The 143987-nt window shown below is 37.2% G+C and overlaps 3 protein-coding genes and 1 non-coding gene across 5 annotated transcripts; 3 read left to right on the top strand and 1 right to left on the bottom strand.

Moving 5' to 3' along the window:
- Window positions 1-12231: 12231 nt before the first annotated feature.
- On the bottom strand, window positions 12232-12303 carry trnae-uuc. Its single transcript has one exon. It is a non-coding gene; the product is annotated as a tRNA-Glu (tRNA).
- A 26237-nt stretch (window positions 12304-38540) lies between these two features.
- On the top strand, window positions 38541-56711 carry fam219aa (family with sequence similarity 219 member Aa). 2 transcript variants are annotated; one of them, XM_046867936.1, is made up of 6 exons: window positions 38541-38778; window positions 48108-48201; window positions 49514-49616; window positions 51103-51183; window positions 52905-52980; window positions 53651-56711. In XM_046867936.1, exons 1-6 carry the CDS (start codon window positions 38719-38721, stop codon window positions 53807-53809), a joined length of 573 nt encoding a protein of 190 aa, XP_046723892.1. In that variant the 5' UTR covers window positions 38541-38718; the 3' UTR covers window positions 53810-56711. The 2 variants fall into 2 exon arrangements, with proteins under 2 accessions (XP_046723892.1, XP_046723893.1); XM_046867937.1 differs by having other exon boundaries at window positions 38545-38778; window positions 52905-52959.
- A 652-nt stretch (window positions 56712-57363) lies between these two features.
- On the top strand, window positions 57364-65696 carry zgc:109965 (Nicalin-1-like). Its single transcript, XM_046867934.1, is given in 17 exon segments — window positions 57364-57498; window positions 57736-57901; window positions 58173-58363; window positions 58912-59056; window positions 59307-59404; window positions 59499-59576; window positions 60411-60514; window positions 60765-60778; window positions 60781-60852; window positions 61812-61951; window positions 62042-62220; window positions 62375-62462; window positions 62560-62598; window positions 63503-63675; window positions 65189-65242; window positions 65326-65404; window positions 65502-65696. Coding segments are annotated over 16 exon segments (1677 nt in total). The 5' UTR covers window positions 57364-57498; the 3' UTR covers window positions 65559-65696.
- Window positions 65697-68477: 2781 nt separating this feature from the next.
- Window positions 68478-77065, top strand: myorg (myogenesis regulating glycosidase (putative)). Its single transcript, XM_046868117.1, is given in 4 exon segments — window positions 68478-68714; window positions 70957-71413; window positions 71589-73246; window positions 73249-77065. Coding segments are annotated over 3 exon segments (2058 nt in total). The 5' UTR covers window positions 68478-68714; window positions 70957-71147; the 3' UTR covers window positions 73383-77065.
- Window positions 77066-143987: the final 66922 nt, after the last annotated feature.

The following is a 143987-nucleotide window of genomic DNA, read 5'->3' as shown; positions in this document are numbered from 1 at the left end:
AAAAAAAAAAACTGGCATGTTCAAAGCGAGCTGCTATTCGCCTCATCATGCAATGGTTTATCTCATTAGTTTCGCTATGAAAGGTCAGTGGCAAGCCGTGTCAAACAAAGCCGAATGTGACTGATGTTTGAGCGTGGTGGCAAAGTGTAAAATCCGAACAGAATGTAGTGCCCAAGGCAGCATTGCTCTATCTCTCTTTCTCTTTCTTTCTCCCTCTCTGTCTCTCTCCCACTTTCTGCACTCACTCTCTGTCTCAACAGTTGAACCGCTGAAGCAAAGCAATTTTTTCATTTATCTGTCAGCAGCTCGGGGTGACTTATCCACCCATCCAATCTTAACCCGATCCATAAATCAGTCAAATAGTAATCGCTGAAGCCGATGTTAGGTTTTAAGGCGATAATAACGTTAGGGGAGGAACGTTACACCATACCTCAGTTTCTTCAACCCCACCTTTATAGCGCTTATTGTAGTGAAAACCGTGAAGTATGGTTTTAACAATAGTTATATTAATACTTGATAATATTTATCAATTTCTCAAATAGGGTTGTTGGAGATTTCTAGTCTCCAGTTACTTCATTAGCAAAAAAAAAACATCGAGTAGAAGTAATATGAGTGTGCAAAGGGACTTCCAGTAATTTGTTGGTCTTTATTCAAGTGTAGGTGGAATTTTAAGCATGTATGATTAGTCCAAAAAAACACATTTAACCAATATCATTATTTAGGGTTTATTCAGGAGTATTATTCTATTAAGATCTAGTATGAGAAAACCATCTGGTAGACAACGGAAAAATAGACAAGGGTCAAACTCAGAGCAAATTAAATGGCAAATTCGGAAGAAGACTTTTAAAACACAGAACAGGTGAGCACATTAAGGTAACGACTAAATGTAAATTCAGGGACCTGGCCCAAACCCAAATCAGAATACCTCAAAGCAGTCCTGGTCATGCTGCAGACTATGATGTATGCTGAGAGAAGGGATTTGTGACAGGCACACAGTATGCAGTTTTTTTTTTTTTTTATTTGAACATGATACTGCTACAAAGCGATCAATGAAGTTAGACAACACTGATATCAGAATGAAAACTATACTAGTGGTTTCAAAAATTTTTAAGACTAGCTCTGTTTATTAAAGAGATTTATGATATCTATGTTTACACACCATCACCGTTAAAATAGTCCCCTTGCACAGCAATACAGTGCTCCCAGCGTTCCAGACACTTTTGGAATTTGTACTGGAAATCTTCTTCTCTAAGTTTATTGAGCACCTTCTGCAATTTGTGCTGAAACTCCACAATGGTGTCATAATGCCAACTTTTGAGCTGGATCTTCATCTTCGTTAAAAGAGAGAAGTCCACAGGAGCAAAATCTGGTAAGTAGAGTGGGTGTGGAAGTAAGATTATAAGGATTGTTCTCTGACAATCGTCATTTTTGGGGGTTGAGCTTGTTGAAGGTCCTTTTGAACCCTCGATGAATTCCAGTGATTTTCTTCAGCTTTTGAAGAGCCTGTGCCACACAAAACACCTCGAACGACTCATTGCAGCATCGCCGTATGTCAAACATATGTCATGTCAAACTTCTCAGTGGCGGATTTTCCCTGTTCACACAAAATGTCACGTTTGCCCTTTGTTCTAACTTGCTGTCCATGATAAAATCAAAGGCTTGGTAACACACGTGTTCAAAATAGCACCATTTAGCACTATTAGTGTTGAGGCGTTTCGATACCACCTTGTAGATTCATTAAAAAAACTGTGGTAGAATGGACCATGATATCAAAAACCAGGAGGAACGAACGATATGCAAAACTTCCAGCAAGTCTTAGGCTCCACAAGCCAATAAATTCACAATAAGACATTGTGACTAAACACATAACAGGTGAACACATTAAGGTAACAACATTAACAACATGAGATTGTGAAGAATATAAAAAAGTTTTGATCAAATGTAACTGCAATCACAAACCAGGTGTTTACCAAATGCCTTGTCCTTCGCTGTCAGTTACACTAAGTGAAGCAGAAATCTCATGAATTATAGGTACAGAAAAAAAAAGATCAATACAATTATGTAAATTCTTTTTTTTTCTCCAGCATACAGAATAATGCATGTGTGTAGAATGGGTTGTTGTAGTATTTAATAGCTACTGACTAATTTATGAGCAAACACACAATTGCAAGGCGGCTGTACACATGGCTGGAGTTTACTCTGTGAAAAAATAAAGGGTAAAAAAAAAAAAAAACAGATTCAATCCATGCCCCATGATGTGCATCCACAAGAAAGCACAGCATGTCTGCTTCCATCTGCAACCTGAGATGGGAAATGCAAGTTCTAGCAAACAGTATAAAGTTTGCTTGTAACTTCTTGTGATGGAAAGTTCAGGAAAGAAAAGAAAAGATTCTGAAAGGAAAAAGAAAGAAAATGTTTTCTGAGAGAGAAGATGCTGAGATAGTGGAGGAAGCTTGGGTAACTGCACACACAGAGACATAACGCTGACCCTCATCACTCGCTTCATCAAATTCACCGCTGCCTAGTCGGATTCTTTGTTGCGCTCATTATAACACTGATGAGTCAAGCAATGGTGCTCGCAAAGCAGAGTTGTCCTTGGCTATCCAAAGCAAGCCTGCATTAATCATCATGTATAGAAATAAATGTTTGAAGGTAAAAGACTGACTCTGTTTTGAGACAGAAACTGAGACTTAAGATGTTCAAAAACAATGCTCGTATAATATGAGGCATGTTTGGGGGGAATAATAATTATATATATATATATAATGCAATATGCAATAAAAACAAACGTATTGGGACACTTGATTTTTCCACACTTAGAGTATAGGATGTCTTTTGATGTGCTTGCATCAAACTTTCCCATAACTGCCCACTCCATGTAAATATGCTGTACATCGGTTTGAGTGGATGATCTGGAGTGGATTGCTATAGAAGTCTGACCTCAACCCTACTGAAGTCCTTTGGAATGAATTGAAACACTGACTGCACCCCAGCTCTCCTCACCTACATCAGTACTTGACTTGTAACAACCCTGTCGGATGTAGGAATGAGTCCTCACAAATCTCCACTCCAAAATCTAGTCAAACATCTTCCCAGAAGAATGGAAGCAAATCGGGTAAATGCGGACTAAATGTGCGGGATGTTCAAAAAGCAGATACAAATCTAATGGTCAGGTTTCCACAACATTTTGACCATTTATTTTAATTCACATAAAAAAACCTCAGGTACAGTAAAATTACGATACCTATTAATGAGAGAAAGAACTATTTCAGAGAAAAAGGAATTCTTTACATTATGGGTACAGTGTGATTTCTCTCTACCCCTGTCCTATTATTGGTCTGTAGCCATTCACCTGTTTGCTGTTTACTCTTCTTCTTTATGTTTTATATCCTCCCCTCAAATGCTATTTTTTATCTCATTGTTCAAGCCATGATTACTTATTGGTCTTAGTTTGAAATGTCACATTTCTTAGTCTTGTCTTCTTGCTACTTTCCCGACTGCAATTATGACGTGTTCGACTGTTGTGTATCAGATTTCATATCACTATGAAGGTGTTAGTAGGATATCACATGAAATATATAATGTTTTCTGAATAAGAAGAATACGAAGTTGCAGAGATGAACATGAAAATGACAACCCCCCCAGGTTAATTTTGGCTCAGATGACAAATCCAGAAACTTTTTTTTAACCTCTGTGTGTCTCAATGTGCCATTTCCATAATATTCACAGATCAGAAAGGATGTCAAGATCTAACTCGAATCTGTGCAGACGCTTGATCAAACAGAGCTGTGATCACAGACTATGTGCTTGACTAAACACTGTACTTCACTGTCAGTTAAAGTTTGTGAAGTAGAAATGCATTGCTTGTGAATTATGGGTTACTGCAAATTTTGTACATGCTGATGCATACTGTATGTGTCATACTGTATGAGGCACATATGAGTAGCATAGTGAAATGCTTGAACTGCAGTTAATAGTTGAAGTTTAAAGTAGTTATTTGTGAGCAAATAAACAGGACTTTATATTGGATATTTGTTAAAGGGCAAATCTATAGTGTTACAGGATTCGATTTGATGATATACAATAGGAATTTGTAATGAGACACAGAATAGGTGAACACATTAATGTAACAAGGGAGTGTAGATTGAGGCACATGATGCAAAACCATAACAAAATCTGATGGTTGTAGTTAAAGAACACTGAATTTTTGTTGCCAGTTATCTGACTGAAAAATTTCCCAATTTCTCTTAAAAATATGAATTCAACTATTTTGAAAGGCATTTTGTTAGGCGAACAGTTTCTATGCTTCTCTGTGCTTTATAGAAAATTAAATAGTTGATGAAACGGATTTTAAATTAGATATTTGTTGAAGGAAACTAAGGGCAAATGTAGGCTCTTTATAGGCTTAGGGTCAATGAAGTCACAACAAGAAATTGCCATGAAACGCAAAATAGGTGAACACATCAAGGTAACAAGAGAAAAAATATTTTGTTGCATAGTACAAACCCAAAACAAAATGACCCAAAAACTGTGCTCATCTTAAACCATAAAGTCCAGTCAGAGGATAACTTTCGTTACAAGATTGGATTAGATGCAGTTTTCCATTTCAATATAACGTAGTTACACAAAGGGCCTTTGCAGTTAAACAACATTGGATTCAATGTTGTAACTGTTTCCTGTTAGCTGACTGGAAAACATCTCCAATTCTCTCAAAGCTATTAATTCAATGTTATGAATCGTAAACATATTCTATGCTTTTCTGTGTGTTATAGCGAATTGAATAGTTGAGGTTTAATTTAGTAATTTGTGAGTTAATAAACCAGATTGCAAATTGGATATTTGTAGAAGCAAATGAAGTGCAAATGTAAGCTCTTCATTAACTTAGGGTTAATGAATTATAGCAAGAATTTGTGATGAAACACAGAACAGGTGAAATTATTAAGATAATAAATGTGAATTCAGGGCAATTTATAGGCAAGATAGTAAATTAGATATTTATTAAAAGAAGTGTCAAAGGAAAATCTCCACTCTTCGTACGTCTAAAATACATCAATAAAGTTATATAGTATTTACAAAAGCAGCATAAACCCGTATTTTGTCTGCTGATTTTTTTACAACTAAAAAGCAAAACTGTGTCTCTTCAATTTCTTTAAATGCCTGCATATCAAATCACGCAAATGAATGCAATATCTACATCTATTTGAGGCAATAAAAATATATAAACACTGTAGTGATACATAAAACAATACATATTACACAAACAAGTTATGCAGAACAAACCACAGGCCACTTAAATGAAATTACACAAAAATCTAATTGCCTTCGTTTGCACAGTAATATAGTTTTCCCACTTTAAAATTGCCAGGAGTCCATGGCTGTGCGTAACATGCTGAATAGTGGTGCTTATCCATGTCCAGGCTGTTATATTGCTTCTTGTTCTATAGAGGATCTGAACTAATATATAGTGGTCTGCATGTTCGCTTTTGTATCGGAGAAATACGTAAGAGGCTTCTTTCATTTACACCGACCCCAGCCGATTCAGATTAGTCGGAACTCAATAAAGCCCGAACAATGGCAGATCATTTGCATCCTTGCAATCAATTCTGATTACTTATGAGAAATAAAAGCAAAGAAGAACCCCCTGTTCATACTCGGCTGATAGGTATATGGCACTTCCCTTGCGCTACCCAGTCTCATTTGCCTTTACTCTGTCAGATTAACGAGGATATGGACATTCACAAGAGCTTTCTGAAGCATAGACTTGAATAAAAAATAAACATACCTGCGTTGGTGTGTAGAGATGCTACCAAAGTCTGAAACAGCTTTTTTGAATTGATTCACATTGTAAAGATTCCTATACAGTTCAGAATTGGTATTTAGTGTCCCGGGTCTGCTTTTGAAAGGGGACACATACTATTAAACCCATAGTGTCTGGGTAATCAAAATCTTTAAGGTTGGCTTTGACACAATTTAGAAGTATGTCCTCAATCAAAAGCAATAGTTAGTTCATTAACTGTAATTATCATATTCTGTATGACAGTAGGACAATGCTCATTAATAGGACAAATGTCCTCAAAATGAAGCATGATGGGAACATTAGGTAAGATTCCCTGTCGGTGTTTTATTGCACATACGCAAACATATTTAATGGAAAATAATGAACAAAGCTATTTGAAATAATTTCGTAACACAAATTTAAGGCTTTTGAATTGATTTTACAGACCTGCTATGATCTGAGTCCATGTCAGATTCGTCCTGGTTCTCCAGTTTCCTCCCACCTTCCAGAAAATGTTAATCAATTTACAATATTTACAACATATCTCTCTCGAGACCATTAGAATTGCCCAAATATAATAAAAATATTTTGTAACCCAATTTAAGGATCTTTGAATCGATTTCGCAGACCTGGTAGGATTTGCGTCCATGCCAGATTTGTCCAGGTTCTCCAATGTCTTCCTAATTTCCTGAAAATGCAAATCAATTTGCACTATTTACAACATTGCTCTCTCAAGACCATAAGCATTGACTGAATATAATGAATACAATGAATGAATAATGAATATAATTTACACTTTGGTTCCCACCCAGACAGAATATTGACTAAATATAATATAATGACTTGGGAGGCTGTAATTTGTCTTTTCTTTTCTGAAAATTCAAACAGACTTAACAGATAATAGTAGAATTCGATTACAAGGAGTTATACAGTCCCAGATTATAGTGCATCTTATGCGTGTACCAATTAAAAAGTGAAATTATAAAATTATAAAAAAATTAATAATGTATATATTGATACAATAAGAATTAAGTAGAAAAATTGTAGATCTGCAATTAGACATAAAAAAAAGAATGTGTTAGTTTTTATTTGATTTTGTATTTCATGCACCCACAAATAAATTCCTTGTTTTTCCATAGTTTGGTTATGGAGTATAGTTTTCTATCATTTTCTCAAATTTTCTTTTAAATGTTAATTAAATGACCTAAACTGTATACATGAGACTGAAGGTTTTTTTTTTTAAATGGAAAAACTGAAAAGTGCTGATGGACAAAAAAAAAAAAAAAAAACGTATTACCTTAAACTCACTTTGAATAATGAGCCCATTTTCTGCATCATGCTGACTGATGATGTAAGCACTAGTAATCACCGGTCTATTGTTCGAGGCTATAATCTGCCGTAGAGAACACAGGTCCACTATAGAATCTTGAAAAGCTTTCATTGCGAATAATGCCAGTAATAATCAACAAGGTTGATTATCCAGTGGCGGAAATGTCAGTTTGGTATCCGCTGTATAATCCGTTAGAGACAAATGAGCTTCCACTTCACATTATACTGTATCGCTTTGTTATTTACATCTCTGGCACCTTTGTTCCTGCCCTGGGATTGCGCCTAATTAGCATGACCACTTGAATTATGCACATGCAACAAGCTCTTTGACCATCAGACCATTTGGTGGTGATGAAGGAAAAAGACTATAATTACATTTGTCAATAACAAACATGATCCAAATACATTGTGGCATTAGATCTTTTTTTTTAAGAAACAACCTGAATTATTAGATCTTAGGAATAAAGGTTGCAGAGAGAAACCCTGATGGATCTTAGAAGTAATTTACACTCATATAATGACTTCCCATTCCCATTTAAATGTGTTTTGTTTTTATCCCAGGGTCTCCCATTTGCATCTCAATTATGGGTTATAAAAGGAAATGATGGTTTCTGTAATGATGCAAAATTACAGAAAGGATATGTTAATGGAATGGGTTTGTAGCGCACCACGGAGAACTTCCGTCTATCGCTTAGAGTCTTTGCTCAGACAGAGCGCAGGACTAAAACAATTACTCCCATTTAATGAAGGGAGTTAGCAATCAGTCATATGATATCCGCTGCTAAGCTCCTTTCTCTCCCTACGACACTTCTTGGATGTATTTTTAGGCCACCTCATTGCAAGTTCATTTTCATTTTTCGAATAAAAGCAAAGAAAACATGGACACATGGACAGAGATAGAGAACGCATAATGACAGCGATTACGCATGATTGGTAGAAGAATTGTGTTTTAAAAAAAAGAAGATGAGAGAGACATCATGGGAGGGTAAATGCTGTTGCCAGTTAAATTTCCCATTCTGCACTCCGGGTCATTTCCAAAAAAATATATATAAATCAAGCAACTAAATGGATTGACAAAAATGATTGTAATAATTTGTGCATGGGATTTAACAGACTCACAGTTTATGTGGTATAATTTTTTTTGCATAAAAAAACAATTCTCATTAAAAGAAAAAAAATCTCAGAATTATTGTTTTGTTGTGATTTGAGATCAGTGGGTAAAATCTGACATTGTTGAGGAAACTACAACATATTGTGTTGTTTGTGTCCAATAACAAAGTAATGCAGTCCACCAATCTGGAGCTAAAATTGTCAAAGCTGGAACTTTGAACCTGGGTCTTTTAAAGTTTAAAAGAGAAATGAATGAATTAAAAAAAGAATAAAAAAATTGGCATAAAAAAATGGAAGGGATGAAGGGCAAATAAAAAATAAGGTTATCTCATACAGTTCAGTCAATACATTCAAAAATTCGAGCCTCAAGGCAAAAAAAAAAAAAGAAAAACACAAAAAGATAGAAAAATACAAAAACAGAAGCCAAGGCCTTAGCATAACCAAACCCCAAGAAATTAGCTAAACATGGCAACATAAATAAGACAGGTTACAGCAATAACACTACTAACAACCAGAGCGAAAACAACATGAAAAGTGAAGACCTCTAGTGACTGAAACACAAACTTCAAATTTCAAGGTTGAAGATAGCAGTGATGGTCCTCTATTGATCACACAGTGCAATATCAAACATAGAACCTAGACACACACACAATAAATTTAAATGTAATATAGTAAAACATGCTTTTGTTTACAATTCCACACCATTGGTCTGTTACCTGATTGTGTTCACCTGTTCTGTGTTTAGACTCATTAATGTCTTTGATTGTGAAATCGCATCATTCGTTAGTTAACAGTGTCATTAACAGTAACAGAGTAAATGTAATTATTTACTGTATTTAAGTAGCTTTTTTATGTATCTGTACTTTACTGAAGAGTTTCCATTTGGGGAAACTTTTATTGTAACTTCACTACATTTCAAAGTAAAATTTCTTACTTTTTACTCAACAACATTTTGTGAAATCAGTCGTTTCTTTTTATTTGAGTTGATAAAAACCCTGTAAAAAAAAAACCCTAATAACTTAATTCATATCATTATATTAATAGCTTTTTCTGCTCAGAGTAACATTAGAGTCTTTTCACATAAACTGAGTTGATTAAGCGAAGAGTCTTGTGATAAAAATGATGATAGGAACATAATAGCCATAATAAATCATAGTACACTTTTACTCAAGAGAAAGTTTATAGGAAGCACTTTTACTCTTACTGGAGTCATATTTTGCCTACTATATCTCTACTTTCACCTGAAGTACATGGTTTGTGTCCACCACTGGTCCATATTTCCTGATTTTCACAGTTGTTCGTTCTTTGGTGCATGAATATGGATATCGCTCTTTTATTTCTTGTGTATCAACAAACACTATAGACTTTGTGATTCTTGGTTTCTTTACAATAAATCACATTGTGCCATGTTGTAGCAATGACGAATTGTAAATGAAATATAACAGAGCATTTGTAATTTCTTCACTCATGGTTCCAGTCAGAAGATGCTGACAGAACCATGTCCTTATACTCTGATAAACAAAGTTTTGCACAGCTTGTTATACAATTCATTTTATTGAGATGTTTTGGAGGACGTGTCCTGAAGGAAGCACGTTAGCATTCCCTCTCTGAGTTGGCTAATGAATGGGAATTGCTGCAAATTTAGGGAAAAAATGGAGAGAAAAAAAGAATAACCAGGTACATCAAACTTTTTGCAAATTAGGGGAGGAGACAATATTAAAATGAGGATTTTGCAAATGAAAAAACTGAACCTGAACCTGACATTTGTATACGCCGAGATACCTAAACTGGTTAAGTGTGGTTAGATGCATCAAAATATGGATAAATAGTCTTTTTTTTTTCATTTATATGAAAAGCAAGCCATTTAATAGGCACATCAACGTGGGAAATATCTCATTTGGAAGCAACCTTACCAAGGTCATTCAGATAAATCTACTCATTATTTTGAAATACCGAGACGTAATGTATAAAGACGTGGATATAATACTCAAATCTTTTTTTTTTTTTTCATTTATTCATTTACCTTTCATTTTTTCCTCTTGAGGGTCAGTCCAAAGTTAAACTCTCTTTATTATGTAAAGTGTGTTCAGATGGGTGAGATGGATACAAGTACTGTAAAAGGCATATTCAAAAAAATAAAAAGGTTGTTTTGCTTTACACAGGCATTGGTCAGGTGATCTACAAACAGAACATCACAGAACAGGCTAGAATCAAGAACATCAGGTGAAAACAGGTGGAGATCTACAGTAAGTAGCGAGCTCTATTAAAACGGTGTGGTAAAGGCAGACAAACAGACACACTGTAAAATGAGGAAAAGCCATTTTTCCTGGACTCTAATGTTTACAGCTTGTATCTTTGAGCCTCTTACTTTCGCCAAACTTGTTTCTTTTCTTTATTTCAGTTTTCTGAAATCCCAAAAAAGATGCTTATATTCAGAATTGACTGAAGACACTTGAGCAACAAACAACCCTGTGTTTTCGAACGATCCTTATGTTCTTAACTTTGAACATAGGCCGAAGCCACGAACAAACATTTCCTCAGCAGATTAATAAACCTTACAGGATTATGTAATTAGAGGTTTGATTTATTAATTATCATTAGCGACCTGCTGAAATGAGCCATTGTGCTCATTAAGATGTAATTACTGACAGTTTAGGTCTATTTCACAGCCGAGTAGACAGCTAAGCCCAGAGGCTGATAAACATTTGCTATGGCCTAACGGTGTTTAAATACGGAGAGAGGATCAGTGCGTACTCACGTTACTGCATTACTGATCAGGGAAGACAATTAAAAACATACTGCGTGTGTTACACACAGATGTTGTAGATGCACACATTTTTTTACTTTTGAAAGAATAGTGATAGATAGAAAACACACACACACACACACACACACACACACACACACACACACACACACACACACACATATGCCCTAATATATGGGTAATATATGCCCTGTGATTTTAACAATAGCAATAAATAGAACAGATCGGACAGAATCTTATCAGAATCACTGAAGTATGTTTTAATATATTTTTGTCCATGAATATGTTTTCAATTAAAACTTAAACAGTGCACCCGAGTTTCTGTATACGTTGGAGTTTCTAATGTCAGATTTCAGCCATCACATTACGTGTTCAGTTAGCTAAGGCTGTTGCTTTAACCAATCAGATTGTGACTTGCTAACTCCAAGGCCCCCTAGAAGGCATCCAAAAACATCAGCCAGCGAACCGCATCAAACTGCACAAGCTCAGATATATTCTTGTGGATTTATTAGCTGTTTTCTTTATTCCACAATGATTGACAGAGGGAAAGAAATTATTTGGAAATCGTGAGAGAAGTTCGGCCAAAACAGTTCAAAACAGTTAAGCTTTTTCACCAACCATTTATACTTTTGCGTTTTCTTTCCTGTAGAAATTGCACAAAAACACACGTTGCCTTCATTTCTAATCGTCAGGAAAACCGTAATGCACGGAAAAATGCACAAAAACGGAGGAAAAACCTGAGGTTAATATTGATGCAGAGATGATGCAGGTATGCAGGTGGTGCAGCTGTGACTGGAGTAAAAGGAGACTTGTTGAACTGTGTTCATTGGGTTTCGTGCTTTAGTAATGCCATTTATTCTCACTGTATGAGATTCCTGTCTGTGATGCAGCTCTCTGTTATACTGCGTTTCTCTGTAACATTGATGATTTCTATATTTGTGGCATCATGATGGTTTGAAAAGGTGGATTGACGAGGTAGGACACCACTGAAGCACTATTCTATTCTACGATTATACGATTCTAACTGCATTTTATTGTTTCTGTACTTGTATTCTGAGAGTGACAATGAAGTTAAATGGAATCTAAGCTAAAATTATACATGTATAATTACATTAAACTTTCTTTCGGCTTCTCCCATTAGGGGTCGCCACAGCGGATCATCCACATGTTTTACGCTGGATGCCCTTCCTAATGCAACCCTCCCCATTTATCCGGGTTTGGAACCGGCACTAAGAGTGGCTGGGGTTGGTTCCCTGACCGGGGATCGAACCCGGGCCGCAGCGGTGAAGGCGCCGCATCCTAACCACTAGACCACCAGGGACCCACATGTATAATTACATTAGGAAGCAAAATAAGAAGGAAGTTCCAGAGAAATTGTTCAGTCATCCTGACACCCTCTCTCTGGATGGAGTTCTCTTTAATTGGAGACCACTAGGACTCGTGAGAATGGTTCCATATAAACAGTCTAAAGATCCATTCGGTTACTGTGACGAGTTTTACCCATGATTTATGAAGGGAGATTTGGACTGTAATTAAACTAAACTAAAACAGAGATGAAATTGATATATTTTTACTGTCTGTATTACAAATCAAATTCGTTTACTTTACTTTACTACACTTTTCTGCATGATGTCAACCATTTTGTGTGCAACGCTCTATTCAGCTGTGGTGTTTTTTTTGGAAATTTTTCATCAACGGTGCAAAAAATAAAAATAGGTCATGTCAGGTATTCAATAATAATTTCTATTTTCTGGAATTTTATAAAAGCAAACGCAAAATATCGCTTGAGTATACAAATCATTTATTGCTTTTATAATTGATCGTCATCTTTCCTATGGATAATAATAATAACAATGCCCTGGCACGATGTGTTGCATTTCTATAGATCACACTTCAGTTCAAATTATTATCAATAAACCACGGTAACAACAAAAGTTCAGTTAATTGGGACTGACAAGAGAGAATCTTCCATTAATGAATTGCATGCGCCAATTTTTAATCATGGTTCTAAATATCTGTTCGCTTTTAAATAAAGTAAATAATTGAGGTCGCCGCTTCTCCCAGGGAGGAAACACTATTCGATAAAACAGTAAAAAATATGACTCTTATCCTTAAATATTTCTGTAATAAAATGCCCATTAAACGCCATCCAATCTTGCATCATGGTACTATGTCAAATAATAGCTATCATTAGCCAAGAGGCACAGCTCCAAAAAACTCAATAAAGTATTTTCTGAGATCACACTATGAAATAGGAGTCTGGCTTCCATCGGCAACAGCTGCCTTCAAAGAGGCTTTGCGAAATTAAATTTCACATCATGCCCGAATGAGAATGGAGCATCTATTGCTTCAAACGACTCTAGAATGTTCGAGAACAAATTGGATTGAAATCGTGGCTCGACAAATCGCCTCTTCAGACAAGAAAGTCAGCAGAGAGCAAATAAAAGGGAAGCCTTTTGAGTGCTGGAGGAAAAAAAAAATTGTGGTATCCATATGAGTCCAGGAATTCATCGCTGGTTGAGATTGAAACAGGAAAACATTTGCGCAATAAAGCAAAAGATCGTTCAGGTGCGACTGACATGTCTGAAAAGGAGAAAGGAGATGAAAGGACAGGAGGAAAACGCGTGTGAGTCGCATCGCTGAGTCCTGAGATGGGGGGTAACTGCTTGATCAGCATTTTTGCAAGGCAAGTTGAAATACGTGAAGATTGTGACAGGTTTTGTTTGAGAGCGCCTAATAAATTATTTGCTTCAATGACATGCAGAGCTCAAATGACCTGTATGTAGTTGTTGATAGGGATGGTAAAGCTTTCAAGAAGCTAGACAGGTTGTTTCACTACTATTCTTAGACCATCCAAATTTTCTGAGAGTGTCCTGCATATTTATATCTGTTCCCTGACACATGGAAATTATATACAATATCCCAGAAATCGAGTTTTTAGAGAGATTGAGAGCCAGAAAGCGATAAAGACCAGAAAATTCCCATTAAGAGAAAGGCTTTGGAAAAGCTGAGTGACAAGACAATGTGACTGAGGACACATTTTGATTAGTCTAGACCTATCAGTTTTCTCTGTGGGTGGGCTTTGAGCTGACCTCTTTTTCTCTTGAGTTCCTCCATCAGTTCAGTGTAACACTGTGTCCTCTACTACTGTGCCAGAGTGTCCACAAGTAGAAAAACACATAACACACTTTAATTAAAGCATACCTCTGCTTCCTAAAGGTCAAAAATAAAGACTTTCTGCTTAATGTTTGTAACATTAACTTTTCCATTGCCAGTAGTGGGACAAATGCTTGTGAAAAACATGTTTAGATCAGTTTAACAAGTGCGATTTATTTTTATGACAGCTGATGCTATTTAGTATGACTAACTGGCTAGATGCTAAGGTGCTTCTTTAATAACGTCTCACGTTATTAACTCACTGTGGACTTGTTTAAAGTTATACAACTTATAAATCCTCATTTCACACCCATGCCTTCAGGGGTGTCCTACTTGGATCAATGCACCTCTTAATACCATCATTATGACTCAGCTCCAGAAACCATCAATATTATAGGGAAACGCAGAGCGCTGCATCACAGACAGGTATCTCATATAGTGAGAATAAATGCCATTACTAAAGCAAGAAACACAATGAACACAATTCAAGATGTCTCCTTTCACTGCAGCCACAGCTGCACCATATACATCATCTCTAGAAGAAGCATTCCACAGGAAAGAAAATGCAAAAGTATAAATGGTTCTTGAAAAAGCTTAACATTTGTTTTGAATTGTTTTGGCTGACCTGCTTTTCTTGAAAAGTCCGTCTCGTAAATGTCTTTGTAAGTGTATCTGCCACCAAATGAATTTCTTCTCCTTTGTCAGCCATTGTGGAAGGAAAAAAAAACCAGCTATCAAATACACGAAGATATTTTAGGTCGTCTGGTCTGCAGCAGATGCCGGTTGCGAAATCTGAGTAGCACACGCCCTGACCATCCAAACAAAGTATGGGAAAATGCACACAAGACCCTCTAAGTGGACAGATCACAAACTGATTGGTTAAAGCAACAGCTTAAGGCATAATATAGTTTATAATAATAAAAGGCTTCTGTTATGTGATGGCTGAAATCTGATTGAATAGAAACTCCAACATAAACTTTCAATCGGTGGACCTGCTCCTAGAAGCAGTGCATCCAAGAAAAAACGCTATGAAATGAAGAGAATAGACTATTGGGAATCATTTAATACATATACAGTACAGACCAAAAGTTTGGACACACCTTCTCATTCAAAGAGTTTTCTTTATTTTCATGACTGAAGGCATCAAGGGCTATTTGACCAAGAAGGAGAGTGATGGGGTGCTGCGCCAGATGACCTGGCCTCCACAGTCACCGGACCTGAACCCAATCGAGATGGTTTAGGGGTGAGCTGGACCGCAGAGTGAAGGCAAAAGGGCCAACAAGTGCCAAGCATCTCTCAGGGAACTCCTTCAAGACTGTTGGAAGACCATTTCAGGTGGCTACCTCTTGAAGCTCATCAAGAGAATGCCAAGAGTGTGCAAAGCAGTAATCAAAGCAAAAGGTGGCTATTATGAAGAACCTACAATATGACATTTTTCAGTTGTTTCACACTTTTTTGTTATGTATATAATTCCATATATAATTCCACATGTGTTAATTCATAGTTTTGATAGTCATGAAAATAAAGAAAACTCTTTTGGTCTGTACTGTAAATGAACAAGTCACTGATTCTCAGTTTAGGCCAGCAGAGAACGCTTTGCTATCTCTGACGGCCCACCACTGTGAATCCTTATTCGTTAACTAATACGCAAGTATGTCTGTCTTTATGCAAAGTCTTACCCATTGCATTGTAAGCTTTGTTTAATATGTTTCTTATCTGTTTATTTGCATTACTTTTGGCTCATGAATTCTCTGTTTGTTTGTGTTCTGTTTTCTGACCCCTCTATCGGAAAGCCGTTAATAAAGGTTTCACTATGCATACGCGTTAACATCCTGCTTCATTATGAATCACAATACAACTTTCTCTCATTTTATTTCCTGTGTATTTTGGCTAAACACTCCATTTATTTCAGCTTCATCTTCAGGAAATTTAATATTTAACCACCCGAAAAAAAAAAAATCTAATTACCATGAACTTTGGAGTGAGCATCTTTATTTCATTACTAGCATCATGAGCGTGACTCAGTCCTGCGTTCAATAACAATAGAGTTTATCACATCAACTTACATTAGAGAGCTTTCTTTGCAGTGTTATCAGTCCCTGGAGGAGGACGCACTGGAGACCATGACTTTGGGCTTTAATTAAGAGTTTGACACTCTGTTCTGTGTCGTACTTACAGAAAGCACCTCTCTTATCTAACAAAGAAGCATTATGCAAAGACAAAATGGAGGCTTGGCTCATTATGAGCTCTGGCAGGCACCACATTTCTAAAGGATTATGTTTATTGTTGTCCCACCGATACTGAATTCTGAATATTATTAAAAAGTACTCACTTGAAACTCACCAACTTGCAAATCACTTTGTGGCCATTGTTTGTGGTGCGGTTTTCTCTAAGGAAACTTGTCCTCTGAATTTATTAAAGGAGCCTCCAGTTTCAGAGTTGTGTAACAATAAAAATAAATATTGCTCTTTTGATTGTACACACATGTTTACTTTAAAATAGAGAGACGTTATGCAAGGATTTGCATGATTGGACAATAGTTTCTATCATGAGCATGAATGAACATTTTATTTCCAATTTCAATTTATTTTCTAGACTTTTCGACTTCAAGAATTTTAACTTCAGCTATTCATGTGCTGTAGTAGGATCAGTTTTGAACCATACCATTGGTTCAAAAACCTGGCCCTGTCCCAATTTCTTTTTTCCTTATTCTCAGTTTAAACATTTGATGTTTTTTGTTTTTTTGTGAATAAAATATGGATTTATAAGATTTGTGAATCATTGTTTTTCCTTACATATAATACAATGTCCCATGAGACAGCAAATGGGAATCCGACACACACGTCCTCTTCTTACGATGTAATATTATGTCCAAAATCTCTCAACACTACATACTGAATATTGAAAATTCTTATTTATCTCTTGTAACCACTCTTCTAATTGATTAGCAACCCTGGCAAATGCCGAGGGTTCGCAGAGGTTCATTAGCATGTCGCTTCTTATTATTCTTAACCATGTGCCCAAAGGAGAAGCTGTCAATCAAATCAAGTGCTATTCAGACAATTACCCATGAACCCACATTGAGAGAAGCTTCTGCTGCACCACATCACTTGTTCCCAACTTGGACCCAATCATTGACCAAATAAGAAAAAAAAAGAATCATTCAATTTGATGCATAGATTCAACAATAACAACAAAACAAAATGTATTTTTCTTTTTCAGTCACTTAAACATATTGAATGAAAAGAAATAAGAATTTTATTGGATTAACAATCTTTGTGAGATAAAATATTGAGTCATAATCCAGATTACTCAGAACACTAACTTCAACAATATGGATAAAAAATGTGTATGTTTTTGAACATCCCATTTTACACTTACTCCACATTTGCTTTTATAATAACGTCCACTTTTATAGGAAGATGTTCCACTAGATTATGAGGATTTTGTCCATTTTGTCACTCTTTAATCTGGATTACGACTTCATATTTGATATTCCAATGAAATTCTTACTTCCACATACTGTGTGCTGTACTGTTTAATAATATTCTGAGTTTGAGTTATTATTTTTAATAACATTTTTATGCTCTATTGTACATAACGGTTGAGGGAAAAAACTCCTGAAGTTCATTCCATATCTCAGGAGATCCCACGTTTGTCGAAAATCAGGACCCCAAGGTTGAGAAACTATAACATAAATCAAAACTGACTTCTTTTACACAGTATTGCAGGAAAGGAAAAAATGTTTTGGAAGGGTTTTTTTTTAGCTGCACTATGTGCTCACATACACTCAATGAACGATGAGAGTCCTCTGTACTCACCTTTGCTCCTCATTTTGCAGGCTATGCGAACACTGTGCCTCTTAGAATAAGCGGATTGCGGGTTCATATATTTTCCAGTGTATAAAAACCTGGTGCCCTTTAGTTGCCCATTTTCAATATATGTCTTATCCCTGGCTTTGAAAGTGACAAGTGGTTGAATAGAAGCAGGATGACTGTTTATACACCTTAAAGCCATTACACATGCTCTCTAATGCATACTGAACAGCTTGCACAGGGGCTGTTATAAAAAAATTGCTGTTTTTTTCAATACTTTGGCTATTTTTTACTCAACTTGTATTACTGAAGAACAGATATTACACTCTAAAGGCAACTTCTGTCCATTTTATACTACGTGCCTTTGAGGTAAAAGGATTTTAGCTTTTGAAAGTGTATCATAAAATAATGTAAGGCAATAAATAAATAAACAAGCAAACAAACAAATACATTAATTTAATCTTATAAAGAAATCTTTGCCAAATTATATATATATATTTCCAATCTACACTCCCCTTTATAAGTAAAGTAAATGTATATATGTGTTTTCACTTTTTATATGCATGTGGCTTGTTTATTTTGCCACCATTTTAATAAGAAAGAAATCTGGACAAAACATCACCTGTTTAGACAAATCTTCTGGATTTCTGCTGCAACATGTAGATGTTTAGATTCCCATCATGAACACGTAAGACGCTTAAAGGCCCGAACAACGAGAAAATCCTCAAATTGCAAGGTTTAAAGACGACAAACGAGCAACCGCAGCTGCACCGAGTCGTTCTGGTTATTTAGCGGAAATTTGATTTGCTCATAAAACACAATTACAGAGCGCCAATACATTTACAATCATTACCTACTACACAGTAGTGACATTCACAGCTGGGTCTAAAACTAATCGGCACCTAATGAGCTAAGAGTTTTCCCCAAGGAACTTCTGCTCTATAGGAAAACCCTGACAGAGCTCAGCGCCTTCCTTTTTTTTTGGTCCTCATTATCTCATTTGGCTCACCTTTTATTTTAATGGGTTCACCATGGCCTGGTCACCAGCATTAATCATCTTTAGGCTCAATTGTTCCAAGCCTTTAGCTCCGTTGCCAAAGCAAATAAAAGTCCTTATGGTCTGAGATAATGATTGTGATCCTGGCTGGGAACAATATTAGGACCCTGGTAGTTAAAGGAAAATCTACCCTGAGATACAATGCATATATTTGTACAGATGTGTTGGGCAATTTTGATGCCAAGTTGCTGGTTGGTGATGTTTTTGGTTATCACTGTAAGAAGATACAGTAATGACATCACCAAAAAAACAATAGGGATTCAGTCAGGATTAACAGTTAAAACAAATGAGCAAGAGATTTCTTTCTCAGGATGTTCTGGTTGATGAAAAATCCAATATAGATGGAGTAAAAAGCAAACAATTGGCTCAAACATTAGGAATGCAATGCAAAGTGGTACCCCAGTGGTTAAACTTTTGGACGTTTGGAAGGCTGTAAATTCAAATCCCAGCACCAGCAAGCTACCACTTCTGGGCTTTTGAGCAAGGTTCTTAATCCTCAACTGCTTGAGTCACTCTGGATAAGGGCATCTGCTAAAAGAATTAAATGTCACTGTAAATGACAAGCATGATGGTCCTGATGCTGATATTATCATGGAGTTTAAGAAGCGTGTACAGATTAGGAGCTCAGAGAACCAAGACGACTAAAAAAGCCACCAACTCACTCTAGATCGATCTGAATACTGTCTGTCAACACTGGTTTTTTTAAATATTTTCCAAAAATTACTCACTTACAACAAAATTCGTCTAACTGAAATGCTTATATGTATGTACTGTGCATTCATAAACAGTAACAAAGTCCATCCAGTATTTTGGCCAAAAGTAGGTCGAAATAGTGCAACATGCTTGAACTAAAAAAACTTTCATTGTTAAATAAATCTCGAACCCCTCTGAGAACTTGTCCAGGATGGATATTTGTTATTTAAGAAACTGCTTGAGAAGCACCAGCAACTCTATTCACCCTCCATGAAATCGCTTTAGAAATGGGGCAGGTGTTTGAGCTTTGTTGTGACTCAAACTTGTGCCTTCAAATTACCAATGAAAATGAAGGGCTTGCCGCTCCAGTGCTGCAGCAGCGCTCTCTTTCAGAGTGGCTCAGGTGGAGAAGCAAAAGATGCATCGTGCAGGCTGATCGATTGGCAAGGAGCATGACTGACTGGCCGAGTGACGCTCTGTAGGAGCAGAAGACTACAATAACTAACAAATCTGTACTCAGCAAAAGGGCTATTGCTTGTTTGAGGATGGCCCTGATGCTTAATAAATGTTAATAGTTAACATAGATGCTAAATAAAAATGCCTAAACACAATGCAAAAAAAAAGGAATAATATGGAAAAAATCCCTTGCTGTCATGATGCAGTCACTCTCTGAATTTAAGAATAACCCGACCTCTAGCGCAATGAGCATGTTAATGCGAAACCATTCAACTTGGAATTCCCGTTTTCCAGAAAAAATTTTAAACACTTTCTATTATTTTCTATCTGTTTAACCTAATATGTAGATTTTGTGTTGTGCAGTGGTGTCAAAACATAACAACTCGCTAATCTGTAATATAATTCTATTCAGTTGGATTTAACGAAACCCCATGAACGTATTTTCCTGGATATCAATTCATGACCAAGGTGTGCATGTAGCTACTTTTGCTATGGATAGCTGGTCTGGACAATTACCGTTTTATTGCCAAGTTTTATGTCAATAATTCTGTCAATAATGGTGACATGCCTGTATTGTTTCTATATATTTTAGTAATCTGGAAGTCACATCTCTGGATTGACAACATTGATTGTGTCCTTACTTTAAGTGGTTCCCCGGGAACTAATGCCAGGGTGGTGTGGTCGTGCATCACATCTAGCCTGCTAGAATATTAATTACACCCCCCCTACAGTGTTACCTTCTGGCATAGTTGGTCATAATTTTTTTCCAGTCATCCACAGTCCAATTCTTGTGTTTTTGCCTTTAACTAGGTTGTTGATTTTAACCAAAAGAAACATGCATGTGTCTCAAAAATGATAAAAGGCTGTGTTTCCAATCACTATATATACATGTGTCAATTACAATGAACATTGAATCAGGCACGCAAACAAACGCGTGACACGGTATGTTGAGGTGCAGTGGCTTGTGGGAAACATGTCCTTGTCAATAATCCTGGCATCAAAACAAACCCACAATCCATAAAAACTAATTAGATAAACTATTAAGTTGGTGGGGGAGTTCCACTGTATAAGACGAGAAGGAATAGTTAAGTATCTGTGACAGCTAATGTGCTGCAATGGCTGAGCTGCATTGTTGGACTATTGAGTGAACACCAAGTTTCAGCAATTTTTTTATTATTAGTGTTGATGTATCATTTGAAGCTTGCAGCGCTCAGAAAGCTTATCTTTTTGCATTTTTGTAGAGTCTTGGTGGTCAGTAAGTTGAAACATACTTGGTAATGTTGTAAGAATTTCTCAACATGTGAACTGTGAGACTGTTTTAAAGCATCTCTGAGAACTCTACTACCCAGAACACAGCATGAATATGACAGAATATGACTGCTGCAGAGTACATTTCCCAACAAAAAATGATTGCTAATCATCCACACCTGTTGACTAATCGCACACATTTGAGAGCAGTCGCACTTTACAGTATTTAAATAGCAGAGTTTTCACCAGTCCTTTGTGAAGAACTGAACTTATGCATTACAATTTGGTTTACTGTATTGGATTTGTTTGCCTGTGCTGCACCTAATGATTTACTCCCCCGGATTTCCATTTGTCTCCACTCAGCTCCTGTGAGATGCTTTTATTTTTGTTCAGCCTAGGAAAACATTTTACATGTACATGTTACTTAATTGAAGCCTAATGCCTGAAGTGTTTTTCTAGAATTGCAAGGCATCTATGGGTCTGGAAATGAAACCCTTCCTCGCAGAATGCATGATACATTTATTACAACAGAGCTGGAAAAATAATATTAAGCTCTTTTAGCGTAATCCCTGTAGCTCAGAAGAAAACAAGTCATAAGTGCGTGTCACCATTAATTCCCAATTGTTAAGTTTGCTGTCGTTTGACTCGGTCGCTGCAGAGCAAATGAAATGCTCTGCCAATGCAATAACTCTAATGGATTCTTGAATTTCCTGAGCGCCAATGGGGGGCCGTTTGACCTCCATTGCTTCATGCTAACAAATGTGTGCAGCCTAGTGCTCGAGGGGCTTCCACCACCTAGATTATCATTTCATTTCCACGATGCCAATCAATCCTGGTAAACAAAAGTGGTCCGCGAGTAAACCTTCGGCAGATTGGAATGTGTGCCGTAAGAGAGTTGTTAAATTGTCATTCAGCAGACGAAAGAGAGTGAAGATCCCCTAGCTCACGTATGTCAAGCTGTCTACTGTTTGCAGGTGTCCCATCTGTCATGGATGACTGTAGGAACTTCAAATTTTGTGCCAACAGGAACAGATATAAGCAATCTGGAGGTTGCCAAGGTAAAAGTGCAAGGGGGTGGCCTTGGTTTCAAAGCTTCGGAAAACATGTATTTAGAGAAATGAAATTTGGGGCTATAAATACTGACAAATAAACCCATCAAACGCAGCCTTATTACTAACATCTTCGTAATTCCGTAAATCCTATTTAGAGTACATTTCCCAACAAAAATGATTGCTAATCATCCACACCTGTTGACTAATCGCACACATTTGAGAGCAGTCGCACTTTACAGTATTTAAATAGCAGAGTTTTCACCAGTCCTTTGTGAAGAACTGAACTTATGCATTACAATTTGGTTTACTGTATTGGATTTGTTTGCCTGTGCTGCACCTAATGATTTACTCCCCCGGATTTCCATTTGTCTCCACTCAGCTCCTGTGAGATGCTTTTATTTTTGTTCAGCCTAGGAAAACATTTTACATGTACATGTTACTTAATTGAAGCCTAATGCCTGAAGTGTTTTTCTAGAATTGCAAGGCATCTATGGGTCTGGAAATGAAACCCTTCCTCGCAGAATGCATGATACATTTATTACAACAGAGCTGGAAAAATAATATTAAGCTCTTTTAGCGTAATCCCTGTAGCTCAGAAGAAAACAAGTCATAAGTGCGTGTCACCATTAATTCCCAATTGTTAAGTTTGCTGTCGTTTGACTCGGTCGCTGCAGAGCAAATGAAATGCTCTGCCAATGCAATAACTCTAATGGATTCTTGAATTTCCTGAGCGCCAATGGGGGGCCGTTTGACCTCCATTGCTTCATGCTAACAAATGTGTGCAGCCTAGTGCTCGAGGGGCTTCCACCACCTAGATTATCATTTCATTTCCACGATGCCAATCAATCCTGGTAAACAAAAGTGGTCCGCGAGTAAACCTTCGGCAGATTGGAATGTGTGCCGTAAGAGAGTTGTTAAATTGTCATTCAGCAGACGAAAGAGAGTGTGAAGATCCCCCTAGCTCACGTATGTCAAGCTGTCTACTGTTTGCAGGTGTCCCATCTGTCATGGATGACTGTAGGAACTTCAAATTTTGTGCCAACAGGAACAGATATAAGCAATCTGGAGGTTGCCAAGGTAAAAGTGCAAGGGGGTGGCCTTGGTTTCAAAGCTTCGGAAAACATGTATTTAGAGAAATGAAATTTGGGGCTATAAATACTGACAAATAAACCCATCAAACGCAGCCTTATTACTAACATCTTCGTAATTCCGTAAATCCTATTTAGAATACAATGCGCAACACAAAAGCTGAAGCATTTAGAGCTAGCATAATCCCTGTGAACTGCACACAAGGCAGTTGATAAGAGTCATAAAAAAGCAATCGCAAATGCTTTCCCATAGCAGAACTACACACTATGTAAATAATGTTTCTTAGTACGTTTGAATCATAGAAACTGCATCCCAGTAAATTACTAGGCAGTGATCGTTTTCAATTGATAGACCTTTGCTTGGAAGAAATTCCTCCCGCTTATAGTGCCTTTCTTTTTTTTTCTGAAACTGAGCTGTTTGTGGGAAGATTGTTCTCCCGGGACCATCTCTCCAGGTTTTTAATCTCCTAAAGGCAGGCCGTCTCATCTCAAGCTGAAAGTGGCCACACAGTTATATGTGTACAGTGAGTACAGCAGGGGGCATGGGGATCTTTGGGTCTTCTTTTTCGCTATAAATACATTTTCTGCAAAATAAAATTCTTCAAAATTTCACAACACATTTTGTCAATAAGACTTGTGGCAATTTAAGTTGGTTTGTTTGTTTCTTTTTTCTTTTGTATGAGAAATGACTTTTGTCTAGTCACCCTACCCCATAACCCAGACATAAAAGAATACCACACATGCAGCTAGTAATACTGTAGTTTAAAAAAATTTACTCATAAAGACGAACATATTTGTAGACCTGAGTTCTCGATGCATAGCGTGATGCTGCCACCACCATGCTTCACAGTGGGCATTGTGACCTTTGGGTAATAGACTTGTTCTTGCTCTGATAAAACATTCTATGCTTAGAAATTCCCACACCGGCCTCATTAGATTGTAACAAATCCAGACATATGAATTGGGGTTATTTAGGCAGGCTTATATGTTTTATTTATGTATGTTATGTATGTATTTATTTTTTTATCTATATATGGAAAACAGCTTTTCCATAGTCACCCAGACCTGAAGAATGCTACAGATTGGTGCCCCATGCTGCTAGTAATAGTGTACAGTAGCTGACAAAATGTTTTGTGTGTGATGCAGTTTGATGAGTTTGTGAAGAGAAAGCAAAATTTATCTGAACATTGTCGAGCACATTGCCCAAAGTAAACTCAGTTCTGCTTTTGGATTTTGCAACTTTAAAGCCTGGGGTAAGAAATCAAATTGTGATGTAAAGTATGTAAAATCCAACAAGTCATTAAGCTCACCCTTGTCTCCTTGAAATTAGTTTAAAAACATTGGGGAACAAAATCCTTTCTGCCTTCTCTGGATTATGGACCGTGTAGTAAAGAGGTTGTCAGACACATGACAGATGTATATCTGGCAGCAAGATGAAACAGGAATACAAAAAAAGAATCTCAGACTGCTTGAGCAATCTTTTGCAGATACATTCTTGTTCGGCGTGTCACTTGTTGTTTTTGTGTCTGTCTCTCTTCTGTGGTACTTTATTTCTTTCCATTGCTTTGTTTCTACAACTAGTATGTGGTCTTGTTTATTTATTACCACAATATATTTTATTTGCATGTAGTTCAGTATTTGAAAGTTCGCAAAGTAAAGTTGAAATCTTGGCTTTCTAGTTAACAGTGAGAGCATTCCACAGAATACATAGCGGTTAAAATGTTAGCATTATACCATCAAGATACAATCATGTATGCTAATTAATTGGACAAGCTGTAGCGCCACGGTTGAGATGTTCGACTTTGAGTCTGAAGGTCAGCACAACCAAATGTCCACTGCTGGACCTGTGTGCAAGACCTTTACCCCCTTAACTGCTCAGTTACATAAATAAAGTAAGTTGTCTGATTAATTGCTGTAAATATAATAAAAGATATATATATATTTGTCCTTTGTACTCTCTTTGGTAGATTTGCCAGAGATCTGTTGTGGCAAAACGGATTGGATTTGGAGTTATCTATGTTTCCCCGTATCTCGCATCGAGTGCAAGGTCCAAGTGCATAGCACCATGCTACCACCCCCATGCTTCACTGTAGATAAAACAGACACACTTTAGAATCCTACCTTTCCAACAGCCCAAGAAGAATACTACTTGTTCTTCTAACCAAATCCTCTCCCAACAGAGTGTTTAGACTGATGGTATTCTTAGTAAGTCAGTCTGGTTAAGGGCATCTGATAAAAATTTCATAAATGTAAGATTAAATTTACTACAGTTGCCAAATGTTTGCAGACACCTGGTCATAAGTGGGAAGATGTTCCACTAGATTTTGGAGTATGTAGAGATTTGTGCTCATTCAAACAGTGGTGTTAGTAAAGTCTGATGTAGGTTAGGTGAGGAGGCCTGGGGTGCAGTCAGTGTCCAATTCATTCCAAAGGTGTTTAATAGGGTTGAGGTCAGAGCTTTATTGCAGGAGATCTTCCACTCTATCCCATGCAAAGCATATCTTCATTGTATTTGCTTTGTGCACAGGGGCATTTCCATGCTGGGGCAGGTTTGGGTCTTCTAGTTCAATTAAAGGGAAGATGTCATGATATTGCGAAGACACCCTATATAATTGTATGCCTTCACCTTTGTGGTAACAATTTGGGAAAGAAACCACATATGACTGAGAAAGTCAGGTGTCACAATACTTTTGTCCATATAGTATAGCTTTGGTATCCTCAGGAACAAATTTGACTCAAGTTGGAGAAAAGTTGACTCAACCTTTGTGTTGTGTGTCACATGGAGAAACAGAAGAAGTGTAAAAAGTTGTCTGTGGATTTGAGAGAAAAACTGTGGAAAAACATGGACAATCTCAAGGCTAGAAGTCCATCTCCAGAGATCTTGATGTTCTTTAGTCCACTGTGCACAATATTATTAAGAGGTTTACAGCCCATGGCACAGTAGCTAACCTCCCTGTGTCTCCCACAGACACGGGGTACAACAGTATCTGCACTATCCATCACCATCTGAATGAAAAGGGTAGGAGACCCAGGAGGACACCACTGCTGAGACAAAGGTATAAAAAAGCAAGAATGGAGTTTGCCAAAACGTATGTGACAAAACCACAATCCTCCCGAGAGAACGTACTGTGCACAGATGAGGCAAAAGTAGAGCTTTTTGATAAAGGACATCATGGCACTGTTTACATAAAAAGAAATCAGGCCTTCAAAGAAAAGAACACAGCCCCTACAGTCAAACATGGTGGAGATTCAAATACGTTTTGGGGATGCTCTGCTGCTTCAGGCACTGGATGCCTTGACTGTGTGAACGGTATCATGAAATCGTTTGATTACCGAAGAATTTTGTGGTGCAACGCAGTTGCCAATGTCAGAAATCTGCGTCTCCATCAAAGATCATTAGTCTTCCAGCAGGACAATGACCCGAAACACACTTTAAAAAGCACTCAGTAATGGTTACAAACAAAACGGTGAAGAGTTCTGAAATAGCCAGCAATGAGTTTCATAGAACACCTGTGGAGAGACCTGAAAACCGCAAATGGGAGAAAGCATCCTTCAAATCTGAATGACCTGGAGCAGTTTGCAAAAGAAGAGTGGTCCAAATTTACAGTAGAGAGGTGGTTCATGGTTACAAGTTTTTTTTGTTGTTGCCCCAGTGCAAACAAAAAAAAAAAAAACGTGAGTACCAAAAAACCTGCAACAAATATCTGAGACAAGGGTTGCATTTTCTGACAGAATTGCAAGGGTGCCGATATTTTTGGCCATGACTATATATATATATATATATATATATATATATATATATATATATATATATATATATATATATATATATATATATATATATATATATATATATATATTATATTTATTCTGTTATGTCTTGTATCACATGTCATGTATATCTGCACATGGCATACTGCATTATCCTTGTTTTTTGGTCGCACCATCATAATTATGCAGCATTCATAATCCCATTTTTGTTTTTCCACTCCTGAAGGTTATTTGTGGTCTGACCTTGTTATCCACTTGAGTCTGACTTGTCCTACTGGTGTTCATTTTTTTCTGCTAGATTCATGAGCCTGTGTACAATAACCCATCCCTTTGGACAATCCTAATAAATAAATCCTAATATCTTAACAAAACCAGCTCACACTTGCGTCTTTTCTCTCTCCCCAAAACTAACAAAGTTGGAATAAAATCCAGAAAAACATGATTTGTACAGGATGTACAAACAGATACTTTAATGACCCCATAAGGGAAATTGTCTTGTTACAAGAAACAAACAAAACATAATGCACAAAGAAAGAGTGCTGTGCATACATAAGCTGAAATGAAACAAACCAATGATATAGCTCAGACACCTTTTTTCAGGAACATTTGGCAACCCTAAAGACATGAATGTCTGTTTTTTAAAGATTGAATAGAGATACCAGAGAATTGGATTCAACAGGCGAGAAAGCTAAATCTGAATATGAGTAATTTTCTCTTTGTAATTTGAGTTGTGTGGGGTTTCATCTACGTGTGTGTGTTCTTGTGTTCATGTTTAATATTTTTTATATAAGGAAAGGACGCTGTGTATAAATGTGGGTTGCACGCCTGTTTTATATTTATTCATTTAAATGTCTATGCAAAATTGTGAAACAGAAATGCGCGCTGCATTAATTGCACGTGAATAAAATTAGTGCTGTTAAATTATATATGTGTTAATGTGTTATTAAAATGTGTAATTAATGTGTTATTAAAGCCTTCCTATAGTTATTTATTGTGTATATACCTGTATCAACATGGCAGTGCACCTGTGCACAAAGCAAACTTTATGAAGATATGCTTCCCATGGGTTGGAGTGGAAGATCTCCTGCTTTAAAGCTCTGACCTCAACCCTATTGTACATCTTTGAGATTAATTGGAACACAGACTGCACCCCAGTTTTCCTCACCTGACCTACATCAGTACCAGACTTTACTAACACACTTGCATCTGAATGAGCACAAATCTCCACAACATCTAGTGGAACATTTTCCCAGAAGAGTGGAAGAAATTATAAAAGCAAATTGGGACTAAATGTAGAATGTGATGCTTAAAAAGCACATACCATACTCATGACCGGGTGTCTGCAAACCTTTGGCAATATAGTGTGTATATATATATATATATATATATATATATATATATATATATATATATATATATATATATATATATATATATATACACACACACACAACCATATATAAATTCTGAGCCACAGGATTATGAACTTTCAGGACATGAGTGGGACGAGCACGTGGCTCAAGAGCCTGAACTTTCAAACTAATTAAACTGTCATGTCAGTGGAGCAAAGTATGTCATTGATGCTGATGCTGAAATTATATTATAAGGCCATTGGTTTAGTCGGAACTTTTCCCATGAACTGTATTATTAATGCTACATGCATTTCCAAAGAGACAGGATCGAGAGCGTTAGACGATACATCTGATTATATGTCATGATTCTTCTAACACGACCCTCTTAGTCTATTGCTCACTTGTATTTCCATCAGCTATGCAAGAACTAAGAACACGTGTTAATGTTTGTTTTGCTAAACCTTATGGTTGAGCCTTTAGGAAAATAGGATTAAATTAGATTGAATTCAGCCTTCTGTCTTCCCCCAAAAAAAGAAAAGATTAACTTGCCGTGCCTTTATTAAACACAGCGGTGCCACTGCTAGCACGCCGCTACCATAATATTTCATATTTACACAGTTACCCCCAGTAGGCCTGCTCAATGATAAATCCAGCAGTCAAATAAATTGGGAATGCAGCATGGCACTTTGAGCTTAGTTTGTTTTATCTATTTAATGAGCAGTATGAAGTAAAAAGGACTGCACATCGCCTTATTTACTTACTTAACCTGTTGAAACTGAACCTCCGGAACCATGATTCATGGTGCGTGTGATGACTATAATGTACATCCTCATCCTCCAAGGTGATACAGTTAATGTAAAAAGTGAAATGGGGTTATAAATGGACCCATAATATAACTTAATCTTAGATAACATCATGCAGCAAAAGGTGAGAGGAACTGGCGCTGTGACAAATGTGTGCAGGAGCGCTACAGCCTGTAAAGCTCTTCCAAAGCAACTTTTAGATTTAGCAGAAATTAAAAGGAAGACACAAAGATTTTGGCTAGACAATTTTTTTTTGTAGATTTTGTCTAGACTGTCTAGGACTAGTCAAACTAGTACTAATAATTAATACACTATATGGACAAAGGTTTATGATTCATAGAATTCATAGATTTTAATAAAATACAAAATTTACAAATGCACTTACAGTATAAAAAAGGCAATGATGAGAAAGTTATGAACAAAGTTCAGAGAGCAGACAAATAATTTAAAAAACATGGTTAAAAATTATTTTTTTGTTTAGAAGCAAATTCCTCTATTTATAGTTAATAGCATTTTACATTTTGCTTTCCAACCCTATTTAATAGCTAATTTTACATTTACTGTATTTCCCATTCAAGTACTTCAGGATTAAGGGCCTTGTTTAGTTGCCCATAAGTTGCACCTTGGCGATCCTGGAATCTGAACACACAACCTTCCAATCTAGTCAAACATCTCAACCATTGAACTACCAGTTCCCACTTCCACAATGTTATTGATAGATTATTTTTGATAATACCTATGCTTATTTATTTTAAAAAGTAGCCAATGGTAATTATCTTAATAAAATCATAAATTGTTCATAATATTTTTTTTTTTTTTACCAAATGTCATCTACATTTGTGGTTGTATAAAATATGCAAATTGCCACAAATCTAAATAGATGAAACATCATTTGCTTACACACAAATGAAAGTTTTCTATTGTATTTTAAAATAAAAATCACCTATATTTCCTTGTCTGTGGTGGCTGCTGGTCTTCAGGATGTGAAATCTTTTAATCTACTTTTGACAAAAAATATTGGGATATCTGAATTTCCCAGCAATATGTCCTTCCTTTTTCCAAAACGTTTACCAGAAAGTGGGAAGTACACAATTGTATCTTCCCTTCATTTGAACTAGGAGACCCAAACCTGTTCCTGCATGACAATGCCTCTGTGCACAAAACCAGCTTCATGAAGGTATGCATTTCATTGGTTGGAGTGGAAAATCTTGAGTGTCCTTCTATAGATTTCTGACTTGAACTCTAGTAAACAACTTTGGGTTGAATTGGAACATTGACTTCACCCCAGGCCTCCTTGCCTCACCTACATCAATACCTGACTTTACTAACACCCTTGTGGCTGAATAATAATAAATCTGCATATTCAATCTTGAAAGTCTAGTGGAACATCTTCACAGTAGAGTGGAGGATGTTATAACAGCAAATGAGAAGTAAATGTGGAATGACATGTTCAGAAAAAACAAATCTTATGGTCAGGTGTCCGCAAACTGTCTAGAATCCTTATCAAAAGATTTCACCATGAGCCAGGTCTTAAAATGGGTCTGATGATAAATCAGAGAAGCTATAGTGATTATTGTAAGCTGCAGCCGCTACAACCAGGGACTGTCTTAGCCTTCTACATAAAGACAAAAACCAGACGTGATTCAGGGTTACACAAGTTTGCCATCTAACGTTAAGTGAATGCAACAGCAGACTAGAACTTGTCGAAGTGGCATAATATAGGGACGGCATAATAAAAGGCAGGAGTTTTAATAACAAAGCCTGATTACAGCTATTAGAGTGGATGGATCACTCAAATATGACACCAGTTACGAGACGCCAAGCATCTCAATTGCTTTGTTTTTTTTTTTTTACCTCAGAGACAAGCATTTAACTATAATAGCTTTGGTAAATACGTTGTTTTAAAAGGGATAATTTGAGACTAAGAACCTGTTACCAAACGTGTCATGGAAACAAGTAGATAATAAAGCGTGGCTAATTTTTTACACAGATGAAATACAGTATGCTGTCATTTTATTTAGATTCAATGACTGACTTGAATATTAAAGAGTTGGAGTTTAATGAGATTGAACCAGAATGGACCGTTGAGGTCTGTACCGATTAAGTTAGAGCAATAAAGGATTGAGATGGAAATGTGTTGACTAGCGAGGAGAGTGTGTTGAGAAGATAGAGGGAGTATTTTAAGCAGCTGATGTATGAGGAAAATTTGAGAAAGGGAGAGAGAGGATTGGATGATGTGTAGATGGTGAAGCAGGAAGTGGATAGGATTAGTAAGGAGGAAGTGAGAGCAGCGATTTGGAGGATGAAGAGTGGAAGGTCAGTAGGATCAGATGACATACCAAGTAGAAGAATGGAGATGTTTGGGAGAGATGGCAGTGGAGTTTTTTTACCAGGATGTTCAACAAGATTTTGGAAGGTGAGAGGATGCCTGAGGAATGAAGAAGGAGTGTGCTGGTACTGGGTTTTAAGAATAAGGGAGATGTGCAGATCTGCAGTAACTACAGGGAAATTAAGTCAATCAGTCACACCATGAAGTTATGGAAAAGAGTAGTGGAAGCCAGGCTGAGAGAAGAGGTGACATCTGTGAGCAACAGTATGGTTTCATGCTGATGAAGAGCACCACAGACACAATGTTTGCATTGAGTATGTTGATAGAGAAGTATGGAGAAGGTCAGAAGGAGTTGCATTGTGTGTTTGTGAATTTAGAGAAAGCGTATGACAGGGTGCCGAGAGAGGAGTTGTGGTATTGTATGAGGAAGTATGATGTGGCAGAGAAGTATGTGAGGGTGGTGCAGGACATGTATGGGGACAGTGTGACAGCAGTGAAGTGTGCAGTAGGAACAACAGACTGGTTTAAGTTGGAGGTTGGATTGCCTCAAGGATCAGCTCTGAGCCCTTTTCTGTTTGCAGTGGTGATGGACAGGTTGATGGACGAGGTTAGACAGGAGTGGACTATGATGTTTGTGGATGATATTGTGATTTGTGGTGAGAGTAGGGAGCAGGTTGAGAAAACCTGGAGAATTGGAGGTATGCGCTGGAGAGAAGGGGAATGAAAGTCAGACAGAGTACATGTGTGTGAATGAGAGGGAGGGCAGTGGAGTGGTGCGGTTGCAGCGAGAAGAGGTTGAGAAGGTGGAGGAGTTTATGTACCTGGGGTCATCAGTGCAAAGTAATGGAGATTGTGTTAGAGAAGTGAAGAAAACAGTGCAGGCAGGGTGGAGTGGGTGGAGAAGAGTGATAGCAGGAGTGATTTGACTTGACAATATTCTTTATTAAGTAGAAGCAGAAGGCTGATGTTAGCAAAGGTATCAGACAAATTCTAATGATTTTATTGTAAGTATTGTGTTTGATTTTATTTATTGTGAAACTCATTAAAAAAATGTATTTGTTTAAATGATTATTATTATTATTTCTTTTTTTTACAATACAAGAATTTCTTTTCTGACAATGGCAGCATTTTGCTCTTAGACAAACAACAGGGTTGGTTTTTTAAGCATAGAAATGGCAAATACATGCAATTTTGAAAGCCACTCAATATCCTAATATGAATATAGGAAAAAAGACCATCATTTCTTTTCTTCTCAAGATGTTCAGGAGAATTTGAACACATGGCTTGTGGAATATTTTGAATCTTTCATAAGGGGGAATGTATTCAGGCAATATGGTTGAGCAAATGTTAACTAATTACATGTTTTTTTCATAACCTATACTGGATGCCTGATGGAAAAGAGTGGATAAGCATGAATTGTAAATTGGATTCACATATTCAAGATTCAACAAAATTGTGCGTTAGATAAAAGTTATTATAAAATATGAGAAAATATTTTAGATATTTATTCAAGATGATACAATAAATTGGTGATAAAAATGTCTCTCGTGCATTTTTGTAACTGTACTATAATTGGGAAACAAATGCCAGCCTAATCATGGACTTACCAAGCTAGAAATCTAACATTTAAGAGCAGTGGTGCTCAAACTTTTTTTTATAAAGGGCCTAAAATCAGTCTTGATTGAAGGACATAGACCAACAGTAAATGCTGCATTATAATAAAATGTGAAAATATTACAAGCAAATGAAAGTTGTCATAGTTTTCCTCATTTATGATTTCCTAAGAAAGAAAGGTGCTTTATGCTTATCACATGTACTTTACAGCACAGTGAATTTCTTTCTTTGCAAATCCCAGTGATGTGACTAAGCTTTGGTCAGAGCACATTGTCAGCCATGAGGCAGTGCCCCCTGGAGCACAGAGTGTTAAAGGCCTTGCTCAAGGGCCCCAAGGGTGATGCCCAGCCCTAAAGCCCTGATCGTGTGGTCAGTAACCACTGAGTTACCACATTCTCCAATTCTTTAGATTTAAGAACCAAACAAATAAATAAGTAAATAGGAAATATGACTGAATCTGGGTAACTAATGGAGTTATATTTTCTAAGTTTTCCATCTCAATAAAACTTGTAGTACAATGAAAACATAGGAACAACAAAAAACATATATACAACAATAAAGTGGCATGTTTAATAGATCTAGCCAAGAAATACAGCCATACTGTTTTTCCAAATTGGGTTATGTCAAATTCATAAGCGAGTACAATAAAGTCGCATATAGTCCTACACGACACACTTGAAATTCCAGTAGGATTTTTTGACAAGCAAACGTCTAAACCCCACATGAAATACCAATTTCGCTACCTGCAAATACAGAGTTTTTTTATGTAAATTTCCCTTGTAAATGGTTCCTCTCTTTGTTATGTAGCAAAACTGTTTCCTAAAGCTGTCCCAAGTGTATGATTAAGCGGCTTCCAGAATGCGTATCGCCGAGCTCATTACTGTTAATGAAGACAGCTTAATGTACCATCCTAATATTTGTGCTTTGTTTGATGAGCAGGCGTGATACGGCGTTTTGTTAAATGTGCCATTTTAAGACATTTCGCCAAACACCAGATTGCGACCTGATGAGCATGTCAGCCTCCATTAGGTTTTAATGGATCCTAATCTTTGAACGAATCTCTATAATTATTTAACCCTACAGAAAATTTCTGTCTGCTGATGGATTTGATGAACATTTCGTACTGCATCTTAAAGTTCAATGAGTTTTCATTTGTACCACAGAAATGTTCATTGGTTACAGCTCATTCACATGAATGATGGGAGGCTAAATAAATGAATTCATACTGTTATTTGGCAAAAATAAACAAAAAAACATTATATTTATTGCTATGGAGGAGCTTGATGGAAGGGGCCTTCAGTGTCTACACCTTGTACAACACAGTGGGTTTTTCCACCTCAGTAAAATCTGGGCTGAGAACTTTTGTAGTTTCTATGTAGCATAAAAACTATTCAAGATGGACTGTTTTTGGTCAGTTCTAATAGTAATTGTTGATTATTACACATTTAATGTGGAGAATTCACTCAAACTGAAAAGATCGAGTGTGATCAGAATTAAAAGAAACTCTTATGCATTTAATTAAGAATGTGTGATAATAGATATTGTATAATTATGTGTTATGGTAAATACTAACACTGCTTATTAGAATTCTTTGCTTTATTATGACAATCCTTTGGAGTTTTCTGAGGATCTGAGGAAATCTTCTAGAAAAAAAAAGAGTAGCCTGGATGGCACTCTTTACATCCATAAACTTTCTTTCAGTTTCTCCCATTAGGGGTCGCCACAGCCGACCATCCGCATGTTTGATTTGGCACATGTTTTTGCGCTGGATGCCCTTCCTAACGCAACCCTCCCCATTTATCCGGGCTTGGGACCGGCACTAAGGCTTGTGCTACCCTAACAGCAGGGGTTGGTTTCCTGACCGGGGATCGAACCCGGGCCGCAGCGTTGAGAGCGCCGCATCCTAACCACTAGACCACCAGGGAACCTTGCGCTCGTTACATCCATGATGAGCAGAAAAGCATTTTAGGATTCAGAACACTCTAAAACCTTGAAGCCAAACAGGCTACAACAGAAGAGGTTGGTCCAATTTTATCAACCAAAAAAGTAAGTGTGGTTCTGGTTGTGTATTGAGTATTTGTGGTTGTGTTGTGGTTGTGTTTCTGGTTGTGTATTGAGAGTCTTCAAAGTAATTAAAGCTCTCCATGCTTCTGAGCAAATCTCCACTGTGTATAGCCATCTTTAATGAAAGTATCAGCATTGAGATTCGAGACCTATAGCTGCTTTCCACCCACAGCAGAAGTGTCAGAGGAATAGTCCTATATCACATGAATAGTTGAAATACTTCTCATGAGTGAAAACAGAGATTGAATTCAACCTGCTTGACCTGGATTTTTTTTAGACCCTTTTTTTTAAACAGTGTTAGTTTGGCTTCCGTTGCTCTCTGTTGAAGTAAACTCAGAGAACTGTGTATGAGACAGAAGCAGTAGACATCTTAGCTGCTGTGACACTGTGATTTGCTCACACACCTCTATCAGGAATTGAAATGGAAATTATGCTGCAGATTTACTGGATGTCAGAGGTGAGGTTCAGAACGGCATTCTTTCAGCCACTCCAGACAATCTTGTTGCTGTTAACCAGAGACAGAATCGAATGCTCACAAGTGCAAGATGTTTGAGTTTGAGAGTTGAAGATATAGACTGCTATGTAAACAGTTTCTGTAAATAGTGCATGACCTGGATGCCTAGATGAGATGATAGAGTCTGAGGATTCACAAAGACAGTGTTTCGACTGTTTTAATAAATATTGTCTAGCACTGGTATGTCTAGCACTGGTATCACTCACAAGTTGGAGCGTTGGGTGTCTGGCTTTGGGTGTCTGGATAATGTGATCAATCTTAAGTATCATACTAAGAGAAGGTCTGGGACGATGTCAGAAATGTCAGACCTTCTGAAGCGGAAGGGGAATTTGTATCTCTTCCCTGGTACAGTTTCTGATATCACAATTATTTCCTACTTCTACTACTACTAATAATAAATTATGATGAGAAATTAAGTTCAAAGTACTTAAAGTAAAAAAAGTAAAAAAAAAAAGTAAAAAATAAAATATATATGGTTTATTATATTGTAATATATCGTATAATAAATAAAAAATACATATAAAAATATAAATAACGAGTTAGATAAAGTCATAAATTCAACAAACAATTAAAATAATAATTAATTAATAAATATACAGACACGGCCAAACAAAAAAACTAATAAAAAAATGACAAATAATATAACATTTTTTCACCCTGAGCTCTTACACTTTTTATTTTTGGCAAATATTTAAACCTCATCTATTTATGGACAAGAGTATTGGAAACCCTTTTTTCCAGCAATATCTGGTTCTTCCCCAAATAAGTTACCACAAAGTTAGAGGCACACAATTGTATAGGATGTCTTTGGAATTGGTAGCATTACTTGAACTAGAAGACCCAAACCTGTTCCAGCATGATAATGCCCCTTAAAGATATGGTTTTCATGTGTTGGAATGGAAGATCTCCTGCTATAGAGTTTTGACCTCAACCCTAGTAAACACCTTTGGGATGAATTGGAATGCAGGCTGCACCGCAGGCCTCATTATCTCAACTACTTCACTACCTGACTTTACTTACACCCTAAATGTGGACTGGGATAATTTTCTGGGATAATTTATATTTACATTTTTTCTTTCATGTGTCACAAAAAAAGTCCATCGTATAATGGAATGCTTATTGTATATTTCACTGGTTTGGGAATTTAATTTTGTCACTTTTTACAAGGCAGATGGTTCATTGCTGAAGCTCCTGATCTGCTCAAACAATAATTTAATAAACTCAGCTTCTGTCTCAGTGTCTGGTAAACAACCGGCAACAAATAACTGCTGACAAAAGGCTGTCAAATTTAAGCTCAGTGTAAGCGGTACCATTTTAGAACTGTTTGATTTTTGGTGATAGCTCACTTACTAAAATAACAGGTCTAATTCTTCTGAGAAATACATGCTGTGACTTTAGTGACTTCATTACAAACTTTTAAAGAAAATGCACCATAAAGTTTATATATATATATATATATATATATTGCTAGACCACCATTTTCTGTACTTCTCTTCCATGGTACTTTTATGCACTTCACCTTCATATATAATCTTTCAGCTCCATCTGCAGGACAAGTCACATACTGCAGCAGTGTTACTTTCACTACTACTGTAGCTTTAACATTTCAACAATGCATTCATTTTCCTGTTCCCACATCTACTATTAACATCTACTATTAACTAAACCATACATAAACTATTATTTATTAACTGTAAACTAAACAAAACAAGTGTTAATATGATACAATAGATTGGAAATACTGTTAAACATTAATACATGTGATAATGTAATAAAATGTAATAAAATGTATATATTTGCAATTGTCATAAATGTACTGATAACCATTTTACTATCAATACTTGGAATATATGAATTATTTTTTATAATTTATTCAATTATTCATTCATTCTTTTTTTGTTCATTCATTCATTTATTATTTTCCATCCATCCATCCTTCCATCCATCCATCCATCTATCTATCTATCTATCTATCTATCTATCTATCTATCTATCTATCTATCTATCTATCTATCTATCTATCTATCTATCTATCCACCGCACCATTTCTTTCTTTCTTTCTTTCTTTCTTTCTTTCTTTCTTTCTTTCTTTCTTTCTTTCTTTCATCCATCCATCCATCCATTCACCCACCATTTTTTCTTTCTTTCTTTCTTTCTTTCTTTCTTTCTTTCTTTCTTTCTTTCTTTCTTTCTTTCTTTCTTTCTTTCATACAATATTGTGAATACACACATTTATAGAGGGGAAAAAAGCAGAAAAACACAAACAACATCCTCTACAACTTCTGTCTCATACTACTCTGGGCGTGCCCTAATGAATTATTCATGAATACGCCAAAAGTGGGCGGGGTTTGTCGTATCCGGAAGTGAAATGTTGACGTTGCCTTTTTCCCCCTCCACCCGTATTCGGACAAATCCCGGCTACTTCGTTGGGATTGGTGAAGCTGATTCCTCCTACACGCGGATGTTTAGGAAACATCTGATTGGCTCATACAGAGGAACTGGCCAGCTGACTGGTTTCGCAAGTGACAAATCGTAGAACAAGAGGCGGGGTTTATCGGAATACGAGTGGACAAGAGGGGAAAAAAATATATACTGACGTTGAGTCACCCTTTGGCCATCGTGGAACCGTTAGATCGCTGACAACAAGCTGAGATGAGGCCGCATACATGCGACTGATCCTCTGTACAACCTTGGAAAGATTTGATATTCCGTCTTGGAGACAAAATGATGGAAGAAATGGACAGATTTCAGGTCCCACCAGTGAACTCGGAGATGCAGCCGCTGGTGAGTAGCATGAGCACTTCTGCAGCAACATCTGATCATCAACAAGACATAGAGATCATTCTGTTTAGAGAAGATCCAGGGAAAAGAAAAAGACTGGACTGATCAATAGGTTGAGAAGAACAAGAGTATTGCAGGGTCAGAGCTTCATTTCCATAGTTCACATCATAATTAGACCTCAGTGTTTCTTCAGCTGTGTTTTCTCCATCTCAGGACCCATTTGTGTTCCTGGTGATCTTCTACTTAACACATATGCAGTAACTAAACAACTGCAGAACATTCATGAAAAAGCATGTCTTTGTTTCTTCTCCATAATTAAGCCACTTTATCTTCCAATCATATTTCGAAACATTCTTTGATAATCTTTTTTATTTATTTATTTTTGCTTTATGTCTGAAATCTCATCCTTGAAACATCTCAACCATTACAGGTTATTTTTAGTGTCCAGTGTTCGAACAGTCACCATTTTCACCTGGAGGTTGTGACATCAGAAGTTGTCACTAGATTCTGAAGACACATGCTGACAAAGAGTTTGTGACATCATAGGTTTTCAGAAAATTACGATGTCATAACCTCCTGATGAATCTTCTGACAACTTCAGATGTCACAGCCTACTTAAGAAGCTCATGAAGTCACATGCTCACATGGAGGTTGTGACATCAGGAGTTCGCAGAAGATTCTAAAGTTACATGTTCACACGAAGGCTGTGACATCAGAAGTTCTCAGGAAATCATGAAGTCACTTGACCACCTGAAGGTTGTGACATCAAAAGATCTCAGGAGATTCTGACATCACATGTTTAAATAGAGGTTGTGACAGATGTTCTCAGGAGATAACAAAGTTACATGATCACCTGGAGGTTGTGAAATCGAAAGTTTTCAGAAGATTCTGATGTCACATGCTCAAATAGAGGTTGTGACAGAAGTTCTCAGGAGATCATGAAGTCACTTGATCACCTGAAGGTGGTGACATCAGAAGTTTTAAGGAGATTCTGACATCACATGCTCAAATAGAGGTTATGACATCAGAAGTTCTCAGGAGATTCTGACATCACATGTTTAAATAGAGATTGTGACAGATGTTCTCAGGAGATAACAAAGTTACATGATCACCTGAAGGTGGTGACATCAGAAGTTCTCAGGAGATAATTAGGTCACATGATCACCTGAAGGTTGTGACATCTGAAGTTTTAAGGAGATTCTGAATTTACATGCAGACAAAAAGGTTGTGTTTTTAAGATGTGAGATTTTAATTAGTGAGGTCAGTTTGAAAGTCCAATATTGTAGATTGAAATAAAACTATAAATATGAATATTCATGAATAAATGAATGAAGGTGGTATTGTCCTATGGTGAAACCTATGGAAATAACCCTATGCATAATCCAATGGCAAATCCAATGAAGAAGTAGGAACTTGAAATATTTAATTACAGATATAAGTAATTACATTGTCTATCTTCTGAGTTACCGAGATCCATTTATCCGACTCTTTCCGAAATGTTTAATCAAACTGAAACTGCCAGTCTGCTGAATATGCAAATATGCAAATTCACTAAACGTGGAGGAATAATATCATTCATGCCCATTGTTAGGCTGGAATAGGACTAATGTAATGTAAATGAGGAGAACGAGTAAGAGCTAATATATTGTACTTCACAGTTGTGGAAATGGGAAATGTTAGGGCTGTACCAATTATGGTGTACCTTGTTATTCGGTTCGTCTCGGAAATTCTTTCAGACTAAAGTAAGTAAAATGTTGTGAAGTATAGCATTTAGTTAACGAAGTGTAATAAACCCTTCGGCTATACGGAACCCTCGATTATCCTTTATTGGAAAAAAAAATAAAAAAAGGAATAAAATTAGATGTAGGAAATGGTATATAATCAAATGAAGTCAAATAAAAAACAGAATATGGTTGCAATAATAAAACGAGAAATAGAACATACATGATATATTCATATGTGTAGCGGTTTATACATCATTGGTGTTTTCACTCTCATTTCAATTCGGACTACTAGTGAGTACACAAGCCTGATATCTGAGGCACCAACGAGTTACTCCAGTAGGGTTGCCGTTATTTATTTTTTTTAATCCTCCAGTTGTTTTGATTTGACAAAGAAAAAATGCGTGCACACCACAGTGAGCTTGTTTCCCTTCAAAACATCTCCCCTTTTTGTTCTGGAGAATAGTCATGCTGTTTTTGATTGGTATTCAGAATGCAGGTTTTCTGGAGACCTGGCAACCCTTCACCAGAATTTTCAATTAAAGAAAAGAAAAATAAGAGGATTTTACATACATATGTTACATATACATTACAACACAGTGGGATCATATGTTCCAGCTCAAGGGACCAAGCTCAAGGGTCCAACAGTGGCGGCTTGGTGATACTGGGGGTTGAACAACCGATCTTCTGATGCACATGTTTTTGTAGTGTAGTATTAAAAATGTACAGTTTGAATCAAACTTTGCATATCATTACAGCCAGGTTTATAAAACTCATATTAAGGCATGTTCTAATAATTTGTAATTCTTTTAATCCGATTTTTCTCCTCAGAATTTGAGCGAACGAAATCGGATCAATCCACTTCACTTAAACTTCGATAACAATCGCTCCTAACACCAGTGCACTTGAGATGAGTGTGTATATATAGTGTGTGAAGTGTTCATTGAGCCAAGTTTGACATGTGCTCATTGAAATGGGACGAGGTGACACAGCCCGGGGTGATATTGTGCCTCACTTTCATCCCGTCCCGCTATTCAGAGCACCAGCTGTTCCCCCACGCTACACTTTTCTCATGCTAATTCCAGGTTTGGGCTGGAGGGCTATTGTGCGTAGATTTCATTGTGCGTAGATTTCATTGTGCGTAGATTTCATTGTGGGTAGATTGTATTGTGTGTTAAAACAGGCCATGTCTCAATGACTGGGATTTTTGTGTATTGGTAACTACAGTACTTTTAGACTGTCGAATTCACAAGATCTGATTGATCAGAAGGTGTTTTCTGTAAAAGCAGGGTGCAGGGGGTCGTTCTGTCTGTAGGGTTTGTATTATTATTCTGCTCGTTTTCATATGATATTGTTTCTGTAGTAAACGACGTGTATGACATTTTTATAAGGAGTTTCCAGTGTCAGTACTTTGTGTCAGTCAGAGGTAAAGATGGATCCTGCTGCATCTTTCTTTCTTTCTTTCTTTCTTTCTTTCTTTCTTTCTTTCTTTCTTTCTTTCTTTTCTTTCTTTCTTTTCTTTCTTTCTTTCTTTCTTTCAGATATCTACATAAATGGATAACGTATAGGAGGAATAAGAGCTGCATTTTTCTTTTTTTCTATTAACCATCCATTCCTTCTTTGTTCCTTCCATTTGCACACTCTTTTTTTTATCCATCCGTCCATCCACTTATCTACCTAACCACCCACCCACAGTTTCTTTCTTTCTTTCTTTCTTTCTTTCTTTCTTTCTTTCTTTCTTTCTTTCTTTCTTTCTTTCTTTCTTTCTTTCTTTCTTTCTTTCTTTCTTTCTTTTATCCATTCATCTGTACACTCTTTTTTCCTTCCATCCATTCATCCATCCATCCATCCATCCATCCATCCATCCACCTAACCACCTTTCTTTCTTTCTTTCTTTCTTTCTTTCTTTCTTTCTTTCTTTCTTTCTTTCTTTCTTTCTTTCTTTCTTTCACTCACAGCATGGTCAACATAAGTGGAAATATAGGAGGAATAAGAGTTGCATTTTTCTTTCTTTTTTCTTTGTTTCTTTTTACCATTCTTTCTTTCTTTCTTTCTTTCTTTCTTTCTTTCTTTCTTTCTTTCTTTCTTTCTTTCTTGTGTAATATATTGAAAATGTTGAAACCCATTGCAATATAATGCATTATAATCACAGTAGCTTCACTCAGGTTCGTTACTACTGTTTGGGGTACCAGGCTTCCTGGTTTTGGTCGAGTGCCAAGTTGTCCTCTAAGGATTTACTCTGCGTGTAGCATCAATTGCACGCCCAACCGAACCTACAGCTGAGCACAAATAACTATTCATCCTTCCGATGTTGGAGTTTGTGTTTTTGTTAGGTGTTTGGAAGTGTTGCCTTTTTGCTTGCAGAAATAAAATGATTGAAACAGAACTAGTATTTGTGCGATAGTTTTTTTAAACAGAATTGGTGTGTTGACTTTTTACTTCATGTCAAGATTACACACAGCGTGATCTTTTTTGCAGCTGCCAGCCTGGCAGAATTATTTATCATTCCATGTGTTGGCTGTATAAATCAGAACACGCCATTTGTACGCTTGTCTTTTTATTTTTTTGGAAAAAAACTTACAGTAGGTTTTTTTTTGTTTGTCCAGACAGCACTTGGTGAATAATAAGGACATTTTCAGGCTTGACCATGTTCCTTGGTCTTGCCTTTGGAAAATCAAAGCTATGCTGAGTTTCCCAGTTCAACATTCTTCCTTACAAGAAGTCCAATTAACTTGGCTTAAAAATGGTCAGCTAATGTAATTCAACTTAAAAAAATATTTATAGAAAGCAGAACTCATTTAGATGATAGCACTGTCTGCCCTCTTCCAAATAGTTTAGTCTCCTCACCAGGGGTCCGAGAGCTTAATTGTCTGTGTGCACTGGGTGGGGAGCATACAAATAGTGGGTGGGATATATTAGGCAGCAAGAGAAGATTTTGTCCTCAAAGTTAATGTGTTAAAAGCAGGAAAAATGGGCAAGCATAAGTATGTGAGCGAGTTAATGCAAATTGTGATCTCTGGACGACTGGGTCAGAGCATCTCCAAAACTGCAGCTCTTATGGGATGTTCCCAGTCTGCAGTGGTCAGTATCTATTAAAAGTAGTCCAAGAAAAAAACAGTGGTGAACCAGTGCCAGGGTCATGGGTGGCCAAGGCTCATTGATGCACATGGGCAGGGAAGGCTCAAAGGGTCAGGACTGTTTTGGCAGCAAAAGAGGAACCAACAAAATAAAGTTATTAATTAATGTAAATCAACTTGTTGCAGGATTGTGCTCCAAAGAAACCAATTTTGTGTTTAAGTCGTGGTTGGGTTTCGGTATAAAGTTTAACTGTACCGGTTTGTATGCGTAAAATTATCTTGGTTTTGTTCTGGGTTCAGATTTCAGTTTAAAGCCCATACCAATCAGTAGTGGTATGATTAAGGAGAGCTAGCTGGGGACAAATATGGTCTATAGAACAAACTATTATACACGAGTTTTGGTACCTGATGGTTGATTTAAAGTTAGATGTAACTAGTACTGAAGTAGTCCACTCGATAAGGTCCTGAGACAGTAAACAGAAGTAAATTCCATGGGTTGGATCCTGTTGACAGACCATTGTGGGTCTGACTTCTAAACAATGTGTAGCATTGGCCATTTTAAAGATGACTTCGAACAAAGCTTTTCCTCTTGTCAGTCATTTGCAGTCATTATTTGGATGAGTTTTTTTCTCAGAAACTATTTGCACATCACCCTAACCAGCTGTGACAAACAGGCAGGAACATTGTTAGGGTTAGTATATAAAAAGTTGCTACCTGATAATTCAATTGGTAATTCTGAAGTAATGAAGGTAGTTGAGGCCAATTTCTCCGCTCAACTTCCTTCATTACTTCAGAATTTGGCACATAGGTGGGTGTTCATTTCAATCCTAGCTATTAAATGCTGAATAAAATAATAATAATAATAATAATAATAATAATTTTTTTGGCTGTTTTTGATTTTTTTTTTTTTGTTAAACAATATGAAGCATCTAATCATTTTTTTCCTATTTGAGACCAATTGACAATATACCTCATGAAACCACGATATGATATAATCCTGTGACAATATCAAACCATATCCCCCCCTTTTTTTTTTAACAATGAGCAACGTGATCTCTCATTACCTCAGCTGTATTTGTATGAGCCTCTTGATTTTGCTCTACCTCACTGGCTCGGAGAGGTTTTCAAGACAAGGTCACACATTGAATGTGTAATAATGCTCAGCTTTGTTTCAGTTCTGTGTTCCACTTAGGAACCTTAGTCTGAAAGTAAACATGGTCTGACAGCTACTACGGATAGCGTGGCTGTATGCTGTGACCAGGCTTCTCTGCTCTGATTGGTTTGTGACATTTACCCACGGTGCCTCGTGGCCTTGTGTAATAAGGCCAGGCTTGTGCTCATAATAAGAGCTCTGTTGGCAGAAAAATTAGTCTCTTTTTTTCTTTTTCTTTCTAACAGACGCCTTCTGTTCGCTTCCCAGTTTCCACCAAGGAACCAAACCTTACAAAGTGAACACAAAGCTTGCAGGGTTCTATGGAGGAAATACTAGATGGTAGCTATGGCATCAGGAAACCTCCCATCTCTCTTTGATTTCTGAAAAGCAGGTCTAAAAAGGGAAAGTGAAGGATTATATACTTGCTATATTTAGCAGCAAGTATTTTCATCATAACATTTTTATAGCATTCTCCTATAAAGCTACAGAACTCCCATCACAATTCCTGTCACAGGTTTCAGAACGAACTGGAAGTGTGATTAACCCATGTTGCATGCTATTATTATTGTGTCTAGCTTACATCACCCTCTGTAAATAAAGTTCTTTTTTTGGGATAAACATTGACGTGTTTTTCCGTTGAGATCATCTGATATCGCTGAGTACAAGTTTCTACATCGTGCCAGTCACAAGCTGATTGACTTTGATTGGGGCATTGTTGGAAACGGGGATTATTTCTACTCATTAGAAAGCTTCATTACCAAAAGTACAATGTGACTATATGACAAGCATTGTGTGCGTCTGTCGTGCTTAAGAACAGAATGATGGTGAACTGAATGCGATCCAGGATTGATTTTGTTAGTCAGAGCAAATACATTACTTACAGTACAGTTGAACAAAAGTGTTTTTTGGAAGTGAAACACGGTAATAAGTATGTAGCCAGCTAAATCACGAATCTGCTAGCTACTAGTCAGTCAGTATGTAAATTGTGTAAATAAAAACAGCAATATAAAATGTTATGACTCATCTGTAAATAAAATTATTAGGTAAGTAGTAATTATATTATAATATCCATAATTTATACTGAAAATTTGCGAATACCAATAACATGCCGTGTTTGTCAAAAGTTAGCAAACACCTATTTTAAAAAAAACATGCATGTCCATTATGTTTCTATGCATTCTATGCTACGAATTGGACAGTAAATGACTAGAAGAATGTTGGACAGAATTTTTGGTCAAATTCTAGCAGACGCACTTCTGTAAGACATAGAACAGGAAAAAATAGGTTAGCGGACTGCCTCGCCCCCACAGTCAGACATGGAGGTGGAAACTCAATGGTTTTTATTGTTTTAGAGCAGAGAAGGTTGGAGATTTTTCTAAGTAAAAGTAATACTGAACTAATATGGTTACCATTCCATACTTCAACAACATCTAATTCCGTCTGCACTGCACTTCACTATACAACAAGACGATGGACCAAAGCATATTACTCTGTAATCGTTATTTAGAGAGGAAACAGTCAGCTGATAAGAGTGTTATAGATCATGGAATGGCCCAGTCACCACACCTGAATCTGTTTAGACTGCTCTGGGATGAACTGGATCGCAAGGTCAGAAAGAATTTTCCAATTAGCGAACACAAGCTTTGACCAATTTTACAAGATACATTGAGAAGAATGTTTGGAGAAATGAACTGTCTGGATGCCCAGAGTGTATATGATTATGTAATCTGTTATTCATGCTAAGAGAGGATTGGATTTTTCACATTTCTTTTTACATTACATAGTTTGTTGCATAGAAACAAAAAGGACATGCATGTGTCTATCAAAAATGCTAAAATGCTAGGTGGTTCAAACCTTTCCACAGGCACTATGCTCGGTCTGGGTATCACTGTATCTTAACATTGTCTTTTTAAAGGAAAACAAAGTTGTTTTTAAAGGAGTCCAAAATTGTCTCATGCTTCTACATCTACATTCGTCTCATGCCATATTCACTGAGTGGCTAAAGTGGGCCAGGCTCTGAGAGGAAGATTAAACCGGGTTGAGAAAACTGCTGAGTCATGCTGAGCAAATGAACTAACACCAGCTTAATCAACACTCTCAGCCCGTCTAGACACTCTCTGGAGGCTTTCGTACTGCGTATGCTCAGTCTTTCTGCTACTGTTTTGTTGTCTCTTCTCATGCTGTATGTATACGGCTTTTGGAGATTAGCGAGTGAGGGGAAAATAATTAACCTCTATCAAAGCATGTGCGAGAATTACATTTACATACGGCAAGTATTGTTCAACCACGTGTTATGTCTTAGTTTTATCATGAACATTTTATATAAGTAATCTTTTGAATTGTGTGGAATGGAGCTGTTATTGTCTAGCAAGTTATCCTTATATACTCGTGGGTTTTCTCCAGGATTTCTGGCTTCCTCTTAAACAAGTGTGTGTGTTAATGTTGGTGAATTAGTTATGCTAAGATGTAGTTCAAGTGTATCCAAGTGTAATCCAGTGGATTGGTTTCCCATCCAGGGTGTATCCCTTTTCATACTCAGTGTTCCTGGGAAAGACTATGAACCTGGATACTGAAGATAAGTAGTTAGCTAGTGAAAAGGGATAGCAAAAAAAAAATGTGGCAGAAATTGTATTGTAAAAATGGAAATGACAACGAATTTACAGCACTTTAATGCTTATTTATTTGCCTTTCATTTATGATACATTTTTGTTCATATCGAAATGCACACAAGAACTTGAGATACTTTAGTTGTTTCTATGGAAATGCATACAGCCTTTAATTGGAAGGTGCATCTATTATATTTCTAATATACCCTTAATAGTTATATTTCTAATTCATTAAATATTAATTCATTTGTTTTAGTCTTACTTGTTTATACCTTGCCATCAAAAATGTGAAAGCGACGTGTATGAAATTGAATTAGGTGCCTCAGAGATTATCTAGTTAATTTAGCAAGCAGGTAAACACAAATATGAACATCAGATACACTATATGGACAAAATTATTGTCACCAATACCCCAAAACTTTACTTACTTTACTTTACACAAATATTTCCACAGACTGTTGGAGATGCACAATTGTGTAAGATGTCTTTGGATGCGGTAGCATTATATTTTCCCTTTATGGCAATGCCCCCTGCGGACAAAGCCAGCTTTATGAAGATCTGTTTTACATGGGTTGGAGTTAAAGATCTTGAGTTGCCTGCAACAGAGCTCTGACCTTAACCCTACTCAACACCTTCGAGATGATTAGAACACTGATTCCACCCTAGGCCTCCTCCCTTCGTCACTACCTTAATTCAGTAACGCCTTTGTGGCTGAATGACCATAAATCTCCTTTAATTTTTGTGCATCTCTTTTCCTTTTGTTCCGTGCATCAAGGATCCAGCAGCAACGTCCACGTCTGACTCGGAAACAAGAGAGACCGAATCCGTGCCCATCAACTACAAGCCTTCTCCGCTTCAAGTGAAGATCGGTGAGCTGTAATTTATATTAATCCACTGACATGTAAAGTCAGGTCCTGGAGCTCTGGATGTAATGTAGTGTGATAGAGGTCAGCTATTGGTCATATTACTTTAAAGCTGTTTTTTATTTGCTGATAACACACAGATTGTGTGTGAAGCGAGAAGACTATTTTAGCCGCAAGAGGAAATATAATGTAATCAGCTTCTTTGACTAGAAATGCTTTTACACACTTTCGTTCATGAAATTATAGTTTTGTCTGGTTTCGGTTTGAGGTTTCTCTATTTGTCACTTGGTATGAAGAAAGAAAAACAAAAACAAAAAAACAACATAATGACTATTTTAGCCGCAAGGGGAAATATAATGTAATCAGCTTCTTTGACTAGAAATGCTTTTACACACTTTCGTTCATGAAATTATAGTTTTGTCTGGTTTCGGTTTGAGGTTTCTCTATTTGTCACTTGGTATGAAGAAAGAAAAAAACAAAAAACAAAAAAAAAAAAAAATATATATATATATATATATATATATATATATATATATATATATGAATGAGTTCTGGTATTTTAGTGAATTTGTCTTTGATGTATAAAAAAATAATCGAAATAAATTAAAACTAATAGTGAGCCTGAATAAGGATTTGAATACGGCAGTTTTAAATTGCTATTCTAATCAATTCGATCACAATATGCTTTTTCTCAGATATCACAAAAATCTGTAAGATCTTTTATTACTTATTTAATAAATAAATTGTTGTTTTGTCCGGATTCTTTTCCCAGTCCGGCCACTGATTCATTGTTTTTCGGAAGACAGGATTAAAACCTCAATGTGGATTTTTGCAAGCTTGTGCTTTTAGAGATGCTTTTCTGCTCTTCATATTTGTTGAGTTTTTCTTTAAGGTACAGGAGACTTAGTGTCAGCTCAAACCAACCTTGCCATTCTCCTCGACCTGCAGCTGAACTGCTCCTTATTGGATGTTTATTGTTTTTCGCACCATTCTGTGTTTAGTCTAGAGAGCACTGTTTGTAAAAAAAAAAAAAAAAAATAAAAGCAGTGGAATAAAGCAGTAAATATTTAAACCGTCTGGCTGCAACATCCAAGTTACATTTTTTTTTTTTCATGATGCTGCTGCAACATGATTGGCTGTTTGGACAAATGTCTGAATGAGCAGCTTTTACATCTTATTATGGCAATTAAAGTGGCCACATTTAATAGTTGATCCCAGATCTTTACACACATTGTATTTTTGATATTATTTTATCATCAGGGTTGTTGAATATGCACATTGAGATAATGTCTACATTTAGTCTTTATTGTATTTTTAGAGAAACAGAGAGAGTTGGCGAGGAAGGGCTCTGCAAAGAATGGGGCGGTGGGCAGCCCTGTGAATCAGCAGCCCAAGAAAAACAATGTGATGGCCAGAACACGGTAAGGCGACCGTTTATTATACCCGGAAAGCAAATAACAAGGAGTCGCAGTCATGTTGAACATCATAACTACAGAGCTGCAACAACATTCTGAAGTGTGAGGACAGAAAGTGCGAACGCTAATGAAAGGCAGAGAGAAGACAAGTCGCCGTCACACTCCTGCTGGGATTAGAAGACATGAGAACACACTGGTGTTGAACAATATATAAGTCTCCTCAGAGAGTCTATGGACTGTAGATTGAGACAAGCTTTTGTTTTTAGATGAGAGGGGTACTGCTTTCTCCCTCAGGCCTTCTCGTTTATTTTTAACTAATGACTTGTTTTATTTATATTTTTTGCAATCGATTACATGATGTCTGGGTTTTTAAAATGTATACCTAATTCTTTAGATTATTAATTAAAATAAGATCAAATGTTTTTTATTTCTTGTAAAAGTGACACACGGCTAACTAGCAAGCTGTAGTGTAGCTCATATCACTATTTGTTTTTTTTAAAAACAACAAAAATTTTGTTTTGTACTTTTTGCCATTTTGTATGCACATTTGTTTCATCCACTATCTATCCATCTTTCTGTCTCTTAGTTGAAGAGAATGTTTTGATTATTTTAGAATACACAGGATGGTTTATATACTATATGCACATATCGCATTATTCCGAAATTTATATAAAAAAAAATGTAATACTTGAAATAAAAATAAAAAGGTTTGGGTTTGAGGCTTCTCTATTTGTCAAATAGTATGAAAATATGCCTCGATGTAAGGGGTATATTATAATTGTAGTATTTTAGTAATCATTTAATAATTTGTCTTTGATAAAAATAAAAAATAGATAAAAACTCCCGAGCCTGAATAGGGATTTAAATGACATTATAATATGGATATTTCAATTAATTCTAATAAATGAATGCATTTTGAATAGTTTCTAACAATAGAAGCAGCCCATGTGATAAGATTGTATTCTTAATTTTTTTATTATATATTTAATATTTTATATGCACTATACTACTTATATGTTTTAATAACCCAGATTATTTATTTTTACATATATTTCATTTATTTTTACTTTTCTTAATTTTTTACAATTAATATTTAACATGGTAACAGATTTTTTTGGTTTAATTATAAAAGCTTCTCAATAATTTCATTGAAAATTTCATGCAATTTCAAAAAATCTTGCTTTTCTTTTTTTTTTAATTGCAGTTTGTAGTTTATTGTAAAAGTGTCTTTGAATCTTGATGTGATTTCTTTTGCCTTATCATCTACCCCTGGGTCTGAAAGGGTTAATCAAAATGCAGTTCACTTTTATTCACTGCATTACAGCTGAACTTTGGTAGTTCCTAAACAGTTGTTGATTATGTCTTACATTTCATTTGTTCGTTTGTAACTGTTTGTATATTTTTTTACTTTAAAAAAAAAGCTAAAGATCCCAATACAGTAAAAATAGTGACTTATACTTCAATTTAACGAAATCTCTTGCTTCTGCTGTAGGTTGGTTGTTCCTAATAAAGGCTACTCATCTTTAGACCAGAGCCCTGACGAGAAGCCCCTAGTCGCACTGGATACAGACAGGTATGATGTTTAAGAGAATTAGCTTATTATAATGTCTCCAGTTGGACGTTAGTATTTCAAAAAGGATAAAATGTAGCAGATTTCCCATCTGTGTAAAAAGATTTCCATCCATCAAAGCAGCGTAATTAACCCAGATGATCCATCTGTGGTCTTGTTGCACTTGGGAATGTGTATAATTGGTTTTGGCTGAAGTCTTTGAACTGCTTTCAGTTTCTGAGAAATTCTGCTAATTATTTTCATATTTCATAAACAATTTGTGTGATGTTTTACAGATTTATTGGCGAGACTGGGTCTCAGTCTCATTTGTGTCATTGCTATTCTTATGTGAGAAGTGGTAGCTCATTGGTTAAGGCTCAGGGTTGGTGATTAGAAGGTGGGGGGTTCATGAGGGGTTCCTCAGTATCACCAAGCTACCAATCCTGGGCCCTTGGCTAAGGTGGGATGTGGGGAAAAACTATTTCCTTTGCAGAAATGTATATGTGACAAGAAAAAAATCTTTCCTGAAAATTATTTATTTATTAGAAATAAATAAAGAAGCCTCCAAAGCGCTTTTGTATTGAACGATTGATAATTCAGTGTGTAAGACAGAGCGCCTCTTTCCACATTCAGTCCCAGATTTGTCATCATTCATCCAGCAAGGGCATTTGTAAAGTCATGTACTGATGTAGGTGAGGCCTGGGGTGTAGTCAGCCTTTACATCCATCTCAAAGGTGTTTAATATGGTCGAGGTCAGGAATCTATAGCAGGCCTCTCAAGATATTCCAATTCAACCCATATAAATCATGTGTTCTTGGAGCTGGCTTTGTGCACAGGTGCGCTGCCATGCTGGGACAGGTTTGGGTCTTCTAGTTCAAGTACATGGATAGTGTATTTCTTCAGCATCCAAAGACAACCAGTACAATTGTGTGCCTCCAACTTTATACCTCATAAATTCTTGTATACCGAAGCACTATCGAATAATATTAATAATAATAATCTAGTGAGATTGAGATAAATCATATATTTAAAAACATATGATACATATAATTTCTTTACCTTTAATATGATATAGCAACCAACAAAATTTTAAAGCGAATAGAAATCATTTTATCCCATTCGTCCTTGAAATGCACCAGACCTACCAGATTCTGAAGGGTGTCTCCTGTGGATATCTGTTTTCAATTCATTCCATAGCTTTTCAGTAGGATTTTGATCTCTGTCCAGGCCAATTTAAAAATCCACCATCGATCGTCATCTGTAAAGTTTCCTTTGTTGGCTTGGATTTGCGCTTTAGGCCATTGTTGTTTTGGATGGTGGAATTTTGCTTTATACTCCGCTATGAAACACCTGCGGATTTTCTGCCAAATCTAATAGATATCTTAACTGTAGCTCCAGTCCTGGCTGATGAGAAGCAGCATGATTTATTGACGCCTCCACCACCATGCTTCATCATGGGTATGCTCGATGAAATTTTTCCATCCACTGCTTTCCTGGTTATCATTTTAATCAGTAGCTTTCGATTACAATCCTGAGGGCTTTCCGTTTTTGCTTGATTCAAAAATAATAAATCCTTCAATTCGTGGTAGTAACAGTAGCTTTGCCTTGCGTCAGGACACATCAAGGTCAATTCCCTTCTAATAGTACACGCTTTATTGTCATATTCCTTCACATATGCTGCTGTAACTATCCAGCGGAGTGTCTTGTACATGTTCTAATAATTATTATCTTTCCCTCGTTTTCAGCGACGACGATTTCGACATGTCCAGATACTCGTCGTCAGGATACTCCTCCGCCGAGGTGAGATCAATGAGGGACCAGGTACCTGCACACAACACCAACTTTTAATCTTCACAATTATCCACCTCAATCTGGCCTCATTGTGACACCTGTATACCCTCAAATACATCATTATACCACAATCTTTATACTGGTTGGTTCAAAGGTGGAGATTTCTTTAGAAGATTCTTTAGAAGTTTGAAAGAAATAAAGGGTGGATGGAAGAAAGAACGAAAGGAAGAATGAATTCTTTGCATATCCCAGCAATGCTAGGAAGAGTCATCCATGATACGGTGCCGCCTGGAGAACAGAGGGCTAAGGGCCTTGCTCAAGGGCCCCAAGAGTGGCAGCTTGGGATACTGAGGCTTGAACCTCCAACCTTCCGATCAGTAACGAGAGCTTAAACCACATTAATTACCATGCTAATGCTTGTATTTAGCATTTTTGAAAGGATTCTTCAGTGTCAGTCATTTGAGATAAAATGGTCAAGTTTACATTGGAAATTCTTGAAGATGAAGGACTCAGAAACAGGAACTCATGGACACGTCTCGATATCAAATTCTCTAAACATAAAAAGTATGCGTCTATGTTTTTCATACCACGGCAATACGTATTGTAGTGTTTTTCTGTCACATCACACTTATATTTTTGTTGTTTTGTTTTAATGACTGATCTGTCGACTAACAACAGCTCTTCTGCTTATCCTTTTCAGCAAATCAACCAAGACCTGAACATCCAGCTCCTGAAAGATGGCTACCGCCTGGACGAAATTCCAGATGATGAAGATCTCGACTTGATTCCTCCCAAATCAGTCAACCCTACATGCGTGTGCTGCCAGGCGACCTCCTCTTCCGCCTGCCAGATCCAGTAGCCTTGTATTCATTACCCTCCCACTGTTCCCAGACCCCCTATACTGTGAGTTTAGCTCACCGCTCGACGTAAACCCTCGAGTAACTACTAAAATAAATAAAATGGTTATCTTAAAACTAATATAGGAAAAAAAAAGGATCAGGAAATACAGGAAAACGGGTTCCTCCTATGGTAGGACATAGTGTCGGGATCACCACCAGAGGGAGTTTAGGATTTAGTTAGTTATGTCTATTGTATGTATAGGATGCGTTAACATGAAATTTTTAAAAGGGAGAAACAAGTGACGCGTTTATTTGTAAAGCATTTCACACAAAGCTGATCTGAAAGGCCTGTTACAGCTTCTCATTTCTTTTCTTTTTTTTCTTTTTTTATGTCTTGATGCACAACGATGTCCTCTGTGAAAGGTTACTTTTTTCCCGATCCCTTAATTCGTATCGCAAATTGCACTACTACACCTGTACCTTTGATCGAAGCCAATCATGTGACAACAGCACGATGCATCATGCCGCTACAGTGCAAGCGATTTAACTAATCATCAGAATGGAGACACTGGATGTTTTTTGCACCATTCTGTATTGGAGACGGTGTGAAAATAGCTAAATACTTCAATCACTACTTCATGGAGATCACGTTTGTATGTTAGATCTAAGCTCTTGACACATATATTGCATGGTTTTTTTTTAGAGGTCGACCGAAAGTGGGTTTTACCGATATGTTTAATCAACTTAAAATGGATACTGGATTAAAAAAATAAACAACATGTAAAATAGTAATTTTAATACAAAAATAAAACTACCATATCATGAAAATGTGCTAAGTGAAACCAATTTTAATATATCAATTACTAAATTAAATTATACAATTAATAAATTATAAGTAATATATAATAAATATAATATAGCGCTCTCCGTGCAGCGCGCTGTCTCACTTGTAAAAACATACAGCATGTGGTGTCAGTGATACGCCTCTAGAGGTCGCTCAAAATGACACTGAACAGTATAGATTTTGGCAAATAGTTCCAGCAATTAACTGTCGGTGCGGATAAACAGATGAATCGATCGACCTCCAGAATTGATGTTTTGCCCTGTTGCTACAAGACGTGCAGGCGTACAGGTGTTTCTCTTAGCAGTGATAGGTGTGGTACACGCAAACCATATCAGGTGCTTTTGCAAGATCTGCCAGCGATTGCATGGTCGAGCCTGAAGAGTAATTTCATTTCCAAAGCCACAGCACACAAAGGACTGGAAACAAAAATGTACTAATTAAGTCATTACGCGTTATATTCACTGTTCAGACTTGACAGATGCTTTGGAAAGAAATATTTTTATAGTTTTTTTTTTTAGATGTTGTTTGTCTTGTTATTTACATAAACATTTGTTTAGTGATGATGTGAAATGAAGGGAATGAGAAATAGGCTTCTTATGACTTACAGTAGAGCATACTGTACTACCAGAATTAGTTAGCATTTCCTTACCACCAAATATAATAGTTTAGGACGATATAACTAGCACTGTGTCGGGGTTTATTGCACAAATCCATATCGTGTTACTCAAACTAAATTTCTTTTTTTTAACTTTTGTCGTGTGTCAAAAGCACATTATAACAAGCTTAGAATGAGCAAATTGAAAAGCGATATTGTTACAGCGAGATACAGTATTCAGAGGTGCCAATATTTAAGGTTGAGCCATAATATTTATGATTTTGGATTTCTTTTCGTTATCCGTATCGAGACATCAGAAAACTAGACTTTTCTTTGTTTTGTCTGAAGTAGTCAGAGCAAACACTAAACAAAATCCAATTTATTAATGGTGAAAGAACGTGGGACATCCTAATGTAGCATTTACTTCAATATTATTTACATATTTTTTTTTATGGCTTTATATAATTGATTTTTGTCGTAGTTTTTTGTTTGTTTTATTTTTTTTTTTTTTTTAGCAATGTTGGCACCTCTCCATTATAAATTCATGTCTACTTACCATAAGCCAATGTTCTCACAAGCATTTTTTTTAAATAATAATGTGTTTTTTTGTATTATTATTATTTTAGCCAAAGACTAGTGAACTATTTCTTATTTGGACTGTGATCTGGACCATGACAGTGTGATCGAAAACATTTTGCACCACACAACACTAGTTAACAGAGTTAATACTTCATTAGGGTTTAAAAATGCATTACTGTTTTTTAGGTTTATTAATAATAAAATTATTATTCAGTATCTAGTAATATGTAATGGCGCCCTGATCATGGGGTCATTCGCAACTAAGGAACAAACACTACAGCTATTCTAACGATAAGTTCAACTAACTTATATAAAGGGAAATACCTGGAGACTTTATTTAATACTGTTCGGCTTGTGTAGACGGTTCTTCAGGTTAAAAGATCAAAATCATGAGCCACTAATAGGATAAGTTAATAGTAAAACCGTTTCAGGTGTGTTTACACTCCAAACTTCTTTCAGTGTTATATATATATAAATAAAAATAATTTGGTCAACTCTATAGATTCTAGTTGAATATTTATTATAAACAGTAGTTCGGACATGTTTTTTTTTCCCCAATCTGCACCTGTGTTGTGGATTTGTTTTGGGTGCACATCAAGCACTTCTCTTTGTTTTTCATCCACCTTCCATCGTCGCGTTCCTCTCTCTCCTGGTCTGCTAGCTGAGAATGCTGAGTATGCCTTAAGTCAGTGTCTGTAGAGCATATTATTTATTTTGTGTGTTTTTAATTTATTGAAACAAGTAAGAAAGTATGCATTTTAACATAGACATTTCTGTTTGTTTTACCTTTTCTTGCTCAGTATCATGACTGTAAAAATAGTCCAATAAAGTTTCCACTACCAGTATTTACAAATGTTGTAGTGTCGCATACTGTATCAATAAATCTGGCGCATTAAAGCTGCAATCTTGTGTGGTTTGTTGGTTTTCAAAGTGCAGGATCGAGTCCCCGTACCAGGCCGTGAAAGACTTGATACTGGGCTATGAGAAAGTTCTGGGAAAAATATTCATAGACATGACACTAAGATTTATTGTGTATTGTGCTGTTTGAAACCTTATCCAAATCCACATATGGAATAACTCTCTCTCTCTCTCGCCATCTCTCTCTCTCTCTCTCTCTCTCTCTTTTTTTTTTTCTAGATATAAATATATATACAGTATATACAAAACCCAAAATTCTAAAAAAAAAAAAAAGTTCTAAAAATTTATATAAAAACTGCAATAATTTCTAAATCTTATAGATCCTCGATCTAAGCACAATAAAACAAACAAAAAACATATTAAATGTTTAAACTAAAAAAATACATAATTTTTAAAGAAAGATAATGTTCCAATGTTTTGGAATAAAAGCCTTGGAATTAAATATTGATGTGATTATTCATATAAAAAGGTTTGGGGTTTTAATCATATTTAGTACAGTATTTTTATATGATCCCAGTGTTTTATTCAGTGTTCGAGATGCTTTAGTGGTCACTGAAGATGAATCAGTAAATTGGTATGAAGGTCTGTGATAGTGATAATCCAGTAGGTGGTAATTCTTACACTCTGTAAAGGGAGGTCAGGGATTAGTGGTCACTCTGATTAGCCGAGCTTCATCCGTCCTGAGACAGATGGTGTAGTCGGCTTACATTCAAACCGTAACGAACCTTCTCGGATAAAACATTTTGTTATACAGAAAGGACCAGAAGGTTCAGGTAAGATTTTAAGAGTATATGAGTTAGTTTAAGGTTTCATGTACTTTTGAAAAGCTTGGATGTATTAATGGTGTTTGTGTGAAACATGTGGAACCACTGGGTTTGAAATGTTGCATTCTGATAACAACAGTGACCAAAGGTGCTTATTTTTGAAGCATAATTTCTGGTTAGGTTCGACTTAAATCCATATAGATTGTATCTTGATGCCTTTTTTTAATGATCTGCTCACAATGCAAGATGATTGAAACGTGTAGCAGAAGCATGACCTACAGAGGCTTAAGGACGGTGGCTCTGCTGTTGCTCTCTTCAAATTTTCCACATGCTTCCGCTCTTCCTGCTGCATCGTCGTACGAGTTTACGGCCTACCGTATGCAGCAGTACAGCCTGCAACAGGAAAAACATGGTACCATTATTTTATTTTATTTTATTTTACTTAAGCACTCTTTGAACTTCAGATAACTGGTATCATTAACTATGAAGCTCCACACAAGTCTTTTTTTTGTGTCCTCAAAGAGATACTGCATGTCCTCAAAGGTCCTGTAACTATGATAACCAATACATCATGACGTGTTTAACAATGTTCTCAAAATATAAACAAAAAATGTTCTACTAACCACTGGTATAATCCTTTTGTTGTCATGTCTATTGTAATGAGTCGTGTGTTTTATTACCAGGTTGTCATGGTGCCATGGTTGTTGCAGAGGCACGTTCTCCAGATGATTCGAGTTTGACTCGCCGCTGCGTGATCATGAAGCTGTCAGACTTTACATTAGATCGTTTTTTAGAGTCTAAGAGGCAGAATGCAGCGGCAGTGCTCATACTGATACCTCAGAACATCTCAACTTTTTCGGACGATGTCATCCAGGTGGTTACGAATGTATTACTTTGCATAATGGCATTTTGGCAGAAGGCTCTTACACAGAGCAAATTCCAATTACCTCATGTATACAAGTGAGCAATTGAGAGTTAGGGCCTTGTTTAAGAGCTCAGCAGTAGCAAATTGGTCTTAACGTGATTTGAAATCATGACCTCATGTTCAGAAGTCCGTCTTAACCACTGAGCTGGGGTTGTTATTTATGGCATGTATATTACAGGATGTTTTTGCACAAACAACGTTATGTAGAAGGAGTCTCCAGTGTCAGTGCTTTGAGAAGCCTTTAATTGCTTCGAGAGTCATTAGTTAAAGAGGACATCCAGTTTCTAGATAACATAAGCTGTTTGGTTTTTTTTGTTAATTCAAGAGAAATAGAAAAAACTATTATTGATGATTATTAATAAATAACTTAAAATAACTGTTGTTAAACTTTGGTGTTGCTCCAGTGCAATTTTTTTCTTCACCAGCTTTGAATACTTTCTATAAATGCCCTTCATCTACTAAACTACTGGTTTAACACATAAACCGCCTATCTCCAGAGTTTCATGGTTACAGAGTCTGAAGCTCTGAAGATGGAGACCCTCATGCCTGTTTATGTGGTTCCTGAGGATGAACAGCTCCTCTATATGTATACAGAAGTTAAGCATGCTGCAGCCACCAAATCAGCATCCATCTTGATCAGAGGTGAGAGGAGGATTAGTTAGTCAAAGCAACTAAACTTTACTAGTTAACCAGCATAAAACTATTTTGCAGTAGTCAATGAGGTATGTCTCTTTAATATCCTGTTTGGCTCGCCATATACTTTGTTGCCATAAAACTTTATAAAGACAAATATTTAATTGTTGAATTCCCCAAAATAAATAAATAACTATAGCAATCATATCTATTTGCATCCTTTCAAGAATCTAAAGGTATGTTGTTTTTGGTGTTCTAGTTCTCTGCAGTATGGTCACAACCACTGCCTTTCAGATATTGGTGAGCAACAACTCCCCAATCAAGGCCATCACTGACAGCTCAATCATTACATTAGAGGTAAACCTGATGGACTGCCTGAGAGAAAAAACTACCAATGAAATACTGACATTTGACCTGCCAGAGTAAAAGTAGAAAAATTCTCTATTCCAAGGGGGTACTTCCTGGACTTAGAGAGGACTCGCCCACAATTCTTATCACCGCCCATTATGACTCAATCGGCCTTGCTCCGGTAAGCCACGATTACGTTAAATGAAATCCACACACAATAGTACACTTTTCATATTCATTATAAAACTAAAATGGAGTTAAACATTTTAAAAGATCACTATTAAAGATTCAGTATTCCTCTACATCTTTGATTAAGGTTTGTTTAATGTAAATCTTTGAACCACAATGCTGTTCATTTCTCGATTCTGATTGGTCAAAGGTTGTTGCTCCGTTTTCTCGGAGTGGATGTTGATATAGTACGTACTGTATATCACAAGTGCTTGTTCTTTCTTGTTTTGTTATGTAAGCATTATAAAAATGTATTTAACAAAGAAAAAAACATAATTGTTGATGGTGAATGTTTCTGTTAAAAAGTATTGCTTTATGATTTATGGATGAAATGAAAGTTTTCGCATTGTGGTTCCTATGCAGGTTCTTGGTATCAAATGGCTGGAAAAAATTCTGTTTATTGCTGTTATTACAAGAATAACAAGAATAACAGCAAGTGACATGTTTTGCTGACATTCTTCCAGCCTGTAGTTGCTTGTCAGGCTCCTACTGGACTTTCCCAGGACTTTTGTGGCAGGAAGCTTTACTACATCAAAAATTATACTTTTTGCCTATGCAGTTTTAAGTCATTAATTCTATTAGATTATATATATCAGATGAAGTAGCTCATCATACACTTTAGTTGTTACTATAGAGCAAATAACCTAGTGAGATCAATGTATTATAAACCTGATTTGTTTTGCTGCTGTTACAGAAAACCAGAATCAAGAATTTAGCAATGCTGAAAGTATGACAGCCAAAGACATAGCTCTATTTGTGCATATAACACGTCTTATGTTTTCCACAGTGGATGTCATATGGAGCGGACTCGAATGGCAGTGGCGTCACCATACTACTGGAACTGGCCAGGCTCTTCCAACAACTTTACAGCAGTCCTCGCAGCAAGGCACCGTAGGTTTTTGCTCTATTACAAGTCTTGGGAAAGAAACAACATGGTGGAAGTTTATCTGAGGAATATTTTAATCAACAATCAATATAACTTAAAAACAATGATATGCTGTGGAAGTATATAATTCTAACTGTAATCTAACATGTCCTGAATATTAATGAATACTATCTTAAATTATTACAAAACTATAGTATTAACATTTTGATCAATATATCTTGTTAATTTATTGTTCTGTGGTCATGTTGTTTATAGGTTTCACCTCCTTTTTCTCTTACTGGGGGAGGGAAATATAATTTTATTGGCACCAAACAATGGCTGGCTGAAAATATGGACCACGCAGGTTAGTTGGTATAAGAATAACTGCGGTCAATGTTTGGCCAATGGATCGTAGAAATTTCATTTTTTACTAATTGAATAATTAATAAATACTGTAGTATTGCTATTTTGGGATGCTCTTCCTTGATGTATTTCACAAGTCTCATATCTCATCCAAAATAATGAGTTCTTGTAATCAAGAGGCTAAAGTAAAAGCGAAAAGTTTGTACCTAAGAGCTTAATAAGCAGTACTTATTTATTTAATTTAGTAGCCTATGTGTTTGGTTTATTTTTTATTCATAGTTTCCTTGTGACAGTTTTTCAATGAACAGAAGCAGATTGTGCACTTCTGATCTAGAGGTCATGAGTTCAAATCCACCTTGAATAAATTTCACAATCCTCAGCTGCTCAGTTCTATGATTAAAATAATTGTAAGTAGCTCTGGATAAAGACATCTGACAAATACTATTAATGTAAATGTAATTTTTAAGTAAATAAGCAAGAAAAATGTCAATGATATGTAGCTACACTATATGAGTAAATGTTGACCATATGTTTGACAACTCATGTAAACCATATCTCCATGAAGCTGCCTTTGGACACACATCATTGTCATGCTGGTTTGGGTCTCTCCAACTTTGTGGTAAAAGCTTGGGAAGACCCACATATGGCTGGAAAAGTAACGTGCCCCAATACCTTTGCCCATATAGTGTAAGTTTAAACAACACACTTCATGGCAATGTATTGCACCTCAATAATTTGGGTTGCAACATTCACTCAACACTTTAACCGGACGTCAATAGGTTTTGGCAAAATAATGGAGATAGAAATGTGTTTCACCCAAAATAATCTTTATTTGAAAAAGATAAGAACTATGGCTTCTCCTCCTTGGTAATTAACTCCAATACATTATTACATTTGCATGCAAATTTAGGTATCCAGGAACCCGAATCACTTTCCAAAAATTGTCCCTCCACTATACAGAATCCAGTCTTTTGCATGACAATGTGGCATTCGTGCTCTGTTTGGACTCTCTCGGTTCTGGCGACGACCTTTTCCTCCATGTATCTCGACCCCCAAAACCAGAGACACCTCATTTTCGCTTCACCCAGCAGCTAGAAGAAGTGAGACCAGATCTAGTACAAACCATAATTTCTTTTATAATCCATACACTTTCCAAACCTACACATATTCCATGATTTTTTCCCCTGTAGGTAATCTTGTCTAGGTTTCCGTGGGTGAGATTTGGAACCGTACACAAGAAGATCAACCTACAAGAGTCTACTCTCGCATGGGAGCATGAGCGCTATGGAATGAGGCACATCCCGGGATTCACTTTGTCTCGCCTACAAGACCCCAGATCCGAGCATCGGGTCTCCATCCTTGACACCATGTAAACGGCATTTTAAAAACAAATCAACGTAGAATTTGGAGTGTGCTTTTGGAGATTTGTGTTTTTTTAGCCACAAGGGTGTTAATAAAGTCAGACATTAGGAGTAGGAGGCCTGGATATCATTATATCATATATAATACTGTTGTACATGTAGGTTTCAGGTGGACATCAGAAAACTGAAACGGAATGCCGTCATTGTCGCTGAGGCCTTGGTGAGGTACATGTATAATCTGTCAGACAAGGTGAGGGAAATCACCAGAAATGCGATCAATTTGTAGCTAATATTCAATTGTGCTGCTCGTTGATTGTTGTTTTCTTTCTTTTCTTTTATTTATTCAGGGTTCTCCAAAAGAATTGCAAGTGTTCAAAGGCAGTTTGGTATTTGGATTTAATTTCTTCCTAATATTTTTGCATATGCATATACATAAATATGTATATTACAATATCAAAAATAAGGTTTCTAGCCATTAATGCTGATAAATGTAATGTAATAGATGTGAGGAAACATTGTAATAACGTGTTCCTGCAGTTTAATAATACATTGTTTTGTTAAAGGCTTGGATTTTGGTAGCTCAATGGGTAAGGCATTGAACTTTGGCTCGGAAGGTCACAAGTTAAAATCCCACCACCAACAAGTTGCCACTGCTGGGCTCTTGAGCAATAACCCTTAACTCTCAATTGCTCAATTTAAGTTGTCTGGATAAGGGGGTCTGCCAAATGCCATAAATAAACGGTGCATGTTAATGGTCTCATTCTAATGCAGTATACAGTAGTTTTATAGGAACTATTGCCTCAATATAAGTTTCTAGTAACTACATTAATCCACATTTAGAGTCTCCTTATAAATACAGTTAAGCTTTTGTGAGGAGATGTTTACTTATTGTATTTGGAAGGAGTCTGCATAGAGGGCATGGTGATGGTTCCAAATGCACCAAAAGCTATAATGTGCTCTACATTAATCACCTATGTGAATGACCACATACTGTATGCCACATAGTAATGTACTACTTAATAAAAGGCAGCAGTGCATTGCAGTACCTACAGATCATTAGTCTGGGTGCTGAAGACTTTCAGAACTTTCAGCTTTGCTATTTGCCTGGCAAAAAATAAAAATAAATAAATAAATAAATAAATTTCTTATTTGCAGCTTTTGTCAAATATCACCTCCTGATACACTGGACAAAGTATGACTGACACTAGTACAATTTTCTAGACAGATGAAAAGCAAGAGCAGAAGCCTGCCACTTATAATGCAGCTGAAAAATGTATCTGTGTTTTGCAGGAGGTCCTGGACAGTCGTTTATCTGCTTTAATGACCCTGTTGACTTCAGTGCCACGAGCAACTCAGCTGATGGACAGAGAGCCCCAGCAGACTCTTCTCATCAACAGCCTGGAGCAAGAGTTCAGACGGCACCTTCAACAGGTCTTTAGACACACTTTCCATCAGGATCACAGGTACACACATGCGCCTCATTCACTGTATTTGGATGAAACCTATTACTGGTAAGACTGACTGGTCCGCAACGGTGCATCGGCATAAAAGTTAAAGATGTGATGTTTTGATTGTGTGTATCGGATACAATTCGCATTTGTATAATGGTGCCTCATTTTTTATCTGTTTGCATAGGTAAAAAAAAAAAGTGTTTATATATGATTATAAATAGACTCACTATACTTTTATTATTTAGAAAGACTAATCACAATTAGCAAAAATTTGCTTTATTTTTAACTCCTGCATGCACTGTGGATTTTTTCAGAAAATATTTGTCTATGTTCACTTGAGTAAGCAAGACAAATATGTTTAAAGGCAGTAATGCTTTTCCAGAATCAGAAAAATGATATCTTGAAGATATTGTTTGGATACGACAGTAGTATTTTTTTTTTATTTACTTAATTTATTGGGTTTGTTCCATTTCAGAAAATTTCCTAGAAATGGTGTTAGAATATAGGATACACTTGCAATGCTTTTGTGATATGGATTTGTTCGTGGACCTGAGAAAGGTAGTGTTTAAAACCTATTCGTACAATGTTGTTGAACTTCCAGGACTTGTGTGAAGGGTTGCCAGATTCAGTGTATAATTCCAGTGTAAGGCAGATACTGCAAGTGTAGAAAATAAAAGTGTTTTTTTTTTTTTATTAATAATCCATGAAAAGATTGAAATGGTTCAACCTGAAGAACCAGACCGTTATTCACTCTGAAAAGTGTTGAAATTTTGTTGAGTAAAAGCTTCATGCATGTTTTCTCATGTTTTGTCTTGTGTGTCACAGTAGCATATGTACGATGGCATTATAGTGCCACGTTAAAAAAAAAAAAAAAGTAAGATTACGAGATCTTAGCAATACGCAAATAAGGTCGTAATATTTGAAGAATAAAGTTGAAATTCTTAAAATAAGTTGTAGCAATTCAAGATTGAAGTGGTAATATTTTTTTAAAAAAATCACAAAATTGTGAGAAACGTTTCGATGTTTTGCATAAAATGGATGTGGTTAAAACTCAGGTTAGGATTCAGCAACAAGGAAATGATTTGTCTTTTGGCACATCAGCACAGAGTTGTAATTAGTAAACGGACACTGCAGTGGGTTATGTAAGAATTTATTCATTTATTCAGAAGACAGACATTAAGGAAATTGCCTCATTTGTGCAGTCTAAAGGATATCAACGGTCAAATGTGCTTAGTTTTCGAAAAGGGTATGTGGTTTCTCAAGAGACTATGAAGAGAATAATGATTAAAAAAAAATCACCCCTAAAGGAGTTAAACTCTGGCTCGTTTGACATCTCCAACATCACCAGTACTTCAGCCGGGGTCTAGGGTTAGAACTTTACAACTTTATTTTTGTATTGCAATGACTTTAATCTTGTAATCTTAGATTTTTTTTTTTAAATATTTTTAACATGGCTCTAAAACGCCTAGTCTGAGGCAAAAAAATGAAAAGTTTGCTGCAATTATACAAATCCTTTTTTTTTCAGGGATCCTGACATTACGTTTTTTGATCAAATGAAGCAGCCAATGATGATGTACAGGTCAGATTTATGAACATCTTATAAGTTACCACTTGCAATTAGAAAACCTTCTGACAAAAATGTATTGAAATTGCCTCTATTAGGGTGAAGCCGGCTGCGTTTGATCTCTTCTTGGGAGGCTGTATTGCAGGTTATTTGGGATTAGTGTACTACGCGATCCAGGTTTGTTCCACAGTTCATGATGAGCTTAAAACACATACCATATACACTACATTTGATCATTTCATTACCCTAAAAGCATTGTTTTTTTTGTTTGCAGAACTTTGGAAATGTCTATATGAGACTCAAAGCCATTGTGAAAAACAAACAGCAGTGAGACACAGTGAGACTGAGCACTGAAGTGTGTGTTAAAGTTGGGTTTTCAGATAAAAACATAAGACATTATGTTGTGTTGTACTGTTGTATTATGTTGTTTCACTTGTATGTGTACTAAATAAAGAGCAGTCCATGTTAACAATATCTTTTCATTTATTTCATCAATCACCATTTTGCTGGATTCTTATTTGCTTTCTGAACATCCCATTCCACATTTAGTACCCATTTGCTTCTATAATAACCTCCTTTTTTTGGGAAGATGTTCTACTTGATTCTGGATTTGTGCTCATTTAGCCAAAAGGGTGTTAGTAAAGTCAGGTACTGATGTAGCTGAGGTGAGGAGGCCTTGGATGCAGTCTGCATTCCAAAGTTCTAATGCAGGCCATTGAAGATCTTCCCCTTTAACCCATGTAAACCATGTTTTGATGAAGCTGGTTTTGTGTACAGTGGCATTGTCATGTTGGAACAGGTTTGGGTCTCCGAGTTCAAATAAAGGGAAAATGTAATTCTACTGCACCTCAATGCATCCTATACAATTGTGTACCTCCAACTTTATGGTAACAGTTCTGGGAAGAACTAGATATAGGTTGAAAATCAAGTGTCCCAATACTTCTATATAGTGTATATATGTTGGTTTTGATGCTTAATATTGGTTGCATATAACAAATATTATAAAATATTCTTCATATTCTCATTGTGCATTTAAATGCTACATTGTTTATAAATGTAAAATTGTTCACATTGAAAGATGATCACACGTGTGAGAAAATTGCTTGCTAAGCAGCTAGGCAAGAAATATCGACGTCCTTAGCGGGCCATTAATAATACAGATTTGTTCGTTCTGCTTTTCTTTTTTTTTTGACCACACAATCACAAAAGTTTAAATGAATGCAACAGCCATAACAAATGTAATACTTGCCCACTGTCCCATGCAAAGGGTACCAGATTTGCTAATTTTTTAAATGTCATTTTGAGAAAAAACCTTAACTGTGCTCATGAGCTGGTTTAACTGTTACCCTGGATAGGATGCCAACCCATTACAGGGCACAATCGTATATACTAAAGTCTGGAAATGCCAATCAGCCTACAATGAAAGTCTGAGTCGGCATAGGTGGGACTCAAAATCCCAACAGACTTCTGAAGCAAACATGCTAACCAATTAGCCAACTTTATAATGAATATAAATATAAAACTTTGTTTTTGCACCACTCATATTTTTTTATTTTATAACATCTACAGATTCAAATTGATTGATATGGGAAATAATGAAGATGATTATTCAAGGTCCAGTAGATGAGCTTTAATTTGTTTTCATCAGACTAATGAAAGTTAATCATAGTTAAGTATAATCCATAATTGATCAGCATTGGCCCTTAGAACAAAAGCCTCACATTCAGCTTCATCCTGCTTGGCTTGATCTAACAGACTCCAGTTCCCCACAGCTGCATTAAACCTTTCATCATGTGGGAACAAACAAGTGAAACCACACTGGGACACTGTTTGGAAAAATCAGGTGCCAACTTGGCTAAGCAAAGGTTTCTCATTTCCTTTGCCACATTGGTACCCAAGACGTCCTACTACTAAGTAAAAGCATAGACAGGATTTGGATACAGGCCATTGTTTTCACTGATTGCATATACAAGTCAATCATTTTTCTACCACCTTATTGCTCATATATTTTTTGTGTTTTTGTTTTTTTTAAATGAACCTTTCCAGGCATAAATTATTATATACAACATTATGATTTTAGGAGTTTTAGCACAGGAATATATAAAAAAGAATTATATAACGGCGGTATGTAAAGGTAAAAATGGGGTAAAATGTTTGGAGTGTGTAAAGCTTATTATTAATATTTTAAATATTTTAAATATAAAGAAGCTGTTTTAAAGTAAATAGTTTTTACCTTATATCCCTCACGATTTAGACATATGTTCATAAAAAAGCTAACAAAAACAAAATAATAAAAACAACAAAAGTATTATTATTATATAAAAATAATAAAATTATTATAATTATAATAACAAAAAATAAAATAATAATAATAATAATAATAATAATAATGCCTAAATAACATTTAATCTCTTTAAGACAGACAGACAGACAGACAGACAGACAGACAGACAGACAGACAGGCAGACAGACAGACAGACAGATAAGACCTTTGGCTCATTATGAAACAAAAAATACAACAAAAAAGCCCCAGGACTGTTGAGCAGCTATAATCCTGTATCAGACACAACTGGGAGAACATTTCTCAGCAAATACTCCTGCATCTGGTCTCCTCCAGTTACATGTTATGGCCATCAAAAACATTTCCTCATTTTGCTAAAAATATAATACTCTATAATATATTCTACTGTGAAAAAAATACGAGTTTATGAATTTTGGAAATCATTGCATTCTGTTTTTATTTACAATTTACACAAGGTCCCAACTTTAAAATTGGAGGTTGAGATTCATATTAGTTTTTATTATTATTACTATTATTATTATTATTATTATTATTATTATTATTTTATTATTATTATTATTTTATTGTTTTATTATTTTTATTATTATTATTATTATCTTCTTTTTTATATTGATTATTATGCATAAACGACTAAACAATAGTAAATAAATATGTTCGACAGACAGACAGACAGACAGACAGACAGATAGATAGATAGATAGATAGATAGATAGATAGATAGATAGATAGATAGATAGATAGATAGAAAGATTATGATTTGATTGTGCAAACAGCCCCACAACAAAAGTAAAAGAAAAACATCTCTCTCTCTCTCTCTCTCTCTCTCTCTCTCTCTCTCTCTCTCTCTCAAAACTACATTTCCCATTGGCCCAAGAAGGATTACTTCCTGAAACTGAAAGCTCTGGGTTTAAGTCCAGCCCACCTCTAAACCCCCACCAGCGGGTCTTGTTCTGTTTTTTCCCCCCCGAGCAGCGGCTGCACGTTTAGAAAGAAAGTCAGCTTGAGAAGTTCAGACATGCGAGTCGGTATGTAGTTTCTCATTAAAAAAGAACAGTCCTGATATGTGTTATGTGATAACATATTTCTAAACAGAGCGCAGGAACGCGTCTTATCTCCAGTCCAGACGCTGTGCGGGACACTGCGCTTTTTCTGTCGCCTGCTGTTCTGTAACGGTGCTGGGTGAAGGTTAGTGCTGAGAACCTCGAGCTGGCCATGAGCTCAGATCCTCAGGCTCGGTTTCATGGAGAATAACAAGCATACACATACTTATATAACGTCTTGATCGTGTTTATTTATAGCCTCTGTGTTGTCCTCTGGAAATGTCCTTTAGAGGTAGTTGGATAATAATTAACAGTTTGCAGGTCTGGAGTTTCCACATCTCCCCTTTTCTTCATGGAGCTCTGTACAGTAGCCTGCAGTGCCACTGCAGTCTGATCAGATGGGATTTTCTTTTCCTCTTTACTTCCACTCTTACATGCACTACTTATTTTAGTGCTACTCTCAACATGTAGGTATGCAGCCAGCGTTTTGCCTCAGGGGTAAACATGAAAACACATTCGAACAGGTTTTCATTGCATATTGGGAAATAATGTCTTAAATATAAGCAACTGCCAGCGTTGGTCCATTTGTGTCAAAGCCACCCACATACCCCAACCCTTTTAGAAGCATTGCATAATTATAACCTTTTGCATTTTTTTTGTTATTTACAAATGTATTTATTTCAATTTGTGTGCATGCTTCAAACCCCTTTGCATTTACTAATGAATTAATTTCACACACTTCTATTAATGGAATTTCCAAAAAAAACAATCCTATAACACAGAACAAATATTGGGAAAAAAACATGCTAGTTACTCTTTCTGTCTGTCTGTCAGTGTAATCATTTACACAACAAAGCCAATGATGTGGACATTTTCGAAAACACTTTATTTCAGCGTTTGGCGCACTTGAGTATTTAGATTTTTCTCAGGCAAAATTAGAATTAGTTTATTACCAAATTGGGGCGAATAATGCACAGTATCGCTTTCTGGCAGCGGCAGCACGTTCGTTTGAATGCATATAATGTAGAATCCTAGTCCTCTCACAAACCGGTCCACACATCCGCCGTCACATACATATATACTGTAAATTGTTGTTTTTTGATTAAATTATTTACAAATTAGGTCCCCTGGTGGTCTAGTGGTTAGGATGTGGCGCTCTCACCGCTGCGGCCCGGGTTCGATCTCCGGTCAGGGAACCAACCCCAGCCACTCTTAGTGCCGGTCTCAAGCTTGGATAAATGGGGAGGGTTGCGTTAGGAAGGGCATCCAGCGTAAAAACATGTGCCAAATCAAACATGCGGAGGATCCGCTGTGGCGACCCCTAATGGGAGAAGCCGAAAGAAAGTTTTATTTACAAATTACAGTATACTACCCCATAATGATCACCATTCTTTAAGACTCTTCGGTAGGCTGGGCCATGTCTCGTTATTGTATTGTTATTTTCAAGTCACGATGTGGTCATCGGAACGTAAGTCGGGTCCTGCCTTTATTTTAAAAGTTGACCACTTTTGCCTCTGACCATTTCCTGCACTTGTTTCAGCCACAATATTTTTCTGTCTTTTCTATTCGTTGCTAAATGAAGCTCCTACTGATTGTGCATTACGGTAATTTCATTATACAGTAAGTCCCGTACTTACACACAAGTTCTGGTTCTGGGAGCACATTTGTAATTACGTTTTGTTCGTAAATCCGTTTTGGTTCAAAGTTTTACACCATGAGATGCCGCTTGCCTCAGAAATACACTATATAATATTTACTTAACGGGCTTCTTACCCTCAGGGGTATGACAGAGTTTGTATATATTTCTAAAAGATGCATGTATGTATGTATGTAAAGACAGCCTTTTTGGTAATGAGGAAGTGTTTGTGCAAGTAGCCTATTTGCGAATATCATCAAATGTTCCAGGTTGACTTATGTGCAGTGATTTGTTTACCAGTATACCATTTGCTGCATCTATTAATAACACAAGTAACTCAAGTAACATTCTTGAGTTGAACATCCTTAATCAGCTGTTGGACAATTTTAAAGGAGCACAGAGGACTGGCCTGATTTCTTTTATATAGTCCAATTCTTGTAAAAGAAACTGTTTGTCAAGGACCAAGATTTGCCAAGGGCTATTCAAGTTGCACTTTAATCATTTTGGACCTTCTGAGCAATTCACACACTGAAACATTTAACGAGCTTGGCTCTGAGCAGAACGTTCATTATGTGCCTCTACTTGTTCTTAAACTGAAAAGAAGTGGACTGGTGTGTTTTAACCATAATCTGCGACAAGATAGACTTTCACTAACAAAGTGTGTTCTTGACATCTGAGTACTAAATTACACAAATTCTTAATAAAACTCAGGTCAAAACTAAATCCATGACATTTTGCTTATCTTCTGCAGATTTATTCAATGACAATGACAGAAGTAAAGAAGAAGACTGAACGAAGTCGCCGTCGCTCAAAACGCAATCTCTTGCCTTGAGCAATTTTTAACCACTCTGGGAAATATACTGTGCCCTCAAGCATGTTACAAACAGAAGTGCTGTAACCACTTTTTCGCTATTAATTTGTGAAGAAAAGGAAAGAAACACAATGTACCAGGTAGTACCTGGAGGAGCTGGGGGCACTATCACGGAAGGATTGCCCCTTAAAAAAATAAATAAGGAGAGTCGTCCACTAGTGGGTGCTGGAGTTCTGGGTCTGGTCCTGGTCGTTGCTGCTGTAACGGCGTGGTGTTACTATATCGCCTCCCTCCGCAAAGCCGACCTCTTAAAGACAGAGTTATTGGATCTTAATAAGGATGGCTTTCTCATCCGCAACCAAGCTGGGGGGATTATTGTGTTCAAGATGGCTTTCAGGTAGGTGGTTAAGGATAATATAGTTTATTAACTTCAAATGACTGCTTTTTTTTTTTAGACATTAGATGTAGTTTTCTTTTTAATGCACGTGCAGCTTTAACATAACTGAAATTTAATATATTGGCCTTTAACCCAGATACAAGCAAATAAGTGTTGGTGCATCTATCAATTTCAGATCTGGAACCCTTGATTTGGACTCATGTTCTAAGGAGGATGTGATTTTGCGGTGCTCACGCTCCAATGCTGGCAAAGTGAATTTCTTTGTAATGACTGTGAAGCCCAAGGAGACTGTAATGTGCTACCGTGTGAGGTGGGAGGAGCTGGAGTCCGACCGACCGGTAATGCACTCAATGTCATACAACGGCTCTCACTGGTACGGTGGCTCGGAATCTGCTATCCAGCACTGGCCCATTGCCATTTCGGGTCAGCAAGCGCCCAAGCCCTTTGTCACCAGTGACGTTTATTCAAACCGCAATGACTTTGGTGGCATTTTGGAACGCTACTGGCTCTCATCTAATGCCACTGCCATCAAGATCAACGATTCTGTGCCCTTTCACTTGGGATGGAATGACACAGAGAAGTCATTGTACTTTGAGGCACGATATCAGGACAGTCCATATAAACCTCTTCCTGGGAGGCCACCATATGCTGAGCTTAGCTACCGCGTGTGTGTGGGCCCTGACGTGACCTCCATCCATAAGGTCATGGTTCGCAGGTATTTCCCCAAACCTAACAAGGTACCTTTAGAAGCAATGTTCCGATATCCTATATGGTCCACCTGGGCTTTACACAAAACTGACATTAATCAGGAAAAACTTTTGAACTATGCAGAAAACATACGGAAACATGGCTTTAACTGTAGTCAGATAGAATTGGACGACCGATACACCAGCCGGTATGGTGAGTTTGAATTTGATCCTGAAAAGTTCCCCAATGCTTCTGGCATGTTCCAAAAGTTAAAGGCAGATGGCTTTCTGCTGTCATTATGGACGCATCCCTTTGTGAACTATGAATCGTCCAACTTTGGCCTGTGCGTCCAGAAAGGCCTTTTCGTAATGGAGCCCACTGGGCAACTTCCTGCTTTGGTGCGTTGGTGGAATGGCATTGGTGGCATTCTGGACTTTACAAACCCAGATGCTCGCAACTGGTTCACCTCCCATCTGCGAGCACTGCGTTCCAGATATGGCGTGTCTTCCTTCAAGTTGGATGCTGGAGAAACAAACTTTTTGCCCTGGCGCTTCCGGACACAGGTCCATCTTCCAGATCCTAGCACATTCACGCGACGGTACACAGAAATGGCCTTGCCATTCAATGAACGGGCAGAGCTTCGTTCAGGCTATGGCTCACAGAACATCTCTTGCTTTTTCCGCCTCATTGATCGTGATTCTGTTTGGGGCTACGAGCTTGGTCTAAAGTCCATCATCCCTACTGTCCTAACCATCAGCATCCTCGGCTACCAGTTTATCTTGCCTGACATGATCGGTGGAAATGCATACACCAATCGAACATATGGAAATGGTAAACTCCCTGACCGTGAGCTTTACATACGCTGGCTGGAACTTTCGGCCTTCATGCCAGCTATGCAGTTCTCCATCCCGCCATGGGCATACGACGAAGAAGTGGTCTCCATCGCCCGGCGCTTCACAGCACTCCATGAGACTTTGGTGGCCCCCAGAGTCCTGGAGCTGGCAGGGGAGGTACTAAATACAGGTGACCCCATTATCCGTCCTTTGTGGTGGATAGCCACTGGTGATGAGACGGCCTACAGAGTGGATTCTCAGTTTCTTATTGGTGATGACCTGATGGTGGCTCCAGTCCTGGAACCTGGCAAGCAAGGCGGGATATCTACCTCCCAGCTGGCCACTGGAGGAGCTACAAGGGCGAGCGCTATGATAATAAAGAACCTATGCATCTCACAGATTACGCTGTGGATCTTGATGAGATTGCATATTTTCTTTGGGTTCAGTGATGCTATTACAAATCTTTCAGTGGATGAGCATCACATGCTTTGCATAAATGCATATTCAGGGCTGTCGTGTGTTGTATTTAATACAGCTAGAAGCTTGATGCATTAAGACAACACATTTGTGGTATATAAGCAAACATTAACTGTGCTGTTTTAACCAATGATATAATAATTTGCGTTTTGTTTTGCCCTGGCAGCTAGATGCTAGATGTGCACACTTTGCTTATACTCATTTATCTTTTCCTTTCCTTTCTTTTACATTATCCTGACCAGGGTTTGCAGTTCATCCCAGGAATACTTGCGAATACACCCTGCGTGGAATGTTAATCACACAGTGAGCACTATCTAATTGCATATTTTTGGGAGTTGGAAAGGGAACCTATTGCAAGAACTTTCGAAAACTGCGCAGCCTGAAACCTGAGCTCAGGATCAAACCGCTGCACCATCACGTTAGCCCATACCCACTCGTGCCTTTTTGAATGTACACATAAGACGCCAGGGTTGCAAGCTTCCTTCAAAACTAAACCAAATGCTAGTTTGTGCACGATTTTTTTTTAAAACAATATACCTAGCATGTGACCATACGGACTATACTGGTTTGATGGCAATAAATAATACATGTCTACAGCTACCAATTAATTTAAAAGCTTAGATTGTTTTATTTAGTATTTGAGTACATGTAAGTCAAAAGTTGGATAGTAATTGCTCAAATGAAAGGGAATGCAATTGAATTACCAGGAAACTCAACAAAGGCACTGTCAAACTGAGTAATACAACAAGCATGTACACTTCTAGATCGTATTTAATGCTATTTAATGCATTTGTATGTGCTTGAAATATGGGTCAAAGCTATTGCGGTTGAATGCATGGTGCCATACAAGGCTATATATATTTTAACAGTTATCTGTGGCGTCTTCTATGCACACAAAAGCACCTTTTGAACGTGACAGGAAATAAGTATTTTTGTTATAAAGACGTAGCTTTATTTTTAGAACGCGCCCTGAGAATTGCTAGTGCACCTTTCCATGTTTATTTAGAGTAGACTCAATCTAGCACCATTGCTTTGAACAATAAATATGCTTATAAATAATATTTCGCAGTATTGCAGTAATATTTCATGGGTTGCTCTGGAAAATCTTGGGTAGCCTGTAATAGAGCTCTGATCTCAACCTTATTTGACACCTTTGGAATAAATTGGCACCCCAGGTCTCCTCACCCTACATCAGAACCTGAGTTTACTAGCATCCTTATGGCTGAATGAGCCCACATCTCCATCAACCACACTCCAAAAATCTAGTGGGACGTCTTCTCAGAGGAGTGGAGGTTATTCTATTCAGCAAATGGGGGCTAAATGCAGGGTGGCATGTTTAAAAACCACATACGTGTCTAATGGGCAGGTGTCCACAAACGTTTGTCCATACCTATATACTGTTAATCAGGCATCAATGATTTTGTTATCGGACATTTGATGCAGCCCTGTTTGTTTGTCCGGTTTAAATATTAGTCATGTAAAGTGTACAGGTGCTTAGCAGGCAAATTTATGGTTTTAGCTAGCTAGTTTTAGCTAGCTACATACTTATTAATTTTACTATGTTTTTTTTGTTGTCATTGCATCAGAACTGTTTATTATCGCTTATTATCAGTAACCATTAGTAGGAAAACCCAGCTATCGCTTCTACCTAGCTATCATTTCTCAGTGTTGGTTGCTCATAGCACGCTTTTATTTCATGTTTTCAGATGTTTTAGCAAAAACAACGCCATAGCCGCTGCTCTAAATATTTTCCGTAACTTACATCCATTTCTGTCGTCACGTCAGGTATAGGAAACGAGCACACGATCGAACCAGGAAGCCTCTCTGATCTCTGAGCCGTCCAATAAACTGTCATGACATTGCCAAATATGTAACACCATCAAGTTTTCCTTTTTTTTTCTTCCCGATTTGTAATTCACACTTCATATTCATGTTGTACATGAGCTTTGTATACAGTGTTAACTGGTTGTAGTGTTTTTGTATTGTTTTTCCACTTCCATGAGCTTTCTTTTTTTTTAGTCAGTGCTTTCTCACTTACTCACACAGTAGTTTGCACGCGGTCTTCCAAAGTACCGCTGCCTGGTACCGGGGCTAATCTGGAACTTCACAGTTTTTACGGTTACACACAACTGTGAGCCCATTTCTTTCTAAGCACACTCGAATGAATCTTGAAGACTGCTGTAGGATTCCTTCTATTAATGTTTACATGCAATTCAGAGAATATGCACTATATGTCAAACTGTGTGTTTGTTTGGAGCTCCCGAATGAAAACTTTCTATATATAAAATAGGATTTTTGAACACATGGTATCATTACATTAAAACACAGCTTAATTTACAGTTTGGGAGAGAAAAAAAACAAGACTTTTGCAGTTTTGCAGGTTTTTACTAAATACATGTACATACACATATACATTTATCAGAACTGGCTTATCATGCCGGTTTCGAAACGTATCCAGGTTTCTGTGGTGCAAAACACAGAGGAGGATTGAAACAAACGCACTGTTTACACACTGCGCTTATCTTGTTAACACTGACGTGCCGCTGGGGCCCCTATTCAGCTCTCGCAACACTGATTGCAAAACGCTGATGCGCAGGAAAGTCGGCTTTGCACACGTACTTCACGTTTCGATGATTCTATAAACTTCCCAGTTTTAGTGCTTATGCTTGTTTCTATGCCAGCTTCGGTTGATCTTTCCGCTGTACAAAGAGTCTATTACCACTAGGGGGCAGTGTGTATCCTTTTTTTCCCCCCTTGAATATCCAGTTCTATTTTGTTTCTTTTCCATACAGCTATATTTTTTACAAATATCGAATGATAAGCTCTTTTTATAAGCTCTTTGAACAGTATACGGTTGCTATTGATCCAAGCCATTATTGCTACAGGAAGGTGCCAATTCTTATAATTATTATTGCAGTGAGAATGGTTTATACAGTGCTGCAAACAGCACACAAGAATACACTGTATGCATAAAAGTATTGGGACAACTGACTTTTCCATCTATGTGTGATTTTACTCCAAACTGGTACCCCAAAGCTGGAGGCACACAATTGTATCGCATGTCTATGGATGTAGCAGAATTAATTTTCCCTTCATTTGAACTACGAGACCCAAACCTGTTCCACCATGATGATGCCTCTGTCCACAAGCCAGGTCCATCAAGATATGGTTTAGAGTGGAAGATTCTAAATGGCTTGCTATGGAGCTCAACCTTATTCAACACCTATGGTAAATATTGACCACACATCAGGCCTCTTCGCCCTTCAAGAACGTGAGTTTTAGGCTTGTGTGAATAGAGGAATCTCCAGAAATCTCCCCAAGCACATTCTAAAATCTAGTGGAGCATCTTCTCAGAAGATTGGAGGTTTTTATAGCAAGTAATCAAGACTAAATGTCGATTGAGATGTTCAAAAAGCAAATGTGAATCTCACGGTCAGGTGTCCACAAACTTTTGTCTATATAGTGCATTTCATGAATAAGTAGTGCGAATGTATATTGTGTATCACTTGGGTTGTGTGCCATTAGGACATGTACCTTTTTCTCATGCATTGAAGTGTCAATTTTACATGTAGTTTTGTTTGCCAGCACTGTTATGTTAAGAACTCATTGTCAGTCATGTCTGCTTGGTGGACAATAAAGGATGTGATTATTAAGACATTGTGTGTGTGAGACGCTTGTCTTGTTCGGGCCCGAACCTTTTCTGCGCAACGGGGCAGTTTTGAATAACACAATTTGTCCACAGGCCTGTGTGGGACGTATATTATATTACTATTATACATATAATATGCGTTTATTATTCATTTAATTGTTAGGCATATACACCGACCATAACATTATGACTTTAAAACATTATGAGCGATGAAGTAAATAACACTGATGATCTCTTCAGCATGGCACCTGTTAGCGGGTGGGAAATATTAGGCAGCAAGTGAACATTTTGTCCTCAAAGTTGACGTGTTAGAAGAAGGAAAAATGGGCAAGCGTAAAATTTTGAGCGAGTTTCACAAGGGACCAAATTGTGATGGGTCAAAGCATCTCAAACCTGCAGCTCTTGTGTGATGTTCCTGGTCTGCAGTGGTCAGTACCTTTTAAAAGTTCTCCAAGGAAGAAACAGTGGTGAACTGGCGACCGAGTCGTGGCGGTCGAGGCTCATTAATGCACGTGGGGAGCGCAGGCTGCCCTGTGTGGTCTGATCCAATTGCTGAAGAAGTTCATTCTGTTAATGCTGTAACATACTGAACATCTGGAATATTATTCTGGAATTGATTTTCAAGTCAGGTTGAATGTATTTATATAGCATGTTTATAGCAAAGAAAATGTTGAGCAAAGTACTGCACATCAGACTTTACAGGAAATAAAATGCATTTACATTTAGGGCATTTGGCAGATGCCTGTTTGAAGAGCAGCTTATGAAGTATGCTAAAACCGCCATCAAAAATACATTCTAATACTGGTTTGTTATTACACAGACATACGAATACCATTAGTTAAAAAAACTTTGTTGGGAGGGAAGATAGTTAGAAAAAGGAGAAGGTAGAAAGCGTTAGAAAGCGTGTTCTCTGGCATCAAGAGATGGTTCATTCAAACAGAGAAGAGTCTTGAGGCATGTTTCCTTTGCACCCTGTGAAATTTCAGGACCTGTCAAGCAGTGGCTGAGGATCGGCATGACGTAGTGCACATACTGTAAATACTTGAATTACAGCCCCAAGTGCAGTGTTGTTTCATGGTGTTTTATTCTTTATATGTCACAACAATTACAATGTGCAAATTATGAATAAATGACAGATCATGATTTTTGACTGCTTTATAATACAGGGTGTCCCAATAGATCCATAATTAGGCTAAATAAACTTTATGGAGCAAATTGTTTTCTTTCAAAATTGTCGTTCTTGGTTTATATTGTACACACACACACACACACACACACACATATATATATATATATATATATATATATATATATATATATATATATATATATATATATATAATTTATTTATTTATTTATTTAATTTGTATTTTTTTTTTTTCCCCCCAGAAAACTCTGAACTTTTGGACACCCTGTAGTAATATAATAAAATAAAAATTTATATTATGAAAGTTATAATAAATTGTATTTTTAATAATATGGAAGCCTGTGTTAAATTATAGCAGCTAAAAACAATAAATTCCCTCACCAACCACTATTATTTTTATCTCATTATTAATTTGATTACATACCTTTGTTCTGAAGACTTTCTCATGGTGGAAAACCTCCTGGTTACAATGTGCTTTTACTGGGGACTCCTTCCATAAATGTTAAATAAATGACATAACCTGAGTTTTTCTTTTTATGTTTCTTTTATTTAAGTTAATTTATTATTCAATTATTTTGGGCACCATAGAGGTGAAAAAGCTGTTGTTATAGAAACCATCAGTGCTTGTGTCAATGACAGTTAAATTTTGGTCTGAGAATAAAATATTCAGAAAATACATCAAAAGTAATATGAAAGATCATGTGATTATGAGGGTCCCTTCTCTCTCTCTCTCTCTCTCTCTCTCTCTCTCTCTCTCTCTCTCTCCTTTTCTGTTTTGAATGATGCCATTGTGGAAAGAGCTGAAGAACTGTAGTAAAACTTGTACACTTTTTGCAAACTCAGAGCAAAGTGGCGAACTTTTCGCAGCACATCATTTTGTCCTGAGATTACGCCACAACTCTCAGACAAAGCCTTCGGATCACGCTTGGATACGGGTCCACGGACTCATTGAACCTCCAACCTTCTGAGGCCCCTGACAGAAATAGTAATTATTGCAAAAGAGGTTAAGCTTGATCAAAGTTGGAATCGGCCTTTGGTCCGGCATTGAATTAACTCTCATGTGAGCGTCGTCTTCAGGGTTTTTTTTTCTTCTCAGGCCCTGCTCATCACTGTTGGATAATGCCATAGGGCTGAAGTAATTTACAGGTTATATGGAGGTTAGCTCTGGATCAATAAATCATTTAGTTGAGTTTGGGTCAGAGGAGGAGCAGCCGTGGGGGGGATTAGACAGGGCAAAGAGCGAAGCTGGATTGTGAACAAACCTGTCCATACCTCGCGCTGAACAATTACAAAACGCCTCCTGGACAAAGGGCCAGCGGCGTGCTTGTTAGGCGTATTTGTGCTACTTAGTTTAATTCCTCTTTTGCAATTGCATTTTGATTGCAGATGCGCTCTCAGCACCTGGGCTGCCTCTGCTTTCTTTCAAAAACGTTCCATCTTAAGCGGGTCAGTAAATGTGCCAAGGAAATGGGTTTACTTTGCCTGTCAATGACATCTCCCCTTGGCATTGATCCGTCCTCGCAGCTCACGTGGAAGACATACACTTTCATCGATTAGCTGTCTGAATTCCATTGCTGAAAATCAATGCTATTTGTAGCTTTGCTGCCCTGCAATGATATTGTGTATTATTGAAAGACCCGAGTAACAGACGGTCTTTTAATCGGGTTCGAAAATGACCGCTTACAGATTACGCTCGCATTAGCGGAGTCTGTTAAATGAGAGTGGGCAGATGTGGACATTTCTCTGCTTTTGGTTTTGAGCTTATTCATAGGGATTCATTTGTGGCAGATATGTTACATGATACAATAAATATCTAATGAACTAATTCATACTATATATATATATATATATATATATATATATATATATATATATATATATATATATATATATATATGTCATTCTCAGTGTCTGTGCTTTTACTGCACAATTTCATCACACTGAAATGCAAGCCTCCGTTGTATGATTACTTATAATATATAATAAAATAATTAATATAATACTTTTATTTTTACAAATTTTTATTATATATAAATATAATACAATTAAATAACATTTATATAATTAATATTATTATTTCATTTTAATTTAATTTTATTATATTTATATGTAATTGTTCATAAATTCTTTTTCATTGTTCATAAATGTTTTTTTATACTTACTACTGTCCTAATCCTCAATTTCTATTATATAATTTATAGTTTATAACCACAATAGAAGATTTTTTTCTGCTGTCCATTTCTACAAATGCGCAATCCATTTGCTTTTGAAAAAGAAAAAAAAAACTTTTTCTGTGTTCTCACTGTAGCAGATTCATCTTCTTGGCTGTCAGGAAAATAACTCTGTGGCCTTCTGCCTATTGTAGCTGATCCGCTTCAAGGTTCAATGTATTATGCTTTTCTGCTTAGTTGTAAAGAGTGATTAATTGAGTTTCCATAGCTTTCCCGTCACCTCAAACCAGTCTGATTATTCAAGACATATTTTCACCTACAGAACTAAAGCATACAGGACGTTTTTCGTTTTTAAAATTTTCACAATGTTTGATGTACGACTTACTGTACTAAAAAAGCAGAACATGTATTAGATTAGATAAGATTAGATTGGATTTAACATATTGTCAGTGTGCAAAGTAAATGTACAGAGTCAATAAAATGCAGTTAGCATGTAACCAGGGGTGGGTTATATATAGATGTATACTTGAACTAGTCTGTTTGGCTTCAACGACATTGACACAGTCAACATCATATCAATTTTTAAACTTCCCATTCTGTAAATGTGAAAATTGCAACTGAAGATCTTGATTTGTACCCACATAGGTTTGTGTATTGTGAAGGCTGAGTGAAGTGTCCCATTAAACAGGGTCCCATTAAAGTGCTTTGATATATAAAGTGTTGATATATAAAAAATGAAAATCTATGTAACGTATGAATTGAGTGGTTACAAGTATTCTTTAGACTTTTGAGACTTAGATTTACCTCTTTCATTTGTCCAGACTATGATAAATAATAACCATATCAATCTTTATACATAATAATAATTGCCAGCTGAACAACACTATCAACAATTTCTAGACTCCAATTTGAGAGCAATGGGCCTGGAATAATCTTGAAATAAGAAGCAAGGCAACTAGACAAACGTCCTTTAGAGGGCAGTGCAGCTTCACGTTGACCATCGTAGTAGTGTGGCCCTTAGCCCAGATGTGATCAATAGAAAAAATAGAGGAATGCATACTCTGAGCAACAAGGAGGACACAAACCTGGCAGATACCCCCACCTTCCCTCTCTCCCTCCTGCGCTGCCGGATGCCCACCTGTGTGCCCATCTGCACTAGAGAAATGCCAGTTGTTGTGTATGTGTGCCAGGCTAAATCAAGACCCCCATCCCAGGTGTGTTTGTGTGCATGTGTATGTGTGAGTGAGAGTGTATCTGGCCCTTACTTGCTGACAGCTCTTTCGGGAACGCACTAGCTCTCCCCCGTGAGGACACAGTGGGTACAGATCTCCAAAAGTCCACTTGTCATAATGCAGTGTGTGAGCAGGAATCAAAGCAGATTGCCATTTTGGCGTCTGTCAACTCCTTTAATGATGAAGCACCATGATCTGCGCTTTGCAATAATAAACAACATAGAGGTCACACTTTGTTCGGAATTGAAGATGTGCTAGTTGTGTAGGAAATAAAAAAAAATAATAGACAAAGATTTTTTTCCCCACTATTATACAACAGCACTGATAAATTCTTTCATATATATATATATATATATATATATATATATATATATATATATATATATATATATATATATATATATATAAAATTGTCTATTGTTGTGAATTCATTTTTTTTGAAGCGTTAAATGATTTTCAGAGCTGTCGTATTGTTTGCTTTAGGTGTAAGTTCATTATTTTATAGGTGTGTATTTGTTTTCCATAGCTGTGGATTCAATTTGCATGGTGTGGATTAATTTTCAATAGCTATAGATTAAGTGTGTATCAATTGTCTATAGCTGTAGATTAAGTGTGTATTAACTGTATGCACTTTCTATGTATGCAACATACATTTTCTATATGCATGAATTCTATAGAAATGCTAACTATCTCAACGGTTTAAATACAAGTGTAAATACATTGTCTATAGGTATAGATTCATGTTTATGTATTGGATCATTTTCTATAGGCCTGGATTAATTTTTATGTGTAGATACAATTTCTATAATCAAGGAGTCATTTTCTATGGGTGGGAAATTGCTATCTATGGTTTATGATTCATATTCGATATTTATGCATTTGTTTTCTATAGGCATGGAAGAATTTGTGGATGTTTTCTATATACGTGGACTCAGTGTCTATACTGTAGGCATGGATTCATTTTTTTTTGGCCATGGATTCAATTTCCACAGTTTACCATTTTTAAACATACCATTCCACACTTAGTCTCCGTTTACAATTTTTTGAGAGTCATTCTGCCACAAGGGTGTTAGTTACCGATGTGTGGTGAGGAGTCCTGGGATGCAATCAGCGTTCCAATTCATCCCAAAAGTGCTCAGTAAGGCTGAGGTCAGATCTCTATAGCAGGCCACTGAAGCTCTTCCACTCCAACCCATTTCCAGAGTTCTAATGCAGGCCATTGAAGAGCTTTCCCTCTAACCCATGTTTTGATGAGGCTGGCTTTGTGCACAGGGGCATCGTCTTGTTGTAACAGGTTTGGTAGTTAAAGTGAAGGGAAAATATAATGCTACCGCATCCAGAGACATCCTATACAATTGTTTGCCTCCAACTTGGTGGTAACAGTTTCTGGAAAAAAACACATGTGGATGGAAAAGACAGGTAACCTAATGCTGTTGTCCATATAAAGGGACATGAGGATGAAAAGAATACTAAACCAACATGGCTGCCATTTCATACAACGCCATGCAATTTCTTCTGAACTGCAGCTAATTGGAACCAACTTCATTATAAATATGATTCAAACAATAAGTTCAAGCACTGTAAGCATTATTTAGAGAGCAAACATTCAGCTGGAGTGTTATCTATCATGGAAAGGCCTGCCCAGTCAGCACAACAAAATCCTTTGGAACTGCTCTGGGATGAACTGAAATGCTTTGACTGCAAACACACACGTGTACTTTAGTTTAATTGGATTACAGTTGCAATAAACTATACATAATTGTACGAGTTTCTCTTTTTTCACAGTATTATTATTATAATTATTATTTTTATTTTTAATATTTAATCCAATTCCCCAAAAACAAACAGACAAACAAAAGAAATCTGCAGTATCAGAAACTCCCTGCCAATTGCTGCAATCTCCAACTGGGCCTTTAAAGCTATTCATATGAGCGGCGCAGTACGAAATCACAACCGGGAGGAAGCAATTTGTTGCAGACCAGAGACAAGAGACAAGGTTAAGTGCAGTGTGAGATGGGAAGGATGAAAAAGAGATCTGTTTTGATGGTTTTTTTGTTTCCCTTCTCATCACTGAACTACAGCCTTGTGTATTTTTTTCAAGTCCAGATATGAAGAATATTGTTCATCTTCTTGACACTGAATGATGTCACCTGAGAACTGTGTATTTTTTTGTTTTGATAAAATAAATGCAAGTACCTTCAGGGCATGGGTTTTTTTATTTAGAGAACCACAAAGACTTTCACAAAGACCCCTCGGGTTTCAGACGAGGGGACCTAACGGGGTGGCAACTGCCACCCTATAAAAAAGCAATGCCATCCCATCTGCCACCCCAGCACTGTTATCCCAATGTATACGATATAAATTTAATTAGTTTCCTTAACCGATTTACAGTAGTGTTACTTCAAGGTGGTGACATATAAGATCTATATACCTGTAAATAACGGCAAGAAATGGCTCTTATGAATGAAAAAAAGATAATGAGCTGCAATGTTTTATTTAATTACATATTTCATGCAACCGCCTGATCACTGATCACAAACAAATGAGTTTATCCGGATGTTTCAGCGAAATGAAGCATGTAAGTATATTATTATAGTTCATTTTTCATTTTCACGAGTATTAATGACTAAAACCTTAACTCAACAACACACATGGCGGTGTCTGTCGATAAGCTGATTTAAATGTGCTATCAGTGTATTTGCTTTTTTGTTTTATTAACTTAAGTAAACCAATTCTTGATACATTGAGGCTTTGTATCTATAAACTGTACAATCTTTATTGTTTGTCATGTGTCAGACTAGCACTGGGTCAGAGAAAACCCTGTATGGGATGACCATCCATCACTAGGTATCATTCACGGTTTGGGTCAACTCTGGTCTATCAAATGCACCTACCGACATGGTTTCCTCTGGAAAACCTATAAAATCTAAAAAGATTTCTGATTAATTCAAGCTCAGGATCGAATTTCAGCTCAGGGACAACAGGTGGCAATCCTGACCTGCCACCCTATTTGCATTCACATTAAATTTTTCATCATCGGTACTTCAATACATTGTCACATCATGTATCAAATCAGAACATTATGTATAACTACTATAAAAGACCATGTAATAAAATTGCTCATTAATTTCTCAGGAGCCTCCATGAAGCCTTTTTTTTTCATGGAATCAGTCCACTTATGGGTAAAGTGGATACGAAGAGTCCATGCAATTTTGCACAATGGCCTTTTATGTATATAAAATTTATGCGTCTGAGAGGAACCAGTTGAAGTCGAACCTGATCTCCTGGTTGGACAAGTCGATGCCATTATGATCGTTGATCCGATTTGACTTTATATCCTGTTTTTAATTGATAGCCATGGCCAAAAGAAGGCATTAAAGTAGTAGCTAATTAATGAGCTTGGTAATAGCCGGAACTGCTGCTGGGAACCACCCGGTTATGAAGACGCAGCTGTTCTAATAGATCAACCTGGGGCAATCTCATATTGCAGACACCGTTTCTACAAGTGATGGGGTCTCAGCACCTTAAAACACTTTTCGACCCTCACCTTGTCATGTTTTATGCATTTAGACAAACTCAAACTGCGAGGCCGCAACAGTGAGGCAAGTCTTGCAAGGGACATCTGAAAAGTCAAAGAATGCATACAAATTAAAAAATATGTAGTCATTTCTACAGACGTTATTTTGAAGTTCAGTCAGGCTCATCATTCCAATTATTCATATTCAAATCCGTACCTTTCTTATTCAGGTTTTACTGAATGACCTCCCATCTGCAAGAGTCAAGCCATGTCTGGCTGGAGTGTGTCTGTCTTCGCTGAGTAACAAATGAACCTGACACACCAGAGACTGTGGGCCTGCACCTGCTTAGCTTTTTCACCCGCCTGTCTCCCACAGCGCCAGACTGACAAAGCTCAGGCCTCGGCGGCCTCCAGACGATGTCTTTCTGTCTGAGCACTATGCTGCGAGGCACGTGCTACTTATTTGGGCTATGGCGGCATCTGTCAGCACTGGGGTTGGTACAGACCTTGGGGGGATGATAGACTTGCCTATAAATAACCCTAAAACGAATAAGAGATAAATAAGCAGGGCTCTGTTGCCAGGGAGACACAAGACCAGAGGACTGCTTGTGATAAGCTTTTTTTTTTATTATTTTAGGGATGTGGAATAAGGACAGCGCATACCTAAGCATGATGCTATGGCCGGAAACAGTGTGCGGCCTTGGGGTGATTGATGCTGCTTTAGAACATGGCTGTCCACATGGGTACCAGGGATTTACCCGATGAAACGACAGAAATGGGAGCGGCCGCTTACGTGACTCATCTGGATTTGGCTAAAAATTGGAGCCATCCATCAAGCAGGACATTTAACGAGTGCCAAAACCATCCAGGCCAGAGAAGATTTCCTATTTAAGGCAATAAAGTGAGAAACGTGAAAGGGGCAGAGACTAGCGAGGGTCTATCAATCAGGCAGTTGGCTCCTTTATTTAGCAAGCAGAGGGACAGACCCAGGGGTCTCAAACAGCGGGTTCTGGCTTGTTGGGCATGCCTTGCTCCCGTGGATGGAGGTGTAGAAATCGTGAGTGAAGGACTCAGAGAGGAGAAAAAAGAGCAAGACTTGTTAGGGCTTGGCCATGTCCCTTGATGAGCTAGCATGCTTCATCTTTCTTGTGCGTGGACCTGGAACTATGGCTTGATGGGATTTTCAGCCCCATGGCCTCCGTGTCTCTCAGGTGTGCTTTGAGAGATGTGAGGCCAGCTAAGTGCACTGTAACAGGGCAATTTTGCATTCGCACACTTTAGCACTGCGATGGTACTGCTCCAGTTGCCTTATGTAGTGATGAGAAGTCCCAAGACAGGACTTAATGGTCCTGCATATATATATATACGGACTGCTATAAAATCCTATAATGTTCATTATGATGATGCATGGATCTAAGGTAATGGCACATCCACTGAACTCCTATCACTTGTCTACAACAGACTTCATTCTTTTTTTATCAAAAGAAATCCTCAGGTCACTGAACAAAGAAGAAATCTCCTTGAATCTCCTTTTTTTCTTGTCCAGTGCCCACATTTTTTTCCTCTTATATAGATTTTCCCACTACTCTCCGCTCTGGTAAAATGCCGCCCACAAGGACACACGGATGTAAACATTGTTTTGTTAGCCTGGCAAGATATCAGGAGAAGGAGGGCTAGCGAAAGGAGATGGAGAGCCCAGTGTACACACAGACACACAAAATCAATGCTGATCAATGTTTTATATCAGTGAGATGCTCCTATTCCAGTCCTGAATCACCTGAAGGGGAAAAAAAAGAACCACAGCTCCCAATCACCTCTGTTATAAGAGGGCATCATCTCCCTCTGGTATTCTAGCCAAAGTTCAATAAGCCACTCTGCTCTCAATCAGAGAAAGAAAAGATGATAGTGATTGGGGCAGGACATGCATTGACTAGAGGGACTCAGAGACAGTACTCTGAGTTTAAGGTTTCTGAATCAAAGCATCAATATTTAATATTGTAATGAAAGATATCATTCCTGTAGATGTATTACTTGTGCAGGCCATACATCCTGTTTTGGTTCTACTTAAAACGAAGAACCGAGGACTCATTACAGATCATATCTAGTGTGTGATTATGATTTGGGAGGGATATGCTGTATATCTATTACATAGATATTGCTGTGGTATATTACAAAGCATAGAGATCTAATGTACCATCATATGAGGTTGATGTGGTTCTCTGTAAATGATTAGATAATTATATATATATATATATATATATATATATATAAAAAAAGGATCTAAGATAACGGTAGTAATTTTCTCTTGGTGGACATGCTTGAGATAAGGAGGGTAAACAGTACGGACCAATGCACCAAAACACCAAATTCAATACAACATGGTAAATAGTTTTTTTTTTGTTTTTTTTTGTTTTAAAGCATGACTAGCAAAACCCAGAGACAAGCCAATTTAATCCAGAATTTTGAACAGATCTGAGTGGATCGATACTTCAATCCCTCAAATGCAGGGAGTGTTATTAAAGTGAAAACAATGGCAGGGAGGGAAAAAAAAGGCTGTCAGAATACAGCATGGCACATCAGCAATGGTGTCTGCTTTCTCTAATTAATTTTCACAGAAGTGGAGACAAAATGTGCCAGTTTTTATTTCCTCTGCCAGCACGAGGAGCTAATGAGTTTCCCACTGAGCAAAGCTGAAGATAACCAAGTAAAAGGAAAAGAAAACATGCATACTATCCCGATCTAATGTGCGTTTTTTTTCTCTCCCTCTAATGAATTCCATATCTGCTCAAGTCACACCATAATGGTGATTTTATAGCTTTTTTTTTGAACTGCTTCAGTAGTAAATGTGCTGCAGATGGTCCTCTAGAGATAAACCGCAACTTGCTTTTGAAAACAACAGAGTTGGGGATGTACGCTTTCTTTCTAGCGTGCTGAATGTTAGCAGTTGATGCCAAAGGTTTTGTATTGTAATGGAAACGACATCAAACAATAGAATTTATGTGCTAACAGGGCTAACAAGAACATCTAGGAAGATGGATGTGTTAAAAGCATAAATAAAAACACATTTAATGGTGTGATATTCAAGAATATTCTTGAAACAAATATGGAGTGTCATGTTGCAATCCTAGTGATATGCACTAGTGTACATTTATATCCAAATAAATGTACACTAGTGCAAATCACTAGGATTGCAACATGACACTCCATATTTGTTTGTCTTAAATTCCCATTTTAAGCATGAAACTCACTTCCTAGGTCTATCAGTCCTTGTTTGTTAGTTATGGCAGCATGCCTTTGTTTTGGTTTCTGCGCTGTCTCCGTCCTTGTCTTTTTATTTGTTTGTTTCCCTGATGTGTGCACCTGTTTGGAGTTAAGCCCTATGTTATGTCTTTTATTTGATATTTTGTCTTTTTGCAAATTCTAGTCACGTGTTTAGTTGACATGCATTACAGAGACTTGTAAATTTCGGTTTTTCAACTGGCGTCTATAACTTTTAAATTTTTGAATTTTTTTAAAGATAGCTTGACGTTACATTTACATTTACGGCATTTAGCAGACGTCCTTATCGAGAGCGACATACAAGTCCCTATCAATGAATCAATCAAAAATAGATCACTAGATTGCAAACTTAGGATGCCACCAGCGTAAAACTCTGTTGGGAGGAATTATAATACATATTTTTTTATAAAATAAACATAAATATGTGCTAGGTTAAGTGTTTCCGAAAAACCCTTCATTTAAAGATAGGCAGTGTCTCAGCTTTTTCGGACATCTACAGGAAGTTCATTCCACCACCTTGGTGCCAGATCAGAAAAGAGTCTCGATGTTTAACATAAAGATTCCTGGATTCTAATTGGTTGAATAACGAGTACATATTAATGATTACATTTATAGCATTTGGCAGACACCCTTCTCCAGAGGGACCCGTAACCTTCTGATCAGAAGTCCAACATCTAATCCACTGAGCCCTATATCATACATCACTTTTCTTAAGTGATCCACAATGGCAAGATTTAGATCAGCAAACCTGGTCCTATATCCCAAAATACATTATAAATGCACTAGTACTGATTACTAGTAACTGGTATGTATCACAACAGCCCTGCCCAGGCAGTTACTAAGGATGGATGAACACTGTAAATGGATCACATTGTACCACATGTAGTTTTGTCCTGTAAGCTTTATATTCGACTATAAAAACCACATTCCATTGTTTTGCATAATTACTGACAACATAGGTGTAACACTTTTCCCCAGATTTGAGTCCAGCAACTGTATGAAAACTTTTAGGTGACGAAAAAATTACAGTAGCAGCTCCTCCATGTTTTTCATCAACCCGTGAGACCACCTTCTTTCGGAACGTCTTCTTTTTTTTCTGTTGGCTCACATGCCCTGAGGCACTAGATTCATGAGTCACCTAGACAAAGTGATGTAACCACTACCAGAAATGTGTCATTCACATATTGTGATTCGCCCTCCAACCTGGGACTTTTGGTATGATCACCAGAATAACCCAGAACCGTAATCTTAACATTAAACCACAACTGCCGATTTTAAAGAGATTGAGAAAACAATACTTTGCCTACTTTGAACAAAAAGTGGAAAAGGTTTGCCCTGGTGGTTCAGAAGGTGTAGGGTTAAAACCGAAGCTTCGCCGTTAATAATACCCTCCTAGTAAGGCGGAATTTTATTGTGTTGCTTTATTACCCAATTCTTCACCTCTCTATCTTCATCCGAGCCCGAATGTCCTCCCTCGCTCATCCTTCCGAGAGAGAAAGTTGTCGTGCTTAGTCCTTGATTTATGTCTCAGGCTTTGTGCGCTTACACAATGGTTCAGTAACGCTGGGGGATCAATGCGAGGCAGGATTTAAACCAAGAACAGCCTGGCTATGGCTTCAGTGCTGCATACTGAGTGTCTGCAACTACATAAGAGACCACAGAGGTCTGGAACTGTGGTTAGGTTTTTATATACTTGGGGTAGCAGTAATAATGTTGTAAATAGTGTTGAAGGGAACACTATGGTTTTGTGTGTGTGTGTGTGTGTGTGTGTGTAAATAATCTGTTATTAATTCAAATTTTAGTTCAAAGATGCTTTCACCGGGCAGACCCTTCTTTATATTTAAGAGAATGTTTCGCATTCCCATCATTATATGTGTTAATGAACACTAGTGTTGTTCTTCAAGCACCACCAATGGTTTTATGGAAAATTACATATAATTCTGGCTGCAGCTGACTTCTTTCCAGGCTGCACATTCAATCAGGGGAGCTGGTAGTTTGGACTTTGGCTCCAAAGGTCACATATTAAAATCCCAGCCACACCAAGCTGCCACTACTGGGCCCCTGAGAAAGGCTCTTAACTCCATAGCTGGGCATCTGCCAAATGCCATAAATTTAAATCAGCCTATTGTTGTCAGAAAGCCAAACTTAAGCATGTCTAAAAAGCCTGTAACATAAATACTGATGGCATTAATCTATCATTAATGCTAACCAATACTTTTTCTATGCCATTTCTATGTCAATCTATTTAAAGCTTGAATAGATCAACAAGCCAGGCATAATCCACTTCATTTCAGCCATTAGAGTCGCCTTCTATGGAGAGCTTCTTCATCTTTAAACCGATGAAAAGCCAGTACTGCTTTCCCAGGCCAGACAATGAGAAAAAAGCTGCTAGTTACAACTACACTCATGTTTTCAAAAGAAAAACATTCAGAATTCAGATTTTTAATTAGACCGCTCTAAACTGATATTTACTTTCTGTGAGGTTTTTCTGGCAGAGCAAAAGCATACTTTGCTGTAGACAACTGATCAATGAATCACTTCATTCAGTTTGTTTAATCTTTTTTTGATTGTGCTAATTTTTGTGCACTCTTTGACTATTCCACATTATTGGCAAACATATTGGGACACCTGACTTTTCCAGCCAGGTTCTTCCTTGAACTATTACCACAAGGATGAAGGCACAGAATCGTACAGGATATCTTCCAATGGGCTAGCATAAAATATTCCCTTCACTTGAATGACACAACTGCTGTGCACAAATCCAGCTTCATGAAGATATGGTTTACATGGTTTGGAGTGGAAGAGCTTAAGTGGCTTCTATAGAGCTCTTACCTCAACCCCTTTGAAGCCTTTTGGAATGAACTGGAACCCTGACTGCACTCCAAACCTCCTCACCTCACCTACATCAGTACCTGATATTACTAATACCCTTGGGGCTGAATGAACACAAATCTCCTCAGCCACATTGCAAAACCTAGTGGAACAAAGGGAGGTTACTGTAACCATAAATTGGGACTAATTGTTAAATATGATGAATAAATTTCATTATGAATAAAGTTCATGGATGTGGTGAGGGAAGACATGCAGGTAGTTGGTGTGAAAGAGGCAGATGTAGAGGACAGGGTGGTATGGAGACGGATGATCCGCTGTGGTGACCCCTAATGGAAGCAGCCGAAAGTAGAAGAAGAAGAAGGACACTACAACCAATAAACAAGCAGAGAAACTATGCATAGGCTACGCTACAGTACTCACTATAAATGTGATATTTCTACATATTTACACAAGATTCATCTCGCTATATTCTTGCAACTGATTGTGTGTGTGTTTAAAGTGTGTGGGAGGATTATTTGTGGCTTAAACAAACAAAAAAAAGAAGCATTTTTGACGTGGCGTCCATTTATCGTGGAAATACGTTTTTCGCGATCGGTTTTGGCACGTAACTACCGCGATAAACGAGGGAATAAAATGTTTTTTTTACTGAACAGCAGCCTGCTATGACTACATTACCCATCAGCCCCAACACATCATACGTTCAGATGCACCTAAGTCAAGTCAACATTTAATTAGCATGAATATTTAAGCTCAAAGCTTTATGCTCTAGCTTATGCAATGTTCATATTTTTGTTATTGTGTGTTATGTTTTTATTTTGCCTAGTTTGTATGTTCCTCTGGTTTGATTTGTGTATTTGTACTTCTCATATTGCCCAAAAGCTTCGTCTGCACATGCGTCTGCCTCTGACTCAATATCCTGACACCGATACTGATGCAATAGTAGGTGGAAATAATTTTAGCTACAAAACACAATGTTTTTCAAAAAGTATTATCAAAAGGGATTTTTTTGTAATATACAAACAGGATGTTCAGTAATGAGAACACGTTTATTTAAAGTCAAGGTGACAAAAATAGGCCTCTGAGCTCATCAGGTCTCAACCTATCCACAAACGCAGCGTTCTCAACAGGACGAGTCTGTAATGAGGGCTGAGAATCCAACAATTTATTCAGAGCCTCTGAAACAGAGTGATTTTTTTTATCCAATCAGATCAGCCTAAAGAACATCTGCCATGATTGTTTTATACATCACTGAAACTGGCACGGAATGTACTTAAAATAACGTCTTAATATAAGCTTAAATGCAACAGCTCTCAGTGCTTCACTGTGTACTCTTGCCATTTTCCATTCGTCAATGCCTGTGTGTGTGTGACATTTTTTCCTCTGATCGAGTCCCCATTTGCTTCCCTTTTGTTCGTTCCTGATTAAGCTGAAGGGTTGCGTTCACAGGAAGCACTGGATGATGAGATGCCAGAGTGCTGATTAAAAAACGGGAACAGTCGGGTGTTTTCCCCTGCGAAATCCTGGCTCGGGCTTGTTAGCACAATACTCTGCGAGCTCTAAAGATTAGCGTACGTTGCGTCAGAGAAGGTCTGGGTCAACATCGGGTATAAGAAATACATATATTGAAACAAATATCAAAAAAGCGCTCAGAAAAAACCTACGTGCAAAATATTAATTTATATTAATGCACGCCATTCCTTTCAGAGTCTTATGAAATACTCAAACATCTGTTCAGGATAGCTTCTTTTTTCACACTTGGCATATCATTAAGGCATATCCTTTTAGAAAGTACATGCCAGGCTTTGGCATTCTCGAGTGCACATGTGCTGGGACTGATTCGAAATGATGCCACGTGTGTATGCAGAGGGGTAACATTGATCGAAAAATTAATTCTTCCAAAATAAAGACAGCCAGACATGGTGCACATGACAGCTTCGGCCAGCATGCCATATTGAGGCAATAGAACCAGCGTTCTGGTGGCTGTCACTTAGCTCTGTATATGACATCCCAGCTTCTCTATCCGTGTGCCAGGCCTCTGTTCATCCCTCCCTCTTTTCCCGTCCCCTCTCAACCCATCTGTTTTGGGATCCTCTGAAATGATACCTTTGCATCCCTTGAAGCTCTGTAGAACCAAAAAAATGGGCGGAGTTCATTAGATATCAAACGTGTAGCTCCATGATTTTGGTCAATCTGCTGAATGACAAACATTTGTTCATTCTTTCATGGAATCTGTTTTTTTAAGGATTGTAGATCTGGAATTAATCCCTGGAATGCTTTGGCATGGGGCAGGGAATACACCCCACCTGAAACCCTATACATACAAATTAGAACTAGTGGCAATTTAGTGCAGCCAATCCACCAAATAGATTTTTTTTGCAAGATAGGAGGACATTGGAAAACAAATAATACCACAGTAGTTTGCCAATAAATGCAACTGTTCTATATTTAAAAAATGCAAGACAAAAAATCCTTGTGTTAGTTCTAAATTAAGTAAATTAAAGTTTTAGGTCTGAATATTGCACTGTGTATGCAGTTTTCTTATCAGATCCTCAGTATGTTTGCAGAACCCATCTTTGAAAAATTCCAGGTTTTGGTCAAGCGGTCTGTAGATAAAAATTTGCACAAATTTGTTGGTATTCCTCCTTAAAAAAGGGGAAATAGCTTTCAATTGGACAAAAGTAATTGGTGTCCACTATTTTTATTCTAGATTGAATTTAAACCAGACTTTGCTTTTGGTTGTTAATTGAACACAATATGTGAAATAATGAAACAAATGAAAAATTGCATACACAAAAAAAGTATGGGACCCATAAACTATGGAGGCAATCACTGAAAACAAGCAATTTCTCTCAAAAAAGCTCTCAAATGAAACTTCTCTGCATCTGTCAGCATATAGTCTGGTCCGCTCTTCATGAGCACATTGTTCTCACTCTGTTTAGGGTTTGAAGGATGCCTTGACCTGACTGCATGCTTCAACCCTTTTCAGAGATGTCGGAAAGGTTTAGATCAGTACGGAAGAATATTCTGGACAATGTTCAAAAGGAATTGCAAATTGTATTTTCAATTGCGTTTTCCATATGTGGATGCATAAATTGTGACATAATCCAAACGCAAAGCTTGCATTAACGTGTGTGTTTTTGCTTTCGCAAATTTTTCCCAAATTTCAAATGGAAAAGCAAAGTCCATTCGCAACTGTATTTCCCGTGTCTTACTAGTTATAACCATGTCATATTTAAATTCCAATATTAATTGCCATGTTTGCCTTTTCATTTTCTGTGTGTAGCCTGCCAAAACTCAAATGGAATTTTGCATTTCAATTCCCAAAGCCTTGTACGTTTTTTTTTACATTTTTATTTCCGATGGCTTGCGTGTAAAGCTGTCAATCAAGTGTCAGCGGTGGGCTCATAATATTGGGCGTGTTTGTGTTGGCAAGTGAAGTCACTCACAGTCATCAGCCAAGAGGAGGAAATGCTAGTAATAGACAATTTTTTGCGGAATGTTTCCAACAGTGGAGGTAATCGATGAAATTGTGAAGGACTTTATGATACTCATGCAGAATTGACGACTTTATGATGCTCGTGCAGCAAAAGGACGACCAACACAATATTAGCCAGGTGGTCACAATGTTATGCCTGGTTGGGTTATTTTTTTCCTATGGGTACCAATACTTTTGTCTAAATCTGTATATTCTAAAGCAAAATGAACGTAAACCTAAACAATTCGGTTTGTATTATTCACTTGTAATAAAATGTCCGTAATGCTCCTGTGTTGCACTTTTGTAGACATTAAAGTAGGAACATTTGATTTGTAATGCCGAATCAGGTTTAAACAGCCTCCAGTAATTTCATATGGATGTACATATTTCTGTAAATCATCACTATGCGTGCCGAACCCCAATTCTGAGTTCTTCGAATAACGAGCTCTCTGCATGAGATTCAACATTAAAATACTTTATGTACTTCATGATGAAGTTCACCTGGCTTCCATGTACCATCTGATGTAACTGCAGAGCAACAAACAACTTGGGGATGAATTGCTCAATGTGTCATAATCATGGCAAATGGGCTGCACGACCACGGGTGTGATTGGCTGTTCCAAATTACGTGTCCATGGAAGCATTTAGGTCTAAAAATAAAGACACTTGTATGACTCGTTTTTTGTCTTGCATTTTATTTCTCTTTTCCTCTTCTATGTGTGAATTTTATTAGTCTGGGTATCACTTTTGAGTCTCCATATGCAACTGGTCTTTATCTGCTGTGTTTTTCGTGGGATAAATAAACAGATGTTTGCTGATGGGCCGACTCTGCAATTAACTTGATGAGACACAAAGAGTATTTTATTACAGTGTGTGAATTTGCCACAACTTGTTTATTCCCCTATAGGGGCAGGGAGAAAACATTCAGGCAACAAATTCCTTTTAACAGCATTAGTAACAAAACAACATACCTGATTAGACAAAAAGAGAGTTTTTTGTTTCCTTAAGGTAAATGTGCAATTACCACAAGTTCAAGAACTTATCAAACTTCGTGAAAAATAAAAAAGATTAAATATTCATGGGAAATAATATCACAGATATCATTTGAATGGAGAATTTAAGCATAAACGTGATTTTTGAGACAAAGATTAATCAGAGCTCATTAGGAACCTACATCTCCCATATAGACAAAAAGGAAGAGGAGGTGCAAAGGCAGGAAGTTAAGATTAACACGGCAGTCAGAAATTTGAAGGGAAAGATGCATACATACAGACAGGCCTATCAATTACACCTATGACATTTTTTTCTCTTTTGTGTAATTCTACATATGAAATGAATATAACACTTCCTATACCTGTTATACATAGTTAATGCAGCACTGGGCCAAATGTACACTTGTTGGCCAATATGCAAATGCAGATAAGCTTTATTAAACCCACAAAATCTCTGGGTCATGTCTGCATTTGCCATTGCTGAGGCATTAAGACAGAGGTGTGCCCCCTTCTCTGTTCAGGTAGTCCATAAGTTACAATGGTTCAACTTAAGTTTTTCAGATCCTACAATGACGATAGCGATACGACAAAATTGTAAAATACAGTGGAACCTCGCTCGCGACCTCGCATGCTCGTGACTTTCATTCAGATCGGCTCGTGAGCAACCGCGAGCTGCTCAAAACGCTAGTTTTAACATTTCTAATCAAGGTTTAATCTCATTAAAACACACTTCAGCATACTATATAAAGTGAGTACCCATTACTGTATTTTCTGTACTGTATTGTACTGTATTTTCTGTACTTCTCTACTGCATACTTTACTGTACCTGTACTTTTTTAATTAAGCATTGTAATTGCTGTTAATTTACATAAAGTATTGTTAAAATAGTCTAATAATTAAGTGTTATGGAGTGAAATAGTGTTATTTACTCATTTAAATCAATTTTGTATAGTGTTCTTTGGGTTTTTACTGGGTCGGAAGGGGCGTATCAACAGGTCGCGAAAATTCGGAACTCCGAGGTTCCACTGTATATTTCACGTGGCATCACGTATATGCGGTATGATATGTTGGGATGCTTCCAGGATGTACAGATCTCACCTTGTGAGATGACTTATTCTCGGCAGTGTTTGGCATGGTTGGTGTTAAAGAGCGTATTTGTATGTTTTTTTGTTTTTAGACATTGTTACAGAGCGCACTGATTGATCTTATCAGCTACAAATCTGTATCTTACCTCCATCCTCCACTAGCAAACCAGTGCTCGTTCACGCATCCACTGCCACATACATGTATACTGTAAAGTTTATGTTACATTACTGTAAACCGCTTTGTTTTGCTTGAATTATTAACAAATTACATTATACTAACCTATATTTATCACTATTCGTCTCGACTTTCAAGTTACTATGGGGTCATTGTAAGTTAGGGATACTTGTATACAGTAAAAATCTATTTATACTGTATATATTCTATATATCTCTATACAGTGAGTCCCCTCTGAATTGGCAGGGGTTATGTTCTAAAACCCCCCACGAGTTCGGAATTTTGGATGCAGCCCATACGGTACCATAGTGAATTCATCTAGACATTATGTCACTCTAATACAATAATGTGTTTTAATACATTTATATGAAATATGTGAAAACATAGTTTAAAATGCTGTTCCTAACATTATTGCTGTTGTGTCATCGTTACTGTTTTTTGCCACACTATATTGTACTATTTACAAGCCAATAAACCTCCTTTGAATCAAACTGAACATGATGAATAAGATCTCCCATTTGTTCATACAATGCAGGTAATTGGAAGAGTTGCTGCGTACACACTGTAATATATCCACACACCTCATTTGTGTCAGAATAACGCATATCGTCTCACAAGGTGAAGACTGACTCCGAAAGAAAGTACGAGAGAGAAATAGAAAGAGAGAGAGAGAGAACGTTGCCAGAACTCCAGACTACTTCTCTGTTATTTTGAGTGGTTATTTTCCAGGTTGTCTGCTTGCTGCCTTTGCCAGTCGGGACGGGGGTTTGCCGAATGCAGGGCCATTTAATGAGACTTCTGTGCTGATTTGAGCACAAAATGAGGCAGGGAAAGTTTGATGTGCCACTCAAGACGGGTGTTTCATCATTATTCAAATCTAGCATGGAACCCTTCAGAATTCAGAGGCCCAAATTAGTTTGGGAATAAAATATATATTTTTTCGGACTCGTGTCAAATCAGCAGCTAGGAATTATTCATTAGGTCTGAGGGAAAAGCGGATCTGTGCCCAAACAAAAAACAAAACAAATAAAGCACAATATTTTCCATTGTAAGGGTGTTTGTTAGCCTGTTTTACAAATTAGTACATGTTTTTTATTCCTTTTTTTTATTTTACGATTTGGTAAAATGTACTTTTTCTTTCTTTTTTTTTTATCCAGCCACTTTGTAATTACTCTGTATGTAGTATACACATTTGGACTGTATAATTACAATGTTTTTCTTTGCGTATCTCGACTTGCAAGGACACTCGGGACACAGCCCAGGGTCAGCCATTGTGCAGCACCCCTGGAGCAGTAGATGGTTAAGGACCTTGTTAGTGACAGCTTGGTGGTGCTGGGATTTAATCTCTCCGTAGCTCCGGAACCTTTTTTGAGCTGAGTCAGCATTCCACTACGGTATATAATATAAATGATGTCCCATTCACTAATAGTGTGAAAGAATATGTTATTTGTTTAGTCGACTTCACTACATGTGTTTTTCTGTGTGTGCATGCATAACCCTAACCCTAACCCTAACCCTAACCCACCTCTCCCAGAAGTTCTGGGTGTCTCCTGGATATTGATAGCTTGATGCCCACGAATAATGTACGGTATCCCAGAGAAAGCGAGAAAGAGAGAAAAAAGAGAGAGGGAGAGAGAGAGAGAAAGCAGAGAATTTCTAACAGTAGACAGGCTCTGGGACAAAGACAGAGAGAAAGCGACAGATTGTGATTGGTCTAGCTGTAGCATAGCTGATGTTAAAGAGACTAGCTGGCTAACTGCAAATTTCCAACTGCTTAACTTGCTGAATTCAACTTGAGTTGAATATAATATAATATAATATAATATAATATAATATAATATAATATAATATAATATAATATAATATAATTTCTTCTTTCGACTGCTTCTGTTTGGGGTCTCCACAGCTGATCATCCGTCTCCATACCACCCTGTCCTCCACATCTGCCTCTTTCAAATGAACCACCTCCATGTCTTCCCTCACGATATCCACAAATCTTCTCCTTGGCCTTCCTCTTTTTCTCCTGCCTAAAGGCTCCACCCTTCGACTGATATACTCCATGTCCCTCCTCTGCACATGACCAAATAATCCGAATTACACCTCTCTCATCTTGTCTCCAAAACGTCCTACTTGCATGGTCACTCTAATAAAATAATTTCTAATCATGTCCATCATTGTAATAAAAATCGCAGCACCTTCAACTTTACCACCTCCAGCTCTGCCTCCTGTCTTTTTGTCAATGCCACTTTCTCTAATACAACATAGCAAGTCTCAACACAGTCTTACAAATTTTCAGTACAGTTGTGGAGGGGTTGTGAGATCAGATGTCTTTCTCCACCCCTGTCTCTCATTCATCTGTTACCTAATGCAAAGTACATTTCTGGACTAGCTTCATATTATATACCTCTTTTTTCACATGTCAGGTGAACATTGAGTTGAAATTCTGATGATGCCATACCCATCCATAACCGGGGGACTGATGGAGTTAAAAGACCTCTTCCAGCAATTTGTGCTACAGTAGTTCCTCTGTGGGATCAAAGCAGTGCATCAAAGCATGACTCATTAAGTCTTGGATGCCCATGACCTTGTTGTTGGCCTTTTCTTGGATTACTTTTAATAAGTACTAACCCCCCCACAAGACCATGGATTGTTTACTTTGGAGAAACTCTGATCCTGTAAACTAGCCGTTACAGTTTTCTCGTAAAGTCACTCTGATTCTTATGCCCATTTTTCTTGATTCCAACACGACAACTTTGAGAATTCAGTGTACAGTTGATATGTAATACTGCCTATCAATCGACAGATTATTAATTTTGACTTGCATCATTTACTTCATTGAGTTTTCACAAAATAAAAATGACTCTTGAAATTTGTGTTTGTAATATCGTTGCCTCTAATTCTTTAAGTACACGAAATATGTTTTTATTATTATTGTATAGGCAAAAATTCTACATTTTAAGCAGTTTTAGATCTAAAGTGTTCTGAGCAGAGACACTTTTCTGATTTTTTACTTTATATATATATATATATATATATATATATATATATATATATATATATACAATAGTTGGACTTGTAACAATAAGGATGTTGCCTAAACCATTCAAGCTTTTTTACTCCCCCATATTATGTATTATGTTGATAACAACTGAACCTAACAGAGAGCATTAGTGAAGCTTTTGCCTCTGAAGCATATATACAGAATATTGTAACCATATATTTCTGATGAATGTTTAAAATATTATACTTTATTATTGCTACTTTGGAAGTCCGATCTTTAACTAAAAAATAAAGAACAGAGAAAATGCCCTCATTACTTAAAATTCCTACTTATGACGTTTTTAATTCAACATATGATACCATTTCCACATAGTGGCTCATGAAGACAACAGTAGATGAATTTAGAAACACAATGCAGGTACTCCTGTATAATACAGATAGTTTTTACAGTGAATACAGAACGTATGTACAGCACTTCACTTTTCCCACATTTTGTTTTAGTACAGCCTTTTTCCAAAATGGATTAAATTCAATATTTACCTCAGAATTCTATAATCAATACAACATATTAATAATGTAAAAGAAGTTTGTTTGAAATCTTTATAAATTTATTAAAAATAAAAAAGTCACATTAAAATTCCTTTAGTATATCACTAATTTGGAGATATTGTCAGTAAATCTTTAGATGTTGGGTCTCATGCCAACTCAATGTAATTCAATGCTTCTGAGTTGGAAATACTGAGCGGCATCCAGCATTCCACTACAATTCATTAACTTCTTCTTGTAGTTAAGAACTAGAACAAATCATTCCTCATCAGACACATATGAAACAGTGCCGCAAAAATCTCACTTCGGCATATACTGGGTCACATGCTATGTTTTGTCCCCCCCCTTTGTTCAGAAGGCTACAAATAGAGATACCTAAAATAGGATCCTTATAATGAGGAGCTTCAGGCATCCAAAAATGAGATACATTGCATATATTAACTATTATAGCATCATTTCAATGCACCATAAATAACAAGGCTGTCATTACAATGTCGTTGTCCTGTGTCAAAATAAGTATTAGAGGAAATCACTGTGCTTGGTTATTACATGCTTCTGCTATTGCTTTAAGTAGCAATAAAACTCATACTAACAGAAATATGAAACTTACACTATTTACAATTAACTTAAGGGCCAGTGGATGTTGCAGAAATATGAAACTCAGTTTATTGAAGAAATTATACTGCACAAACTACTGATGCTCATGAAAAAAATAATAAATCTGTGTGGTAAAGGTGCCTTTACAAATAATGTAATTAAAGCTTTTTCATCAAAATATCAATATTTGGTTCTAAATATCCATCAGCGCTCTGATGCATTTTTAGCACCAAATATTTTGCTTGTAAGAAAATTAACTGGTTCATAAATTTGAGCTGGGAATGATGAAAAAATCTGCTCTTATTGTCTGGAGAGTCTGCCTTTTCTTTGCAAAGCAAATGCTGCATCATTATCATCAATATTTTATTGCTAAGTATTCTATAAAATGTCTATATTAATGTCTTTGTACTGATTCACTAATGTATAAATCATAAAAAATCTGAATGTGAAAGGTGTAAAATGTGGCATAATCAAAACAATATTTGCCATTATAAATAGTTTATGATGTTATGTTAAGCATTTACATTTTCATTTACATTTAGCAGATGATCGTGTCCAGAGCGACGTACAAGAGTGCTTTGAGTCTCTAGCGATGAATAAATCTACACTGGTATGCTGGTTAAAAACGTAATATAAATCAGCCTTTTTTAATTATTATTATTTTTTAAACAACGCAAACTTGGAAAGTGTTCGTTTAAGTGTTTCAGGAAGATGAAGGTCTTCAATTGTCGCTTGAACTCATCCAGGGTCTCCGCTGTCCGGATACCTAGGGGAAGTTCATTCCACCAACTCTGTGCCAGAACAGAGAAAAGCACTGAAATATACTTACCTTTTACCCTGAGAGAAGGTGGTACCATTCAAACAGTGCTGGAGGATCTCAGACAGTGTGGTGCAGAGCAAGGTGTGGAGGTCTCTGAGGTAAGAGGGTGCTGGTCATTTTTGGCCTTGTAGGCAATCATCAGTGTTTTGAATCTGAGACGTGCAGATACTGGAAGCCAGTGGAGGGAACGCAGCAGTGGGGTGGTGTGGGAGAACTTGGGTAGATTGAACACAAATCGTGTGCATCTGCATTTTGGATCATTTGCAGTGGACGAATAAGGTTCAGAGGAAGACCTGCCAGGAGAGAGTTGCAGTAGTCCAGTCTTGAAATGACAAGCATAGTTTGATTCATCTCAGAAATGTAGACACTTAGATATTAACCTAAAAATCTTAATTTTTTAATCTTAATTTTAATAATAATTTAATTGTTTTATAGCTACAGTTAATGTTGTGGAACAACAACATAAATGATGAGGCATAGATCCATCACTCAGGTGGTTTATAGTCAACAATACATTCACATTACATTCCCAATGTAATTATTTTTATAAGTATTTGTGAAGCTATGGGATTTGTATGAATATTTCCTAGTTGATGATTTATTTATCGACAATTCTTTTCACATGCCTTTTAAATTTTATTAATATTATCATTATTCCCTTTTTTAACCAACTAATTACTGTAGTTCTCTGTGAATTTATTTATTGATTTATTATATTTTTTATGTGATTTTTGCATAATTTTACATGATAATCTTTTGCCGTTTGACTATTTAATTTCAAATGTGCTTTTAAGCATGACTATATTTGATTAAAACCCGTGTTTTAAAATGCTAGAAACGACTTGTTATGGAGATCATAGTCTACATTCTATAATTATAAGCACATTGAAGTTTGTGTCAGTGAGTTCATTGGCAAAGGGTTTCTCAGACCTTGACACAAAATATTTACAATTTGGAAATCTGAAATATCTGCATAGGGTTTAAAAATATTTTTGACTGGTTTGCTTAAACATATTAACACATTATGCACACATTACACATTGTACATTATAACCACTACATTTGTCACCAATGTACTCTTTTCACCTTTCTGCCCTCTGACATCAATACCTTATAATTGCCATGTGTGTAGTCATTATTTCAAATGAACGAAAGCCTACAAATATTCCCATGTCTGCATTTAGCTTCCCCTTGGTCATATGACTAAATGACTTGGATAAATGGGTAAATACGCTAATCACAGTATATAGCACTGCAGGGAGTCAACAGAATGATTCTTCGGGCACCCTCCTCCCTTCCTTTTGCCGTAGCCCCAGGTGAAAGTGGCCAGTGTTGAGATTGATTACACAGGTTTACTCGAGTCAAATCACCTGTCAGGCCGCCTTTGACATGGAATCCATTTTGTTGCGCTCTGCCATTAACCTTGAAATGCTTGGATTTATTTCTCTTCCATGGACTGGGCCCTGACCTTTGTCCATCATCCACAATGCCACTGCTCACAGAAACTTTTTTTTGTTGTTGTTGCTCACTTTTTGCTTCTTTTCAAGAAAAGACTAGAATACTACAAAGTCTTGCACTGTAGGTTATGATAGCCATTACAACCAAACTCACACAGGTTATGCATCTAATGGGTTACATTTCACATTAGATATTCTGAAGTTCCATTCTGTGTATTTGTGTTTGTTTGTTACTTTGTTTGTCTGTTCCAGAAGCTAATAAATTCAGCTTTCATTGAATTACCGAGTTTTTAGTAGGTGTTTTAAGTGTTTTGTTCCCCCTACAAAACAACAATTAATAGTTACAGTTAATATTCTGTAACAATTTTTTTACTACACTGTTTCGTTTTTTTTTTTTTTTTATAAAATATTATTTGACACACATTCATACAGAGTACGACATATAGTGAAATGTTTTTTTGACTGTCCGACTTGTAAACATGGAAGGAAATACAATATAAAGATAAAAAATAAGAGTAAAGTAACGTAAAAATAATTAAACTAAAATATAAAAGGATATTGAAATATAGTCTGACTATACAGTATAAAGGTTAAGAATAAAAAAAACTATAAATATACAGTGCAACTTTGATACTCGCAGGGGAATTGTACATGTACTGTACTGTAAACTTAACAAACATTGTGAATAATTTATCATATATGTTTTATTTACTACTTTAAATGAAAAATATAATAATAAAATACTTTATCAAACATTTTTTTGTAATTATTTAGTACAAACTCTGAACTTTCTTGCGAATTATGAGATTACTCTTCCAAACAAAAAGTTGAGAAATATCGAGGTCGCGAGTGTCAAAATCATGAGTATTGAGGTTCCTGGTCTTAGCTTATTATTATTACTTTGGGTTCTCTCGGCTTTTTTGCCACCTTTAAAAAAAAAAAAAGGATAATTTCACTTGTGTTGAATGACTGTATAAATCCCTATGTTGTGCCTTGCAAAGAAAGAAAGCAAAGGTGCTTCATACTTATCACATGCACTTTACAGCAAAAACAAATCCTTTATTTGCATATCCCAGTGATAATAAGTGGGGAAGGAGTGCAATGTCAGCCATGATAGAGCACCCCTCAAGCACTGAGGGTTAAGGGCCTTACTCAGGGGCCCCAAGAGTGACAGCTTGGTGATATTGGGGTTTGAACCCCCGACCTATGGATCAGTATCACAGAGCCTCAACCACTGAAAACTACTGAGCGAATTTCCACCTCACACCATCCAGTGTTTCCAGGATAAACTCTGGATAATTTCTGTCCTATGCTTTTGCAGCCGAAGTGTGCACACAACCAGTTTACTGTTTTGTGTAGAGGAACGACAAATAAAAAATGTCAAAATGCCATTTATCGTTGCATATTGCCAACTTGCAAATCCATGCCCATCCATCTAGTCGATGGTTTAGTCGATCAGACGAGTTCTTAGTAGTCCACATTTTATTTAAAAGCACAAATGTTGGTGTCCTTTGTTTTGTACCAGGCAGACGGGATAAAGCAGCGAAGTGATGGACTCGTGCAAACATTTGAAGTCAATGCGGTGAGTAAATTCGGCTGTGTGATGTCGCCAAAGGGAGCTAGCGCTCTGTCGTTTCACCCCCTTCTTTACGCTCCGTCTGAAGCCCCAGACAGAAGCTCCCAGCTGCCTTCAACTGCTTGTTTAAACCTGACACAAATTCCCTGTTACAATGCCCAGGGTGACTACGCGTGTAGGCGCGAAAGCAAATATTTCCTTTTTTCTGATGCCCCCCAAAACAGGCCTACCAGCTCCACCTCCTAAACCCCCCTCCCCTTTACACGAACACACACACACACAGACTTTATCCCCATATTCTCCATTTTCCCAGCAGCCCTGGCACTGCGAGCCAGCCATTTATCACAAAGTAATTATAGAATTATCGATTGGCAAGCAATTAACACCCCCCCTTCACACACACACACACACACACACACACACACACACACACTCCTTTATTCCCCTCCCCATCTTTCAATTTGCAGTCAGAGTGGCAAGAGGTGGGAGGAAAAAAAAGCTTTTGGAGTAACACATTTAATCCCCTTGGCATTTCTCTACAGTCGTCAGATTAATGGAGGGACATAGACAAAAAGGCTTTTTTCCCCCTCCCGATTCTATCCAAGTATTTCGCTTCTCTCTGCAAATCTCCCTCAGGCAGGAGCTCGGAGAACCCAGACCTCGAACTTACACTGCTAACAATCTGATTGCAAGCCTTTAAATTAATATTATCCATAATCGCAGACTATCAGGTCAAGGTATTAATGTTTTTTTGGGTTTTACACAGTTGTTTGCATAGTAGTTTTCTTGCTGCAAGGTTAATATGAATGTATTCATTCTAATATTTGCATAATATTCTCTCGCATTTCTTCACATTTTGGGGAGGAGTGTCCAGTCTTAGAGGTTTTCCACCATGGGAAAATTGTCCTTTATATTGTGATTTCCTTGTAACATGACAAGCTGTATATATAAATCAATATAACAAGAAAAAGGACTTTACAGCACAGTGAAATTCTTTCACCAAGGTCAGAGTGCAGGGTCTTTTATGATACAGCACCCCTGGAGCACAATGCCTTCAAGGGCCCCAAGAGCTGCAGCTTGGCAATATCAGGGCTTGAACCACCAACTTCTAATCAGTAACCGAGAGCCTCAAACACTGAGCAACCACATCCCCAATACTATGAAGATATACTGTATGTTTATAGCTGCTATCAAAAAAATCAAACAAACATATTCTTAAAAAATACTAATTAATTGTAATCACTGGAAAATAATATATGATATTCTTGTTTTGATAAATACATCAACTTCAGGGTTGTATCACGTATCACGTCAGGATGCATTGCATTACTCCATTATGGTTTAGTTTCCCATAACGGCACGCTTCATCGTGTATTATTCTTTACCCAACAGTGGTTTGAGTCTTTTCTTTTTTTGAATCAAAGCCAGACCTTTTATTTCCTGCTCTGTGTCCTTTTTTTCCACTTCACGGTGGCCTGCACATTTCATTCTCTTCCAAATGTACGCCACTTCCAACTGCTGCCCAGATGGACATGCGAATGGATCGGATCAGAGCACGGAAACTCAAGAGCTGGCAAATATCAAGAGTAGGATCGATTTCATGGAACATCAGCTTGGTAACATATGGCCACAGCTGTGAAAGTTGATTTCCCTTCTGTTGCTTTTTATAACTTGCAGCCGCTCTGTTCTTCTTCTTTTTCTTTTTCTTTTTTTGAAAAATCATTTTAGGTTTCCCTTTTCTACTACTCGTCACATTCCAGGGGGGAGTGTGATCGCTCGGAGCGTCTGTCAGATGCACACATACATCTTTTAAATAGAACAGTCTGTGTAAAGTACTATGATCATTAGTCTATCGTGTACCATCGCTATAAAGATACACTATATCTATAGAGAAATTACATATACCTTACACCAGTGGCAAACGATGGTTCAGTTTAGTACTCATTTTTTATACAATAATATCTGTAGCAATTCATTTGTAGGGAATATTACAGATGGAATAATTTCTCTGAATTGTCAAAAAAAAAAACATATGGATGATCAAATGAATAATTCATAAATCAACAAATTAATAATCCTTTGTTAAATATTAATAATAATAATAATAATAATAATGTAAAATGATTTCTTAGTCAAATTAAAATACAAACTATTGGAAAATAATTCTAAAAGTAGTGGAAGGGAATACAGAGGATGAAAATAAAGATTAAGTCGACTTTTTCTATGAATGCTTCTATTGTTTCTATGCAATCGACAGTGAATGTGTGGAGGACAGATGAGTCCAAATGTGAAATTTCTGGCTCTAATCGAAGAACTCATGCAAGATGGAGAACAGTAAAGAAAATGTTAGCAGACTGTTTGACACCTAGTCAAATATGGAAATGGAAGCTTAATGGTTTAAGATTGTTATGGGGTTGTTTTGGAGCAGGGAATGTTGGAGACATGGGTGAAAGGAATACTAAATCAACACGTCTTCCATTCCATACTTTAACACCATGCAATTCCATCTGTACTGCAGCTAATTAGAGCCAACTTCACTCTACAACAAGACAATGATCTGAAGCATACATCCAAGCTAGGTAAGCATTATTTAAAGAGCGAACAATCGACAGTACTGCACTGGAATGTAATTTTTGACCTGCTCTAAGATGAACTGGATGAAAAGGTCAGAAAAAAATCTCCAATTAGTGAAGAACACCTTTGGCAAAGTATTTCAGCTGAATGTTTGGAAAAACAAACTGTCCAGATGCAAAGAGTGTGTATACAACTGTTAATGATGCTAAGGGAGGGTTTTTCAATGAAAATAAAGTTCTTCTTTCGGCTGCTCCCATTAGGGGTCACCACAGCGGATCATCCGTCTCCATACTACTCTGTCCACTACGTCTGCCTCTTTCAAACCAACTACCTGCATGTCTTCACTCATCACACCCTCACTTCTACTGATATACCCCATGTCCCTCCTCTGCACATGTCCAAACCATCTCAATCTGGCTTTTCTCACTTTGTCCCCAAAACGTCCTGCATGCGCTGTCCCTCTAATAAACTAGTTTCTAATCCTGTCCATCGTCGTCACTCCCAATGAAAACCTCAACAGCTCTGCTACCTCCAGCTCCACCTCTTGTCTTTTACTCAATGCCACTCTATGGTCTAAACCATACAACATCTCAGGTCTCACCACAGTCCTATAAACTTTCCCTTTCACTCTTACAAAGTTTATCATCTGTACATTTATTTATGTGTTTGGTTGAAGTAAATTTTATATTACACTATAAAACACACCATTACATGATCTCATTTGTTGCATATAAACAAAAGATTAAAAAACATGTTATAAGATGCAGACAAACTAATAGAAGATGAAAATATATATAACCAAACCAAGAAAAGCTAAAAATAAATTAAGGACATTTTTTAAAGCAAAATGAATGCAGTTTGCCACCTATTCTTCACGTACAAAACCACCAAGTAAAATTGTATATGTATGTGACTTTTTAATATGTACAGAATAAGCAATATGCAGGATGTATGAGTTGACAACAAATTTTTCATCTTAACTCAGGATAATAAAATATATCCAATAGTGATTCAATGGTTGCTTATAGGAAAAATGATAACAATTTCTAATAATTTTACCAAAAATTCTGCCTCCTTTCTTCCAATGTTCTTTTAAAATATTAATATAGCAATCCCAGGCCCAGCTTATTTCCACAGCATTTGAAGCCCAGATAGGAATCAGTGAGGGCTTTTTTAATACGGTAAGACAAAAGCTTTGTAGTGTACTAACTCTCTGAGTGGTAGGGATACAAACATTTTGTGCACCTGAGCCCCGTGGTGTGTGATACACTACAGTACAAGCTGCAGCTGGTCCCCTGCGTCTCGAAGAAGCTAATTTTCTGATTGAAACAGCATGAAGTCGTCGAGCTAGTGAGTTTCATCAATTTGGCAGCCATTTAAACAGCAATCTGGAGCTGTGTTGGGCTAACACCCACCTGATTTCTATTGTCAATCGATGGAGCTCAGTGCCTGCTATGGTCATACATAGTGCAATATTGCCTTATGACATACAGGTATTGACCTGTTTTCTCTGAACCGTGCCGGTCTCATTTTCCTGTGGAATACAATGCGCAAGACAGTTTGCCGTCCGGTGCGTGATCGCATAATGTCAGGGGGGGGCAGGAAAACAGATTACTGTTCACTATAGTTTAATGCTTGTGTACTAGAATGGATTCAATTGAAGTAACGTCAAAGAAGCAAAACAACACAAAGCTTTTCTTTTGAATGAAATCCTTTTGACTGTATAGGATATATTGAGATTTTCACATTAAAATTACAAACCCTAGACCTAATTTATCACAATTTAATAATAAATCTTAGCATTAAGTTCCACGTAAATGTTTCGACAAAATTTTCACCGACTGCTTCCATTCTCACATGTATGTTGATGAAATGCCTGCACTGTACCGTGGTACATCACAAAGCATCTTTTTGTACTTTTCCACCCAAAAACCTCCATAAAAGTCAAATCTTGAAATATTGGAAATGACAAGACGAAAAACAAGAGCGGTAAATCTTTCAAAAATGCAACGTAGTAACTGTGGAGTGTAAGCAACTGTAGATTCAGCTGACTTGTCGTCCTTATAACGGGTGCCTTTTTGTGTTTCAATGATTTTATATGGAATTTATATGGACAGTGTTTTAAACGTTTTGTAAAATAAAAATTAAAAAAATCACTTCAACAATTCCTTAGGTTGTTTGAAGTTCATGGATCACTTTAATGAAGCTTTGTACTGTATGTGTAAAATTTCACATCACAGGGTATAGACGTTATTCCAAGCCAACTAATTGGATTTTTCAAATACCACACTTTATGTGTAAAAGCACTTTGGCATTATAATTGAAAGAATTTATAAATAATAAAAAAATTCATTAATTGCTAGCTTGATAAACAAGATTCCTCTGTGTTAAAAAGTTGACCTGGATGCTGAGTTGGGCCAACCTTAGCCAGCTGGCCCGGCTGATAAGGATGAGGACGTCATTGCTCAGACGCGAGCTCTGATGGAGATGATAGGACGGAGACAGTGCTGGCAGCCAGGTGGGAGGCCGAATAGGTCCTAGTAGCGAGCATGGACACCCCTCATCAGTCCGGTCCTCCTCTCCTCCTCCTTTGCACCGTCTTTCGCCCTCTGCTACTCCAAAGGCCTCATTTTCTGCATGATTAGGCCTCCACCTGTCCAACGCCTGGCCTTGGCCCTCGCACAGCCTGTGACACCCTGTCAATTAGCACCGGTGTGTTTCTAGCTGAGTCACATCACAATGAGCATGAGAAGGAATATTTTAATCACTGTTTTAGCAGTGCTTTACTAGTACTTTCCTGGTCTTGCCTCATACTTACTGAAACAAGAATATCCATCAGTGAGAACAATATATTTGACAAAACCTAGCATATTTTCTCAAATGGTATGGCTCCATGCTAATTGGTTGAACTAGTATCTAAATTATATGATAAAAGATTTAAAAAATGCATATTAAATGAGCTTCAGTCTCTTTGGGTGACATTTTTGCTTTCAGTTGTGTCTGAAGAATAATAATTTGGTATAAGCACAATATTACAGCAATTGTTTTGTAGACTGTAAAACCAAAAGTCTAGGGATGGAGTCAAAACTGACCCACCTTCTATATTCCTATGCTGGATTCAGTCCTAAAGTCTATTGGGGTGGTGTCAAAACTGATCCAAATTCTATATTCTCATGCTGGAATTAGTCCAAAAGTCCAGGGGATTAAGTTAAAACTGATCAAGTTTCAATATGCTTGTGCTGGGTTCAGTCCAAAAGTCCAGGGAATGGAGTCAAACCCGAACCAGTTCTTCTACTCCCTGGGTGGACTAAATCACAATAGTCCAGGCAGTAGTGTCAAACCTGATCCAGCTCCTACTCTCTGGTTGGAGTCAATCCAAAGTTCCAGGGGTTGGAGTCAAACCTGATTCAGTACCAATATTTCCCTGGGGGTTTCAATCCAAAATACAATGGGTATAATCAAACCTGATCCAGTTCCCAATCCCTGGGTGAATCACTCCAAAAGTACAAGGAGTTTAATTTGATCCAGCTCCTATAATTTCTCAGTGGAGTCAAGCTAAAGGTCCAGCAGGTGCACAAAGATAAGTATCTGTCATGCATTTGCCATTTTTGACAAAAAAGCGTAGGTTTTAGGTTAGTCTCCCATATCACAAAAGCAATAGGGTTTCAGTGCTATGACTTGCACCCTGGTTGCTTTTACTATACAACTTCAATTTATGTAGTTCTAATACATAATTTTGCACTACTGTACTTATATAAACATCTCAAAAAAGTCTATTTTTTGCACAATGCACTGCATGTCAAACATAAAATAAAAAAAAACATCAATAAAACCCTTCTTATCTTGTAGAAGTCATTCATGATTTGTTCTTCAGTTCCATTTTAAAGCATGCATAAAAATTTATATTCAAGAAATTAGCCATACGCTTATGTTTTTCCCATCTCAGCTCTGCTTAATCCAATGTTGAAAGTCAATCATATATTATAACAATGCGCACCCTGCCAAACTATCGTTTAGGCCCCGCTTGGCTTGCACCCAACTTAATACAGACTGATAGGCTTCAAGCCAATCTCCTAATTTTACGCTGTAAAATGAACCAGTGAGCCACATAATCAGCCTGGCACTCATTATAGCCAAAGTGACACCTGTTATATTTAGAACAAGTAAAGAGTCGGAGTTGTTTACGCGCGCTTGCTAGCGTCGCGTTTTTGATTAGCGAGTCGACAAACACGCACACATTCCGGAGACAGATAACCGGAATTAGACATCTGCTGCTCTTTATTTAAATTAACCTAAAAGCCCTATGAGTTGCTTATTACAATTATGGATGATGATGATGATGATGATGATGATGATTATTATAATGCTTTCGTTTTGATTTGCAGCACAAAAATTTAAGAGGAAGAAATTTGAAGTAAAAAAAAAACAAAAACCAGTGCATACAGTATTCATTGCTGCTTTCAAGGCTTGTGATGTGCCAACTCTGAATCATGGTGCTATTTGAAAAAAAAAAAAAAAAAAATGAGCTTTATAAATGGAATATTTATTATATTTCAAGCTCTTTTAACCATAATCTACAGTAGGCTTGCTATAAATCTGGCTCAATGCTTGATTTCCTTTCATTGTCAAGCTCACTAAGAAATATCCCAGACCTATATATAACAGTCAGTCAATAAGAGAGAGAGAGAGAGAGAGAGAGAGAGAGAGAGAGAGAGAGATTTTGCAAGTTTTTTAAGCATTAGTCTCAGACCAAAACCATTTGAAATTTGCAATTGAAATATTTTGAATGAAAACACTTACACAAGATTACACACCATTTAAATCTCAAATACTTGAAAAATAGATGCAGGAATGTAGTATTACTGTGTAAATAATGGAGAACAGTATTTCTTCTCCGTATTTATGTGGTGAGCCATCAGGGTCAGCAAGGCCTTAATTACTGACCTAAACTCAAAATTAGAATCACTGACTTACAATTAACCATATTTTTGTCCTCTTTTTGTCAGTTTCCTAGACGCAGCATCTGTATAGTTTCTATTCAGTCAGATATCAGCTGTCACATTACATATTGCCACAATGCCAGCAGCAACACAGTTGCATTCAGCTGTCATTTTAACCAATCAGACTGCGATTTGAACATGCCCCAGCCCGCTCACAGACTTTAGAACAGATCAGCATTTTCAGAAATTTAGTTCGGATGGTCAGAGCACTCGCTATTCAAAGCTATCAAAAAGCGTCTGCTGCAAAGTGCACAAGTTCCAATATATGCATGTAGATTTCACTGTTTTTTTTTTATTCCACAATTGCTGACAGATGAAAGGAAACAGATTTGTTCATAGATACACTTACATGGATATTAACAAGACTGACTTTTTTAAAAAAAAGCTGGACATTGTGAGGAAAGTTCGGCCCAAACAGTTCAAAGCAGTTTTTTATTAAGTGTTTTCTTCCCTGTAGAACGTGCACAAAAAGAAATTTGTCCTTATTTCGAATCATCAAGAAAACCGTAATGCACAAAAAAACTGCACAAAAATCTCGTGGTCATTTTATAAGTTTAATATTACCTGTGCTAGAGATGATGCATGCAGGCAGTGCTGCTAGTGACTGCAGTGAAGGGAGACTTGGTGAATTATGTTCACTGGGTTTCTTGCTTTAGTAATGACATTCATTCCCGCTGTATGAGATTCCTGTCTGTGATGCAGTGCTCTGTTATACTGCATTTCTGTCAGTAATGATGGTTCTATAGCCATGATGTGATAATGATGGTATTAAGAGGTGGGTTGACTCAGGTTGGACACCACTGAAAGGCCCAGGCATGAAATTCACTGCCAGCCACTGATTTACACCAAAAAAAGCAAATTACGGATATATAAAAAACAGATAAAAAAAAAAAAAACAAGTGTTTAGCTTTGTACTAATACTCACTTGAAGCAATCTTGAAGAATTCCTGGCCCTCTTCATATACCCCAACAGATTTCCATGAAAGTAATAAACCAATGGAAGGTTGATTTAAAGACATTTGCCTTTTATTTGCTGAGGCCTTTCTTTAATTTATTTGGACTAATACTTTGGGATCATACTGATAGTTGGAGATCCCCTTCATCTTCAACTTAGTAGGAGATACCAAAAGGTTCTGTGGGAAAAATTGGTTGGTACTTGGAGTTATTCATGATTCCCTCCACCATCTCTAAAGCCCCAGTTCCAGCTGCAGACATGCTGCAACAAGCCCTGAAGCATGACCACCATGCTTCACCATTGATAGGGTTCTTAGACAAAGACAAAGTTTAGCCAGGTGGAAGTCAGACTTGTGTTTTGCCACCCAGGCAAATATCCCAAAGAGATACAGGATATTGTTGTCACATGTTGTGGGCAAACAGTGCTTGCAGGAAAGGACTAGAGCTTCTGTTGCTAATGGCCTCTTGACAACCCCCTCTGACCATTATTCTCTTTGTCTTATTGGTGCTACTTTTCTCCACTCACTAACATCTGTCTGAAACTTTCGTTGCCCTCTCTTGAGCGATACTATTCAACAATAAGATATTATATTTTGTAAGCTCTTGCTGTGGCCCATGACCATCTTGCAGTAGGATACAACCAAGAAGATTTCAGAAGTAGCATACTAGAACAGCTAAGGGTTATTTGAAGTCACTTAGAGTCACTTAATTTGAGGAGAAGTGTGTACTATTTCACTTTATTGGCGATTGGTTGATTTGGAACACCACCACATAACCTGTCACTTTGGTCTGTTTGCACTGTTCAACTGTAACAAAAATGCATTATTTTAATTTTTATACACGGATTATGGAAATGTTGTGATATCATTGATTTTTGTTTTATTTTCAACAAAACAAAAATCCTTAACCAGGGCTTGTTGACTTTTCATGTTCATATATACTCACAGATGTAGCTTGAAATATTTCTGTCAGTAATGCATTTTATTTTTAGCTAGCTATTTAGTTTTTCTAGCTAGTTTATAATTCTAAGAACTAGCTAGCAGCCCAGAAGCATGTTTCCATAGAGTCACGGACATTAGCTGAGGTTTTTAGCATGAGCTAGCTGCAGTGTAAGCTAGCTTTATGTTTTTACGGCACGTAGCCAAGTGATCTTTTAGCATTCTAGTTTTATATTTGTACTAAATGTACTAGCATACATTTGAAAGCATACTCCAAGCAGATTATTTACACTCTTAAGAGTAAACAATGAAAAAATTATGTTATTTATATCCATTACACGTACAAATGTTATACTGTATAATATGATTCAATGTTCCATGTCCTTGCTTCATGGAATTCAGCTATGTTTGGTTATAAACAGCATTCCAGTGCATTCTAATAAATGTATTTATTAATAAAATTATTCAAAATATATAATATAATCCTATAGGATTGGGTTTCGGATTCTGGTTGTTTTGCTATTATTGTTGTTGTTTATTCCATTACAGATTAACATGGAGTTATTGCAATAAATCCCAAATAATAACGTTCTGTATTTATTCAGTATATATTACACTATATTAAGTATTTCATCAGAATGTTATTCCCAGTTCTGGACTATCTAAACCAGTTCTTTGCAACTGAGATGAAGCATTGTTACCAAAGGGGGGCGATATATCCCACTAAATGAAAGAATGAACTCAGCTCCTCAGTCATCTCTGGAGCAGTAAGAGTGTTTTCGTAGCTATGATTGCACTTTGTTACTACATAAAGCCTGAATTTTGTTTTGGGATGTGTATGTTGTGAAAAAAAACTTGGAATGAAAATTTTTTTAATTATAAATATTTCACCTGCATTTTGAAGCTGATTTTATAATAATATCAATAATAATAATATTTATTATTGCTGTCTCATATTTATATCACATTTTTAATGGATCCTTTATTAATCCATTTAATTAACTTAAAAACAACTTTTTTTTAAATGCATGTGGAAGAGTAAAAAAATAAAATACTCTTCAGACATTGATGATTCCTTCAATTATCAATTATCCTGCTCCCAATAAAGACCAATCATTTCTCACCAGAAAAAAACAACAAGTATCATATTAGTCAATAAACTTTCTTCAAAGTGCATGACTTCGACCTCCTGTTCAAGGCATTAGTCAGGGCTGGTTCTACAGTCTCTGTCACAAAACAATCCAGTCAAAAGGCAATAACAAGTCAAGTTTATTTCTATAACACTTTTCACAACAGACATTGTCTCAAAGCAGCTTTACAGAATTTAACAGTTAAGGTGATGGTGTGAATTTATCCCTGATGAGCAGCCATGGCAACTGTGGCAAGGAAAAACTCCCTTAGATGTTATGAGGAAGAAACCTTAAGAGGAACCAGACTCAAAAAGGGGAACCCATCCTCATTTGGGTGACATCAAGAGTGTGATTATAGTCTTTAAACAATACAGAACACTGGAGAGTGAGAACTAACATGAGCAGTTGAATGTAAGATTATGAGTAATGATCTTTTGCAGTCATTTGTGGTTATAAAACTAGAAGCTACTGAGCACATCAGCATTGGACAGTGAATCATTGGACAGTTTAGAAAAGTTCTGTGGACAGATGAGTCCAAATTGGATGGTTTTTGGCTCTCACAGAAGAACTTGACCAGACTGCCTCACACCATTAGCCAAACATGGAGGTGGACGTTCAATGGTTTGGGGTTGTTTTGGAGCAGTGAAGGTTTAAGACTTATTCCAGGTGAAAATTATTTAACCATATTGAACCAACATGGCAACCATTCAATCCTTAAATGCCATGCAATTCCCTCTGGACTGCAGCTAATTAAAACCAACTTCACCACAATAACAATGAATCATGGAATGGCCTGCCCATACACAGCACCTGAATCCTATTAAACTGCTCTGGGATGAACTGCATCATAAAAAATTATCCAACTAGAGAAGAACACTTTGGCATGTTTTACAAGAGGCACAGAAAATGCTAAATAAGGATTTTTCAATTGACATAACATTTAAGATCTGTACATTTCTATATTTGTTTGATTAACGCAACTCTTTATAGCATTAAATGGTGTAGTTTGTTGTATCGAAACATAAAGTACATGCATGTGTTTCTCAAATACAATAAATGACTTAGAATTTTCACAGGCATTGTATATAACTAGTGTACAGTAGCGTTGTCATATTCCTGAATTGGATTGGTTGGTCAATTTTCTTTACTACCAGCTGGCTGTGGCATAGGGCTTTGACATTTTCTATGAATGGTGGATTAACTTCTGTAGTAAATCTGAGGTAAATAGTTATGGTTTACACTTTTGTAATTTAAGGAAGAAGTCTCCAGTGTCAGAGCTTTGTAATGCGTTAATAAGTTCACGAGAATGCTAGTGACGGAACGACTCTTTATAGCTGCTATAACATAAGTGCTAACAAGAAGTAACTTGACTTATGGATGTTTAACAGCATATAAAAGAACTATAAAAGCATAACATTAAATACAATGAAATCTCCTTGCAATAAAAGAGCAATTTAGGCTGCAATACACCATACTGTCATTGACTATTTTCTTATATTAGGACTGGTTTTGTTTGATTTATTACAATGAAAGGTGGATAAATTTGAGGTAAATATACAATTCTACATTCTGATGCCTTATGATAAACTTTCACTGTAATCACTATGCTGTCAGTGTGACTGTCCAAAACCAGGCTTGTGTCAATGGTAGGAGTCTGCTGAAAGTTTTCACCATCATCCCCCTTCAATTTGCATGCTTAATGATGCCAAGCGTGAGTTAATAGGGGGTGTAATGACTTCTGACGGGTCGGAGTAGTCGGGAGCGGACCCTGGGCTGGGCCTCGCTATCAGGGTTGGGGAGGGGGTTAACACACACCATACGGTACTCCACTCGCTTTTTCTCTCTTTCTGTCTCTCATTCTCACTGTCTGTCCCTTGCTTGCATGCGATAACGGAGCCAGCAACTGAACTCATGGCTCATGAGCAGGCTATCTGGCTGTAAACTTTATCCACTATTCCTTCTGTGAACTGTTTCTTTTTAATTCCTAGATCTGACCTTTAGTCTAATTGTTCCACCATTATAATGCTTCCATGTTGTTTTTTTGTAAATATGCACTGCAAAATATAATCTAGTAACAGCTGCCTAGTAGTGGGTTCAAATTTTATTTTAGATAATTCAACACAACAATCAGCTTTCATACTATATCCCATGGCGTTCAAATAGAACGCTGGAAACAGTCATTACCCGAGCAAGCTATGGGAGTATCAAAATAAGGTATAGCAACAGATTGGCGATACCATCTCAGAAATACGGGCAATATGTTATTCTGAGCAGTTCCCGATTTGGTCATAATTGCATTGATATCAGCAGAGCAGATTGCACAATGTGTGTTGCAATGCTTCGAATGATTTTAAGGTACGACTCAGTGTGTTTGCCTCATCCCCTTTCCACAGCTGTTAAAATATTTCAGATGTTGTTTGAGCGTTGTTATGCTGGCCATGTGTCCTGGCCCAGGCTTTCTCCTGCCTGGCATCATTCTTTCTTGGCTTCGGAGCTGGCATTGGCATAGCCTAATGGTCACAGGTGCAGTTGTGACCATACTCTCTTCTCCAGGTGTTGCCTCCCAGCCGAGTGTCACTTTAAGCCACCTCCATCTGCCACTGGAAGCCAAACAGATCTCCGTCTCGCGAGTTGTCCAAGAAGGAAATGCGAAAGTTCACAGAGCAGGTTTTTTTCCCGAACATTTTGATGATGTCAAATGCAGTCATAAGAATGACAATCCTTATTTATTTTGCATACTGACATTGAAATAAACCCTAGATTTATTTATAATGATTTGCCAATTAATAAACATTTGTCATATATTTTATATATATATATATATATATATATATATATATATATATATATATATATATATATATATATATATATATATATATATATATATATATATATATATATACTATTATATTATACTATTATATTACATTATTGACATACTGTAATTAATGTAAACTTCAGTAAAATGCAGCTGCATGCAAAAAAGACGTCACAAACACATTTTATCACTTCGACATCCCATAACATCGAATTAATGCAAACTAATACGATGCGCTGGATCAAGTTCTATTTTAAAAGCTGATGAATAATGAGAGTGAATGCTATAAAATTGGATTAAAACCACATTTGCAGTGATTACTGCATAATTACAACAAAGTGATAGAAATGGAAACTTTGGAAAGTTGGTGAAAATGGGGATAAAGTACTGCTATGTACAGTCCCAAGCTTGATTGCGAAAGGAGGGTGGGCGTTGGGCAAGCAACCTGACTCCATAACAAAACTGCTACAGAAACGGTAAGTAAGTCATCAGGCCCTTAACACCCAATGCACCTCATAGTGCTCACATGGAGACCCTGAAGACCCGAAAACCTACCTATAACTTAACCTTTCTCTATTTCTTACTGATGCTGTAAATATGTACCTTCTCCCATCATCATAATGACTGTCTTGTTGCTCCTCCTAAAATTTTTATTCACACTGAACATATCGTTTAAAGACACTTAGTATTTTATATACATATCAAGTCCCTGATAATACTATTCACCTATGTCTTTTCCTGAACTTTCTGCTTGTCATCTCTGGCTTGCTCAGTATGATCTCTTCAAGCAAAAGATTTACATTTAACGTGCCAAACTATGAATCTAGTTTTCATTTGGATGCCTCTAAATGTAATAAAGGCTGTTTACGTGAAACATCCATCATCATCATGAGGCTGTTATGAAGGCAGTAAGTGACTGACATTTCCTGTAATGCTTGTTAATGTCTCAGTCCTGCATTGGCCCATCTGAAAATGACTCCAAGTGAAGATTTAAGCCAGAATTGGGAACTTTTGTAGGTAAAACTTTCCTCGTTTCTTTATAGAGCCATAAATTTGCCAAATATCCTGTAGGATCAGGTGTTAGAGTCACAAAATATGAAGAGAAAAAAAAAACCACACAGCCCAAGCCCAAGCGAACTTCTTGCCGGTAATGAATGCAAAGTTTCAAATGAAAGAATTTGCAATGTTCTTCTGCTGTGTCTCCACTCTGACCGACCGGTGCTATTGTCATCTCATAATAGCATTGTTTTATGACAGTGATTCATCACATGGCCAAAAGGTAATATTATAGTGGAGGAACTGCAGGCAGCACAATTAAATTTGTGTTTGACAGCAGGAGATGTTTGTCTCCATTGTACGCTTGCATTTTTAATAGCAACACACCCTCTGGCTTTTTTTTTTTAAACAAAGTTCGGCTTTGAAGTTCACCAAGGACGAGTTTTAACAAACGATCCTCGCTGACCTTGTAATTAATCCTCAACAGATATTCAAAACATGTGTAATTAGAGGATGGTAAACTATTCACAACTTGCGTTTTTTCACATTTGCAGGTTTACGTGCACTTTTTCCAACAACAACTCCATGTACGGAGCTTGATGTGCTACATAAAAAAAGTAAAAGGTGTTACGTTTGATTCCAAAACACCCCTACAGGAGCACAACTTTGTCATTTAGGATGTGATTGGTGTATGACAATCCAATACTTTATATGTGCCAGCTAGTCAAATCGAGCTTGCATTCATATTATCATTATTATTATTATTATTATTATTATTATTATTATTATTATATGGTACACCTTAACTTCCTGACAATTCCTGTAGCCCCCACCACCAGCACCGGCACTCACCGGGCAGGCCTGACATTCTGTCCATGTGACGCTGGCGTTTAAAGCGTGGTAGCATCTCCACACCGGTGTGCCCGTACCTGCTTGTCCCAATTGGATCCTCGTCAAAAATGTGTGTGTGTGTGTGTGTGTGTGTGTGTGCATGGTGTGGCATCTCGTGGCTTGGCGCTCCCGTCATGTGAAGATGAATGGTGCTCTGTCACTCGGCGTGCTCTTCAGAGGCCCGCGCTCTGCGTGAGCAAAGTGCCAGTCATTAACGGGGGAGGCAGGATGAAAAATGAGTTCATTTACGGGCAAGTCCTGGGAGCCGGGTAACGTCAGCACCCTCCCCTCGATCGCACCCTGGTCTCTCTCTCTCTCTCTCTCTCTCTCTCTCTCTCTCTCTCTCTCTATTTTCATTCTCTCTCTATCGTTCCTTGCTCTTTCACTCTCTCTCTCTCTTTGCTGGGGGATTGAGGGAGGGAGAATTACTCAGCAGATTTTAAGGAGAGTGATCGAGAAGTGGCCTGGAGCTAGCCAGGGAAAGATGGAGTGAGGGAGCAGACGGAAAAGAGACAGAGTGTTAATCAGAACGGGACTTTGCAAAGCCTACTGCTTAATGCCACACCCTAAAAAAGCCAAGATCCAACACGGAGTTTGACTAATCATCAAAATTGCACCAACATACACCATATACAGGTGTTTGATCCTTGAATGCTCCTGGGACATGCAAGAAGCACTCAACAGCAGTTTGGATATGAATATACTCTTTCATATTTTTTTTCCTGCTTTGGCAGATCCATCCCAATCGAGATATCACTCTACATTCTTTAAGCACAATCAACATTTCCCTCTCATGCAATCACCCAATCAAAAAAAATTGTATGATGTGTCTCTGTTTTTTTTATTGGACTGCGATTTGAGATTTCATCCTGCGTCCTGTTTCATCAATGTAGAGCATGATGAAGGTGGTTCAGGGCCACCAAAGGCTAGAGGCCATGTGTAGTACCTTAGTTTGTATGCTGTGATTTCTAACTACCTTGTGCTGTTAAACTGTATCTCCCTCTTAGAGGTCTTAGTATTTCGGCTTTCTAAATTTAACTCGATACATGGTTCCATCTGAAAAGATGGGAAGAGAGAGAGAGAGAGAGAGAGAGAGAGAGAGATAGGGTAACTGTAATATGGTTTGATAATACAACAGCTTTTAAAAGCTGATGAAGTGAGGATGGATGCATGGTGTGCCAGACTTTGTGCATGCTGGTGTTCCTGTGTAATTAAATTTTACCCATCATAAACACGACTGAGTGGTGTAGTCAGGCAGCTTCTGGTGCCAGGTCGCAAAGCTATAAATTAAAGATCAGAACTTTGCTTCCTTTCCTTACTTCATTTAGATGCCAGAGAAGCTTACAGACCTGATTAGGACAGAATGGAAAAGATATTGCAGATATCTTGCATAGATATCTGAACCTTGCAACTTTAGCCACATTATATAAGCCTTAAACTGTATATAATATTAAGATTCTAGGGATGTGCATCTCCATAACTGAGGCCGATGCAATGCGAATCTCGATGAATAGCAACGATACGATACAATATAGATATCTATGAAGCAGCTACCGATGCAATGTGATTCGATTCACCCCCATTACAATGCAGTGCGATCCGATTTCAAATTGATTCAACACAGTGCGATTTAATGCAATACAAAGCAATGGAAACTTTGATGCTATGCAGTTCAATATGGTATATTCGATACGCTTTTATTTATTTTACAAACAGGCCTTTGTACTGCATAAAAAAAATAATAAAAAAGCTGGAATAAAATTAGCCGTTCTTCTCCTGCTCTACTTTCAGGGAGATGCAGCTCTACCTCTGCCATGTTAATCTACATTATATTCGATATATTCTATACGACTCTCAGGACACTCCTCGATCTCCGTAGTGTTGTTATACGCCAGCAGTGGTGCTAAAAGAACCAGATTGAGAAACAGTTTATAGGAAAAATCAACCTACAAATCACATATCGGCCACAAATCATTGGCCACTTTTTAATAATAAAAGTACAGCGCGTCTACTAATAATTCAATTAAAAAATTGGTATTGCGGTACAAATGGCAACTTGCATCTGATGCACACTTTTTCAAATCAATGCAGCACATCGTTAACATTTATGCCGAATCTTATCATCCATTATGCATATTTTAACCTGGTGCCATTGTCAAAGTTATGAACGATTCCTATCCAGCTACAAGAGCTTAAATACAGTATGATATAAGAAATATCATTTTCTGCATCCAGACAGGATGGAAACTTCTACTGGAACACATCAGGTGTATGTTTTTAAATTGCTAGCTTCAGGGGCCTTCCTTTTTTTTTTTTTTATTAATAATGGGACAAATGGCTAGCACATTTCTCTGGTTAACGGTTAGGCACTTGAGAGTTCCCCCTGCTCTATTCAATTTCTGTCCTCAATTGGAAGTGCACATTAAAAGTTAATGGGATGTTAGGTATTGATTAAAAGGTAAATAACACGCATTACAATACAGATGCCTTTGATTTTGCTTTACCTCTCATTACACTGCCTTTCTCTTCTACCTTTTATTGTCCATTTAGTTCCTTGTTGCTTCATTTGGTGTTTTTTTTTTTTTTTTTTTTTTGTCTCTGGACTTTTTTGTTTTTTTTCCCCCACCAGAGAGACTCTTCTTTGCATTTTAAAACCTATTGGTTTAAAATCTTTTCACCAACCAACACTTCATCTTTAAAAATAAATTGCATTTCCTTGTTTATATAATCAAGTAGAAATGCAACAAGGGTCTTATGATTGTCCTCATCGTCTCATCTACTCACGAAAGAATGTCCACTGATTTAAACATCGGGCATCTGCGGCGCTCGATTAGCTTCGTTGGTTATTGGAGTGGATTTATGGAAATGTGTTTGCACTTTTTTCTTTCACTCTCTCTTTCTATTCTCTCTCTCCATGGTGTGAAGGCATTAGCACTGCAGCTGTGTTTAGTGGCTCCATGCTTTGCCTTGTGCCTGCCCATGCCTGGTGGTCCGCTATGCAGAGCAGGGACACAACCATATAAATGATTATTTATGATCTGTCACCTCCTATCTCCAGACCCATCAGCACAGAGATTCATTAGAGCAACAGACTGGTTTTGTAGCTCGCACTCTCTCTCTCTCTCTCTCTCTCTCTCTCTCTCTCTCTCTCTCTCTCACACACACACACAAACACACACACCGCATCTTCAAGTCTATACAAACTTGTTTACATGATCAGTGTTGTGATCAGCAATTTTGTTAATCACCTCTTTAACGCATCAGTGTTACGACCAGAGGTGGCAAAAGTACACACATCCTTCACTTAAGTTAAATGTTTTAAAAGACAACTAGTAAAGAAGTTTGGGCTCTGACATGTACTTAAGTAAGAAGTAGTCATTACCACTACCTGTTTTAGTGTCACGCTGGTAACTGGACCTCACATTATATTAATATTAGGGCTGTCAATCCATTCAACTTATCAATCGCGATTATTCACATCAACTTAATCACACTTTCCAACATCTGCATAGACAAATATTGATGCTTTATGTAAATATGTTTATTATTTAAATGTTTTAAAGTAATTATAGTGTTTTAAATTACGTAAATCTTCAGGACACCAAACAAAACTTTTTGCTATTTTTTCACACAGATGGTTAATGAGGTGATACTGGAGAAAATCTCTTCTAACTTTCATATGGATCACAGAATCAGAAAATATTTGCTTTAGGTGTGAATTGCTTTGTTTAAAAGTAGACATTTTGAGCTTTATATTTCCTATATTTATTATGTCCGTGAGGCAAATATTCATTGAGATTCAGGTTGTTTTATTTATGTCTGTGAAGAGAGATGACAAAGATGTCAAATAGCACCCTCTGTCTGTTTTCTTTATTTTACAATAGATGATGTTGATGATGCAATGATGTATTGCTCTTCTCTGTACGATCAAAAAAGAAATAGTAATTTAAGTTTGTTTTGATGGTATGAGACAAAATGGCACAAAAACGCGCCGGCGCGTTCGTTGACCCCAAAGGGTAAATTGCCAGATGGCGGATTTTGTTGTTTGAGACTTGGCGCATCAGTAAAAGAAATGTTTACTGATTAAAAATAATTTTGTGGAGTTTATTTATTTCTTTTATTTTATATCTGAGAAAATAAAGGACAATGTGACATAGTGACTACTGATAATAAGTGTTTCAACAATCATGAATATATTCGGCACGAGCTACGATAAGAATAATATCCCAATTTTCTTAAAAATTGTCCCAGAACCGCATCAATATTCCCAAAGATAACCAATCTGACAGCAAATGTGTCTCCATTTCTCCTTTTCTCCTTGTGCCTGTGTGATATCTACCTTTATTCAGCACAATTGCTTCATGAAAACGTGCTTCTAACGTGATTATGTGCGTAATATATGCAGCGAGTTTGACTGCACTTAATTGTCTGTTTGCTCTCACTGTGAGGACGGCCTATTTAAATCTTTTTTTTTTTTTTTTAAATAGCCTGATCATAACCCGTGCGGTTTCTTTTGAATAGCAGACATTGTCTGAAGCCATTATCCTCACACAGCACCATGCTTCCAACAAATGCGCACAACAACAAAAAAAAAAATAGAAAGTCCTTTTTACTGAGACAAGAAGATAAGAACGCCTGCCTTTCCTCTCCATTATCACTCACCACGCCAGACAATAGAGAGAATTTCAAAAGCGAATAAACAGGGGAGTTGTCCATTTTGAGCGCAGTTATCACACTCACTCTTTTGGCACTCGGCTGAAAATTGGTGGATGGAAATTAGAGGGAGGAGAGAAGTCAAGGAGAGTGGAAATGACATCTGTGCCCTCGCTTTTTTGCATTTCGTAAAAGAAAAAGAATAGAAAATCAGGAGACAAAAACAAAAAAAGATGGCTGCAGACCATCGGCCGAACGACGCTCTTCGTCTGAAAAGGCTTTTGAGTAGAGAGCGAAAGAGCATTGAGTTAAAAAAGAAAAAAGAACAGGGACAGAATGAGAACAAGGAGACTCCCAAGAGGGAGGGGCCAGATAATGAAATTTCTTATCTTTGGTTCTCATTGTGCCAGGCTGGGGCAATGGGAGAGTTGGGGGACGAAAGTTTCATAACAGAGGATACCTTGGTAGCCTCGAGGAGAGAGGCTTGGCAAGGGTGAGGCTTGGGAATGTAATTAAAGCCTTCCAGACAGGAACTCCCCCACTTTGCCACCAGGGAGGTGAGGCGAGAGGGAAAGAGGCTTCAAGCATCTTCAGAACAGACCAACAAACAAGGCACGATTACTGGACCTGCCTCATTTGTGCAGCTTTATCAGTTTATGAGTCCAGAGTTGTCTGAATGGGCTAGGGATCCACCGTGGGTCTGACCAGGAAAAAACAATTACAGAATCTTAATAAATGAATGATTGAATGTGTCCTACCAAAAATGTATGCTTGAGTACCATAGTGACAAGCCATTGTACTAGTGGATTACAAAACTCACGATTTGAATTACATTACGGTTTTTGAGTAAACGATCAGATCATTTTCCAGATCAGCAAAAAAGGGGAGGAGACAAATATACATTTGCTTTCTATTTACTATAAGAAAAGTTACACAAGGAAATTCCCTAATAAATGCAGTTTAAATGATGCTTGAAGCTTTTCACGGTAATCTGCTCCTCCTTTAGCCATTGTGAACACATGACTGCATTGTGTCTTTCATTCTGCAATCGTTAAAAAAATTTATATCAATTAAAGTTTAAAAAATGAGCAATTAATCCGTGGTTCACATGCGTGTCAAATTTCCTTGCATAGTAGACATCCTTACTGCTATGCCATATACAAATTCTTTGAAAATGTGCAAGAATGCACACTACTTGCCCTCCTGAAAAAACTGCCTCCTGTTGAAAAGAAGCCAAAAGCTTTAATGTTACTTTGTTTCAAAATTCCACCCCTTTGTAAAAAATGACTGGTAATTTTATGAAAATTTTATGAATTCAATTCAATTTGACTTTATTTATCACTTTATGCAATAGACTTTGACACCAAGCAGCTTTACAGAGTGTAAGAATTATACAACAAAATTCACTTATATTTAAATGTAGGTGTATTTATCCCTGGTGAACAAGCATTGGGTGACTGTGACAAGGAAAATCTCTCTTATATGGTATAAAGAAGAAACCTTTAGAAGAACCAAATTCAAAACGGGAACCCGTCCTCATTTGGGTGACACCAAGAGTCTGATTATTACTTATTGACTCAGTATTATGAAACCATTGTGGTTGAGCCTTAGTACAGGGCATTAAAAGCACCAAAAGCATGATACTATAATGCATGCAAATAGAAACTATTAATAAAACATAACCACTTTTTTGACTATTGTCTGTTTTTTTTTATTATTATTACTTTTAACCATTGGTGGTGCTGTTGCTCTTGAATTCACAAATGTAATCAACTTTTTCAACATAATATGTATGCCAACAATCCGAACCTTATTTTTTTTAAATGAATATTCAATTGAAAGTAAGACATGATTAGCCCTGTTAGGCCATTTGTACCAGCTGGCACTGTTGCTCATATAAGGAAGATTTGACATTGTTATTCACACTGGTTTTAGGTTCTGTTTGTCACTGGCTAATCTTTGCCTGCTAGTATGTCGCAATTATTTGCACAATAGGTAACGTCCCTAGCTCAGTGATGGTTAAAACATGGACTCTGGTACTTGAGCAACACAAAACCTCCATCCATTGATCCCTAATTAAATGCCCTTTCACATTTATCTTCCTCCCAAGATTTATTATTAACTCCTCTATTGATTGATCATCAATCCCAGCACCTGACTGCACTGGCTTCATTTCTCTGTAATGGCATGGGTTTGAACTGTAAATGCGACTCATCTGTTGTGCGTCCACCTATAGATGCCGAGTTTCAAATTCTTTAATGGCATGCATCGAGAGGCTGTGCATTTCAACCGAAGTGGAGAATGCATAACAAATCAAGCCAGGCTTGTACAGTATACACATTTTTTAACGAGTTGTTGAAGCATGTGATGTATATGCCATTTAAACACAGGCCTTAATACAGTAATTCAGCCAGTAGATGTTAAGTACTTTTCTGTACATTCTGTTTAAGGGGGTCCCTGTTGATTACTGTTAAGGCAAAGCACCACCACCATTTAGAAGTCCAGAGATTAGAATGTGAAAAAAGAATTATTTGGGAAGAAGAAAAGAGGAATCTTGTTGTGTTCAAGGTCTTCGTCGTTGGCAGGGGTCTGTTGGGGTCCACTAGTGGTCCTTTAAGTTTGGTTTGTGGGTGCCTCAGGCTTGCTCGAGTCATCTGTAAAGCTAAAAGGGAACAAGAGACTGGGAAACAGTTGACTCTTCTATACTTTTTCTCCCACTCTTTGGGAACTCAATTTCCTATTATTCCTCTTCTAAGTATCCTCAAATATACTATACCATCCAGCTAGTTGGTCTAGCCAGACCCATAAGTGTGGTCTAAATCAGAGGTGCTGAATCAGTATTTTTCATCGGTCTTTAGGTCATTGGCTGCACCTTTTCATTCTATTATGGTTTTTGTTTTAAATTTTTTCAGTCAGTGTTTAAAAATGTAAGATGATATCCATAGTATTTTAGCTGCAGAGTATCCATGACCAGGCATGCCTAATGCTTTGGAATAGTAAAAAAAAAATAAAATAAGAAAAAAAAATAACAAGGCCATGTTTTACCGAGTTTTCTTCATTCAGGTCCTGTTCTCCTGCGATTCCTCTTCTGTCTGCTAAGTGGCTCTGTAGCCTAGCAAATCACAAATCTGGCCCTGATCTCACTCTCCTTCTCTGTCTCAGAGTTTTTTTTTTGCGCTATTCTGCTGTATAGTTATATTTGTCTCATGTCACTTGTTATGACAATAGCGTCAGAATAATTTCCTGTACTGTATGTGTAACTTTGAACATGAATTTCAAGTCACAGATCTATTTTAACATAAGCTGTATTCAGGCTTTCACTTGATGTAGCTATTGCTCATAGGTCTGGCAATGATTTTATAACGAATTGGCAGACGATCAAAGACAGCTTATCGCCAGCTTTCATCCTCCATGATAGGTTTGATACACCATCTGCAACTTTTGGACACTTCATCAGTCCTCCGTGAACTGAACAGTCATGTTGGCGTCTCCAGAGGGTCATATTCTCAACAGGCTTCATATCGGTCGTGTTTCTTTAACTGCTTGTCAGGGTTGTTTTTTTTTCACCATGATGCGTTTTGGGCTGAAGATGCTGCTAGTCTTGCTAGCTAAGCTGTCATTTACAGCTTGTTGAGGAGCTTTGGATGTGAAGGCACCAGCTACAGTTGGCTTTTTTTTTTTTTTACTTTTTTTTCGTTGACCTGACAGCTGCTGACAAAAGAATTTCAATGAGTATCAAAGGGGTCGTTTTTACCAAGCTTATTTCTATCATCAACGGTTTTGGTGAATATTTTAATTCTTCTGAAAGAATAATTTTAAACATGTGGATTATTTTACTGCAGTTGCGACCGACTATAATCAAATATAAAAAAAAAAATTTGTACACTGTTAGCATTATTATCGTTGGTTTATTTTGTTTCTAAAAGGTACACCGGATAGCTGGTTGAGTTTAGAGATGTGAAACTGGGACTGGGATGCCACAGAGTTTTTCCTTTTCTTGTGGGACATACAGCATAAAGGACCAACTTCAGCTTAATTTATAAGTGTAGCACAAACTAGTGCATTTACAGTATTCATTCACTCATCCTTCCTAATTAACTGCCTTGCCAGAATCTCAGAAGCAGCTAAAAACATACATTTCACTTTTATTTGTATAGCACTTTTTTTTTTACATTGGACCCTGTCACAAAGTAGCTTTAAAGCAATAAAAAGAAAAACAATGTATAAAAATCCAAGCAACGTAGGCAAGAACAAGCTCTCTGAAAAGATATGGAAAGAAATGAGAATGTGAGAAATAATGATAAGTGGGAAACAAAATGCTCAGTGTATAGATCTATTTGTGATTAATTATGAAATTAAATGATGTAGCTGAGGCTGAGGAACTGTAAATGCTGTGCTGGCCTAATTATTATAAATTGCCAGTATTATTACCTCTTGTTTATTTCCTTAGTGTTTATCCGGTAACATAGTCCCAGGTGCAAGGTTAAAACCAACTGTTTGTTACGTCACAGCTCAGAATTTATAAATGACACAAAATCAATTCTTGAAGAACTTTGTTTTAAAGAATAGTTATGGTTCTAAAGGCATAAAAGCACAGTATGTTTCTCACACAGTTCTACCATATATCCGGTATCCTTTTTAAAGCCCTCACACCTCTGAATTACACACCAATACTTTTTTAATCACAGAAAAAGTGCTACAACAAAGTGCCAACATAGCTGGAATATGAAACACATAATGTGTTCCTGTTTCAGATTTTAGCTTTGGGCCAACGATTGTGGTGTACGTTTTTCAGGCACCCAATAAGTGGTACTGTTTAGAGGCCCAGAAAAAAACGGGCCTATAAAAAAAGGCCTACATTTAATCAAATATATAAGCCAATTGGAAACCTTTTTTTTTTTGCAAAGCAAATGTGTGATTCTTTGTGCATGTGTGTGGGGTGGTAGGATAGGCATTTTTTTTCTTTGAGAGAGAAAGCAAAGAAAGTGTGGAAACAAATAAGCGACAACAGAGCCTCAGCAGAAGTCAGAACTCGGCTTGTTTCATGCACGAGCTGAGAGCAGCCATGCAAAGATTGATTGCAGGGGAATTTTTTTCCGCAAAGCCATCGACAGCCAGGCGCTTAAAATCGGAGAACAAAGAGGGACAATCACCACCTGGCTGAGTGGAGATAAAATGGAGACTAGGGCTGGCACGCTGATTTCTTTAACATATTTCCTCTCCCTCAGCCCGTGCTCGGTAGGCACTTTGATCGGAGCGTTATCTGTGCAGCCGAGGCCTAATCCTCTGTTTGCTTCGAGTCTTAGGGGGATCAGTGTGCCCAAATCAAAGGAACTAGTACCAGATCAGACGAAGGAGAAGACATACATGTGAGGTTGGACCAACACACAGCCGGGGAGACTCACATGGGTTTAATTTCTGGCATGTGCACACTTACACAACCAAACACACACTCGGAATTACGGCGTATCAAATAGTTACGCAGCATCTTTCAATGCTGTCAATTTACAGCGGAAAGAACTTATGTAATATAGCAAAAAATATAGCAAAAGATTGCTGTTTTTCTAGTTCCAGACATCTACTTATTCCTAGTCATAACAAAACCATGTAAAAAAGAAAACAACTGTAATAGAAAAGAAACTCTAATGTTATCCTGCAAATGATTATGTTTCAATTAAAATTTTTTGAACAGCCATGTTAAGGTCTTATATACCTTATATATAGTTCTGGGTAGCTCGATCACAGTTTAAAATGATTACACTGCCTTATAAACATTTGGACCCAGTACAGTTGAATACAGAGAGAATCAGCTATGTCATTTTTGGTATTATTAAGTTAAATGGATTGTTTCTTAGCTTTTTAATGGACTTAATTGGTGGATATGGTTAGATTACTAAACGTGCCAAGGTTTGAGTCGAATTGGACGAACTGGAGAAGATAAAATTAGAATGACGAATCTAAAAAAACTGCACAAGGAGATAACACCAACAGCTTCATTATCAATTGAGACATGACACGGGTGCACATAATTCATACAACTAATCTCTCTCTCTCTAATAACTCCCATATATTAAATAATGAACAAATAAATGCAGTTAATTGAATCCATTCAATCAGTTTTGCACAGCAAACATCAACGTTTAACGTGTCAGTGCAGTTCTGATAATCCCTGGCTAGGTATGCGTTACATGATATATAAGTATATAAATTATTTATTAGGCAGTCAATCGATTAAAATATTTCGTCATGATTATTTGTATGATTTTCATGAGTTAACTTGTGATAAATCGCAATGTAATAACATTAAAAATACCTTAAATTAATGCTTTTCAAGTTCCTAATACTCAAATCAAATTAATAAAATGAGTACTGTTAAAATGAATTTGCGTTAATGCGTTATTAATGGTGACACATAACACCAGCTCCTTCAACAACAAAGCCCAGCAGCAACTCTACTTCCTGATAAAGCTGCAAAAAAGCCATCAATCTCCCCCATCCTGACCACGTTCTACAGATTGACCATCGAGAGCATCCTGGGAAGCTGCATCACTAACTGGTTTGTGGACCCTACAGAGGATAATGAGGACAACTGAGAAAAACGTTGGAGTCTCTCTACCCTCTATCACGAACATTTACACCACACGCTGCATCCGCAAAGCTAATTGCATTGTGGATGACCCAACACAGCCCTCTACTATCAGGAAAGAGGTTCCGAAGCATTTGGATCCAGACTGTGGAACAGTTTCTTCCCTCAAGCCATCAGTCTCCTCAACACACAAAACTGAACTGGAACTAAAACTCACATGCATACACTCACTGAACTGTGAGACTGAACTTAAACACACTCAATACTTATTTTAATTCAAACACATCCATGTCTTCAACACCACCCATTTTATATTATTTTATTATAACTACATTATAAGTCCCCTTGCACAGCAATACAGTACAACCAGTGTTCCTGCCACTTCTGGAATATGTCCTGGAAGTCTTCTTTTCGAAGAGTGTCAAGAATCTTCTGCTATTCATGCTGGTTCTCTGCATTGGTGTCAAAATGGCGACCTGAAGAGGGCAAAGTCCACAGGAGCCAAATCTGGCAAGTAGGATGGGTACGGAAGAAATTTCATTTCTCATATGCTCATATGCGAGGCGAGCTCGGTGGCAGAGTGCGCACGTGGTCAGAATAGCATAAGTTGCACATCTCTCGTTGACAATGTCTCTTTGGGCACAGTGACTTATGAAGGTCGGTGCTCCCTGTGACTGCAGTCTTGTTCTGCCATCTTTTGGCGTGTTACAATACTAGCGTAGAAACTTTTTGTTACCACCTCATATGTGTATATATATATATATATATATATATATATATATATATATATATATATATATGGTCTCCTCAACCTACATTAGCATTTAATGACCTTGCGGCTGAATAAGCACAAATCCCAAAATCTGGTGGAACAACTTTCCAGCACAGTGGAGTTTATTATACCAGCAATAGAGTGAATTCAAAATAAGATGTTCAAACTGCACATGCGAATGTTCTGGTCACGTGTCCACAAACTTTTGCCCATATTGTGTTTGTAAAGTGGTATTTCTATAATTATAGCTCTTCTTGTTCATATGGAGTTTATGTTCAAAATGTTTATTATATTTAAATGATGCTTGATTGTAATATTCTGGTTTGAGTCAAGGGCCTTTTTAATTTGCTGATTATGATTATGATTATTTTACATATTTTAAGAAGTGGGGTTTGCAGATGACTGTAATTACAGCACATATGGACAGAAAATAACGAAAAAAAAACCTTTCTTCTGTTTTGTGTTTAATATTGGCACCCAAGCGATACAATTATGCTACGGTCCAATTCAGTAGGTGGCAACGGTAGAAAGCAATTGCTTTGATATTGCAAAAGATTCGTAATTTTGAGCGTAAGTCTTGAATTGTTAAGCTGCCAGTTGAAAATGGTGCTGACGCTTCAGGGGGTAGGATGCTAAAGGAACATACACCATACACACATGCAGACTCAGATAAGAGTTTAATGGACACACAGACACACACATAGAGTCTCATAAAAAAAAAAAAAATTCACGATCGCCATATGTGCATGCAATTCAACACAATGACAAATGAACTGCCATTTGCATAGGTTGTGCCTCTGTGTTTTTAAATTTTTTTTATCCCATAGGCATACACACGTAAGATGCCAGACTCACGACTTAAGTTGCTCTTGGCATTGCTGAGCTAACGTTATTGGCCTCACTTCCCCACTTATCTCCAGCGCCAACTGCAGCGCCGCACCAGCCTCTACGCTCGACGATGCAAAACATGCTGTTTTTTTCCCTCTCGCTCAGTTGTATGTCCGTTTTCATCTTCCCACAGACTTTCGCTCATGGTTTTTGTGCCATGACTCACCTTTATTTCTGGCACCAGCACTTTATTATACAATCTCCTCGATGTTGTGTGTATTTGTTAACGAACCGCAGTCACGATTTTTCTTCCATAAATGTCGAATAGGTATATCTGTTTATTTATCTTGAATGAGCAGTGTGCAACAGAAACCGTAATGGTGCAGCTAAAACTACTGTCAGAGCTGTTATTACTTATATCACAGTGATGAACCAAAAATTACAAACTGAAGTTGTGTAAATCACTTTACATCAGTAATAAACTGCCATTTCTTCATCAGAACCTCCTTCTCTATCCTTTTCTCTAAACACTCTTTGGACAAATAGTTGTGAACACCTGATTGGTATGTGCTTTTTTGATCTTATTTAGTTTCCATTAGCTAGTTGAATAACCTCAATTCTTCTGGGAAGATGTTCCACTGGATTTTAGAGTTTGCTTGTGAAGATTTGTGCTCATTCATCTACAAGGGTGTTAGTAAAATCAGGTACTGATCTGGGTGAGGTGAGGAGGCCTGGAGTGTTCCAGTTCATTATCTTCGATAGGGTTGAGTTCAGAGCTCAATAACAGGCCTCTCAAGATCTTCCACTCCAACCCATGTAAACCATATCTTCCTGGAGCTGGCTTTGAGCATAAGGCATTGTCATTCTGGAATAGGTTTGGGTCTCCTAGTTCCTAGTATCCAAGGACATCCTATACAAGTGTGTGCCTCCATTTTTTGTGGAATCAGTTTGGTAAAGAAGCACATACTGCATGGCTGGGAAAATTCAAGTGTCCCAACAGTGTATTGTCATGTTTGTTGGTCAGATTTATTGGTTTTAAAGATGCTGGTGTTAACTTCTTGTAGCATTTTTTTGTTCTATTTCTCATTTTACTTTAGATTTATTCACCAGTTTCTCAAATTCACCTCATGCCTCATCCTATAAATAAACCCTTTAGCTAAATAATGTCAATGAGAAATGTTTACGATAACGGTCTCACTTTGCATATTACTGTGACTGTATGTTACTATGGTTACATACAGAGCATTCATTTAGAATAGTGATAATTAACAGTGCGTTCAGTGCCTTAAACACCTACTTCTCTCCCAGCCAATCAGAATCGAGTTTACAGACAGACTATATTATAAAGAAAACAGTGTATATAATGCAGAGCGACTTACATTTATCTCATTCATACAATTGAGCAGCTAAGTGCCTTGCTCAGGGGCCCAGGAGTGGAAGCTTGGTGTGTCTGGAATTTGAACTCACAAGCTTCAGATCCAAAATGTAATGCCTTAACCACTAAGCTATCCTTTCCCATGTTACAAATTATGTGGTGATATTCAGATTTATTGCCATTTTTATGTTTTTTGGTCTTGGGAATTTGTTACATAATTCCATTTTCCAAAAAAATCTTGCCACAATGCATCAATGAAACCCACTAGTTGATGTAAAGGATTTGATGATTTTAAATCTCGGTCCTGACTCTGTTTCATTTAGACTTGACTTAACTTTAACCCTCTTGGACCGAATGGGACAACGGCAGCCTTGACTATAGCCATATCGGTAATATTAATATAAGTAAAATAAAAAAATGGGTTATATTTGTATCCAGACTGACCCATTAGCATTCAGCAATGGTCTATTTACAGTGCATAATATTGTCTGTCATTACGATGAAGGTAAGGCGAGCAACCTCGCTGCAACTTTTTTCCCTCCTCCAAGATGGTGGATCCGAGTGGGTGTTTAGGTAAGTTATTAAATATTTGGATTGAAATGCCATTAGAGAATGCCTTCTCTTATTTCGCAGATAACTCTATCTCCTTCCCAATGACCTCCCTATGGAGCAATCCACACTCGTGAGATAGGCAGAGCGAACATACGTCGCCTTCTCTGTGCAGCCTGGGGAGATAATGAAATAACTTATGTTGATGTGCCTTTTTCCCGAAGACAGCTAAGTAATGGCCCTGGGCTCTGATTTCCGACGGTGAGGGGGATTCTGGGAAGCGGCATTTCATTAAAGCTGAGGCTGATAGACTCTAAGCAAGTGCAGGGCGCATTAAATGGAAAGTGTTATTTCCTAGGAAAATGTGGAAAGAACAGGTGAAGAAAGGCCAAGGCATATTATTTTGTTGCACATTACTTTTTTTTACCTTTTTTCGCAGCAGGGCGCGCCGCATTTCCGTCCCATGTCCGACCCAGAAGCTTGCGATGATGTCACGTTTCCCAGCTTGCCATTCTTAGCGTGGAGACATTGCGATATGATATTCCAGGAAACAAATTTTGGAAGCGTTGCATTGCTTGATGAGTGCATATGTACATGTTTATTCTGTCTTTATTTGTGATGTGTGTATTCGCGTTTGCTTTGAGTGCTATTTTATTACGAGTAGAAGTGGATCATTAAATGGGTGCTATTTGCTTGAAAGAAGAAAAATACAGTCCTCTTTTAAGCTCTTTGGGTTTTTCATGAATATAGTATAATTCATGTTCAACATTCGGACTACTCCTAAAGTTCGGTTCAAAAGGAAGGCCAAGCGAAATCAGCGCTGATAGAAGTGCTTTGGAAATAAGAACATCGCCTACAGAATGAATAGACGGCACGATGACTTGTGAATGACCCTGCCAGTGCGAGATAGATAGAAAGAAAACCCACAGAAAGCAACTTGAAAAAGCGGGATCATTCTCAGTAAATACGCAGCTCTATGAGCATAGCTTTCAATAAGTGAGAACCACACAGGCCAGCGTTTTAAGCCGATCCATTATTCATGAATCCAAAAGAGAGACATGATCCAGCAAAAAGAACAGGGTGGATGAGTGGGTGGGGGGGGACGGGGGTGTTGGTGGGGGTGATTATTTCACAGCATACAAAGGCAGAATCCAATCTGCTGTCCATTAGTCCGCTCCTAGTCTTCTGAGCAGAGCAGGACAGCCGCATGCTCGGGAAACAATTATGGAAATGAAACGGGCCAAAATAGATGGCCCGTATTATGGAATGAGCTTTAGAAATGAAATAATACGGATAGGCAAGAGTCATCTATGAAAAAAAAAAAACTCTTCACATTCTTCAGAAGAATTCATGAATAAATAAAAAGGTGCTCGAAGGTTTTGTGTCCATTTAAGTATAAGGAAAATGAAAAGGGCGAAAACATGTCACATGAAACACGAAACACACTTCCTGTGAGTTCTTTGTGATCGATGTCAAGTCAAACAGAACTATAAGTGTTAAAAGAACTCGATTTCGCCTTATTATAACTGAATACCTACAATCCATAAAAACAGTACTGGTGGACAGTAAAAAGTACCGTAAATGCAATTGACTTTTTCACGTATTTGTATTTTACTAAAGGGAGTATTTCCATATGTGCTTACTTTTTATGCATTTTTAGAAATCAGTCGTTCCTTTTTTTAACATTTTTTATCTTTTATTTTCTATATAAACTGGTCAAGCACACAGCAAGCCACAGATCTGGTAGCGCGTGCTCTCTGTTTTGAACTTGTTTTGATTGTCGCTTTGTGGTATCTATTTAGCACGAACATACAGTTCAGCATCAGTTCAACAGCAAGCAGAACATTTTGAGGAATAAATGATGGAAGAAACTCCTGATTCTAACTATATGGGTGTAGCCTTATTTACCCAGTGTTCTTTTATTAAGTAGTTGAAAAGAAGGTTTTGGGCTCATGATAATTGTAATAGATATCAATCAGTGTTTGACTTATATATATAATTGTATTAATAGATTGTTGTGCTGAGAGTAACAGAGTCTTTTTACATAAACTGAGTGGATTAAACTGTTTAAAGGGAGCACTTTTACTTTTATTGGAGTCATATTTTACAAAGTGTATCTCTACTTTAACTCAAAGTCACGGTTTGTGTACTTTGTCCACTATTAAAAACAGTATTGTTGGGGGTTCACTGATTTTCTACAACAGGTATACTATGGTCTGTCTGAACTCAGTTCTGATTGGCTGGAATGTGTGCGTCAACATTCTGAATGAATTGAACTGGGGATAAAAATGTTAAAATGGGAAATACATTGAAAAAAACAAAACGAGGTTTTGACACCCACTGCTTTATTGTTAATAAAGAGGCAGCAAAAAGCAAAATATGCATTTACTCAAATAAAACAAAATTTTATTGCACTTTTTTAAATCTTTGTGTATAATTTGGGATTAGTGAGAGAATTCCAGATCCAACTACCCACATCTATATCCCCAATTCCAAAACATGTTCCTGTTGAGTAGCTAGAATCCTGTATCAGACACATATGGGACAACATTCCTCTCCCAAAACTACATCAACAGGTCTCTGCAATTCTCAGATGTATATGGACAGAAGATGTGATGCTACTCAGTGGAAATCATGGCCCTGTCCCAACATTTCGAGACCTGTTATAGCCATCAAATTCCATATATCCTCATTTTTTCCTTAAAATGGTACATTTCATCAGTTTAAACATTTGATATGTTTTCTATATTCTATTGTAAATAAAATATAAGTTTATGAGATTTGCAAATCATTGCATTCTTTTTTAATTTATGTTTTACACAGTATCCGAACATTTTTAGAATTGGGGTTGTAAAATAACTAATAAAAATAAACCATTATTTGTATCAATTCAGTCAGTTTTGCATTGCAAACTTCAATGAGAGTTTTAATTTGTTAATGCTGTCAAGTGACCACGATATATTGTTGTACAAGTGCTTTGAATCAGGTGGTTATTCGCCTATTCGCAAGTCCACAGGAGCTGAATCTGGTGAGCAGGGTGGGTGCGGAAGGGAGATCATGTGGTTTATTCTCTGACGATCACCATGCACAAGCTTCCCAATGGTTGACACTTTTTTGAGGGTTGAGCTCATTGAAACTTTTCCTGATCTCTCGATCCACTCTTAAAGCTTGTGTGCTTCTCAAAACACCTTGAACGACTTGTTGCAGCAACTCCATATGTCAAACGTATGTCATGTCAGACATCTTTGTGGCAGAATTGACCAGTTTCATGCAGAATTTCACATTTGAAATTGCTGTCTTGAATTGTCTCTGACCATGTACATGGTATTGTACATGGTCAGAATAGCACCAGTTAGCATTATTCGTCTCAAAAATGTTTGATACCACCTCACAAAAACCTTCATCAGCATTATTTATTATTTAGAATGTTTGAAATAATGATTGGCCAAAACACATAGATGAATATTTTTCTGTTGTATAGTGATAATTCCTTACTAATGTTAAAAAGAAGACAAATGATTGACATTACCAACACAAACATTACTGTCAGTGCCTTTCTTTAAGTCTGAAAGACCTTGTAGCATTCTTTCAACTTTTAGTGCATAAAAGACTTTGAAAGTTGTATATAGAGCTTATTGAGATTTGTTACTAGGCTTTAAAAGCTAAAAATCCTGGTTCTACTTAATGCCTAACTGTGTTTATCAACAGAAACAAGAACTTATTGCACCCCTCCAACACTCCTAGCTTTTTTGTAATCAGGGAAAATACACTGAGTAAACTTTAATACATGCCTTTAATGCCTTTCGTGCTATTTGAAGCCCAACATTATGCCGAATCAGGAGTTAATAACAGTCTTAGCAGCATGGCAAAAGGGGAAAAATATTCTGATTTGCTTCATTTAGTCCCTACCTCTATGCTGAGTTCAATTTAAGAGGAAAAAAAAAAGATTTTGAAATATACATGTTCATTTTAGCTAGGCTTTTTGTGCCACAATAATATTTTGCAGTCGTTTTGGCCTGTTTCACGCTAAACCATGTTCGTATTAGCGACCATAAGAGTGCTTTTTAACAATTAGCTTCTCTGTCCTGATGGTAGGTCTTAAAGATGAAAAAGAGAGCTCTCAGACAGCGGGAAGCATGAAAATGTGCATTTAAAACAGGCAAACAGCAGGAGCGAGCGATGAAAGCCAATAAACAAGTAAAGGTGGCTGATGCACTTTCTAATTGGCCGGCAAGCGGCAATAATAGCCGGTTCATAGACATGGATCAAAGCAGGTGCGGCTGCATCGCTTCAGCTTAGCGTCATCGCACTAAATCTGCAGTGGTGTGAAGGTGACAGCAATTGGAACAGGAAATAAGTCGGTAATAGCTTATATAGGCTTCTTGCCCATTCGCATGTGAAATAGGAACATTGTCTTGTTCCGTAGCCGATGTTCATATGTTCCTGTCTCAGCCGTCTGAATGTACACGGATGGAATTCGATGTGTGTCAAAACAAATTGATGACAACAAATTCATCTTGCGACAGAGCCGTACGATGTGGCCAAGATGTCGCACAATCACAGAGGTGACATAAATTTCGAACAAATCAATTTGGAAATGATTGAGAACTTCGTTGTCAGGTCTATAGAGAACTCAGACTACAGACATGGCCGCCACAAACTACCATTCCCAAAACACAAACACTCACACTTTCACCATCACCTAAGCTTTTAATAAGACACACCTGTTCTCAATTGCACACACTTGCACCTCTTTCATCGGCTATTCAAAGAACATTTATTTATACCAAAACTGTGAAGCATGAGCTCAGTTTGTGTTACTAGTCTAGACCAAGCCTTGTTCTCATGTTTGCACCTCTGGGTTTGAACTTTTGTTCTCTTTATGGTTACTTGTCTCTGGATATATTGGACTTTAATATTTGGATTAAGTTTGGGATTTGGTTGCATGCCTTTCAGAAGGTTTAAAAAAGTCTAAAATTTTAAAATCTAAATTTTAGGCTTTAAAAAGTCTTAAATTCACTATTGTGGGTCTTAAATCGTTTAAAACAGGTCTTAATTTTCTGATGTCCATGTACCTCTCAAACTAATGTAAATGCTCTTTCGTATGTGTTTTGTGTGTTAGTTTTCGTGGTGTTGTAGTTCTTTCTTTTGCTAATCCAAATATATGTACAGTATACATATGTACAGTACATATACTACAAACTAGAGATGTAGTAAATTTTATGTTAAACATAATGTTATAAATGTAAAACGGATTTTGTATTTCAGCTATAGGGAAGTGCAAATTTACTGATACTTGGCCTGAAGAAAATATATAGGACTTAAAATCAGTTGCTAACAACGTATTTGTGTGTATTTATGTATATCGTGATATAGGTTGTAAATTAAATTCTAAAGGGTCTTAAAACTGTCCTAAAAGGTCTTACATTTGGTTTTGTGAAACCTGCAGAAACCCTGCTAAACTGCATGTGCACAGGTCAGAGCCTATTTTTATTTTGTGAATTTAATCTAATTGATTTTTAATTTAGATAGTAAGAACATTTTATTTCATATTTATTACCTGCCTGCAGTATTACCCAATAAATACATTACATTGAATAATCAATGTACAAAGAAAGAGTCTCTGGTAGAAGTGGTAGCTCTGTGGATAAGATGTTGGACTTCTGGTTATTAGGTCATGGGTTTAAATCCAGTTCTATCAAACTGCTACTGCTGGGCCCACATTTTGGTTGTTAACATAAATAGGGAATTGAATTCTAGTTAATGGTAAAGATTGCAAACTTACAGAGATTGAATGATGTTCTCAGATTTAAAAATGTCATCATGACTTCAAAAGCAAAATCATTCCAAATACTCAAAACAAACATAATTGTGGTACAAGTTACTTTCACTTGAGTGTTTAATACTGGGTATCTTTCAATATAACAAAATATGACATTTTTACTTATATAATTTAGCATTAACTTGTCTACCCTTCTGTATATGTGCTGTAAATGTACTTTATATATGTATATCCTTGCAGAGAAAAAACAACATAGACACCCTCATTGAATGTAATCTTATATATTGGTTTAAATAGCTGTAATATGAATTCTATTGGTTGGAATAAAACCTGCAATCTCTGTGACTTTCTACTGGTAATTTGTTATAATCTATTGGTGGTATGTCTAGTGGAAATCAAAAAAGACCAATAAAACACTATTGGCACCTGGTTCATCACATGTTAGTATTTACTGGACATCAATAGGGTCTATTAGCATCTCAGCAGGGATCAAGAGTCCAATATGTTCCTACAAAGGTTTCTTGGTTTGATAAGAATGATTAAACAAGACATGATGGAAATAGTGAACCATTTGGATATATGTCTTTACTAATCATTTGTTGCTATCTGATGGTGGCATGTCTGGTGGAAACTATTAAGAACCAGTAGAACATCTTTGGCACCATGTCGATCAAGTATTGGTATCTACTGGACCCATTAGGGGCCATTTGGATGATAATAGTGTTCCAATAGTTTCTACATTTGTTTGATGAGAGTGATTAAACAATGGTATTTACAGTTAAAAATTGTTTGTTAGTTTTGATTGTAATGTTTAATCATCATTTTTAGGTGGGAGAAGAAGATAGCCACCGAATATTGCACAGAAATAGCAGGCCGTACTGTGATGCTGCAGGAAGGCTTGTTGCAGACGTGTTATTTGTTCGTGTAATCTGGGATCCCATTTGTTACCGCTGGACTGTTAAGTCGGAACTGCCTCCTAAATACTAATCGGAGTAATTAGACTGCTGCGTTCCAGACATCAGTGACAAAGGGAGCAGGTCCAGGTGTTGCACATTACTCATGTTCGGCCTAGCCTTAATGGGCACGTATTCCGATCTGCAATGGAAATGAATTAACAGCAGGAGAAAAGTCACTGAACAACACTCTCTCTCCCTCTCTCTTTCTCTGAAGCATGTGCTTTGGTTTTGTATCCGGAACTGTGTGCATTTCATTCCTTCCCTCTCTTTTTTAAGAGTAAATCTTGTGCACTACTTTATTTACAATTCAATAACCCCCCCTCCACACACACACAGCTGGGGACACATCGCTCCTGGTTGTTTTGAGGTTGTTTTTTTTCTTTTGGTCCGCTCATAAAAAACTCAAAAGGGTAAAGTTATGAATAAAACAAAGCAAGTAAATAAGACTTATAAGGAAATAAAACCTGGGCATGTATGGCTGCTCACAGACTTAAGACCTGAAGATATTTCGATCGTTGTTATTGTGAGAAGAGATTTATAGCCTTGCGAAACAGTAGAGGACCATATGCTGAAGGACATAGTGCCTTGGTGGTGCTTGGAATAAACCTTAGAAAAAAAGCTTTGCACAGCAACAACACGAATAGGTTTTGAATAGTATGCTTCTACACCTAGTGATATTGTGGATGCCAAAAGGTCAGACAGTTTGGCTTTATGTAAAGGTAATCCTTAATCCTATTTACACCAAGTAATGATACAGAATATATATGTATATATGTACACTCTTGCCATTCTCTCAGCTAGCATCATGAGGAGTTCCCAGAGGTGATGAGTGCTTGTTGGCTGCTTTTCCTTCACTATCCTGGTTTAACTGGATTTAGACAAGTGATTGTGGACGCCAGGTCACCTGATGCAGAACTCTATTACTATCCTTCTTGAACAAATAGCTCTTGCATAACCTAGAAGTGTGTATGATGTCATTGACCTGTTGGATAACAAATTATGGTTCCACTAAGTGCAAACCAGATGGGTTGGAATGTCGCTGTAAATGACGCTTTAAAGTGAAAATTATTTTGTTTTTAATGAAAAATGAATAAATAAAACCAGAGCTTTTCCGGGTTTGTCTCCAGGAAGGTGCAGCTCTACCTCTGCCATGTTAATTTATATTCTATGTGACTCTTAGGACACGTCTCAGTCTCTGTAGTGCTGTGATACGTCATATTCACGTAGTGCTGAGAGAGCACGCTTGAGAAATAGTTTAACCAGGAAAAATCAATCTACATATAAAATATTGGTCACAAAATAATATCTATTAATAATTATGTATAAATAATTCAACATTTACTCATGCAAATGAAAAAACGATGCATTCTGATACAAATGCCAACTTGCATTTGACACACAGATACCTTCTTAATGTTCAAACATTCAAAACCATCTATAGTTTTGACACCTATTAAGCTGGAGTGTGCTTTAGTGCGGTCTGAGGTGAAGTGCATTTTGTCACGTCGCTGCAAACTGAATAGACACAGAGAGTTTATTAAAATAAGTTCCAACATTTTCGTCACTATGCAAATATCACACAGTAATTGCACCCATCAACAAAACAGTGTGAATGATTGAGACATGGATAAGGCAAAGAGGGGATAACGGACAAAGCGCAGCGCTTACACAGTGTGAACTATTGGCAAGACTTCGCAACAAATTAAGGAAAAACATGTGCTTGGAGGTGAACAAAAAAACCAAACCAGGTAGTAAATAAAGGAAGTGAAAATCGATTTAGAATTTAGGGCTGATGGTTAGACGGCCCTAGACATGGGATAGACGTTGACTGGGCTGTGAGACTGAACGTTTCAGTTGTCTGTAGTAAGCATTTGTGTGAAGAAGTCTGTTAAGAGTATTATGCGGTGGATTAATAATTTAGATTACTCAAAATATGGGTGGGTGTAGTATGTGTTCTAATAGTCAAGTTGGGAAAATGTCAACAAGGCCTTATTTTTACCAGAAATTTATCTAAAATTATGTAAATCTATGCAAATTCTGTATTCCGGCAATATGTGTGAGCAATAAGCTTGAATTTGACATATGATTACGACTTATGTCAATAATTTTATAATTGTATTTAGTTTGACACTAACTGCATTTCATTTTCCCTAGGGATAGACAGATTGATCCTAAAGTACCAATATTTTCGATACTGGCATTGTATCAAAAGGATCGATTCT

This window comes from Silurus meridionalis, chromosome 15 (assembly GCF_014805685.1).
Source record: "Silurus meridionalis isolate SWU-2019-XX chromosome 15, ASM1480568v1, whole genome shotgun sequence".
In the NCBI taxonomy this organism is placed as follows: Eukaryota; Metazoa; Chordata; class Actinopteri; order Siluriformes; family Siluridae; genus Silurus; species Silurus meridionalis.
The sequence above is the reverse complement of the archived record's forward strand: the minus strand, read 5'-3'. Positions and strand labels throughout refer to the sequence as shown.

Bases quoted from the DNA above. Each gene is read 5' to 3' on its own strand.
- fam219aa (XM_046867936.1), top strand. From the start codon at position 38,719: ATGATGGAAGAAATGGACAGATTTCAGGTCCCACCAGTGAACTCGGAG. The intron at 49,617-51,102 runs GTAAGGCGACCG...CTTCTGCTGTAG, and splicing joins AATGTGATGGCCAGAACACG to GTTGGTTGTTCCTAATAAAG. The intron at 51,184-52,904 runs GTATGATGTTTA...CCTCGTTTTCAG, and splicing joins GTCGCACTGGATACAGACAG to CGACGACGATTTCGACATGT.